This window comes from Theropithecus gelada, chromosome 20 (assembly GCF_003255815.1).
Source record: "Theropithecus gelada isolate Dixy chromosome 20, Tgel_1.0, whole genome shotgun sequence".
NCBI lineage: Eukaryota > Metazoa > Chordata > Mammalia > Primates > Cercopithecidae > Theropithecus > Theropithecus gelada.
This window is the reverse complement of record NC_037688.1, coordinates 39,637,840-39,782,018: the sequence shown is the minus strand read 5'-3', so window position 1 is coordinate 39,782,018 and position 144,179 is coordinate 39,637,840. Positions and strand designations below refer to the sequence as shown.

The 144,179-nt window shown below is 42.1% G+C and overlaps 2 protein-coding genes across 2 annotated transcripts; one reads left to right on the top strand and one right to left on the bottom strand.

Annotated features, from left to right (window-relative positions):
* Positions 1–35,660: 35,660 nt before the first annotated feature.
* Positions 35,661–99,954, bottom strand: HSD17B2 (hydroxysteroid 17-beta dehydrogenase 2). The gene is made up of 5 exons (XM_025370340.1): positions 99,497–99,954; positions 65,777–65,989; positions 62,670–62,855; positions 43,019–43,156; positions 35,661–36,107 (listed from the first exon to the last, which is right to left on the bottom strand). The coding sequence occupies exons 1-5, from the start codon at positions 99,759–99,761 to the stop codon at positions 35,746–35,748; spliced, it is 1,164 nt and encodes a 387-aa protein (XP_025226125.1). The 5' UTR covers positions 99,762–99,954; the 3' UTR covers positions 35,661–35,745.
* A 22,982-nt stretch (positions 99,955–122,936) lies between these two features.
* SDR42E1 (short chain dehydrogenase/reductase family 42E, member 1) lies at positions 122,937–137,449 on the top strand. The gene is made up of 3 exons (XM_025370824.1): positions 122,937–123,039; positions 134,228–134,321; positions 134,888–137,449. Exons 2-3 carry the CDS (start codon positions 134,254–134,256, stop codon positions 135,999–136,001), a joined length of 1,182 nt encoding a protein of 393 aa, XP_025226609.1. The 5' UTR covers positions 122,937–123,039; positions 134,228–134,253; the 3' UTR covers positions 136,002–137,449.
* Positions 137,450–144,179: the final 6,730 nt, after the last annotated feature.

The window sequence follows — 144,179 nt, the reverse complement described above, 5'->3', positions numbered from 1 at the left end:
GTCTATCTGGAGCCCACTATTAAGTTTAATTTTCTCTGTACCATAGTCTTTTGCTATCACCTCAAAGTGCTGGGCCAGCAGTATTTTTTTAAGGAGGTGTACTTCTGCAAAAGTTTAACACATAACAAATGCAAAGTTTAAAAAAAGAAAATGCAAAATTAATAGTAACATGAACATGTTAGAGTGCAGTAGCACGATCACAGCTCACTGCAGCCTCCACCTTTCCGGGCTCACCTCAGCCTCCCAAGTAGTTGGGACTACAGGTGAACACCACCACACTCAGTTAACTTTTTTGTATTTTTTGTAGAGACAGGGTTTCACCATGTTGTTCAGGCTAGAGAAGGGTGTTTTTAAGCGCTCTGCCATCCCCAGCCTTAATACCTCAGCTTTCTCTGCCTCATCATGAGGCTAGAAGATTTCAACCTCACTTTCTTTCACCAGTAAGACTTAAGATCCAGTGGTTTCCTATTAGATTCCTGCTGGATGCTCTCAGGTACTGCTGCCACTTTTGCTGGTGGTGACAGAACCAATCTCAGACTTGTGCGTTTGGCCATTCTGAGCTGTACTTTCAAAAAATCCAGAGGCCAAGTTTTCTAGAATTAAGGGGATAGAGGCCATAATCCGTTAAACAAGTCTTCTCGTGAAAGCAAGTACAATGTTGCCACTATCTTCTATAAGGTGCACCAGTGCCAGCAGGCAACCTAACATTCTGGGATTATTTTCTTACCTTGAAATTTCTTCCCAGCAGTATCTGCACTATAGTTTATCCCCTGTTGCTGATTTCCTATTGTTTCCCTGAATTATCCTGGCTAATTCAGAGAAACATTCCCCTCCAAACTTTGTCATTCAATTATGGGAGGTGGGGGGAATTCACAGGGATTCATGTAAAGCTTCTCAAATTCATTAGTAGTCAGATAAAAGGAATGAAGGAACATTGAGATCCTATACCTTGTACACATAAAATTGGCAAACATTTAGAAATTGGTATTTTAGTTATGTATTGCTGCATAACAAACTGTCTCCCAAATTAATGACAATATCAGATATTCACCTAAGTAAATACTTTAAAATTAAATATATGGGTATTTTATCAATAACTCAGAAGACTTATTCAACCAACAATATTAAATTAGCCATATGTATAAGTTACACAAATAAATACCATTCTGTCTTTCAGAGGGGCTTATAGTTTTATTTTATTTTATTTTTATTATTTTATTTTATTTTTTGAGATGGAGTCTCTCTCTGTCACCCAGGCTGGAATGCAGTGACTTGACCTTGGCTCACTGCAGCCTCTGCCTCCTGGGTTTAAGTGATTCTCCTGCCTCAGCCTCCTGAATAACTGGGATTACAGGCATACACTACCACACCCGGCTAATTTTTGTATTTTTAGGAGGGACGGGGTTTCACCATGTTGGCCAGGCTGGTTTCAAACTCCTGACCTCAGGTGATCTGCCCACCTTGGCCTCCCAAAGTGCTGGGATTACAGGCATGAGCCACTGCATCCAGCCAGGGGCTTATAGTTTTATAACCTTAAGACAGCTAGCAGAGACAAATATAAAACTATCTGACCAGTAAATCCAGGCAAAAATGTATGTGGACAATTTTAAAGACATTTCTATTTTTTTAATCAATAATTTAAAAACCAGCTTATTCATTAAAGATTTACTTCAGCCACATGAACTGAAAGCTATTTGGGTTAATTACTATATATTTTTAAAATTTTTAGGAAGGCTCATTTATTTGAACCTATCTGAATAGAATTCCCTAAGGGATTTCTGGCCAACTACACCAAATTTTACAATGTACACACACATACAGCATAATAAATGTACATATGCATAAACACACCTAAGTGTATGTAGGTACATACACACACACACAAGGATCTTAGAGCTCTTTAATTTTAGAATTTTAGTCATGAAATAGTAATATAAACTCTCTAGTTTGTAAAAGATAATTGAATCAAAATTTATTTCTGACAAAATGGGACAAGCTCATATGGCCAAATTATAATTGCCCTGATAGGTAATCTAATGAAGGCTGTGAACCAAATTTTTGATTAAAGCAGCTTCCATAGCAGTTTGACCTCTTAAAAAGACATTTTTTACCCTTTTATTCCTTCTCAGTTTCAAATGAGTTTATAGTTAAATTATTAATGTTTGTATTGATATTTTAACTAGGACTGCCTGAATTCTATAAAAAATAAAATTTCCCTGTAGCCTTGAATTTTTAGTAACAAATCTATCTTGTTAGCTCCTCTGGTTTTTTTGATCAGTCAGTGCAGGTGGGGATGCAATTAAGCAGCAGGATTTTTTGCTTTTTCTGGCTCCTGTACAGCACACAAAGTCACTTTTATATCAAACAGCAGTACCATGTATTATTACTCTGAGCTCAAGATTTTGACCAGTCTGATCTGAGAGCCTTTTATGAGCATTTATCAGGTTCTTTTTCTCTTAGACTATCAATCCTTCAATTAACAATTCCATCACCCTAAGCAATTGTTAGTGAGGCAAACCCACATTTACATTTCCAAAAGGTATCTAGGTTGTTGGTTGCCATGGAGCTGTTAGAATTTGCAAAGACATTAATTTGGAATCCCTTTAAGACTTTTTAACAAAAATCGTGGCTGAAGTGAAATAAGCAGTGAGTTTTATCTCAACACCAGCAGAAAAGTCAACAGTTTCAAAGTAGGAATGGGGAAAAAAGGAAAGAACTTGGGCGGCTGAGGCAAGTCGATGGTTTGAGCTCAGGAGTTCGAGACAAGATAGGGAATATGGTGAAATCCCATCTCCACAAAAAAATACGAAAATTAGCCAGGCATGGCTGCACACACCTGCAGTCCCATCTACTGAGGAGACTGAGGTGGGAGGATTGCCTGAGCCTGGGAGGTCAAGGCTGCAATGATGTATGTTCATCACACCACTGTACTCCAATCTGGGTGACAAAGTGAGACCTTGTCTCAAAAAAACAAAAACAAACAAACAAAAACTTAGAAGGTTCTACATGTTACATGTGTAGTCAGTTTCTTTTTCCTCAGAGTTTTCGATTTGTGTGTGAGGGGGGTTACATAACAGGTATATATATTTATAGGCTACATAAGATATTTTGATACAGACATACAATGCATGGTAATCACACAGGGTAGATAGAGTATCCAACACCTCAAATATTTATCCTTTCTTTGTGTTACAAACAATCCAATTATATTCTTTTAGTTATTTTTAAATGTACAATAAATTATTCTTGACTATAGATTGTCCTGTTCTTTTCTTGACTATAGATTATTCTTGACTACAGATTGCCCTGTTCATTGCCCTGAGTCTTTTGTGGTTCCATATACATTTTAGGATTTTTTTTTTCTGTTTCTGTGAAGAATGTCATTGCCCTGTTGTACCATCAAATACTAGATCTCGTTCATTCAAACCGTATTCTTGCAGGCATTGACTATCCACCTCCCACCACCACATTACACTTACCAGACTCTGATAACCATCATTGTACTCTCTATCTCCATGAGTTCGATTGTTTTAATTTGTTTAGCAGCCACAAATAAGTGAGAACATGTGAAGTCTGCCTTTCTGTGCCTGGCTTATTTCATCTAACATAATGACCTTCCAATTCCATCCATGTTGTTGCAAATGACAAAATCTGATTCTTTTCTATGGCTGAATATTACTGCATTGTGTACATGTATCGTATTTTCTTTACCCATTTTCCTGTTGATGGACACTTAGGTTGCTTCCAAATCTTAGCTATTCTGACTAGTGCTTTAATAGATATGGGAGTGCAGATATCTCTTTGATATACTGATTTCATTTCTTTTGTATATATACCTGGAAGTGGGATTGGTGAATCATATAGTAGCTCTATTTTTAGTTTTTTTTGAGGAATCTCCAAACTGTTCTCAATAGCAGTTGTATTAATTTACATTCCCACCAACAGTGTATGATGGTTCCCTTTTCTCCGTATCCTCACCAACATTTGTTATTGCCTGTCTTTTGGATAAAAATAATTTTAACTGGGATGAAATGATACCTCAATGTAGTTTTTATTTGCATTTCTCTGATGATCAATGAGGTTGAGTGCCTTTTATATGCCTGGTTGCCATTTCTATAACTTCTTTTGAGAAATTTCTATTCAGATATTTTCCCCATTTTTAATCAAATTATCAGATTTTTTTCTATTGATTTGTTTGAGCTCCTTATAAATTCTGGTTATTAATTCCTTGTCAAATGCATAGTTTGCAAATATTTTTTTCATTCTGTGGGTTGTCTTTTCACTTGTTGATTGTATTCTTTGCTATGCAGAAGCTTTTTCAATTAATGTGATTTGTCCATTTTTCTTTGATTTCCTGTGCTTATGGGATATTGCTCAAGAAATCTTTGCACAGTCCAATGTCTTGAAGGGTTTTTGTAAAGTTTTCTTGTAGTAGTTTTATAGTTTGAAGTCATGGTTTTAAGTCTTTAATCCGTTTTTATTTTATTTTTGTATATGTGGGAGACAGGAGTCTAGCTTCATTCTTCTGCATATAGATATCCAGCTTTCCTGGCACCGTTTATTGAAGAGATTGTTTTCTCCCCAATGTATATTCTTGGCATCTTTGTCAAAAATGAGCTCACTGTAAATGTACAGATTTATTTCTGGTTTCTCTAACCTGTTCCACTGGTCTGTGTGTCTGTTTTTGTGCCAGTACCATGTTGTTTTGGTTACTGTAGCTCTGTAGTATAATTTGAAGTGAGATAATATGATTACTCCAGTTTGGTTCTTTTTGCTCAGGATAACTTTGGCTATTCTGAGTCTTTTGTGGTTCCATATACATTTTAGGACTTTTTTCTGTTTCTGTGAAGAATGTCACTGGTATTTTGATAGAGATTGCATTGAATCTGTAGATTGCTCTGAGTAGTATTGACTTTTTAACAATATTTATTCTTGCACTCCATTAACATGGAATAACTTTCTTTTTTTATCCTCTTCAATTTCTTTCATCAATGTTTTATAATTTTAATTGTAGATATTTTTCACTTCTTTGATTAAGTTTTTTCCTATTTAATTTTATTTGTAGCTATTGTAAATTAGATTACTTTCTTGATTTGCTTTTCAGATTATTTGCTCTTCACATATAGAAATACTACTAATTTTTTATGTGAATTTTGCATCCTGTACTTCTACTGAATTTATCACTTCCAATAGATTTTTTGTGAAATATTTAGGTTTTTCCAAACACAAGATCATATCATCTGTAAACCAGAATATTTTTTTCCAATTTGGATCCCCTTTATTTCTTTCTCCTGTCTGATTGCTGCAGCTGAAAATTCCAGTATTATGTTGAACAACAGTGATGAAAGTGGGCATCCTTGCCTTGTTCCAGATCCTAGAGGAAAAGCTTTCAGTTTTTCCCCATGCAGTAAGATACTAGTTGTGGGTCTGTGGTATATGGTTTTTATTGAGCTGAGGTATGTTTCTTCTGTACCCAGTTTTTTTTAGGGTTTTTATCAGAAAGGATGTTGAATTTTATCAAGTACTTTTTCAGTATGAATTGTAATAGTCATATGGATTTTGTCCTTCGTTCTGTTGATATAATGTATCATATTGATTGATTTGCATATGTTGAACAATCCTTGCTTCCCTAGGATAAATCCCACTTGGTCATGATGAATGATCTTTTTAATGTGTTGTCCAATTTGGTTTGCTAATAGTTAGTTTAGAATTTTTGCATCAATATTCATCAGGAATATACTAGCCTGTAGTTAGTTAGTTTCTTTCTTTCTTTCTTTCTTTCTTTCTTTCTTTCTTTCTTTCTTTCTTTCTTTCTTTCTTTCTTTCTTTCTTTCTTTCTTTTCCTTCTTTCCTTCTTTCCTTCTTTCCTTCTTTCTTTTTTTCCTGATATGTCTTTGTCTGGTTTTGGTATTATGGTAATACTGGACTCACAGAAGGAGTTTGGAAGCATTCCCTGCTCCTCTATTTTTCACAACAATTTGCGTAGGATTGGTAATTGTTCTTCTTTACGTATTTGGTAAAATTCAGCAGTGAAGCCATCGGTTTCTGGGCTTTTTTTGCTGAGAGGCTTTGTATTACATCTTCAATCCCATTACTTGTCATTGGTTTGTTCAGATTAAGGATTTCTTCGTGGTTCAATAGTAGGTCGTGTGTGTCTAGGATTTTTCCATCTCTTCTAGGTTTTCTAATTTATTGACATACAATTGCTCACAGTAGCCTTTAATGTTGCTTTGAATTTCTGTGGTATCAGTTATAACATCTCCATTTTCATCTCTGATTTTATTTATTTGGGTCTTCTTTCTTTTTCCTTAGGTAATCTGGATAAAGTTTCATCTATTTTGTTTATCTTTTCAAAAAAACAACTTTTTGTTTCATTGATCTTTTGTAGTTTTTTTTTTTCCTGTTTCAATTTTGTTTATTTCTACTCTGATCTTATTCTTCTACCAATTTTGGGTTTAATTTGCTCTTGCTTTTCTAATTCTTTAAGAGGTGGTTTATTTGAAGTTTTTCTACTTTTTTGATGTAGGCACTTATCAAAAGAAGCTATCACCTTCCCACTTAGTACTGCTTTCACTGTATCTGATAGGTTTTGGCATGTTGTGTTTCTGTTTTAATTTGTTTCACCTTAGGCCTCTTACTAGCAATGACACTCAACCTTAAAACCGATAACCTTAAACTAAAGTACCCATTACAGACATTCAACTTCTCCAATATACTAGGTTTTTATTCAATCACAGTTCAATTCACCATACAATTCACCTACTCAAGCCTATTCACAAGCCAAAATATGACCTCACTTCTAGACCTAATTTGACTAGAAAAGTCTATACCAAAGACCCTTTCACAAACCCAAGTTTCAGCCTCCATTACTGTATCTACTCAAAAAGGCCTAATTAAACTCTTTCTCTCTTTTTTTATCCTATCCCTTTTAACCTACTCTTAATTAATCTATTACCCCAAGTAATTTCAATTGCAACATAAACACTAACAAATATTGATCAACCAGCAACTTCCACCAATCAACATCCGTAACTGTACAAGGCAGCCACACCCACAGAATCCTCATGCAACAACCCCGCTCCCTCACCCTCAAAAATCATTCAACTCTCTATACTATTGAAATCTATCATAATTACCACCCCATCGTACTCAACTATTCACCAAACCAATACCAACTCTATTAATAACACTAATAATAAAATCCCTCAAATGTCAATATTTAACTCTCATGTTTCAGGTTATTCCTCAATAGCCATCATCACAGTATAACCAAAAACAACCATCATACTGCCCAAATAAATAATAATAATAAAAAAACTATTAACCCCACGAAAGCTCTGCCAAAATTCAACACACTACCACAACCCACAGCACCACTAATAATTAACCCTAGACCTCCATAAATAGGAGAAGGTTTTAAAGAAACACCTACAAACCCTGTAACGAAAACAACACTCAATAAAATCATGCATATGCCATTATTCCCACATGGACTATAACCATGACTAATGATATGAATAATCATCAATGTACTTCAACTACAAGAACACTAATGACCAATACCAGCAAAACACACCCGCTAACAAAAATTATTAATTACTCATTTATTGATCTTCCCACACCATCTAACATTTCTACATGATGAAACTTTGGCTCACTTCTTGGTGCCTGCCTAATTCTCCAGATCATCACAGGATTATTTTTGGCCATGCATTATACATCAGACAGCTCAACTGCCTTCTCCAGTTGCCCATATCAGGCGAGATGTAAACTACGGCTGAATGGTCCGCTATTTTCATGCTAACGGCGCTTCGATATTTTTATCTGCCTCTTCTTAACACATTGGCCGAAGCTTAAACTACGGATCATTTATATTCCTAGAAACCTGAAATATTGGCATTATCCTCCTATTCACAACTAGAGCAACAGCATATATGGGTTATGTGCTCCCATGAGGCCAAATATTATTCTGAGGCACTGCAGTAATTACAAATCTACCATCAGCCGTCCCATATATTGGAACTGACCTTATACAATGAATCTGAGGTGGATTCTCAGTTGATGAAGCCACGCTTACACAATTTTTTGCCTTCCATTTCATCTTACCCTTCATCATTACAGCTCTAGCAACTATTCGCCTTTTACTTTTACGTAAAACAGGATCTAATAATCCTTCAGGGGTATCATCAGACCCCGACAAAATCACTTTCCATCCCTACTATACAACCAAAAATATTCTAGGTTTCATTTTTCTCCTCCTCCTTCTAATAACTCTAGTACTATTTTTGCCTGACCTTCTGAGCGACCAGATATTTACACTTTAGCCAACCCCCTCAACACCCCACCCCACATTAAGCCAGAGTGATACTTTGTGTTTGCATATGCAATCTTATGATCCATCCCTAACAAACTAGGAGATGCACTGGCCCTTGTATTCTCCATTCTCATTCTAGCAGTTATTCCCATACTTCACATGTCTAAACAACCAAGCATAATATTCCGGCCAGTAAGTCAATGCCAATTCTGAATGTTACTGGCTGACCTGTTTACACTCACATGAATCGGAGGGCAGCCAATGCCCTTTTATTGCCATTGGAAACACAGCATCTGTTATGTATTTCTCAACCATCCTCACCTTCATACCACTAATTGAAAATAAACTACTTAAATGAAAATGCCCTTGTAGTATAATTCAATACTCTGGTCTTGTAAACCAGAAGTGGAGAATTCCCTCCCCAAGACAACTCAGGGAAAAAGCATTCCCGCTTCACTGTCCACACCCAAAGCTGAAATTCTAATTAAACTATTCCCTGAATTTTCTCAGCACACACTTCAACTACCATACCAGTGCTAATTAACTAGCACTAATACATTAGTGCTTTTACGTACTTCATGCATTACTGTTAGTCCCCATGGATAATATATAGTACTATAATGGCTTATTCATACATAGTACATTCATATATGAGAGTACATTATAATCTATTGCACATACATATAAGCACATATTAACAATCCCTTAGCCAATTATTGCACATCTACTGTTTTGAACCATACAACAAAACCTTACCCATATGAATACTGACCCGTACTAAAAATCCTTAATATTACATAGTACATACATTCGTTCATCAGACATAGCACAACTCAGTCAAGAAATCCCACACCAACATGGATATCCCTTACCAAATTTTGGTCTCTTAATCTACCAACCTCTGAGAAATCATCATCCCGCTCAGCAGTACTACCCTCCTCTCTCCAGGCCCGTAACACTTAGGGATGACTATCCTGAAACCACACCTGGCATCTGGTTCTTACTTCAGAGCCATAACATTAAGATTGCCCACGTGTTCCCCTTAAATAAGACAGCTCGATGGACTAGTGACTGCCACCCTCTTAACCAGTCACAGGAGCACTGTCATGTATTTGGTATTTTTAACTTTGGGGGATGCTATCACTCACCATCGCAGAAGGCCTGGTCCCCTCCGAATCCACTGTAGATGAACCGGATTTGATTCCTGCCGAATCATTGTAGAAGCTGTTCCCCTAGTCCTGGGTGGGTCCAGAAATTCTGTGCAAGAGTCAGGGCCTGGAGTCAAGAACCTTAGCAATCTACCTGGTGCTCTATTCTAGTGTAGCTGAGCTGTCACCCAAGCTTCAAGACAAAGCCCTTCCCACTCTTCCCTCCCCTTTCCTTAAGCAGAGGGAGTGCCTCCCCATTGCCAGCACTACCCCAGGCCTGCAGCAAGTACTTACTGGCTATGGCTGATGTTCACTCAAGGCCCAAGCACTCTTCAGGAACATAAAAGAACCAAAAGTAAATTTGCCAGAGAAGACATGCCTTGCAGACAGACATAAATTCTATAGAAACCAGAGTACTCAAACCAGAAAGACACTTATCTTTATGCCAGAAAAGACAAAAAGTCTTTTATTTTCCCAGGAGTGTTGTGAGGTCCTTTATTAAGGCAACCTTATAACCAAAGCAAATCCAAAATGAAGCCAAATACCCCTACCAAAAAGAGGGTGGCTTGGCATGAAAGAAGACTCAGCAGGGCAGAAAAGGCTAGCCATGAAAGGCAAACCATGGAAGTGGAGCTCCAAGGACTCAAGTGACTACTGAACACTAACTGCACGAATTGCCAGTTCCTCCTGATAGTGATATTTCTTCAGGTCCGCCTTCCAACACCATTTATGTCAAACTAAATCACTAACAGAGAGAGCCTCTCTAAAATAAAATTATATTTATTTGGAAACAGGGCATTGCAATGGGAATATGTATGCCATAGTAAACTGTTAAGTTGGTGCAAAACTAATTAAAAGTAGTGGCAAAAACCACGAATACTTTTGCACCAATGTGCACTAATATGTGCATATTCAGGGAGGAAAAGGAAGACAGATGTTTTTAAGGGAAAAATCAAGAGGATTACGTAATTCTTTTGAGATAATTATCTTTGGCTAAAAGGATCAATAATGAGGGTAGTGCCAGTTCAGGACTGGACAGGCAGTTGCTGGGCAGATGTCCTCACAGCAGGTTTTGTTTGTTTGTTTTGTTTTTGTTGTTGTTGTTGTTGTTGTAAGGTTGCAATGGCCTTTGTGCAAGATTGTGGCTTTTGCAATGTTTTGTGATTGTTTTTATTAGGCATTTATCCATGAGAACCTCCCTTCATGGCCTTTTAAGACTCCATTTGTCAGTTTTTTTATTTTTTAACACACATGACTTTATGTTTATCAATTTATTTTGTTTTGTTTTATTTTTCGAGACAGAGTCTTGCTCTGTTGCCCAGGCTTGAGTTCAGTGTTGCCATCTTGGCTCACTGCAACCTCCACCTCCCCAGTTCAAGTGATTCTCCTGCCTTAGCCTCCAGAGTAGCTAGGATTGGCCGGGCGCGGTGGCTCAAGCCTGTAATCCCAGCACTTTGGGAGGCCGAGACGGGCGGATCACGAGGTCAGGAGATCGAGACCATCCTGGCGAACACGGTGAAACCCCGTCTCTACTAAAAAATACAAAAAAAAAAAAAAACTAGCCAGGCGAGGTGGCGGGCGCCTGTAGTCCCAGCTACTCGGGAGGCTGAGGCAGGAGAATGGCGTAAACCTGGGAGGCGGAGCTTGCAGTGAGCTGAGATCCGGCCACTGCACTCCAGCCTGGGCCACAGAGCCAGACTCCATCTCAAAAAAAAAAAAAAAAGGAAAAACAGAGTAGCTAGGATTATAGGCACGTGCCACCACGCCCAGATAAGTTTTGTATTTTTAGTAGAGATAGGGTATCACCATATTGACCAGGCTGGTCTGGAACTCCTGAGCTCAAGCGATCCTCCCACCTCACCCTCCCAAAGTGCTAGGATTCCAGGCGTTAGCGTCAGCACATGGCCACGTGACTTTATTTTTATATTGACAACTTTAACAGTACTATCTTTATTGTAAAATTCTAATTTATCTATCTTCAATTACTCTTAAAGAATCCATTGTTGCCTCGTTTACTCTTTCTTTTCTTGCTGAAGACCAAACAGAAAAATAAAGAAATGAATGGAAAGGGAAGAAGACAAGAAGAACGAAAAGAAGAAAGGGAGGGGGAGAGAGGTAATAACAGAAATAAACAAGAAAGAAAGAAAGGAAAGAAGGAAGGAAGGAAGGAAGGAAGGAAGGAAGGAAGGAAGGAAGGAAGGAAGAGAGGGAAAGAGCCATCAGAAGGAACAGAGAGGTTCTCATCTCTATCATACCCTCTCTAAATATCTCATAGGTGGCCAGAGACTTAACTTTTTCTGGGAATAACCCTCAAGCAATTACCAACCCAACTGATATCAAAACATCCCATCAGATGGAGAAATTCAGAGATGTGTGTTTGACACCATTTCATAGGATTTTCCTAGCGATTAAGCTGCAGTTGCCCTCAATGCCGGCCTGCTTGATAAGGCAGCTTATAAGACTGCTTTCTCTTCTCTTTACTCCCCTCCAAACTTTTCCTTCACCTCCAAATGAACTGCTGGCACATGAATCCTCATCTCAAGGTCTGCTTCTGGGGGATCTCAAATCAAGACAGCAACTCTGAACCAGACGTTTGAATAATAGCTATTGGTAATGTACGAATGACAGACAGATTGATAGATAGATAAAAGCTTGGACAGATGGATGAAATAAATGGATGGATAGATACACACATCCATTGTGATGGGGTGTGTGTATAGATGGGGATGGATGATTAATATATGAAATCAAGAAGAGAATCATTGGAAAGGAGAAATATTACAGACATTTTTATCTGGAAGTTCATATTAATTAAATTCAAGTTTTCTTACTGAATGCATTAAAATTGCTTTGCATTTTTTTAAAATTATCATTGAAAATTTTAACCCTATACAATAGTAGAAAAACTACTAGTATCATAAATTTCCATATATCCATCTTCTAGGTTTCAAAAATTATCTACTCATAGTCATCTTGTTACATTTCTACCTCCACCCACATATCCCACTCTATATTATTTTAAATAAAATCCCAGATGTCATGCAGTTTTATCTGAAAATATTTCACTATATATGTATAAAAGATAAGGACCCTTAAATAATAATCACAGTATTATTATCACATCTAAAGTAATTAACAATTTCTTAATATCATAAAATATCCAATAAGGATTCAATTTTCAAATTGTCTAATTTATTTATCTAATTTTTTTTACAGTTTTTAAAAGTCATGATCCAAACAAGGTCTCTACATTGTGGCTGGTTGATGTTTCTTTTAATTCTCTTTTAATCTGTGTATGTCTGCTCCATCTCTCTTTTTTTTCTTCTCATGCATTTCTTGAATAATTACTTGATACATTTTAATTTAACAAAAACTTGGCCAAATCGAATGCAAATTACATTTTTGCTTCCTATGAGTCATGCAATTTATAACTCAGGGTGAAGCCAGTGCTTTGACTTTATTTCTTACTGTCTGAAGACTAATAGTGGAAACTGTTATTTATATTGTGAAAAGCATTCTTGAAATGTAAGTGCTTGGAGGCTGTGGAAACAGACATATGTATATGAAAGTAAAATTAGGAATTCTCAGAAGCTGGATAATTAAAGAGAATGAGAAAGCCAGCAGTAAACGCCAAATTACTGTGCTTCATAAATCTGGAAATTGATCATGCCGTTTCCCTGCTTAAAATATTTCTATGCATTTCCATTACACAGAGAAGACACTCCAAACTCCTTATCCCGACCCTGTGTGATCCCGGCCTGTCTCCCCAACTACAAGCTCTCCCTCTCCCTCACTACACTACAATCACATGGCCTTCTCTCTAAACCTTTGATCACATTATGCACTTGTTGTATTCTCAGTCTGGATAGCATTGTTTCTAATTCTAAAAATGCCTGCTCACAATGGAGAACTAAGAAAGTGCTGAGTACTTCTCAAGTTTAAAAACGTATAGCCAAATCTGAAAGCAACAGACAAGCGGCCATGGGGGATTTTAGCCATAGTAGTAAGCAGAAATAAAAATCTTGTGGCCCTTGTGGGTATCTAGACAAGCAAATTCTTTAGGAACTGGACCTTGAACCCATGCTTTGAAATGGAATGACCCTTGGTGATCGCTCATTTGGGTATAGAATTCTGGGTTGAAATTTGTTTTCACAAACACATAGACCAAGACCTATGACTCCTCACAGACCTTTTCTGTAAGCAGTATTAAAGAATGAGCTTAGGAAAACAAAGACAGTTGTGTCATGCAAGAAGCATTAGTAAGGACAGAAATCAGCAAATATTAGTTGGAAAATCTAAATATACAACTATTGTAAATTGTATAATTATTTGGTTTTAAAAATAATACCAGACAAAAATAACATGGAAGACAGGAGGGGAGCATTTTAAGGGGTTAAACTGTGCTTACGTCCTCGATTTATTTAAAAGGAGACCTAAAATACAAGTTTATGTAGATACGATTTTTAAAAATATAACATTTAAGTGTACATGTTAAAGTTCTGAGTAAGCACTAAAGGAACTGAAATAGATTATGGTTAAGTTAAAAATAGAAGGTCAAAGAAAGCTTAATTCATCCAATACAAGACAGAAAAAGAGGAAAAATAAATAAACAACAGCATATAGCATGGCATAGATTAGACAAATAAATGAATGGAATATAAGAAGTACAGAAATACACCCACATCTATATGGTCAGTAATATATTTTTTTAAAGGCATCACAGCAATTTGGTGGCCAAGTCTTTTTAACAAATGAGGCAGGAACAACTGAATATCCTTATTTTTTAAAAAAAGTGAACCTTGACCCCCCTACTCTCTCTTGTGTGGGCCACGCAGGTGTAAGAATTTCTCAAAACTCGTGGAGCCATATGCTTAAGATGTGTGTGTGTGTGTGTGTGTGTGTGTGTGTGTGTGTGTGTTGTATCTAAAATATTACTTAATTTTAAAAATCTTTATTAGAAATGATTACGGCCGGGCGCGGTGGCTCAAGCCTGTAATCCCAGCACTTTGGGAGGCCGAGACGGGCGGATCACAAGGTCAGGAGATCGAGACCATCCTGGCTAACCCGGTGAAACCCCGTCTCTACTAAAAAATACAAAAAACTAGCCGGGCGAGGTGGCGGGCGCCTGTAGTCCCAGCTACTCTGGAGGCTGAGGCAGGAGAATGGCGTGAACCCGGGAGGCGGAGCTTGCAGTGAGCTGAGATCCCGCCACTGCACTCCAGCCTGGGCGACAGAGCGAGACTCCGTCTCAAAAAAAAAAAAAAAAAAAAAAAAAGAAATGATTACATCTGATTCCTTATCAACCTTTGTCTCAGCCTAGATGTCACTTCCTCAAAGAGGTCCTCCATAACCATTCATTGTAGGTTAAATTTAATCCTCAGTTCTTTACCTGCTCCCTGCCTCCACACCCTTTCTATGGGTGGAACTTACTTTCCCATCTCTGGATTGGGGATTGGCCACGTGACATGCTTTGGCTAATGGAATCTAGGTGGAAGTGACAGTATGTAGGTTCTGACTTTAAGTCTTAGGAGGCATCACGTGTTTTCACTTTCCTTTTGTGCTTACGCTCTTCCCATGAGAAGAGCTTCTGCTGGGTAGCCACTATGCCTTCAGCCTACTCCCCAGAAGGAATCCAAGTTGAGGGAAGCCGTCCTAAACCAACTGAGCCCAATCCACAGCTTAAAGCAGAACTGCCAGGCTGCACGCATCCTCAACAACAGACCCCCGGTTGATGTGAGAATAAATGGTTGTTGTTGAAGCTATTAAATTTTGGAATGGTTTGTTACACAGCATTTTGAAGGTCATAGCTACTCAACACTCTACTCTACACAAGTAAGCCTTCTTTGATTCTCTCTCATGTTTCCTGGTTTATTTCTTTGCCAGCAATTATTGAAATGTGTATATACTTATTAGTGTATTTGTTTGCTGTTTCATTGATTATTTCCCCACTAGCTGTGGACTCAAAAAGGACAGAGACCTAATCATTTTTATTCATTGTTTTATCATTCATGTAGAGCCTAGGTCCTGGCATATAGTAGTTTCTCAGTGAACATTTGTTAAGCTGAATTGAACACTGCTCTTTCTAGGCTGGTGGAGGGAATGGCATCAAAGGAAGTTTGTTTTAGAGGGGGAGACCTGATCCTGTTTCGAGGCTGAGAGACAGAATCCTATGATAAGGGAAAGACTGAAAAGTTAGTGAGAGCTAAAGATAGAGATAGAGATGGAGATAGAGATGAAAACAGAGACACAGAGCTAGAAAGAGATAGAGATAGATAAGGAGAGAGATACAGTCATGTACAGCATAATAATATTTTTGGTGAATAATGAACCACATATATGAGAGTGGTCCCATAAGATCATAATGGAGCTGCAAAATTCCTACTGCCTAATGATGTCATAGCTGTCATAAAGTCATAGCATATTACCTTTTCTGTGTTTAGATGCACAAATACTGACCATTGTATTACAATCGCCCACAGTATTCAGTATAGTAACATGCTGTACAGGTTTGTAGCCTAGCGGCAATCAGCTATAACACACAGCCTAGGGATGTCGTTGGCTGTCTCACCGAGGCTTTGGTAAGCGCACTCTGTAATGTTTGCACAACAAAATTCCCTAACGATGCATTTTTCAGAACATATCCCTGTCATTAAGGGACACAAGACTGTATGTCAATAGCTGGCTGAATATTATCTCAGTGTCAGGAATTTCCTCTCCTTTTTCTGGGTGTTCCATGACACTGTGTTCCTTCCTACAGCTTCAATATTCAAAGCTGTCAGGGTTAAGCCTAACTCTCTAACATGGGTTTCAAGCCTTTCATGGTATGACCCTTGCCAATCTCACAGCTACATTCCAAGTTCCGCCGAGCAATGTGTGGCTTACAACACACCAAAGTTTGTATCTGAGGCTTTGCACAAATGCTGTCCCCTCTGCTTCCCTCTTCACTTGCCCAGTAGCTTTCTTGCAGCTGGCACCTGTTCTTGCTTCAAGTGTCCCTCTATACATCACCTGCAGGAAGCCATCTCTGACTCACTGGTTGGATTAGATGGCCTATCACTTGCCACACCTTGGCACTGATTGCATTCTTAATAATAACTGCCATGTACACGAGGCAGGCTCTAACAATTTTATATGCACCCACTCATTTCAGATTTATAACGGCTCTCACTATAAGGCAGGTATATTATTGTTCAATTTTTCAGATAAGAACAATGAAGCACAGAGGGAAAGAGTAACTTGTCTGAGATCCCACAGCCAGCAAGCGGTACAACCAAGACTTAAAGCTTGTCTGTCTCTGAGGCAGTCTGGATTCAGAGCGTGGGCTTTTCACTGCTACACTTAACTGCCATACTACATTGTAGAAGGTCTAGTACATTACTGTTCACTAGACATATACTGTGAGCCACGTATGTCATTTTAAATTTTCTAGTAGCCACAGATTTAAAAAGTAAAAAGGAACAAGTGAAATTAATTTTGATAATATATTTTGTTTAGCCCAATATATCCAAAATGCTAGCATTTCAATGTGCATGTGACGATAATTGGCATGACTATCGTTATACTGAATTTTCAGTAAAAAAGTTATTGAGCATTTTACATTCTTCTTTATTTTTGTACTAAGGCAACCAAATCTAGGGTATGTTTTACACTTTACAGCATATCTCATTCGGCACCAGCCACATTTGAAGTGCCTCACAGCTACATGCAGCTGAGTGTTACTTTATAATCCCTGAGAGTACTCTATAATCCCTGATTATAATGCTACAATCCCTGAAAGCTAGGGCTGCATCTAGCTAATTGTTGTAACCATCCCCCCCACCTTCCCAGCATAGTAACCAGCACATAGTGGGTTCTTTAAAATTTCAAAACAAATAAGTCGTTGTATGAAAAAGACACTTGCACACGCATGTTTATAGTAGCACAAATTCACAATTACAAAAATATGGAACCAGCCCGAAAAAAAATGTGATGTATGTGTGTGTGTGTGTATATATATATAGTGTGTATATACGTACGTATGTGTATATATATGCACATTATGTGATATATACACACTATATATACACACACACACACACACACACATATATACACCCACACGATAGAATACTACTCAGCCGTAAAAAGAAACAAAGTAATGGCATTCACAGCAACCTGGATGGAGCTGGAGACCATTATTCTAAGTGAAGTAACTCAGGAATGGAAAACCAAACATCGTTATGTTCTCACTTACAAGTGGGAGCTAAGCTTTGAGGACATAAAGGCATAAGAATGATACACCCATTACCCAATGTGTAATATTTTATTCCTCACCCTCCTCCCATCTTTCCCCCGACTTTGGGGACTCAAGAGGGAAGGTGGGAGAGGGGTTAGAAAGAGAATATTACACGTTGGGTAATGGGTGCACCACAATCTCAGAAATCACCACTGGAGAACTTATCCGTATAACCAAACACCACCTGTTCCCCAAAAACTATTAAAATGAAAAATAAAATAAAATTTCAAGTCAACTTATTGGTCACGTGGGCCTCCTCATTGGCAGATGCTTGGACTACTAACTAATTTCCACACCTTCAACTCCACAATACCATCAAGTCTTCACTTTCCTTTATTTCATTCTCATTCAGGCCCAGTAAACTTAGCCTGGGGCCACATGTAGGATGACCTCCCAAACTAACTGGGTCTTGGGCAACATGGAAGGGCTTACAGAAATAGCCCTTGATTCCCTAAACCTAGGTACTATCTCCAAGGAGGTTACTGTCATAATGTCAAGAAGCTATGGGATGATGTGGTCACTCACTTGGCAAACTGTCCATTCAGAAATTTCATCCTCTAAGCCATAGGAATGTCAACCCACTAAAGAATCTGCAGGCGTGGTAGACTGATTGCATTAGTGGCCCCAGTTATTCATCTTTCCCTGCATACATGCCCTTTGCCATGTGACTTTGCAGCTCCTGTCACTGAAGAGGCAGAGTGTCTCTTGACTTGCTTTGGACAATAGAATATGATCATAGCGGGGTGCCAGCTCTATGCCTAGACCCCAAGGGGCTTTGCGTGCATCCCACTTGTTCTCCCTCATGCCTCTGCCATTGCTATGACATAATGGCCAGGCTGGACCTCTGGAGAATAAGAGCTATGAGAAGCAGAACTGAGTCATCCCAGTTGTTCCTGCTGGGGCCCAGCTGCCTCGGCCAACAACCTGTCTATCCCAGATATGCAAGTGAGCCCAGTCAAGATCAACAGAGCCCCCTTGGCCACCTAACCCCACAGACCTGTGAGGAGACAAGGCTTATTGTCGTGTGTTTGTTAGGAAGTAATAGTGTGTCAGTTGACAACCTAGTCAGCAGCAGAAGAAAATAACATTAATTAAGTGCCTGTTATGTACTAGGCACTCTGAATGGGTGCTTTCAATATATTTTCTCACTCAGTCCTCTGTCTTTTGTAGATGAAGAGGTTTTGCAAACATTATTTGCCCCCAACCCACAGTTAGTTAATAAGTAGCCTAATACATAGTGATCTGAATCTAAATCTATCATCAAAGCCCAGACTTGTTTCTCTATTTAGGAAGATCTGCTGAGCACTGATCAGAAGTGCTCTCTTAAGATGAAGTTGTTTGGTGTTTGAGGAAGTGTCCCCATACAAATGCACATGGACCCAGATCCTGTGGGTGTGACCTTATTTGGAAACAGGGTTTTTGCCGATATAATTAAGTTAAAACGAGTGCATACTGGAGTAGGGTGGGTAGTGATCCAGTGACTGGACTCAGAAAGGGGAAATCTGGACATGAAGACACACAGACACAGAGGGAAGGATAGGATGTGAAAGCAGAGGTAGAGGCCTGGTGCAGAGGCTCACTCCTGTGATCCCGGGACTTTGGGAGGCTGACGCCAGTGGATCACTTGAGGCCAGGAGTTGAAGACCAGCCTGGCCAACATGACAAAACTCCATCTCTACTAAAAGTACAAAAATTAGCTGGGCGTCGTGGCACATGCTTGTCACCCCAGCTACTCGGGAGTCTGAGGCAGAGAATCACTTGAACCCGGGAGGCGGAGGCTGCAGTGGGCTGAGATTGTGCCACTGCACTCCAGCCTGGGAGACAGAGTGAGACTCCATCAGAAAGAAAGAAGAGAGAAAAAAGAAAGAGAGAGAGGAAGGAAAGAAGAAAGGAAGGAAGAAGGGAGGGAGGGAGGGAGGGAGGGAGGAAGGAAGGAAGGAAGGAAGGAAGGAAGGAAGGAAGGAAGGGAGGGAGGGAGGGAGGGAGGGAGGGAAGGAGGAAGGAAGGAAGGAAGGGCAGGTGGAGATTGGAGTGAAGCCACCACAAGTCCGGAAACGTCAAGGATGGCTGGCGTCCACTGCAGCTGGATGGCAAGGAAGGATCCCGCCGTAGAGACTTTAGATGACATGGCCCTGCAGACACCTTGATTTCAGATTTCTAACCTCCAGAAATAAATTTCTGTTGTTTTAAACCACCAAGTTTGTGGTGCTTTATTACAGCAGCCCCAGGACATTAACAGAGTGTTTTCAAAACTGGTAGCTTTAACACTTCTTTTGTTTTTGCGTTTCTTTTTTTGACAGTTACCAATAGGAAGACATATAAACCGTTGCAAAGAAGCAGAATAACAGAGTTGCTAAGAGCATAATTCAGGCTCCAGAGATCTCTTAGGCTCAAATTTCAACTTCCGCTAATTATGTGATCTAAGGCAAGATACACAATCTCTTTGTGCCTCAATTTTCCTCTCCTTAAAACAGGACTGATGCAACAAATTGGATGCATCTCCAAGGAATCATGCTGAGTGAAAAATGCCAGTCCCATAAGCTCACATGCTCAATCGATTCCATTAAAATCATGTTCCAGAATTGACACAATTCGAAAACTGGAGGACAGTTAGTGGTTGCCAGGGCTAGGGACACAGAAATGTGGTTGATGTGACTATAAAAGGGCACGGTGAGGGATCTCTGTGGTGATGGAAAGGTTCTGCACCTTGACTATAGTCAGTGGCAATTTCTGGGATATGAGACTGTGCTAGAGTTTTGCAAGATACATCAGGGGAAACTGCATCATGGGCTCAAGGGATCTCTCTGTATTACATTTCATAACTGCATGCGGTCTGCACTGATTTCAAAATAAATACTTTAACTTTTAGAAATGGAGCTAATAAGAGTATCCACTTTATAATTTGTGTTAGTTTGTATCCCGATGAGTGAATGAGTGAATACATGAAAAACAGGTTGGACAGGGCCCAGCAGAAGTGGTCATGAGTCTTTATCACGATCAGTTATTGCTCAGTACTACATCCTGTTTCAGAACCGTTTTCAGTCTTGCATCTTGAAAGGTACCTGTGCATGTGACACCTGGGCTCAGTCTCTACTTTCTCATTGCCATGAGGCAATGTGAGTAGATGGCCATTCATACAGGTGAGTCAGACGTTATGACAATTGTCTACAGTGCACAGAGCCTTTCCAGTATCACTTCATCCATGCAACTCTGGAAAGAAGGCGCTTTCACATAGTGAGGGATCCAGCAGCCGTGCGTGGATGCTTTCAGCAACCAGTCCGGGGCATGTCAGCATGGGTCTGAGCACACTTGGTTCTCTTGGTGTGAGATGCGGTCCTTTACTCTCAGGGATTATAGCATTATAATCAGGGATTATAGAGTACTCTCAGGGATTATAAAGTAACCATCAGCTGCATGTAGCCATGAGGCACTTCAAATGTGGCTGGTGCTGAATGACATATGCTGTAAAGTGTATAAAATATACCCTAGGTTTGGTTGACTTAGTACAAAAATAAAGAAGAATGTAAAATGGTCAATAACTTTTTGGAAGACACTGCCTACCTCCCAGAGCAGCCCATGGGACTACTGAGCACAGAGCTTTGCAGGCAGCACATGGCTGCGCCCTGTAAATGGTATTAGGAGTACTTAAGGCAATCTTCCAAAGATGGAAACACAGTTGTAGTTTGAGGCGTTCCTTTTCTGTATTCACACAACCATGTACACCCTTCTCTCTTCCCTTCCCCATTATCAACCCCAGTGTCTGAGAAGTCTTTATAATTTAGGAGTACCCACGTTACTGGCTGGCCAAACCCGAGGGGGTTGGTGTTATCTGAACTCAGCACTTGTTTATAATAGAGAACTAAGTCAAAATCTCCATTGGAGACATAGACCTTATAATATTACTATCATGTCAGCACAGAGACCTGGAAGTTTTAAATTCCATGAAATTCTATGCTCAATGATTCCCTCCTTTATAAACTTTTTATTGAAGCACAAATCATAGTGTAAGCCTCAATGAATTTTCACAAAGCGAGGGCGCTTGTGTAACCAATGTCTGTACTTAAAACAAAAACAGAACATGGCCAGCCTTCCTGAGGCCCCCTCGTGTCTGCTTCTAGTGAAGAGTCCCCTCCACCCAAAGTAACTACCATCCTGACATGTATTTATTTATTTATTTATTTATTTATTTATTTATTTGAGATGGAGTCTTGCTCTGTCGCCCAGGCTGGAGTTCAGTGGCACAGTCTTGGCTCACTGCAACATCCACCTCCCGGGTTCAAGCAATTCTCCTGCCTCAGCCTCCCATGTAGCTGGGATTACAGGCACCTGCCACCACACCCAGCTAATTTTAGTATTTTTAGTAGAGACGGGGTTTCGCCATGTTCGTCAGACTGGCCCCAAACTCCTGGCCTCAAGTGATCCACCCACCTCAGCCTTCCAAAGTGGTGGGATTACAGGTATGAACGTGAATTAGGTTTTTCTTTTTTTGAAATGTATATAAATGCTTGGGGTTGAAGCAGAATCCCTTCTTTTATATAACAGTGTGGGCCAAGTGAGCAGAGGGGACCACTAGGATTTGGTTTGGCCTTTGTGTCCCAGATCAGATCAGAGAAGGCCGAGCAGCCAGGGGTCACAGGGCAGAAACACTGGAGCTCCTGCTCCAGTAGGTGGGATGTATCACATATGAAATAGTGAAGTTATGAAATGCTTCATCCCTTAGCGTCTATTTTGGCTGGTATGAGTCTAGCTACACCAGCTTTTAAAAAAATTAGTTTTAGCATGGTATATCTTTTTAAAAATCTTTTTACCTTCAGTCTTGGGATGTTTCTCTTGTGGACACTCACTTGTTTTCACTGTCGTGGTGGACATTAACCCTCAGGAGTTTGAGGAAAGTGTATTACTGTTCACTACAAAGTGAGTTTGGGGAAGGAAAGTGGTGTTGTCTCTGTTCTGAACCCACTCTGACCTTCTTCAGCTTCTCACCCAGTGCTGCTGCTTTATGATTTACCAAAGTGGGGCTGTCTCCCATCTCTCACCAAGCCAGGAATCTCACTCTCAATTACAATGAAGCAGAAGTCACAGGACACAATGATATAGAGATAGGTCAGGATGTTGCACTCTCCTTTTACTTCACAGCAATTATGGTGCCAGGTGTTACTGGCTCTGCCTCCTTGCGCTTTTCTTGTGCTTTTCTTCAACCACCCATTCACAGCTGTCCTGAGAGGGAGAATGTTCTGTCCCTTTTATCATTTCATTCAGGAGAGGAAGAAAAGATTCATGATGACACTGAATTAGTGTGCTTTTACTTTATTTGAAACACTAATGAGGCATCTTTTCTCCAATTTTTCAAAAACATATAAATGCTGACAGTAATTTTCAAACAGGAAAATTTGACAATTTCAGCATTGCATTATTATAAGAAATAACACCTCAACAAAAGGCATTTACACACCACTTACGTCTTCTACCTTCCTGCAGATGAATATGCCTTTATTGGAAGGGGCACACAGACTTTGGAAATTTAAGAAATTTCCTGACTTAGGAAATTTGTTACACGTAGCACCAGGAGGTGTCATGATCCTTCTCAGGAGGAAAGACTTTCTGACACTTGCCAATAGATTTCAGTAAAGCTTGGCACATAGTAGTTGCCAAGGGATGCCTTGGAATGAATGGAGGATTATTTCCTCGCCTCCTGAGTCCTAATCTCCCCATTTTTCTTGAATAACAGTCCCATTTACTGGGTGAACGGACCATACATCTCTACAAGGTCACTAGCAGCACCCAATGTAACTAAGAATAAATCTGGCATCTTCTGATATGGTTTGTCTGTGTCCCCACCCAAATCTCATCTTGAATTTTAGCTCCCATAATTCCCACATGTTGTGGGAAGGACCCAGTGGGGCATAACTGAGTCATAGTGGTAGTTTCCCTCATACTGTTCTCATGGTAGTGAATAAGCTTCATGAGATCTGATGGTTTTATCAGGGGTTTCCCTTTTTGCTTGGATTTCATTCTCTCTTCTTGCCTGTCGCCATATAAGACGTCCCTTTGCTCTTCCTTCATCTTCTGCCATGATTGTGAGGCCTCTCCAGCCATGTGGAACTGTGAGTTCATTAACCCTTTTTACTTTATAAATTACTCAGTCTCGGTTATGTTTTTATTAACACCATGACTAATACAGCCTCCAAGCTCCTCACCCATTTAACATCAACCCTTACACCTTAATTAAAATAACCCATCAGCATGTGACATAAAAGGCTCTGAAATCATGCAGTTTATATATGAAATCCTGACTTAGAAAGAGAAGGTGAACTTCCATCTAGGATAGGAAAGAGAGAGCTTCCTTTGACCTTTCGCCACTCTTCAATGAGAACTGATGCTTCTCTTGGTCTTTCCTGATGGCTAAGTTGGAGCTCTGACCGAGTCATCAGAAATAGCCTCAGCCAGCCATGGAAGAAGCTGTCTGGAACATCTAAACCAACGCCCTGTTGTCATCAAGAGTTGGATGGCAAATCAGTTTCCTTTCTCACACAAATTGTCATCAACTGGGGGTGGCTGTGTGCTGCACAATGCTGAAAGAAAGTCTGAGGCCATATCTAGCCTTAGTGGAAAAGAGTTTCCTGGTCGCTTAGCAATCTCTGCCCTGGTAATTGTTACAAAAAAATCAACCAAAATTTGGAACCAAGACAAAAAATACATGTGTAGTGTTTTTAGTATCATGTAAACAATGCCAGAACATTGTCTAAAAGCCCACGTAAGGACAACCTGACTTTTTGAGGAAATGTGACTTTGTTTGCTGTACAACTTGTATATTGTCCCAGTTCAGTAAAGGTAGATATTAAATTAGAGAAAACGAATAGAGTGCCAATTACTTTTCAATGTTTTTTAATTTTTATTTTTAAGTTCCAGGATACATGTGCAGGATGTGCAGGTTTGTTACATAGGTAAACACATGCCATGGTGGTTTGCTGCACCTATCAACCCATCACCTAGGTATTAAGCCCAGCATGCATTAACTCTTTTTCCTATTCCTCTCCCTCCCCCAACCCTGCCTCCCGACAGGCCCCAGTGTGTGTTGTTACCTCCCTGTGTCCATGTGTTCTCATTGTTCAGCTCCCACTCATAAGTGAAAACATGTAGTGTTTGGTTATCTGTTCCTTTTAGTTTGCTGAGGGTAATGGAGTGCCTGTTACTTTTATACCATAGAGATGCAAATAATTTCTGACCAGCATAGAGCCTAACCCCAGATGATGAGTACATTGCTCCATGGAACCTTAATCTGTTATGTAGTTTTATATGTAATTTAGCAATCTAATTCTACCACCATTTTTTAAAGGACACTCTATGTTGTATACCAGCTTCTTATCTCCCCTCATATCCTCTCTGGGATTATTTATCTCATTAGTGAGTTAAATAAAACTTTGATGTACGCTCATTGTATTTTTGTATGAGATTTTAACGTTTTCTGAAAATTATTTCTTGACCCTGTGGAAAGAGGAGGGAGGTAGCATGAAAATCATGAGTTTTCCCTTCCTGGCCTGGGGTCGGGTGGAGGAGAGGGGCCTGAGGATGTGGCCAACACAGGCTTGCACTGTGTACCTCATCCCAGGCCCTCCATGCCAGGGAGCCAACCCTGTAGAATGAAATGCACATGCATGATCAGTGCCTGCTTGGACTACCCAGTTGTCTACCAATCAGAAAGATCATGTTGCCTTTCAAAATCATTTAGTGACCTGATGAAACCCTACCACCATTGTATAAGGAAATGATATATTGCTTCAAGCCAGCTCAAAGAAGTAAGCTTAAATAAAACTTTACATAGTCCAAAGCCTTCTCCGCATTGCAGCATCTTTCCTAATGCTTTCTGCTCATGTTTTAGTTTTTCTCCTATCATTACTATAGCACCCTATAATTAGCCATGTGAATAACAACTTATTGTGTGCCTTCTAGAGCCAAGTAAGTTCTAAGTACTTAATACAGGTTAACTTATTTAATATTGTAACGGCTCCATTAGAAAGCTACTATTAATCATCATCCTCTTCGCCAGGTGAGGTGGCTCATACCTGTAAACCCAGCACTTTGGGAGGCCAAGGTGGGCAGATTCCTTGAGGTCAGGAGTTCGAGACCACCCTGGCCAACACGATGAAACTCCATCTCTATTAAAAATACCAAAATTAGCCAGGAGTGGTGGCAGGGACCTGTAATCCCAGCTACTCAGGAGGCTGAGGTGGGAGAATCACTTGAACCTGGGAGGAGAAGACTGCAGTGAGCCGAGATCATGCCACTGCACTGCAGCCTGGGTGACAGAGCAAGACTCCATCTCAAAAAAAAAAAAAAAATCATCATCATCATCATTTTCCTCTCCACTTTACAAATGACAGTTCTAAGGCACTAGGAAAAAATCAAGTAAGATCCCCAAGATCTCATAGCTCGTCAGTGGCAGAACTGTGACTTGAACCCAGGAAGCTGACTTCAAAAAGAAATTAACCACTGCATAATTGCTACTTTTTAAAAATTGGAATTGAACAAGTTCAGATTAAAAATTTTGCTCAACTCCACTATATCCTAGGTGTGTGACTTTGGACAAGTTAACGTTCTAAGTCTGTTGTGTTATCTAAAAATTGTGATGAGAATAGCACCTACTTCATGGACTCGTTGTAAGGATTGGATTGGTATATCCAAGTACAAGTTGCCCCCATTATTCACAGTTTCACTTTCTGTGGTTTCAGGTACCTGAGGACTACCAGGGTCTGAAAATATTAAATGGAACATTCCAGAAGTAAACAATTTATAAGTTTTAAATTTTATTCTGTTCTGAGGAGCGTAATAAAATCTCACTCCATCCTGCTCCCTTCCACCCTGCCCTGCATAGGGGGGATTCATCCCTCTGTCTAGTGCTTTCACCCTGCTGATGCTCCCCACCCATTAGTCACTTAGGAGGCATCTCAGTGATCAGATCAACACTTGCTGTATTGCAGAGCTTGTGTTCAAACAACCCTTATTTTATTAATAATGGCCCCAACATGCAAGAGTAGTGCTGCTGGCAATTCGGACATGCCACAGAGAAGCTGTAAAGTGCTTCCTTCATGTAAAAAAAAAAAAGTGAAAGTTCTCAACTTAATAAGGAAAGAAAAAAATAGTACGCCGAGGTTGCTAAAAGCTACAGTAAGAACAAATCTTCTGTTTGTGAAATGGTGAAGAAGGCAAAAGAAACTCATGCTAGTTTTGCTGTTGCACCTCAAACTTGAAAAAGTATATATAGGTCTATACTACCCCTGTTTCAGGCATTCACTGGGGGTCTTGGAACATATCCCCTGTGGATAAGGGGGTATGACTGTGAAATTGCTCAACAGAGTCCCTGGCATGTAGAAAGTCATCAATGATGATTGTTATCTTAAAAAAAAAAAAAAAAAAAAACAGGCAGTAGGGATTTTTATCAGGAGGAATAGGAGGTGTAAGCCCATAATTTGTTCATATTAGGTTTTTGAAAAAGTAATTGTGGTTTTTGCCATTTAAAAAAAAAATGTAATGGCTAAAACCACAATCACTTTTGCACCAACCTAATAAAAGATTCTCCTGTGACCTAGTGGGAGGGAGAAGCATTAGCCAATCAACAGTGAGAGGCCCCATTTGGAGTAGGCTGTTCCTGAAGTCCTGGTACAGATTCAGAGTCATGTTGACCTTCTCACTATCTGGCCTCAAGCTAGAAAGGACACTCCAAAGTCACCTCTTGGCCTCGTCTTCATTCAGATACAAGGATGAAAAGTGTGACTATTACTACCACATTCATGGAGCCCTTATTAAATGCCAGGCACTAGCTGAACCCTTTGCATTATCATCATAGTTAATCCTCACAAGCATTTTGTGAGACGATCATTACCACTGCCCCTGTGTTCAGAGTAAAAAGCAAAAAAGAAACCTTAAGATGCAGAGAAGTTGAGCAGCTTTCTTAAGGTCACCCAGCTGTTGAACAGCAAGCCGGAGATTTGAACCCAAGTCTTTGTGTCTTATTCAGTTTGCACTTCTGTAATAAATTACCATAGACCGAGTGGTTTGAATGACAAACATTTATTTCTTACAGTTCTGGAGCTTGGAAGTCTGAGATCAAGGTGCCGGCAGACCCAGAGTGTGTTAAGCGCCCACTTCTTGGTTTGCAGACGGCCGTCTTCTTGTCGTGTCCTCACACGGTGAAGGGAGAAAAGCAAGCTCTCCCTTGTCTCCTCTTGTGACAGCACTAACCTCATCACAAGGACTGCATCCTCACAAACTAATCACTTCCCAAAGGCCCCAAATCACCTCCCAAAGGCCCCACCTCCAAATATCATCCCATTGAGGCTGAGATTTTGACACATGGATTTAGGGGGTGCACATTCAGACCATAACACCAGGTGACTCCAAAATGCCCATGACATACTGCCTTGTTGATCTGCCACCAAGTATGTGACATTTGGAGCAATATTAACCAGGATTCAAACCACAAAAACAAAACCAAAATGCATCTGCTATGCTGGCGGCTTGGGGAAGGGTGAGCAGTTCTTTGAGCTGAAAATAAGGAGAGCCACCTTGTGTTCCCACAAGTTGTTTGCACATCACCCCATCCCACTTCATCCCAGCAGGTAGGGCAGAGTCCTAGCCAGAGAGAGGGGAGGGACAGGAACCTAGAACGATGCACAAGGGGAAGTGCACATCCCATTGTTCTCACATGTAGGGCCTTTTAGAGAGTGAGTTCTTCTTGGAGTCATTCATCCTGAGGACACATGAAGATGTGGACCTGAGTGTTAGCCATAAGCCTTTGAAAACACTGTGGTGATGACGATGATGATAATGATGATGCTGGTATGAATTAGAATGTTGTGCTTGCAAGTAACGTAAACTGAATTCTGACCGTCTTTTACCAAAAGGAGAGTATTTTTGAATGTATATATGATTCACACAATCAAGGCAAGCTTGGAGGACTCGGCTTAAAATGTTGGATTGGGGGCAGACAAATGTCTATAAAGGACCAAGAAATGTGAGACACACCTTCCATTTGTGGGAGACAGTCAGCCTCACCCTTCATGTTGACATTCCATTCCCTAAGAGGGTCATATGTTTGTTCTTACATCCAAGTCCTGGAGCTAAAATGCTGGCAGAGGCAGGATGTAGGCCTTGTGCCTTCTATGGTTGGAAGAAAATCACTGCTTCCAGTCAAGATCTCACATCTGGGCAATGACCCCCAAGTAGGAAACTAAGTGGATGCTGCACAGCCACACCCCCTCCAAAATATCCAGCATTACAATAGCAGTGGCATGTACTGGCCTAGCTATCATATAATTTTCAGACCTATTTTGCAACTCATCTTCGATATTCAACATGGAAGTGTGTGCTTTTTGTTCGTCAATGAATATTTCTTGCCTGAGCGTTTAAGCCTTACCAAAAAACCCTACCCAGACCAAAGAACAACATGTTTCTATTCAGAACCTTCTCTATGTGGAATTAGTTCGCCTCTGACAGTCAGGAGAGAGAGCGCAGGGCAATGCCAAAGAGAGGCGTGATGTGTCCAGCAATGAGTCATTACCTGTAATCAAAATAGGAGAAAGAACAGAAAATGGAGCTAAACAAAAATCTCTCTAGGAAATTACCTGGTGGGAGAACATCTTCACACAGATGGAATTACCTGAGAGGAACAAATAATTTACAACAAATGCTTTGAGTTTACTTGTTGATCTTCCTGATTCCCATGGTAGGTTGGGAGTCTCACTTTAGTCATCTCTATAGTTTGCAATATGGTAAATAAGTTTTACTGTCTTACTGTGCTAGACACAATGTACATTATACTGTTATCCAGCTAAGCATAACTCCAGTAATCTAGGATTGCCAGTGGTCAGCTAAAATCTTTGATTTCCACGTCGAGGCTCAGTAAGGATTTTGTTTTATCTTGTTCCAGAGGGACTGTGCTCATAGACTTTAGGGATGAGATCCCAAAATAAATTTTAACAGAAAAGTTGCTTTTCTATGGGAGAGGGCCACTAAATGGTAATATCACCCATCCTAAGCACTTTCTCTCTTTTCATGTTTACTCTCATCACTTTCTTTCTCCCCTAGGACATTGAAACATTGCCCATTTTCTCTGTTAAGCATTCTTTTATTCCCCATTCTTTATGAAATCTATTTCGAGAGTGTATATTTGTCAGAAATTAATTTTGTTGCCAAAAAATAGAAGTTCATCTTGAAATAGTTCAAAGAAAATGTATTGGTTCACACAATTTGGAAATCAATCCAAAGGGTAGGTCTGCAGGTATGGCTACATCAAGGCGCTCAAACTATGTCATTAGACCTGAGTTTTTCTTCATGGTTCTGCTCCATTTTCCTCTATCCTGTCTTCATTCTCTAACAGACTCTCTCTCCTTGGTGGGCTCTAGAAGCTTCTGTTGTTACCATGGAAAGTACAGTTCAGCAGCTGCTCATTTCTCCTAGTGCCCATTAATAATCTTCCCACCAAAAATATTTGATTGGCCCTTCCCAGGTCATGTGCCCACCATGAACTAATCACTGGAGCCAAGGATAGAGGTTGGTAGGTCAGCCTGGGTTACACCCTGTGGTAGTGGGGGTGGGGGTCCCTTGGATGACAGTGTCACTGAGATCCCAAATAGAAGGAAGGCAGGGCAGGCAAGAGAGTAAGCAACTTTACCCTACAAACATATTGAGGTCTCCCTATCTTGAGCCTTCACATCTGTCCCCAATTTCTCTCTTCCTTTTGTTTCTATTTCTTGATGTGGAATTCTGAGCTGGGTATTGTACTGGGACTCAGAAACACCCATCTAGTTCTGCCATGTCCACCAATGATCTTGGAGACCTCAGAGGGAGATATGGGCCTACAAGACCAATCAGTAGAGAAACAGTTTATTTTGAGTCCCACCAGAGCAGGTGTGTTCAGGAGTCCTAAACCCCTGCATGAAGCATTATATGTAAGCTGGACTAGAGACTTTTACTGGGCAGGAGTTACAACCACCCCATCAGAGCCTTTTGCATGGAATTTCTCTTTCTCTGAATTACACCATCCAGACATCCAGAATGGCATTCCAGAACATGGTCTTTATCACTAGTATAATGAAACTGATGAAATTTAATGTTCTATTCCAATAATACAATAGAATTTGTTTGTAGGCCTTTTATCGACTCCCTGTGTAATAAAAGAAATCATATTTTCACTGGATGCTTTTCCTGACTTATCCTGGGTCTGCTGTGAGGATGGTCCATTTTCCTGCTGGCAGCACTGGGAAAACAGAGAAAGGGAAGAGAAAAAGAGGGTGGGTGGGTTTTGCAGGTGATGCTGTATAGCCAGGTAGTAAAGGCACTTTGTATCCCACCCTTGAGCAAGACAGCAGGACTAGGAAAGGGGAAATTCTTTCAGCCAGGAGTCCTGTTGTTGAACCACCGTTTCAGCATGCATTCTCCCAGGAATACAGTGAATTGTGGATGTGTGGAGGGCTTCACTCTGCCCTTGGCTCTTACTGGTTTCTTACAGTAAATCAGGGACATTAATTACTGTGTAGACATGGTCAACGCATGAAGGTATTTTGTATGTAACACTTGTCTCTTTTGTTTTCTGAGAAACTGTATGTATTGCTCTAAAGTGAAATATATTTGAACCTTTATTAGTGCATTCAGGCAACCTTGTCTCTTCTGCTTTAAAACAGATACATTTGAAGCTAAATTCAAGATTCTCTTCCCTCCTCCTTCTGTTTTCCTTGCTCTTTTCCTCAGGATCTAGATCTGTAGGGACTGGTGTATTCTCCTGGCATTGGGGAAAGAGCATTTGTCTTATCTTCCAGCTGGGATTTCTCATCGTCACTTTGGCCCAGGCTCAAGGCTGCCCACACCCAGTGGCCTCCGCTACAGTGTTTCCCGACCCACATGCCAGCACCCTGATTCTTCCAAGCTCTGCTCCCTACTCTCCTGAGGAGCTCCAGTTGGCTTTTCCCAGATCTCCTCACTCCCACTTAAAGCCAAAGGAGTCATGATGGAGGCTAAGGTCTGAATGTTTGTGTCCCAACAGCCGGCACTATTCACAATAGCAAAGACTTGGAACCAACCCAAATGTCCATCAATGATAGACTGGATTAAGAAAATGTGGCACATATACACCATGGAATACTATGCAGCCATTAAAAAGGATGAGTTCATGTCCTTTGTAGGGACGTGGATAAAGCTGGAAACCATCATTCTCAGCAAACTATCACAAGAACAGAAAACCAAACACCGCATGTTCTCACTCACAGGTGGGAATTGAACAATGAGAACACTTGGACACAGGAAGGGGAACATCACACACCAGGGCCTGTCATGGGGTCGGGGGAGGGGGAAGGGATAGCATTAGGAGATATACCTAATGTAAATGACGAGTTAATGGGTGCAGCACACCAACATGGCACATGTATACGTATGTAACAAACCTGCACGTTGTGCACATGTACCCTAGAAGTTAAAGTATAATAAATAAATAAATAAATACTAATCCCCTTAAGAGGTGGGCCCTTTGGGAGGTTCTGCCTTCATGAATGGGATTAGTGCCCTTATCAAAGAGATCCCAGAGAGATCCTTCACCTGTTCCACCATCTGAGGATACAAGAAGATGAAAGTCTATGAACCAGGAAGCAGGCCCTTACCAGACACCAAATCTGCCAGCATCTTGATCTTGGACTCCCTGAGAACGGTGAGAAGTAACTCTCTGTTGTGTAGAAGCTGTCCTGTCTATGGTATTTTTTTACAGCAGCCCAAATGGACTCTGACAGTGGGGGTGGCATGAGAGGTTGTCAATCTTTCTCTGGCTAAATAGAACATCTTGTGGTTTATTTTGCTCCCAGGTAACCCCAAAATCATGTGGAAGCCCTTCTTCAGGGAACCCAATATGAGCTTCTCTGATCTGGGATTCTCAGACCAATGGGGGTGTCTATTCAGCACCTTCTCCTGATGGCTCACAGAGTTTTCAACCCTTGGGAAGCTGCAGAAGAGAATAGATCCCACGCTGTCATCTCAGCTCTCTTGATGTCTCTCACTGTCTTCAAAGAGTCTTCCCCACTTCTTCTGTAGCCTGAGCACATACCCCGCAGCCTGCTCACTCCACAACTCGGAGGAGTGGTTCTCAAATGGGGGTGTGCATCACCTGGAGAGCTCCTTGCAACACAGGTTGCTGGCTCCAACCCTGTTTCTGATTCAGTAGCTGTGGTCAGTAGGACAGTGGTCTTTGATATGATTGGGGCCTGTGTCCCCACCCAAATTTTATGTCAAATTGTAATCTCCAATGTTGGAGGTGCGGCCTGGGAGAAGGTGATTGGATTATGGGGGTGGATGTCCCCTTTGGTGCTGTTCTAGTGATAGTGAGAGAGTTACTGTGAAATCTGGTTGTTTAAAAGTGTGTAGTACCTCCCCGCCACTCTCTCTTCCTCCTGCTCTGGCCATGTGAAGATGTGCCTGCTTCTCCTTCACCTTCTGCCATAATTGTATGTTTCCTGAGGCTTTCCTATCCATGCTTCCTGTACAGCCTGTGGAACTGTGAGCCAATGAAACCTCTTTTCTTTATAAGTTACCTGGTCTCAGGTATTTCTTTATAGCAGTGCAAAAATGGACTAATACAGTTCTTAACAATGATAATGTTGCACGAATCCTCAAAGCCTGTGAATACGTTATCTTACGTGGCAAAAAGGACTTTGCAGTTGTGATTAAATTGAAGATCTTGACTTTGGGAGATTCCACTGGACCATCTGGGTAGGCCCAATATAATCAGGAGGGCCTTATGAGCAGAAGGCAGGAGAGTCTATCAGAAAAGATGTGACAATGGAAGAGGAGATTGGAGTGGTGCTGCCATAAGCAAAGGAATGCAGGCCTTTGGATGCTGGAAATGGCAACAGATGGAGTCTTCCCTGGAGTCTCCAGAATGAACACAGGTCTGCTGAACACTTGATTTTAACCACTGCATAATTGCTACTTTTTAAAAATTGAAGATGAACAAGTTCAGATGAAAAATTTTGCTCAACTCCACTATGTCCTAGGTGTGTGACTTTGGACAAGTTAACTTTCTAAGTCTGTTGTGTTATCTAAAAATTGTGATGAGAATAGCACCTACTTCATGGAGGGAATAGGGCTAGTAGGGTGTTAGTTGCTAAGGCTAGTAACAGGTTAATTATTCTTTTTCGAATGTTATCGAAACTAGTTGATTGGAAGTCAACTGTACTGATTATACTAAAAGAATAGGATCCTCATCAGTAGATAGAAATATATAGAAACAATCAGGCTACATCTACAAAGTGTCAATATCAGGCAGCGGCTTCAAAGCCGAAATGGTGGTTGGATGTAAAGTGATGTAATAATTGGCGGATAAGGCAGATAATGAGGAATGTTGATCTGATAATGACGTGGAGTCCGTGGAAGCCTGTGGCAATAAAAAATGTTGAACCGTAGACACCATCAGAAATAGTAAAAGATGTAAGACCCATTTCAGAATTCTGAGCTCCAAAACTGTAAGGTCATGCCTTTATGCTGTATTAAGCTGCTACGTACGTGGTAATTTCTTATAGCAGCCATAGGAATATAATACAGAATTGGGGTGGCTCCTGAGAATCTGCATTTCTAATAGTCTCAGCTGATGCTAATGATTCAGGTGCAGGGATCACTCTTTGAGGACTGTTGGCTTTCAGGGAAGCACGCCATCCCCAGTGCTCTTCCAAACTTTGGACTATAAGCTAAACAAATCACTTGTTCTCTCAACAGTGCTAGAAGCATGCAAATAGAAGTGTTGGCTTCAACAACGCTTATCCCCAGAAAGTGCCTATTAGGGAAATCAACATTTAGACGGATTTTTTTTTCTTTCCATTCTGCTCTGAAAGAATGGTGGAGAGCCACTAGGCTGTCACTATGACTAGCCATTAAAAACATATCGTGTAAGTATTTTATAAGTATTTATCTTGCTATATGGCTATTTATTATTTTCTCTGAGAGAAAATTGCAGAGCAGTGTCATGGTATATACTCTCATGAAATCACCAAGGAAAACAGAAAAAGAGTCTCCACATTCTAGAAAGGAAATGGAACAGAGAGGTTTGCAATGAGCAAGGTATTCTGGTTCCCTTTATGCACCCTCTGCTCACCAGCTCCTCCCCTTTTGCCACACCCAACTGACTTTGGCCATACCTCTATAATTATCTGACATTGCTCCCTTCCACTAAGCTCTTCCAGGTAATGATATTGACTTTTCCATCCCAGTATGCTCAGATGGGGGTAACAGAGTAACAGTGATGGTTACTATGGGCCCTAAACCAGTCAGCCACATTCCCTAGATCTGCCAAGAGGTCTCCTGGGTTCTGTTTGAGATGGGAGACCTTATCCTATTGTCTCCAGAGCTCCTCGTAGAGGAAAAAAAGAGGAAGGAAGAGAACGAAGCCCTGATGATTTACCGTGAATCGAATACCTTGGGTGTAGTAGTTACAGAATATCAATGCACAGTGAGGAAGACTTGGAGGATCCATTAGACTGTTGCCCTTGCCATTTCTGCCTCCTCCTTCCCTTCCCTCTCTCTTTCTCCTCATCTCTCTCTTTCTCTTCTTCTTCTCTTGGCAGGCAGTGGAGTTCAACCCAGGATTTGAATTCTGGCCCTGCCTTTTGCTAGCGTGTGACAAGAAATCTCTCCAATTATATTAAGTAGGGGCAAAGATACCCACCTCAATTCTCTGATGTGAACTAGATGAAAGAATATCTGCAATGTATCTGGTGCATAGTAGGAGCTCTATTTTTTTTTTTTTTTTTTTTTTTTTTTTGAGACGGAGTCTCGCTCTGTAGCCCAGGCTGGAGGTAGGAGCTCTATTAACATTCTCCATGAGGCTGTTGCTACTCTGCAGCCTTCTCATTACAAAGTACTATTCAATCAATGAATTTCACAGAGAATGAAAAGTAGGAAACAACTTTAATGAGAAACCCAGTTTCCTTTTCATTTCAAGACTATGACATTCCCACTTCTTTGAGGTCTTCCATTGCCTAGGTGGCCTTCCTCTTATAGTTAGGCATGCTTAGCGCTCTGGGCATGGGCTCGTCTTTGCCAAAATTTCTTTCAGCAAAGTAATTATATATGCCAATAGGCAAATAGAAAGCAAGACAGAGCCACAAGTAAGCGGCTTTCCCTGGCGTGTAATAGGCAAAGGGGCTCTTCGCTGAGATAGCATGCTGGATGTCCCGCAGCACCGGAGAGAAGTCTGTGCTGGCCCCCGAGTTGATGAATAGGAGGAAATTCCTCTGCGATAAGATGTAGTCCTGGCCGTAGTCTTCCTGAACCTCAGCGGGTAGGTGGTCCAGAATGTCCTTCTCCAGCTTTTCCCACTTGTCACTCGTGCCTGCGATACCTGGGGCGAAAGGAAAGGAAGAGTCAGATCCTGGGAAAGCCAAAGAAGTCAGGGAGCAGGCGCTCGTCTCTGTTGGGAAGGATGGGCCTTTGCAAATGCCATTTATTTATTTATTTATTTTTGTGAGACAGAGTCTTGCTCTGTCACTTAGGCTGGAGTGCAGTGGTATGATCTCAACCCACTGCAACCTCTGCCTCCAGAGTTGAAGCTATTCTTCTGCCTCAGCCTCCCAAGTAGCTGGGATTACAGGCATCCACCACCATGCCCAGCTAATTTTTGCATTTTTAGTAGAGATGGGGTTTCGCCATGTTGGCCAGGCTGGTCTTGAACTCCTGACCTCAAGTGATCTGCCCACCTCGGTCTCTCAAAGTGCCGGAATTTCAGGTGTGAGCCACCATGCCCGGCCTGCAAATGCCTTTTAAAATGTGTGCTTTATAATGGCATTTATTATCACTTCTAAACCTACATACAGAAAAGTGCACACATGATTGGATTTTTCCAAACTGGTAGCCCATGTGACCAGCAAACAGATCAAGAACAAAACAGGGCTGGGCACAGTGACTCATATCTGTAATCTCAGCACTTTGGGAGGCCCAGGAAGGGGAATCACTTGAGCCTAGTAGTTCAAGATCAGCCTGGGCAACAGCGAGATCCCATCTCTAATACATATATATATACACATACACACACACACACACACACACACACGTATACATAGACATGGACATATACACAGAAATTTAGCTGGGCACAATGGTGCTCACCTGTAGTCCCAGCTATTCGAGAGACTGAGACAGGAGGACCCTTGAGCCTACAAGTTGGAGGATGCAGTGAGCCATTATATGACTGCACCACTGCACTCCAGCCTGGGCAACAGAGCTACACTCCAATTTTAAGAAAAGAAAAAGGGGGGAAAAAAAAAACAGAACAGGACCAGCCTTGAAAGTCTCTCCTCTCAGCCCACTTCTCAGTAACCATTTTCCTGATTAACAGGATAGATTCATTTTGGCTGGTTTTGAACATTATATAAATTGAATCATATGAATAGTACTCATTGTTTAGCATCAGCTTCTTTATTCAACATTATGTTATGTGTGTTGATTCTCCTTTCAGCATAGTATTTCATTGCATCAAAATGCCACGAATTATTTAGCCGCTATACTGTGATGGACGCTGTGCTTGTTTTCAACTGGGCCTTTACAAATGCTGCTGCCACAAACACTCATGTCTTTTGGTGACTATTAGATGTAAAATATATCATGTAATATCTACAATATAATATATACTGTATATAATATAGTATATATATACACTCATATAAACATATACACATATAATTTTTTTAATATAGAAGTAATGTCTACCTTCATATTTAAAATTAAATGCAGGATTTTAGGCTGGGCACGGTGGCTCATGCCTGCAATCCCAGCACTTTGGGAGGCCCAGGTAGGTGGATCACCTGAGGTCAGGAGTTCAAGACCAGCCTAGCCAACACGGTGAAACCCTGTCTCTACTAAAAAATACAAAAATTAGCTGGGTATGGTGGTGGGTACCTGGAATCCCAGCTACTTGGGAGGCTGAAGCAGGGAGAATTGCTTGAATCCAGGAGGCAGAGGTTACAGTGAGCTAAGATCACACCACTGCACTCCAGCCTGGGTGACAGAATGAGACTCCGTCTCTAAATAAATAAATAAATAAATAAAATATGGGATTTTAAAAATTTAATCTATTTAATAGATATGCTTTTCATTGATGTTTTTAAAAATATATGAAATGTAATTTTAATATAATTTACACATATATTTTAATTTTAATATACAAATTACATACAATTAAGTATAAATATATATTTTAAATAAAGGCAATACCTGCTTATTATATAAAATTAAATAATTTATTTACTTTAAAATGTAGCAGCTCTGCCTCCTCATTATATAAAGTGAATAATAAGGAGATGTGCGTATTTTAAAAATTAATCTCCTCTATGATAACTAACACTTTTGTGTGCCCTTCTACATTCCTTCCTTGTCCATACAAACACGCATACACATAGAAGAATTTGATTTATTTTTTTAAACCAAGAAATAACAATAACAAAAAGGGTCATACTATAGTATTTATATTTTCCATGAATTTGTTTTGACTTAGTAATAAATCACAGACCTCCCTTCTCATCAATGTCTATAGATTAAACCAGAGCAAGAGAATTTCCCATTGAACAGCTTTTAGCCAACCACTTCCCTATCCAACCACCTTCCAGTTGTTGCTATAGGTTTCAGCATTGCAAGCGCTGCCGCAGTAAATAGACTTTCACAACCTATTCGTTTGTACGTTGGCTTTACTTCTATAGGCAAGAATCCTCAAAGTACAGCCTGGTCAAAGGCACATTCATTTTGAATTTTAATAGCTACTGCCAGATTACTTTCCAAAAAGGTTGCAGTCTCCCTCGCTCGCTCCTGCAAAGTGCTTGGTTGCTCAGATAGCTGTGGGGATGAGCCCTTGCTAGCTTGGGTGACTCCTGGATATCAGGACTGCGGAGAAGGAGGGGTGCTTACTTGGAAATGTGGGCCAGTAAAATCCAATTATACTCATGGAAATGCAAACGAAGTTTCAATTGCTCCTTTCTTTTCAGGAAGGCACACACTGTGCTTAAAGAAATGATTATCCTGACAATTACTCTGGAGGCTTTTAGGTCCTGAAAAATATGTTTTCGTGAGCTAGTATTCCTCCTGCTACCTCTCCCTGTCCCTGTCTTCATAGGCTGGGGATTCCTTTTGCTTTCCGCCTCCTCCTTCTTTAAACACCTCATGGACTTTCTGGCCACTCTTGTGGGTACCCTATCCAGAGTCCCCAAAGCTCTCTTTGTGAGTGACAAAGCCATCAGTCTTTTGCCATCAGTCCATCATCATCTCCCACTTTTGACACACTCGCCCTACCCATCCATCCCATGCTACTTTGGTGCTACACACAATGAAGTTACTGATATGACCTGTATCAAAATCCCATCTCTGCCTCCCATCAGCTCTATGGGTTTGGAACTTCCTTAACTTCTCTGAGTCTCCATTTTCTCACTGCAGGATGGGGCTATTATGACGCCTACTTCATAGGTGAGGATTAAGGGAGATAATGCACATAAAGCACTTAAAATCTGCTAATCTAGCATGCAGTATGATTTAGCTATCTTATTTCAGGGCACAAAAAAAATCTGGAATGTCTCTTACAATGTCTTCAGAAGCTCCTTGTCTGTGTCCCTAAAGATTCCTTTTCTTGCCCCCACCTTCAAATAAGTATAAGTATGAAGTGTCATTCTCCAAACCTGAGTTCTCTGCCTTCTGCTCTTGGGCTTCTTGCCTTCAGAGAGCTCATCAAATAGCTTTAAACTGGGGGCAGCCTGATATAAAAGGAAGAACCCAGGCACTGCATCTCGGGATCTGATCTCAAATTTCCCACCATCACGATGTACGTGGGGTACCAGATCCCCACCCTAGGGCATGTTATCCACCCCAGCTCAGCACCATCACCAGGAGAATAATGTCAACGAAACCTGCTCCTCAAAGTTGTGATGATTGGAGTATACATAGAAAGGGTGGAGGTATAAATTGGAGCAATATTTTAGAAAGCAGGTTGGTATGATTCAGTAAAGCTGAAGCCAGGAAAACTATGATCTAGTCATTCTTTCAGAGGCATTTGAACCAGAGTAACTCCATCTTGAATAGGGGCTGGGTAAGATGAGAATGAGACCCGCTGGGCTGCATTCCCTGGAGGTTAGGCATTCTTAATCACAGGATTCGATGGGAGATTGGCAGGATTGGTATCACAAGATACAAGTCATAATAACCCTGCTGATAAAACAGGATGTGGTAAAGCAGCCAACCAAAACCCACCAAAATCAAGATGGTGACAAAAGTGACCTCTGGTCATCCTCACTGCTCATTATATGCTACTTATAATGCATTACCATGCTAAAAGACACTCCCACCAGCACCATGACAGTTTATAAATGCCATGGCAATGTCCAGAAGTTGCTCTGCATGGTCTAAAAGGGGGAGGAACCCACAGTTCCTGGTCATCCCTCCCACTTTCCCAGAAAACACATGAATAATTCACCCCTTGTCTAGAATATAATGAAGAAATAACTATAAGTATACTCAGTTAAGCAGTCAATGCTGCTGCTATACCTAAGAAATAGGCATTCTTTTATTCCTTTACTTTCTTGATAAACTTGCTTTCACTTTACTCTATGAACTCACCCCAAATTCTTTCTCATGCAAGATCCAAAAACCCTCTCTTGGGATCTGGATCAGGAGCCCTTTCCGGTAACAACTTCACTCTGGAGCATGTGTCATAGAAAAATTCAAGCACACAAAAAAACAAAGTACATGTACCAGAAAGTTCATAGCTGCATTGGTTCATACTTGTTCAAACTAGAAGGGACACAAACATGCCATCAACAGTAGAAAATCGTGGCATATTCACAGAATACTGCACAGCAATGAAATGAGTGGACTACAGCTACACACAGTGGAGATAAATTGTCAAATGAGAATGTTTAGTGAAGGAAGCCAGACACAAAAGGATACATACATATTGATTCCATTCAAAGCGCAAAAGCAGTTAAAGTCAAATGCTATTGATTGGGATGGATATAACTCTACAAAGAAAAGCAAATCAATGATCATTACAAAAAGTAAGAGGCGATTACCTATTGGGTAGTTGGAGAGGGCTGTGATGGTAGAGGATCATGTAGGGGCTTCTGGGTGTTGGTAATGTTTTATTTTTTTTTATCTGGGTGTTAAGTACAAGAGTGTTTATAATAATTTGTTGAACCATGTGTGTATAATGCTTTTTTCTGTTTATGTATTTCTCGATTTTAAAAAATAAGATCAACATCAGTAAAGAATGTATGGTAAGTGGGTATCCCAGTGCCTGGTAAGAACAGCTCTCCAGAACTATTATACATAGCAATTATATTAAATCTCCAAAATCATAACTTAACTGCAGGATTGCTCTCTCGTCTAAATGGAATTTTACATCTGTGTGTTGGAATTCTCTTTGGGCTGGGTCACCAAACCCTCAATCCTCCTGCCAGATTCAAAATCAAATTCACCATTTCCCTCTTCCACCAGCTGTCAACCGGCTTTCCTCTCTCTGTAACCCAGTCTCTCAGTTCAACCAGCACATTTGGCTTCACCTCTGACCCATATCTCTTCTCTATCACCTCTCCTCAATTCTCCTCCCCACCCAGGGAGTCCCTAAGTGGGAAACCCCTCTCAAGACTTCATCTTCTCTGCATTTTTATCGCTCCTGTCCTGCCTCTCATCCTGGTGACCCATTTCCCTTTCTCTGGGTCTCTGTCCCTGTCTCTGAGTCTTGTACCCCCTCTACAACCTTAGGAGGTTCTCAGCTACCAAGTGTTTCAAGCCAAAATTTCAATGTTTCTGTGTAGATTTTATCTTTTGGATTTGAGATAACATTCAAACCTTTAGGGTTTGTTCTTTAGTGCATTTAGCAATACCTTCTAGTCTGTGGTCTTTTATTAGACATACTTTTTATATCTTCACTTGAATCATCAATGAAATATTTGATGGCCCGTAACTAAAGACTGAGCCTTGGGGTAAGCTGCCTCTGCCCAGAGTTCAGATATGCAGGGAGGGGAGTGGAGAGAATGACCATCTCTGCTTGGAGTGGAGGGGATGTGGATCATATTCTTTAGAGGGAAGGAGAAAAATACTGTTTCTGAAATATAAAGAAGCTGGGGAAGGAAACCTTCTTGGCCAATGGAAACAAAAGACTAATAAATGTTACTCCGGGTATCTGCTCAAACTTTTAGATGAAAATAAGCGCTCAAGCTAAATAAAGAAATCTGGTATGAAATTAATGGATTATATATTGTTAAACAGGTTTAGATGGGGCAATGAAAATAATCAAAATTGGTGAGAGTCAGTTAGGGACCATTTTTGAGCTGCATTCCCAAAGACCAAATACAACTCTACCATCGAGGGAGGGAGTGTGTGTCCTAGAAAGGACCTGCTCAGAGCAGGCACCAGGGGACCAGGGTTCTAACCCAGTGCGGCCTCTGCTTGCTGATGACTTATGAGCCAAAGCATTTACTTTGTGAAAGGAAGCAGGGGTGAAGCCATACATGGAGAGCCTGACACTTAGAAGAGGCCCACCCATCCCAAGTCCTGCTGGACCCTGAGAGCTGGAGAACTCTGTATGCATGACAACCCCATCCCAACCCCTTGCACTAAGAGACTTAACCAAACTCCAGCATGGTTTCTAACAGTGTAAGGCCCTGTCCCTTGGATGACAGCAGCCCCTCACTAAAATGCCTGCCTAAGAAGGCTCAGTCTTGCCAGAAAATTTTACTATTTGTTCTAGCCAACACATCCCTGAGAGGTCCCTGACTTCCCTTTCCTGAAATACTTACTAAAAAAAGAACTTTAAATTGTAAATATATAGCTCTTGCAATGCAGAAGCATTTCTCTCCAGGATCTGAGAGCCATTCCTTTGGAATTGAATCATGCAGAAGGATCAGACCTCTGTTTCTCAGTCTCTGTGGGAAGACAGAATCTGGACTTCTTTTATTGCCAAGCTGGCCCCTCTGCATGGACACTGAGGGACCCTTGTACTTTTTCACTAATCTGACTTACTGAGCCCCACTTTCCCCTCTCCCTCATTCTCCTTTTAAAATGTTTAAAACACCTTCGCACAAATCAAAATGGAGCTTAGCTCTTTCCCCTACAGTCAGCAGTTACTGAATCAAACCTGTTTTCACCACTTTAACTGATGTCTGGCTGTGCTCATCTTTGACAACACTGAGGGGTTCAATGTGTGCTCTGTCAGACCAAGAGGACCTTCAGGGTTCCTTCCAGGATGAACATCACAGGTTCTTGGGCTCAGAAACCTACTTGTTCGGAAGCCTCCAGGTTGGATGGAAACAACTTTAATTCCCCACTTGGAAAGCTCGATTCTCATAACTGATGAGAACATGGTCACAGCCGCCTTTGATGAGCCGTAAGATGCCAGCTTTGCCATTGGGGCCCCTCCTATGGGAATAATGGGAGAAAAAGAAGTAAAGTTAGATATGTTCATTTGTTCATCCAATAAATATTTAATCGGCATCTACTGTATGCCAGGAACTGCTATCAGTGACTTGGGCAGACAAAGGCAGACAAGGGCCCTAAGCTCAGGTGAGCAGTGTTCTTGCTCATTCCCACAGAGTAGCTTCATTTGCTTCTGCCCTCCGTGGCTCCCCTATTGCAGCTGGTACGATGACAAACCAAGTTGAAGGCTCAGTCTTGCCCAACTCCTAAGCAAAATGTAATTTAGGGCTGGCTGCAGTGGCTCATGCCTGTAATCCCAACAGTGTGGGAAGCCGAGGTGGGTGGATTCCCTGAGGTCAGGAGTTCGAGACCAACCCGGCCAACATGGTGGAGCTCCGTCTCTACTAAAAACACAAAAATTTGCCGGGTGTGGTGATGCATACCTGTAATCCCAGCTACTCATGAGACTGAGACATAAGAATCACTTGGACCCCAGGGGGCAGAGGTTACAGTGAGCTGGGATCACGCTACTGCACTCCAGTCTGGTGACAGTGTGAAACTCCGTCTCAAAAAAAAAAAAAAAAAAAGGAATTTAGGTAAGATGAAGAGCATCTACTGACCAGGCCCTGATCTTCTAGCCTGACCAACCTACCTTCTGAGGTTCCTGGTAAACATATCTTTTTCAGGCGAGGAGGGTCCGCTATTCAACCCACTACAACACCTATAATTGAACCGATTGGGCTCAATACTTGTTGCAATGAGGAATAATGTACATCATGGGGAATGGTGGGGCATCTCTGTAAGAGGGTGTGGGAAAGGACTTATTCTAGCGCTAGAGCAGATGCTCTGTATCCCACCTAAATCATATTTAGCTCAGAAGCTGGTGAAATTGAGCCTTAAACTGAGTTTGTCACTGGACCAGCTATAAGGAAGTAATGGAAGGCAAGATCAAAGGAAGCCAGTAAAGGGAGTGATCTACTTGGAATAAGAGTCTCTGCAGATGTCATTGAGGCAAGGATCTCTACAAAAGACCATCCTGGATTACGATGAGCCCTAAATCTCATTAATGATGCATGTCCTTATCAGAGACAGAAAAAGAGAAGACACAAAGGATAAGGCCATGTGAAGATGGAAGCAGAGATTGGGCTTATGTCGCACAAGCCAAGGCACACCTAGGGCCACCAGTAGCTGAAATAGGCAAGGGTAGATTCTTTCCCAGACTCTCAAGAAGGAGCACAGCCCTGCTAACACTTGGTTTAGACATCTGGCCTCCAGAACTACGAAAGAATAAACTTCTGATGTTTTAAGCCGCTCCATTTGTGATGATTTGTGACAGCAGCCCTAGACTATGAATTGAGGTGCATTCCTGGTGGTCTTCAGCAGGAAGACACTGAGGTTATGAAGGAGCAAAGACAGTGAGAGCTCACAGTGCCTCATGAAGTCTCATAGGAAGACTAGACCCATAACAACAGGGCTCCCAGTCTTGGCAAAGATTTCCCAAGTCAAAGAAGCATCCACTGGGTGAATGGACAAGCAAACTGTGGTCCAGCCATATAATGGAACACCACTTAGCCATCAAAGGGAATGAGCTTGATACATGTAACAGCATGGATGTCTCAAAACAATTATGGGCAGTCAGAGAGCCAAACAAAAAGGGTGTGTACTCTTTGATATAATCCCCTTCATGTAAAGTTCTAGGAAATGCAAATTAACCTCTAGTAAAACAGATCTAGTAAAAAAAGTGGTGACCTGAAAGGTGGGGGTACTATGAACATTGTGCCACCCCCATCAAAACTCATAGTTTGAAGCCCAAACTCCTAGTGTGATGGTATTTGGAGATGGGGCCTTTGGAAGGTAATTAAGTCCTGAGGGTGGAGCCCTCGTGATGAGAGGGATTAGTGCCCTTTTAAAAAGAGACACTATTGAGCTTATTTATTCTCTCTCTCAGACAGTTGGTGAGCTAGTAATTTGTTGTCTCTCAGACAATTGGCGAGCTAGTAAATTCCTCTTCCATTTTTGGTTTAAGCTAAGTTGGAGTTTGGCCCTGTCACTTAAAACAAAAGGTCCCAAGGCTTAACTGATACAATTTTAACACAATGTCTGGCATCAAGCAGGGTCTCATTAAACTGGTTAATCTTGCCGCAGATGGCCAGCAGATTTTTATGTAAGCGATTTATAGCTTCATGAAATCTTAGTGTTTGAAATCCAACTCCTTTCTATTACTAGTAAGAGAGGCCAAAGAAGTTAAAGCAACTTGTTCAAAGTCACAGTGTGGGCTGTGTGGCAACCCCAGTTTATGAGGTTAGCCAGAGTTCTCACTTCTCCATGACCTTTACAGATGATGAAGGTTGGTCACATAGAAGGCAAACAGGTGAGCAGAGGAGCCAACACTGACTGCATTCAAATCCTAGCTCGACCATTGATTAGCCACCTGTTATCAGGAGAGTCGCTTTATATTTGGCCTCTGCCTTTTTATTTGCAAATTAAGAATAGTGATAGTACAAGCATCATAGGATCGTTGTGAAAGTTAAATTAATAATATATTAGAATAGTGCCTGGCACAAAGTAAGCTCCATATAAGGGCTTCCTAGTATTAGTGCTACTCAGGCTTTTCAAAATAATATCTTAATAGCCCAAAAGTCTCCATATGTTCATGGTTTCTTAGAGTAATAAGTGCACCTGCTTCAGAATCTCCAGCAGCTGTTGTTTATTATGTAGATTACTAAGAGCCACCCTGGACCCACTGAATCAGAATCTGCACTTAATATCTAGTCAAGTAATCTTTTGAATATTAAATCATGAACTATTACCTTAGGGTTTTGTCACATATTTGTGCACATGAGCTTTCGTGATAATGCACTGCCTTATGGATAAGTGCTGTGGTTTGAATGTGTCCCTCCAAAAGCGTACATTGAAACTTAATCCCCAATGCAACACCTCCCCAGTGTTAGGAGGTGGGGTGTACCAAAAGGTGATTAGGCCTTGAGGATGGGGTGAATGGATTAATGCCATTATCTTGAGAGTGGGTTCATCACAAAAAGGAGAGTTTGGCCCCCTTGCACTCTCTTTCTCTTTCTCATTCTCTCTTGCCCTTTCACCTTCCGCTGTGGAACAACATAGCAAAAGACCCTCACGAGATGCCACCCCTTTGATCTTGGACTTCCCAGCCTCTAGAACCAAGAGCCAATCAATTTCTGTTCATTATAAATTACCCAGTCTGCAATATCCTGTTATAGCAACACAAAACAGACTAAGACAACGAGTATGACATACGACGTTTGTTGAGAGTACATCATATACCACATTAACAATCTAAACAAAAAGCGCGCTTTGAATCAAACATTTAAGACTCATTTATCTTTTGCATTATTTTGAACATGCAAAAACTGCCAATGTTAGACCACGTCTTACCTATGAAATGGCAGTATTATATGGTTCAACCTCGTAGATCCAATCTTGCTGTTAATGCTTAAGATGATGTAAGATGAGATAAATATAGGTGTCCAAGATTGCTGATTAAGAGCCACTGTGTCTCAAGGCTTTCTGACCTTACATACCCCTTTATTGTCTGTCCAGTTAGAGACTTTAATTTTTTAATTTAACTTTTAATTTTATCAAGATAAAAACACTTAATATGAGTTCTACCTTCGTAACAATTTTTTTAAGTGTGCAATACAGCATTGTTAACTATTGGCACAATGTTGTATAGCAGATCTATGTAACTTATTCCTCTTGCATTACTCAGACACTTTAAATAACCCAATATTAGGTAACTTAAGAGAACACCCCTTGTTATGGACTTAATGTTTGTGTTTCCAAAAAATTCCTATCTCAAAGCCCTAATCCTCAGGATAGCTGTGTTTGGAAATGAGGACTCTAAAAAAGTAAAGTTAAATGAGATCAGAAAGATGAGGCCTCTGATCCAACAGAATTAGTATCCTTATAAGAAGAGACACCAGACACTTCACACTCTCTCCTTGAACATGCACCAAGGAAGGGCTATGTGAGGACACAGCAAAAAGGTAGCTGTCTGTAAACCAGGAAGAGAGCCCTCACCAGAAAACCAACCATGCTGGCATTTTGATCTGGGACTTCTAAACTGCATAACTGTGAGAAAATAAATTTATGTTGTTTAGGCCACACGATTCATGGTATTTTATTGTGGCAGTCTGAGCAGACTAACATACGTAGTCAACAACAGGACCTGTCTTAACCAATAAGGTACAGAACTATGGACTCTTTCCACTCTTCCTAGACCTAGACTGCACACTTTCTATCCTTACTTAGCATAGGCACGAAAATCATCCCCCCTCTTCTAAGTCATATTCCCCCACATGCCTCTGTGAACTATTCAGTCAATTTCTTCCCTGGGCTGTGTTCCCTTATCTGGCAAGGGAATAAATTCAGCATTCATTTTGTTGATTATTCTGGTGGTCATTTTCTTTCCTTTACATTGTGGTATATTGTTGACAGCGGGCTAAAAATAAGGGATTTGAAGTTACCGTTCGGAAGCTTACAAAAGAATTGTGGAGACCCTGTCTCTCCCTGCCATATGTGTACTTAGCATCATGTTTTCAAGGTTCATTCATGTTGTAGCATGTATCGGTACTTCACTCTTTGTAAAGCTGAAAACTATTCCTTTTATGGATATGCCACATTTTATTTATAAAGTGACCCATTTATATATATTTGAGTTGTTTATACCTTTGGCTATTATGAATAATGTTGCTATGCCCATCTAAGTACAAGTTTTTGTTTGAACACCTGTTTTCTATCTCTTACATATACACCTAGGAGTAGAATTGCTAGGTCACACGGTAATTCTAAATTTAACTTATTGAAGAACTGCCAAATGTTTTCCACATCTGCTGAACCATTTTATATTTCTACCAGTAGTATAAGAGGGTTCCAATTTCTCCACATTCTCACCAACATGTGTTTTTTTCTGTGTTTTATTATTATTATAGCCATCTTAGGGTGTATGTTGTATTATGGTGGTTTTTCATTACGGCCATCTTAGGAGGTATATTATCTTATTGAGGTTTGATTTCCAGCCATTGTGTATTTAGAAGGCCTCTGGTGATTCTGATGCAGCTAAAGCTTGAAAATGTGGTCCGGGGATTAGTACCACCAACATCACTCAGGAACTAGTCATAGATTTGCAGAATGTTAGGCCCCACCCAGACCAATCCAGTCAGATTCTGCCTTTTAGCAAGATCTCCAAGTGATGCCCACATATGTCAGTGTTGAGAAGCAATGGAGAAAGAGATAGCCCTAAATTGCCAACACTTCCTAATTACCATTTAAACAGTCCAGAGTTAGGGTTTGTATTTTATGCCCCTGCTTATCTTACATGTTCTTGCTTAACAGCCTGGAAAAGTAGAAAGCACATAGTACTTGGAGTAAAACAGACCCTGGTTCAAATCCTGAGTTTATCACTTACCAGCTATACAAACTTGGGTTACAGAGTGCTTGATCTAGAAAATTAATTAATATCTGCATTCTGTGGATGTTAGAATGGACATCTTGGACACCTGTATTTATCTCATCTTATGTCATCTTAAACATTAATGGCAAGATTGGATCTTTGAGGTTGAACCATACAATACTGCCATTTCATAGGTAAGACATGGTCTAATATTGGCAGTTCTTGCAGTGTTCAATTTACATGTAGGCATGTAAATCTCTCACACAACCCGGCACGAGAAAGTTCACTCAGTATTGCTCTACCCACCTTCCCCCTTGTCCAACAAGTGCCCTGCAGAGTGTCAGGGAAGAAAATCTCAGCCTTGGCTTCTTGTTTTGCCACTGAGCAACTGAGGGACTGGCTGAATGACTTGCCAAATGACTCTTTTAAGGCAGCTGGCTCAGCAAGGAAAAGTCCAGGAATGATCCCACAGTCTGGACTGAGACAGAACTCAAGGCTGAAACTGTGAACTCTACTAGATCCTTTAATTTGTAGACTTGTAAGAATCTCTAAGATTGCTTGCTTTGGTGTAAAGTAATTTTGATGTATTTTAAACAGCTTGGGCTGGGCTCAGTAGCTCATGCCTATGATCCCAACACATTGGGAGGCCAAGACAAGAGGATTGTTTGAAGCCAGGAGTTCAAAACCATCCTAGGCAACACAGTGAGACCCCATGGCAAAATAAATAAGCAGATGTGGTGGCATATGCCTGTATTCCCAGCTACTCAGGAAAGTGAAGTGGGATTATTGCTTGAGCCCAAGAGTTCAAGGTTATATAAGCTACAATCGTGCCACTGCACTCCAACCTGGGCAACAGAGGGAGATCTGTTTTAGGGGGCTTTATTTTCAACTCTTCTTATTCAAGCATAGCATCAGGGCCTGAAAAAGGTTTTGGGCCTCAAACAGAACAATTTTCCAACTGTCCTTTGTACCATTAGAGTTGTTTCCCACTTCCTCTAATCCTAGGTTAAAAAAATAAAAATACGAAAACTAAAAACAACAACAACAAAAAAACAGCTTGATGTGGCAGACAACTGTGATTACTATCTCTCAGTAGAGAGGTCCCTTTGACTCGGGGACTTCCTATATACCAGTGACTGTGCTAAGCACTCAGAACCCGCGGTGCATTTAAATCTGCAGCCAAGATCAGAGGTTTTCAACTGGGGGTGATTTTGCACCCCAGTGATCATGGGAAATATCTGAAGATGTGTCACAACTAGGGGTGGGTGCTACTACTGTCTAATGGGTCAGGGACACATATGCTGTTAACACTCCATAATGCACAGGACAGTCCCCCTACGGAAAGAATTCTCCCCACCAAAATGCCAGTAGTGCCAAGGTTGAGAAATATTGCCCTGGACTCAGGTGCTACATGACCATCATTTGAAGATAGAGACAGACAAGTAAGGTGACCTGACCCAGGTCACCCAGCTAGTAACCGAAGAGCAAGATTTAAGCCAAAATGACACAAAATCTCTGAGGCCTGGGTCATTTTAGAAGGGCTTGTTTTCAAGCATGGCATGCAATTGCACAAGAGTGTTTACGCGAACATTTCTGAAGAGGAAAACTGGAGCTTTTAGGCCTCTCAAACAAAAGTTTTTCCAACTGCCCTTTGTACCGTCAGAGTTGCCTCCCATGCCTCTGATCCTTGGTTAAATATTTATCCAACTGCCTTGCTGGGATTTGTGTTAAAGAGCTATGCTATTTGTGTGGGAGGGATAATCAACATGTTATTACAATGGGGACAAGTCTCCTGTAGTAGACATGGTCAAATCTGGAAGGAGTGACCTGTTGGGGTCACCTCCCCAGGAACTAGTAAGTGATGGGGCAGAGGATGAAGGGTCATTCGGTGTCACAGTCAGAGGCAGTTATACCAGCAGCTGGCAGATTAAGAAGCTACAAGCACACAGACTGTCAGCTGCTGCCCCAGATCCTCGTGGTTGATGGTTTTGGGGTTGCCAATGCTACTGGGCCATTCACTGCATGCCAAGCTCAAGGCTGATGCTTAAACATGTGTTATTTCATCTCATCTCTCCATGGTCCTCAGAAGAAGCAATTACTATTATCCTCATCTTAAAATGAGGAGGCTGTAACTCAGAGGTTCAGAACTGTTCCCAAGGTCATGCAGTTGTCATTGGTAAAGACAGGATTAAAACCCGGGCAGTCTGTCTTCATTCTGCTTGCCTGGCATCCTAGAAGATTCTTACCTGTATTCCTACATGATGTATCTTACTCTTTCCCTTTCGTGTTCCTTTCTTTAGGGATGGAATATGTAGGAGGGAAGGACATCGGAGGGAAGGACGTGGTTGACTCTAGATTGCATTTCTTAGAGAAGAACTTAAAGAAGTAATGTTTCTCCCCATCCCACTCCTGGAACTTCCCACCTGTAGGAGTGTATTGAGAAGACATGGGTTATGTTGACTTTATTTCCATACAAGAATGGGAGTTAGACTGGAACAAGCATCTAACAGTGGAGCTAGTAGAAAGCAAAAACTGGTCAATAAGGTACCACTGGGAAGAGCATCTGAGACCCTTTGGCCTTGTGTTTGATGTGGTGGTAACATATGGTTACACTGAGTCACCAGGGAAGGAGGTGGCTTAGTGAGTCAGAATATGAAACTCAAGTTCAAGTTCAAGTTCTAGCTTACAGACCAGTCACTGAATCCTTCTGACTTTGGTTTTTATAACTGCAAAATGAGGATAGCAACATTACAGAGGTTATCGGGGTCATATACCTGACAGCATTCAACAAATGCCTGAAATGTAGTGGATCCTTCATAATAACTCTTAATATTTATTAGATATCTACTATATGCCAAGCACTGTTCTGAGTGTTTTAACATCAGCTCTAAATGTATTTAATGGTCACAACTGTCACAAGAGGTAGATTCTAGTATTATCCTCAGGAACCTCATTTTAAAAAATGAAAACACTGAAGTGTAGAGAGTTTAAGTGACTTTCCCAAGGACACAGAAAGTGATAGAAATAATAGCTAGCCCTTACATAAAATTTACAGTGTCCACACAAAAACTTGCACAAAAAAATATTCAGAGAAGCATTATTCATAATAGCCCAAAATTGGAAAGAACTTAAATGTCCATCAACTGATGAATGGATTTTTAAAATGTGGTTATACTCATATGCATATTCAAAAAGCTGCAAAGAACCCTATTGAGGAGAACGTTTTGGGAGTTTCAACTTTCAGACAAACATCCTTTTAAGCAATGTGTACGTTCCAACTCTGGCTGCCTCTGCCCAAATGAGAGGCACATGGAACTTCTCACTGAGGTTGGACAACCAGGTAGAAGGTCAGGAGAGGGCGTGGAAATTCTGCCTGATAGAGACAGCAAGGAGGGTAAGAAGTGGCCAGTGGGCACAGGGAACTGAGCAGTCTTTAACAGAAAACAAAGGAGCCAAACTTTAATGGGTTAAGGAGGTTGTCGAGAAGTAGAGGCTGCAAGTCACCTAGCTTTTGAAGGAGCTCAGGGGAAAAGGGTAAAAGAAGCTCTCACTGTTCAGCTCCCACTTACAAGTGAGGACATGCGGTATTTGGTTTTCTGTTCCTGCGTTAGGTTGCTAAGGATAATGGATTCCAGCTCCATCCATGTCCCTGCAAAGGACATGATCTCATTCCTTTTTATGCCTGCATAATATTCCATGCTGTATATGTACCACATTTTCTTTAATCTATCATCGATGGGCATTTGGGTTGATTCCATGTCTTTGCTATTGTGAATAGGGCTGCAATGGAAAATACATGTACCTCAGAATTTAAAATTAAACTTAAAATTAAAAAATAAACACGTGCGGGGCAGTGTCCATTAATAAAAATAATAATAACTCATACGCTTCAGGGAAGACATACTACACATGAGCATCTATGCTAAGAACTTTATGAGGATTATTTTATTTAAGCCTCAGAACGCCCCTATGTGGTCTTATTTCCTCCGCTTATTCATCCGCTCTTATTGCCTTTATGGGGACAAAAGTGGAGCTTAGAGAGGCTATAGGACCTCGGGTTTTCCAGGAGTGTCACCCAACCAGGAAGTGAAGAGGAGAGCCCCGCCCTCCTGGCTCCCAGCCCAGCTCAAGGAGAAAAGGACTGAGAGTCTGAGGAGGAATCATTCTTAGAGCGTAGCCTGGGGTAGAATGAAAGGCCCAGGGAGAGAGAAGGAGTTAGTCAGGAGGAGGAAGGAGGAAAGGCTGAAGAGGAGAATGAGTGACAACAGAAGGAGCGAGGAGAAGTTAGGGAAGTTCATGCGGGACAGCTTCAGTTTGTTTGTGAGAGTTCCAGAGAGGAGGGGAATAGAGCAGAGAAAGAAACAGCAAACACGATTTGCAATAATTTTTTCTTCTATTCTGCACACCTCTTGCCTTCCAAGGAGGGCAGATCCAATGGAAGTGTTTACTTTATTGAGCAGCTAAGAGTAGGTGGATGTGATATGAACGTATGGTTATGGGGGAAGGAAGGAGAGGGAAAGATAAGGAAAGAAACTGGGGAGATTTGGGAGCCAGGAAGGACTGGGAGGGGGAAGTAACCAGGGTGAGGTGGCTAGCAACTGAACACCTTCGGAAGGAGGAAAAAAAAAAATCTAAAGGGAATTTGCATTAAATGATGCTTTGCGGTATATGGAATCTCCAGTAAAATCTGCATTTTCTGGAGTTGGCTCTGCGTTTTTGGAACGTGATAAAGTGTTAAGCGTTCCTTCAACATGGTGTAAAGAATGAGGAGAAAGTGTTCATGGAGACCTGAATTACATAAGATTGGGAGGAATGAAGTTTAATTTGAGGAAAAAAAAGAAAAATGTTTGGAATCAGTAATTAGGTGCATGTGATTTGTTGTAAATCAGAGCTCGTTGCAAGTCAGACCAGACACATTATTTTCCCACAGCTGCTATAACAAATTACTACAAACCTAGCAGTTTAAACATTACAGATTTATTATCTTATGATAAAATCAAGGAGTCAGCAGGGTCATGCTCCTTCTGGAGGCTCTAGGGGAGAACTAGTTCCCTTAACTTTTCCAGCTTCTAGAAGCCACCTGCATTCCTTGGTTTCTGGCCCCTTCCTCCATCTTCAAAGCCAGCTGGGTACCATCTTCCAGTTTCTCTCTGACTCTGACCCTCATGCCTCTTTCTTATAAGGACCCTTGTGATTGCATCAGATCCATCCAGAATATCCAGGATAACTTCTTCATCTCAAGATCCTTCACTCAATCACGCGTGCACAGTCCCATTTGCCATGTGAGGTAACAGGCTCACAGGTTGCAGACACTGAGACGTGTATGTCTCTGAGGACCCATTATTCTGCCTCCCAGACCAGCTGCCTACTCACAGCAGCCTGAGATAGTTTCTTCACAGTTATTTATTCTGCAGCAATGAATAACTGGAACAGAGTCATCAATTCCAGCTCAGTTTTTCCTGGCTGGTGCAAAGTTCCATGATAAATCTATGCCACCAAAATTCTTGTCATTCAGAAGGTGACAGAGGTGCCAGACTCAAGACAATCTGGTGGGTCAGGGCAACCACGTGCTTCTTCTGGAGCCCTTATTAGTGACTGACTGCCTCTCTGCCTCCATGCACCTTGCTTCAAAGTGAAAATAACAGCAATGAACTCTGAACTCCCAAATAAGCACGTTTTCCAAAACTGCTATTACATTAATTTTGCCAAAGATATATCAACAAGTCAGCATCACATTAGATGTTAATTTCTGTGGATTTGTTAGTTATATATTGCCTTTTACACATACTTTGACTTTTCTAATCCTTGCGTTACATTCTGGTTTTTTCTTTTCCAGTTCAAAATCTTTTCTATTGTTTCACAAAACTCTCCAGTAAGTGCTAGACAGTCCCTTACTGTGTTCTCTGCTGAATTCCCCTGTTCCTTATCAATTACGGTGTTATGGACTGAATTGTTCGCCCCACCACACAGTAGAGTTTATATGTTGCAGTCCTAACCTCCAGTGTCTTGGAACATGACTGTATTAGAAGATAGAACCTTTAAAAAGATGATTGTAGTTAAATGGGATCATAGGAGTGGGCCCTAATTCAGTATGACTGCCATTCTTATAAGAAGAGGAAGAGACACCAGGGATGCATCAGACAGAGAGATGACCATGTGAGGACACAGCAAAAAGGTGGTCATCTGAAAGCCGAGAAGAGACAGCTCAGGAGAAACCAACCATGCCGACAACTTGGTCTTGGACTTCTAGCCTCCAGAACTGTGAGAAAAAAAAATTTCTGTTTTTTTAAGACACCCTGTCTGTCGTATTTTCTTATGGTAGCCCTAGCAAACTAACACAGAGGAAAACTGATCGTTTCTGAGCTTTGTTTCCTTAATTTTTAATATTTTGTGGGTACATAGTCAGTGTATATATTTATGGGCTACGTGAGATGTTTTGATGCAAGCATGCAATGCATAACAATCACATCAGGGCAAATGGGGTCTCCATCACCTTAAGCATTTATCCTTTGTGTTACACACAATCTAGTTATACTCTTTTAGTTATTTTTAAATGTACATTAAATTATTATTGACTATTGTCACTCTGTTGTGCTATCAAATACTAGATCTTACTCATTCTTTCTAACTATTTTTTTTACCCATTAACCATTCCTACTGCTCCCTCCTTAGTTCTCTCCACTACTCTTCCCAGCCTCTGGTAACCATCATTCTACTCTATCTCCATGAGTTCAATTTAGCTCCCACAAATAAGTGAGAACATGTGAAGTTTGTCTTTATGCTCATTATGTTATTTCACTTAATATAATGACTTCCAGTTCCATCCACGTTATTGCAAATGACAATATCTCATTCTTTTATATGGCTGAATAGGACTCCATTGTGTGTATATGTACCACATTTTCTTTATCCACTCATCTGTTGATAGACACTTAGGTTACTTTCAAATGTTGGCTACAGTGAACAGTGCTGCAACACACATAGGAGTGCAGATATCTTTTTGATATATTGATTTCCTTTCTTGTGAGTACATACCTAGCAGTGGAATTGCTGGATAACATGGAAGCTCTATTTTTAGAGCTGTTCTCCATAGCAGTTGTACTAATTTACACCCCCACCAACAGTGTACAAGGGTTCTCTTTCTCCACATCCTTACCAGCATTTGCTATTGCCTCACTTTTGGATGAAAGCCATTTTTCCTGGGGTGAGATCACATCTCATTGTAGTTTTGACTTGCATTTCTCTGATGATCAATGATATTGAGCACCTTTTCATATGCTTGTTTGCTATTTGTATGTCTTGTCTTCTTTTGAGAAATGCCTGTTCAGATCTTTTGTACATTTTAAGTGAGATTATTTGATTTTTTCCTGTAGAGTTGTTTGAGCTCCTTATATTTTCTGGTTATTAAGTCCTTGTCAAATGGGTAGTTTGCAATATTTTCTCCAATTCTGTGGGTTGTCTCTTCACTTTGCTGATTGTATCCTTTGCTGTGCAGAAGCTTTTTAACTTGATGTGATCTCATTTGCCTGTGCTTGTTGGGTGTTACTCAAGAAACTTTGCCAATTCCAATGTCCTGGAGAGTTTCCCTAATGTTTTCTTATAGTACAATAGTTTCATAGTTTGAGGTCTTAGATTTAAGTATCGAATCCATTTTGATTTAATTTTTTTATATGGTGAGAGACAGGCATCTAGTTTCATTCTTTTGCATATGGATATCCAGTTTCCTTCCTTCCTTCCTTTCTTTCTTTTTCTTTCTTTCTTTTTTTCTTTCTTTCTTTCTTTCTTTCTTTTTTCTCTTTCTTTTATTTATTTATTTTTTTTGACAGGGTCTCACTCTGTCACCCAGGCTGGAGTGCAATGGAGTGACCACAGCTCACTGCAGCCTCTACCTCCCTGAGCTCAAGTGATCCACCTACCTCAGCCTCCCAAGTAGCTGGGACTATAGGCACATGCCACCATGCCTGGCTAATTTTTTGTAGAGACAGGGTTTTGCCATGTTGCCCAGGCTGGTTTTGAACTTCTGGGCTCAAGCAATCCACCTGGCCTCCCTATGTGCTGGGAATACAGGCATGAGCCACAGCACCTGGTCAAGTTTTCTCAGCGCCATTTATTGAATAGACTGTTGTTTCCCCAGTGTATGTTATTGCATTTGTTGAAAATGAGTTCACCATAGATGTGTAGATTTACTTCTGGGTTCTCTATACTGTTCTGTTGGTCTGTATGTCTGTTTTTATGCCAGTACCATGCTGTTTTGGTTACTGCAGCTCTGTAGTATAATTTGAAGTCAGGTAATGTGATTCCTGCAGTTTTGTTCTTTCTGCTCAGGATATCTTTGGCTCTTCTGAGTCTTTTGTGGTTCCATAAAAATTTTGGGATTGCTTTTTCTATTTCTGTGAAGATTGTCATTGGTATTTGGATAAGGATTGCATTGAATCTATAGATTTCTTTGAATAGTATGGACATTTTAAAAATATTGATTTTTCCAACTTATGGACATGGAATATCTTTCAATTTTTTGTGTCCTCTTCAATTTCTCTCATCAGTATTAGATAATTTTCATTGTAGAGATCTTTCACTTCTCTGGTTAGGTTAATTCCCGGGTATTTCATTTTATTTGTAGCTATTGTAAATGGAACTACTTTCTTGACTTTTCTTTCTGATTGTTTGCTATTGGCATACTCACGCCTGTAATCCCAGCATTTTGGGAGGCAGAGGCAGGCAGATCACAAAGTCAAGAGATTGAGACCATCCTGGCCAACATTATGAAACCCTGTCTCTACTAAAAATACAAAAAAAAAAAATAGCTAGGCATGGTGGCGCACACCTGTAGTCCCAGCTACTCAGGAGGCTGAGGCAGGAGAATCACCTGAACCCAGGAGGTGGAGGCTGCAGTGAGCCGAGATCACTTCACTGTACTCCAGCTTGGCAACAGAGCGAGACTCTGCCTAAAAAAAAAAAAAAAAAAAAAAAAAAAGTATGCCACTGATTTTTGTAGTTGATTTTGTATGCTGCAACTTTACTGAATTTGTTTATCAGTTTTAATTGTTTTTGGTGGAGTCTTTAGTTTTTTCCAAATATAAGATCATATCATCTGCAAACAAGGATAATTCAACTTATTCCTTTCCAACTTGGATGCTTTTTATTTCTTTCTTTTGTCTGCTTGCACTAGCCAGGACTTCCAGTATTATGTAGAATAACAGTGGTGAAAGTGGGCATCCTTGTCATGTTCTGGATCTTAGAGGAAAGGATTTCAGTTTGTTCCCATTCAGTATGACACTAGCTATAGGTCTATTGTATATGGCTTTTGTTAGGTTGAGGTGTGTTCCTTCTATACACAGTTTTTTTTAAATTGAGGGTTTTTATCATGCAGGGATGTTGAATTTTATCAGATGCTTTTCTTAGCATCAACTGAAATTATCATATGGTTTTGTCCTTCATTCTGTTGAGATTATGTATCACTCTGATTGATTTGTGTAAATGTTGAACCATCTCTGCATCCCTAGGATAAATCCCACTTAGTCACAATGAATGATCTTTTTAATGTGCTGTTGAATTCAGTTTGCTAGTATTTTGTTAAGGATTTTTACATCAATGTTCATGAGGTGTCTTGGCCTGTAGTTTTTTGTTGTTGTTGTTTTTCTTAACATGTATTTTCTGGTTTTGCTATCAGAACAATATAGGTCTCGTAGGATGAGTTTGGAAGTATTCCCTCCACCACTATTTTTCAGAATACTTGAGTAGAATTGATATTAGTTCTTCTTTAAAAGTTTTGTAAAATTCAGCAGTGAAGCCATGAGGTCCCAGCCTTTTCTTTGCTTGCAGACATTTTACTACAGCTTTGAACTCATTACTTGTTATTTGTCCGTTCAGGTTTTGGATTCCTTCATGGTTCAATCTTGGTAGGCTCTCTGTAAGAATTTATCCATCTCTTCTAGGTTCTCCAATTTATTGGCATATAGTTAATTACTCATAGTAGCCTCTAATGATCCTTCAAGTTTCTGTGGTATTGGTTGTAATGTCTCCTTTGTCATCTCTGATTTTATTGGGTCTTCTCTCTTTTGTTCTTACTCTCATTAAACGTTTGTCAATTTTGTTTATCTTTTCCGGAAACCAACTTTTCATTTTGTTGATCTTTTGTATTGTTTTCATTTCAATTTTATGTATTTGTTCTCTGATATTTATGATTTCTTTTCTTCTACTAATTTTGAGGTTGGTTTGCTCTCGCTTTTCTAGTTTTTTGAGATGCATCACTAGGTTGTTTACTTGAAGCGTTTCTACTTTTTTAATGTAGGCACTTATAGCTACCAGCTTCCCTCTTAGTACTACTTTCATCACATCCCATGGGTTTTGGGATGTTTGATTTCCATTATCATTTATTTTGAGAAATTTTTAAATTTTCTTCTTAATTTTTTCATTGACCTACTGGTCACTCAGAAACATATTGTTTAATTTCCATGCGCTTGTATAGTTTCCAAAATTCCTCTTATTTTTTATTTCTAGTTTTGGTCCATTGTGGTCAGAGAAGATGCTTGATATTATTTCATTTTTTAAAATGTTTTAAGACTTATTTTGTGGCCTAACATATGGTCTATCCTTGAGAACGATCCATGAGCTCAGGAGAAGAACGCGTATTCTGCAGCCTTTGGATAAAATGTTCTGTAAATAACAATTAGGTCTATTTGGTCTATAGTGCAGATTAAGTTTGATGTTTCTTTGTTAATTTTCTGCCTGGGTGATCTATCCAAAGCTGAAAGTGGAGTATTGAAGTCTCCAGCTATTAATGTATTGAGGTCTATCTCTCTGTTTAGCTCTAATAATATTTCCTTTATACATCTGGGTGCTCTGGTGTTGGGTGCATGTATATTTACAATGGTTATATCCCCATGCTGAATGAACACCTTTATGACTATATAATGACCTTCTTTGTCTCTTTTTATGGTTTTGGTCTTGAAATCTATTTTTCCTGATATAAGTATGGCTACTCCTGATCTTTTTGGTTTCCATTTGCATGAAATATCTTTTTCCTCTCTGGACAGTGCTTTGTTTCTGTCTTTACACAAACTCCCGGCCCTGTTGAGTACATACGCCTCCCATCTCTTCTGATTTCTTGCTACTGTTTTAACAGCTTTATAAGGTACATTGGGTGGTTTCTGAGTCCTACAAATAAACTCATTTCTAGAGTGTCTCTGGAACATGAAGTTTCAAAGCTGGTTGTGGTGAAGGAAAACTTCATACATCTTGGTGAGTGGGTGGGAGAAAGAAGAGAGAGGCATGGGGAAAAACAAATCCAAGATGACTCAAAGCTCTGAAACTCAAAAGACTAGGACAGAAAGAAGTCAGGGTCCAGTTTCAATGTTCTGCCTATGGCTAGCCAGTTACCCCAGCATCATTTATTGAATAGGGATTCCTTACCCCCGTTGCTTGTTTTTGTCAGGTTTGTTGAAGGTCAGATAGTCGTAGGTGTATTGCTTTATTTCTGGGTACTCTATTCTGTTCCATTGATCTTTGTATCTGCTTTTGTACCAGGACCATGCTGTTTTGCTTACAGGTAGCCCTGTAGTATAGTTTGAAGTCAGGTAGTGTGATGCCTGCAGCTTTGTTCTTTTTAATTAGTGGTGCCTTGGCTATTCATGCTCTTTTTTGGTTCCATATGAATTTTTAAATCTTTTTTTCTCGTTCTGTGAAGAACCTCAATGGTAGTTTAATAGGAATAGCATTGAATCTATAAATTGCTTTGGGCAGAGTGGCCATTTTAACTATATTGATTCTTATCCATGAACATGAGATGTTTTTCCATTTGTTTGTGTCATCTCCAATTTCTTTGAGCAGCGTTTTGTAGTTTTCCTTGTAGAGATCTTTCACCTCCCTAGTTAGCTGTATTTCTAGGCATTCTGGAGGGCTGACAGCAAGTTTTGTTTCAGATAGGTTAACTTGGTGATGATCTTAAGAAAATAGATGGACATAGCTGGGTGTAATGAATTTGCACAACCAGAGGGTGAGAATAAGAGTGAGATACATTATTTATTTTGGCATTCAGGGTTTCCCTTCAATAAAAATACATGACAACAGAGTAAGGAGTTCTGGCTTAGAAAGACCTTTAGAGGCCAAGTCGAAGATATGTGGAAGTGTATGCTCTGTATTATAAGTTATTTTTTGAGAGAGGGTCTCACTCTGTCACCCAGGCATGAACAGTGGCATGAACACAGCTCACTGTAGCCTCGACCTCCCAGGCTCAACTGATTCATCTCAGCCTTCTGAGTAGCTGAGACTACAGGCACATGCCACCATGCCTGGTTTTTTTGTTTGTTTGTTTTTGTACAGACGAGATCTCACTATGTTGCCCAGGCTGGTATCAAACTCCTGGGCTCAACTAATCCTCCTGCCTTGGCCTTCCAAAGTGCTGGAGTTATATCCTTGAGCCACCACACCTAGCCTTGTATTTTAAGCTCTTTGCTTACCCATTCATTAATCCATTTTCCATTTTTCACTTGTTCACACACTTGCCTTTCTTCATTGATTAACTGAGTTGCTGCTGCATGCCAGACACTGGGCCTACAGCACATACTCCACATTTTGGCAATAACTAAAGTGATCTCATATGCATGAAGGTGTTGCTCAAAGTTGAGAACAGAGAAAAAAAGAGAAACCTCCTTGTCAACGTGCCAAGGAGGAGGCAGTACTCTGTTATTTCAGTAAATATTTATTATATAAGTGAGGCATAGAGTCTGTGAGACTTTCCCAGAAGTACTAGACTGTTCCAGGGAAACGAGAAAGGTGAGGCTTCCACACAGGCCAAAATTGTAAAGGCTTTCAGAACAAAGATTAGGAAAATATTGCTGTGTGTTTTCTCAGGATTCATTTGCTTCGGCAAGGTAGCAGGAAATTAGAAATACTTTAGGGTTCTCACACAGCTAAAATATAATACTCATGGCTCCTAACCATCCTGGAGAAACCTTTGTCTCCCCCAACTCTCTCTCTCTCTCTCTCTCTCCCTCTCTCTCTCCCTCCTTCTTCTTTGCTTATGCCTCAGGCCAACCAACACTCTAGTCAAAGACAATAGCAGTTAGTTTTAAGAAAATTACTGAGTTAAAGCCAGGAAATAGAATGTGATGGACAACAATATTTGTCTAGGAAATACGAAGAACCCCCTCCCCCACCAAATCATTCTAGAACTGATATTCACATTACCAAAAAAAAAAAAGCACAAAACACAAAAATCAAGCAAACAAACAAAAACAGCCTAGTCGTATCCTTTATTTTAAGAAATTTTACTGAGAATTAATTGATCCAACAGTGAAGAGTGGTACTCCTCTACTTGAAGGCAGGGTCCTAGAGTCCAGAGCCCATCCCTTTGGCTTCCCTCTCACTTCTGCAGTGACCCAGTGACCCAAAAGTCAGGTCAATGGATCTTCCCCAGACTGAATAAAAGCCCGAGGAACCCCAGTTTGAAAATGTCCACCCCAGCAAAGAGGGTGCACTATGACACACATGGGCATTGTTTACGAAAAGGCAAGACTGTTCAGTCCTTGACTCAAGTTGTGTACTATTTGTTCTTGGAAACAGAGAGACAAACCATCCAGTGTCATCACATCCTGACCCAGCTGGGTTGAGGCTGCTCAACACTGGGGATAATCTTCAGGTTAACAATGCAGGCAGCTTGTGTTTGATGGCATGAACAGAGGGAAAGTATGGCCTACTCAGCTTACAGGGAACTGAACACAGTGTGTTAAATTGACGAAGTGTTGAAAACAGATTGCCTGAAATGCTGACATTATTTGTAATGTGAGATTTCCTGTGCAAATCTAGCAACCTTATGTGTTGGCAGTCACATTATGAAGATATATATGAACCCTAAATCCCCAGTAATAAATGGATGAGTTAGAAGGCAGATGAGAGTTTGTACCTGAAAGAATTTGGAAGAGGAGAAAGGTTTTATTGTGTGAAAGTCAACAGGGGATAAACAATTTGACTAATCCTGACCCAGCCCTGCCTTTGCATGCCCTGCTTTTTTATTCAGCCCACAAAGAATGCCATGAGCCATGTCTTGTGATGGGCACCCCATGACCACGTGTGAAAATGCTGACTCACCTCCCATGCTGCTGACATTCACCAGCCTTCCTTTGGATTTCCTAAGAAGAGGCAAAAATGTCTTTGTGACCTCCACAGTTCCAAAGAAGTTCACGGCCATGCATTGTTTGTAGTCAGTCATAGGAAGAAGCTCCCCATCAGATGGAAAGCCAAGCACCCCAGCATTGTTGACCACAGCCCACAGTCCTGGAGACAGAAAACCATAATGAGTGAGTGTCTGGAAGAGTAAGTGAATGACACAACCTGTGACACCTGGAAGACCATGCAGGAGGTGTTACGTGTGAGCTAGGTCTCCCGTGGGATTAGAGTCTGCCACTGGACAAACGCAAGAGTCTTAGGGAAAAGGAGTGGGAGTGGGAGGGGAATTCCTGTAACAGGAAGCCAGATGTGCAGAGATGTAAAGTAGAACATTCTGTTCCAGAAACTCTTCAGAATTTACTAAGTGAACCAGCAGGTATTGCAGATTAAGGGTTTGGCAGGAGCCATTATCCTGAAAGGACCTCTAATCCTTGTTAAGGTGTTTAGATAGGGAACCACTGATAGGGAACCAACAAACCACTGATAAAACAAATTCCCCACCACAGGCATGCCACGTGGGAAGACCCCTGTGCATGGAGGCTCTGTATGTCTAAAGGATTTTAGGAGATGGATGGCATTGTAAAATGTGAATGCTGTGAAGATTAGTCTCTGGAAAGTAATGGGGAAGGAAAGATGGGTTGCCATTGGGATAGCCAATTGGGATATCCAAGGAGGCCATTGGGATAGCCCAGGTGGAAGAAGGTGAGGGTCCAGTGCATGCAGTGCTAAGTCATAGCGCTATGCAATGGTAGGAAGGAGCTGGAAGGTAACTACCCAGGAGGTAGACTTGACAGGACTAGGGTCAGTAGAATACAGGCATTGAGGATAAGCTGAGGGTCTCAGTGACCCACAGGTTTCCGGCTTGAATGACTGGTTAGGTGGTAGTGCCAGTGTCGGAGCTGTGGGATGCAGGAGAGCAAAACGATTTGCAGAATGGCAGCAGGGAATAAAAAAACAATGAGCAGTTTTTGACATGTTGAAGTTGAAGCCTCTGGAGTATAAGGGAAGATGTCTGGTAGATAACTTTGTATACGTGGAGAAGAAGGGTTAGGTTGGTAATATATTAGTATATTTGGGAGTTATTGGTATAAACCAGTGTTTTTTGGCCCTGCCCTAACATAAGCATCACATTGGGAGCTTTAAAAACTAATGATACCTGGGATTCCATCCTAGGGACAGATTTAATTGGGTTTGGGGGATCTGTTCAGTCACACAGGGCCTGGTGCTTCAGAAGGGTCCTGTATGTGGTTTCAGTCTCTGCTGTCACCATCTTACATTCCTAATAATTTTCCAAACTCAAACTAGGGGCCCCATATTTTCATATTGCTTTGGGTCTGCCAAGTTACATAGCCCATCCTGAACCCCAGCATGGGTAATTTTCAAATGATTCTAATGTGCAGCTGGATTGAGAACTCTCGGTATAGGGAGCAAATGGTATGGCCCCAGACACATGGAGTGGGAAGTCTGGGGATGCAACCCTCAGTAGCATTTGTATTTGTGGGGAGACAGAGGCAAAGTTTCATCCAGGAGAAGTGGAAAGAAAGATTGGAGAACGGCCGGGCGCAGTGGCTCAAGCCTGTAATCCCAGCACTTTGGGAGGCCGAGACGGGCGGATCACGAGGTCGGGAGATCGAGACCATCCTGGCTAACCCGGTGAAACCCCGTCTCTACTAAAAAAATACAAAAAACTAGCCGGGCGAGGTGGCGGGCGCCTGTAGTCCCAGCTACTCGGGAGGCTGAGGCAGGAGAATGGCCTGAACCCGGGAGGCGGAGCTTGCAGTGAGCTGAGATCCGGCCACTGCACTCCAGCCTGGGAGACAGAGCGAGACTCCGTCTCAAAAAAAAAAAAAAAGAAAGATTGGAGAACTAGGAGAGCAATGGGGGCTGGGGACCCCAAAGCCATGGAGGACAGTATAAACAACATGCTTAAATACCGCAGGGAAGTTAAAACCTGGGTCTTCCAGCAATCCCATTACTGGGTATACATCCAAAGGAATATAAACCATTCTATTATAAAGATGATTCACACGTAGGTTCGTTGCAGCCCTATTCACAATAGTGAAGACATGGAATCAACCCAAACACCCATCAATGATAGACTGGATAAAGAAGATGTGGTACATATACACCATGGAATACTATGCAGCCGTTAAAAAGAATGAGATCATATCCTTTGCAGGGACATGGATGGAGCTGAAAGCCATTATCCTCAGCAAACTAAAGCAGGAACAGAAAATCAAACACCGCATGTTCTCACTTGTAAGTGGGGGCTGAACAATGAGAACACATGGACGCATGGTGGGGAACAACCCACACTGGGGCCTGTTGTAGGGAGGGGAGGTAGAGCTTCAGGAATAATAGCTAATGAATCCTAGGCTCAATACCTACAGGGTGGGTGGATCTGTGCGGCAAACCACCATGGCACATGTTTACCTATGTAACAAACCAGCACATCCTGCACGTGTAACCCAGAATTTAAAATAAAAGTTGAAAAAAAAAAAAAAAAACCAACTAGGTCTTCAGGCTAATACTGATTAGCTTTGCCAGATTAGTTAGGGAGGCAGAGTGAGAACCAACATCAAATTGAAGGTGAGGAAGAGAATCAGAGAGCTACAGGGTTCCATGGAGCTTGGCCATGAAGGAAAGAGAAGAGGAGGGGTAATGGGTAAAGGAGGACAGTGACCATGAAGGTATTTTTCTTCTAAGCTGAGGACTCTAATGCATGTTGCTATTGTAGACAGGAAAGCAATGAGCTGGGGCTGGTGGAGTTGTTCATGGAAGAGTGACTGAGAAGTTGGTGAGAATGAGATAGAGGTTTCTGTAAGTTCTGTGTGGATGGGCCCATGTCTGAGTTACTCCGAAGGTCTTCATGTTGATAGAGGCCCCCACACATGGTAGGGGTTCAGCACAGGTGTGTTCCAGTGCAAGCAGTGGCCAGAGTGGAGTAGGGGGCATGATCAACCCAAGCTGGAACAAGAACTGGGTGTTCAGGAGGAGGGTAAAGGCACTGAGGGTGCTGGCGGCAGTACCTCTGTCCTGCAGCATTGCTGCAACCTTGCTGTAAGCATCTTTTATCTGCACTGGCTTCGTGACGTCCATTTGGAGCACCGAGAGGCGCGGGGAGCAGGTTCTTCGCAATTCCTCAGCTCCTGGGCCATTTTCATTCAAAACTCCGGCGAATACCGTGAAGCCCAGCTCATCCAGATACTTGCACAAAGCGTGACCAAGCCCACAATCACCACCTGCATAGGGTCAGGGGAGTAGGGAGTGAGTTCAAACCACAGTGACAAGAGAAAATATTTAACAAGGAAAACATATTACGTTGTTTAGGATTCTCCATGCTCTCTGAAGAGAGGGATTCCTGAGGAAGTTTCTTTATGTGCTAAGTGGGGAGGTGGGAGGAGAAGCCAAGCCACACAGATACATTTCTCCATATAAAGAAAGGGACATAATGTAGAACTGAGGGGTGGTGGGTGGGCATAGGTGGAAAGAGAAAGGTTTTGGGGGAAGGGTAGTCCAGGAGTGGCTGCTGGCCAAAGAAATTGGGAAGGAAAACCAAGACATCTAATGGAAGTAGTTTTAGTAATCTACAATGTGTAGTGTTTGATGTAGCCTCACTCACTCTGTAAAACTTTCAGTCAAACATTCATTACAAACTCATACTTTGGACTTGGTTTTGCCTTATGGAGACACAGGGCGATAACAGAGGCTGCCCACAGGGGCAAGCTCATTCTGGATTATAAAAGTTAAAAGTTCATGGCCACCTGTGTTTCTCACCCTCCTGGGCCTTTTTTCCTGTCTAGGACTGACCCTGAGCTATGGAATAGACGTCAAGCCTAGAAAGAAAGTTACAACAGAAACCAAATAGAAAGCCCTAATTGCATTGCTCTGTGAAAATGGAGAGTAATGTAATACACAGAGTATGACTTAAGCTTCTCAGAATTTGAGATAGGAGTGTACCCACCCAGCCAAGAGGGTATTAGGGACCCCGGAAAGAGTGTTTTATACCCACAAGTGCAAAATGTAGATGTCTGAAATTCCCAAGTTGAAGATAACGTGAACATTAAATCACCCTTTGAGCTACATACACCATGATAAACAAATAACAGTTAATGTCTTTCTCCTTTTAATGAGAGAGTATTTCACATTGCCTGTGTCATGTGATCTTCCTTGGACTTCTGCAGGGATCTCTTTTGTCAGTAGCCAGACATCCCCGCCAAGAATTGGGAAATAAGGAAAATTAGAGTACATGCAGAGAATCAACTCAAAGATCAGTATGCGAGTGGGCAGAAAAGAGATCTTGCTTCCAAGCTAACAACAGGGGCCTGAAATCTACTGTCCGCAAAGAGAGGACAGGTGTTCACATACACTGTTGATAAACATGTGCAGGACTAAAATCAGCCAATGTGAATTTGCCTATCTTTTGACCCCAAAAGTCTCAGTATTCATCCTAGAGAAATACTTGCAGGTACATAAATGATGTTCTTTATAGCACGGTGTAAGAGCAAAAGAAGGAATTAAATGTCCATGAATAGGAGAATGGTTACATACATTATGGTACATAAAATGGAATACAACAAAGCAGTTTTAAAGATGGAATAGAACTATCCAAAATGACATGGATATTGCTCCAAGATGCTTTGTTAAGTGAAATAAAATAACTTGCGGTATAATAATAATTAATAAAATCCAATTTAATGCAAAAAAGGAGGAGAGTTGATTCTATACATACCAAGGTGTGGAAATGTAAAAGCAAACAAACAAAAAAGAATTTGGAAGGAGAGATCCCTAAGTTCCCCTTAGGAAGAGAGGCAGAATGGTGGGGGACCTTATCTTGTAATGTTTACCATTTTTGCTACAAGAAAGTACTTTTTTCTTTTTTTAAAGGCTATGCTAATTAGAATGGAGATTGGCCAGCCCTCTAAGTGTAGAAAAGGGTGGAAAAGAGAGAGAAAGTCTAGCATGGTTGGCATCTGCAAACACTGCCAGAGAGAGAATGATAGTCATGACAAAAGGTGTGTGTGCTCCTGTCCTTCTGACACCATTAAGAGATGAATGCCTCTGGTTGCCATCACTGATTGCGTTTAACGTTTGCTCCATCTCCTTCCTTCTTATGTCTCCATGTGTGTCGGTGCTCAGTAAATAGCCCTTGAGTGTAAGTGGTTTCCTCCCTGGGGCTGGCCAGAAGAGGAGATGGTACCAACTGAGACAGATGCAAGTGTCTGGACCATGTGATAGACACCTGCCTTAATGTAAATTAATGCATTAGAATTCTGGTACAAATACATAATAATATGTGTGTATAACCATTTTGTGAGCCCAGTTCCTGAAGAAATGGACCTGTTGCTGGACAAATCCAACTTCTGGATCCACAGTGCTGAGGCCAGAAGCTGAGCACTGGCAAGTTCACCAGTCAGCAGACCAATGCTGTGTGGGTCTCCCTGGAATCCCCTAAATACCACTGGTGGTCAAGTCTATCCTACAAAATTATTCCCGAAATGTCTACAGTAGAAATTATCCTTCCTATCTTACAGGTGAGGGAACTGAAAACAAGAGATGCCAAGATCACACAGATGGTAGGGATCAACCTGGACTCTTTATTGGATCCTAAATCCAAGTTCACCAGTCACTGTCATACTGGACCAGCCACCTTCTCCTTCATCTGTGTGAGCAGAGAAGGGAGTTTTGGGCAAGCTAATCCCAGGATGATCCTCTTGTGGTCTGTAAGAAAGGATATGAATTAACCTGAAAATAACTAACTTTGAACCAGGTTGAAGTGAAAAGTACCTAGAGCCTGGTTATACACACCCTGCTGGGTGAGGCCAAGAGTTTCATGGACAGCCTCTCCCATTTTATGATGTACCATACCTTATGCTTCTGCCTTATTATTGGCACAGCTAGATATATGGGAGGCATGGATTTTAAAGCACCCAGTTCCCCTTAGAGGCTTGTGTGATATCAGGATGCCCAGCATATTCCTTCTGCACAGAGAAGAAAACTGCTCTGCAGTGCAGAGATGAAGACCATGACCTTGACTCTACAGGGCATATAAACACCCAACCAGGGTGTCTGCTGCTGTCTAGAGACCTAAGACAGGAGGAAAAGGGTCATCCACCCAATTAGAGCTGCTGACCATGAAGGCATGCAAACTGTCACCTGTATCCAAACCTGAAGTCCATCATCTGCTCCCCAAATCCACATGAGAATCATGAACTTTGCACTTTCCAGTCCTTCCTTTGACCTTGCATCCCACAAACACTTTGATGTGTTCAACACTGTATGCCTCCACACATGATGCTGAGAGCTTCCCCTTCCCCACAGGGGGTCCGTCCATAAGGTTGTAATTGTCCTGTGTAACTCCACCACTTGTCTAAGGCTGATTGGACCAGAGTCAACCAGCTTTTCTCTTTCAGAAATGTGGGGTTGTGGCTGCAAGATCCAAAGCAGTGTCCGATACTGTCTGACCCAGAAGGACATTAAACTCAATAGCAAATGGGGGTCTGGGGGTCTGTCTTCCTTCATGCACATGGAGATATGGGCTAAGTCCTCTTGAAGAATAACAAGAGGCAAAGCTACAAATAAGAGCAGAGTCTGAGGTCGGGTGTTGTCCACAGACATAGACGAGCATCTTCTTGGCTCATGATAACTTTTCAGTCTCTGGTAAACCTCAAGTGACCTCTTCCCCATGTGTGTCTTAAGAAATTCCACATCCTCATAATAATCCCTCTTCTTTCTCAAGTTAGTTTCAGTATCTTTCCTAAACTCCATCTTTTTCACTTACTGCAGACACTAAAACTAGTTATCTCTGCTTTGGAAAACAGTCCTCAAAAGGTTAAATGTAATGTTACCAGATGACCTAGCAATTCTGCTCCTAGGTGTGTACCCAAGAGAAATGAAAATATATGTTTCTGCAAAAACCTGTACACGAATGTTCATAGAAGCATTATTCACAATAACAGAAAAAAGGAAACTAACCAAACATCCATCAACTAATGAATGGATAAAAAATATGGTATATCCAACAGTGGGATATTATTAAGCCATAGAAAGGAATGAAGTTTCTAGGCTTGCTACAGTACGAACATTGAAAACATTATACTGAGTGTAACAAGCCAGTGCGGTAGGTAAAGGGATGAGAGCAAGGGATGGGAGCATTGTGATCTTGACTCCTTTTCCTCTGAGCAGAGGATAATTTGTCACATTTTGGAAGGCAGTGCCTTTGAGCAGCTTCATGAGCCTAGGATCTGACTCTCTTAGGAAAGTTCCTTGGAAGAGCCTACAGGTGATGACAGTGTTGAACTTTAGACAAGCCCTGTAATCCTGGAAAACTGCAAAGGTTAACAAATGTCCCCACCCTTTTGTGTTCTGGGAAGCAGCTCACTGCAAATAACTCCCTTCCCCATATGACTTAGATGAGACTCACAGATGCTCCCACTTGTGTACCTATGACAAGGCCAGACCCAGAGCCTCCAAACTCCCTTTCTTTGTTTTTGTGGTTAGTTGAACTGCCTGTTTCCACTGGTCGCTCAGAACAAAGTGTTTGTTAACCTAACTTCGGTGTAGTTTCTCTCCTTTCCCCAGGTCCTGGGCCACCCTCAGCCTGAGCCAGCAGACAAGTCGTCTTTACAGACCTTCCTGATCAGCTCTCAACGTCTGTCTGATTGCGTCACTCTGATCATCCCAGCCCCCAACACCCACTTCTTTCTAGCCTTGTTTATGCCTCTTTAGCAACACAAAACATTTACTGCCTCATCTTGAGACACTTGGAGATTATGTAGTTAGAACATTCCCTCTACTGCAATAATCCTTTTGAGTAAAATCTTTCCTAACTAAATCTGAGTTTGCTTTTATTTGGCAGTGAATTAATGAAGCCAGAGATCACAGGAGACCATCTGCTTGTGTTTACCTATGAGGCAGTGTGGCATAGGGGCATGGGTACGAATCTAGTCCTGCTATTCCTGCCTGTCTAACCCTAGAGAACCTTTCTAATTGCTCTGTGCCTCCGCTTCCTTATCTGTAAAATGGGCTTAATAATGGTACCCATGTCAGTTAATATTTGTGAAGTGCCTAATAGAGCCTATTCCAAATAATTACTACATCGGTCTTTTTAGAAAATAATACTGTGTCTTTATTTTAATTTTCAGGTGTTTCCACTCACATTATTGGTAAGCGTAGAGTTTGCCTCTACTGACTGTCAGCTGAACATCTTGGTTAAGACTCAGACTGCCTGATTCTCCTCTTCCACTTTCCTATGTGACTTTCCCGATATGGGCCTCGGGAAAGTCACACATAACCATGTGGAACCTCCACTTCCTCACGTGGAATGTAGGGTCATCATAATACCCCCTCCTAGGCTGGCATGGGAAGTCAGCAAGACAGGATTTCACACTGGCCCAGCGTGTTGTGAATGGCTGTCATTAGTATCATGGCTCTAACCCTGGCGTCATTTCTGACTTATGATGTTAGAGATCAGGCTGTGCTAGCCCCTGGTGTCTATGAAGTCTTGAGGCAGTTCAGGGGTCAGAGGGCCTTGAAAAAATCTGTGGCTGAGGAATCGCTCCTTGAGGAGAGGGAAAAACAATTGTGTACTCCGGAAACCCAGCGACAAAGCCAGGGCTTTCGTGAGAAGGTGGAAGGGTTTCATAAGAGTTACCCAACAGTGGTGTTTGACAATACGCACACCGAGTATGGATTGCCTGTTTACCAAGTTCCAGCTAGTTCACATGCATTTACTCATGGAATACTCTCAATCATCGTGGGAAGTAAGTAATGTTACCATCACCCATTTACAGAGGAGGAAACTGAGACATGGAAGGATTAAGTCATTCAGCTAAGACATAGCAAAGGTAGTTTGGAGCCAGGCACAGACTGGGATATAAACAATTCGGGTATAAAATATTCAAATCCTCCAAAGCACAAGGCCTAGCCCATAGTGGATGTTCAATAAAAAAGCACATGTTGGATGAATAAGCATTGAAGAGGGCACTAGAATATGAGTGCCTTACAAACCAAGAGAGGGTCCTTTGTCGCTAGAGCTGAGGACACCTGACTCATAGTAAGTGCTCAACGGGAGAAAATGCTGAGGTTGGTGTTAAACTATGTCATTTGGGATCATTCTATCTCTAGCAGCCTGGAAACCCATCAACCTGGAACAGGCAATGAGTACTAGAGACCCATTTGTACAAGATTGGAGTGAATTTGAAATAGCAGTTAATTCTAAAAATAGTAATAAAGTCTCAGTTTATGTGCAAATTGGAAATAATGTGAATCACCTTGAATTTTAGAGCGTTAGGAATTGTATATTGTAGTTGCAAAGTGTATTTATGCTACTGCCACATGGGGGCACTATATTAGCTGGTGAACGGAAACACCCCATCATTTGTTGGTTCAAGTCTTAAACTGGGCAAATTGTGAATAACGCGTGTTTGGGAGTTCCTCAGGCCAGGCCCCTTGAATGAAATGCATCCACCCTGTAAATACAGGACTGAGTGATGGGATGCATGTGCTCTGGAACACAAGCACTGTCCTTTGGAAGCTACAGTTAGAGAGAAGGAAGAGGGGGAAGAATTTACAAACCTGTAAATGGTTTTTAGTCATTAATAAAACATCATACAAGAAATAAAACCTCACAGTCAATACTGAGATCAATAAAAGAAGACCTTCTCCATAATCTCACCAATACTGCATAACTCTCATAATGTTCATATTCTTTTTCTTCTAGTCTCCTTTCCTACATATCGTTCTTTAACAGTTATAGCACACATACAATTCGACAGCTGATTTTAAAATTACTATTATATAGACCAGTTTTACATATTTCTACATAGTCTTCAAAACCATAATTTTTCATTACTGTAGATAAAATTGTCCTTATTAAAATGCAGCCAAGAAAAATGATGAGAACCTGGATTCTGGAGCTGGGAGACCTGGGTTCAAATCCCAGCTCTGTCACTTAACAGCTGTGTGACTTTGGTTGTCACTTAACCTCTCTGTGCCCCAGTTTCCCCATCTTTAAAATGCAGTGACACTAGGACCTGGCTCATAGAGCTGTCAGGAGAATTAAATAATTTTATATATTAAAGGAATTGGAACAAGGTCTGGCACAAAGCCACTACTCTCCAGGTGTTTATTAAATAAATGGTAACTTTTTTTTTTTTTTTTTTTTGGAAACAGAGTCTCACTCTGTCGCCCAGGCTTGAGTGCAGTGGCACAATCTTGGCTCACTGCAACCTCCACCTCCCGTGTTCAAGCAATTATCTTCTTCAGCCTCCCGAGTAGCTGGGATCACAGGAGCCCACCACCACGCCCAGCTAATTTTTGTATTTTTAGTAGAGACGGGGTTTCACCATCTTGGCCAGGCTGGTCTTGAACCCCTGACCTCGTGATCCACCCACCTTGGTCTCCCAAAGTGCTGGGATTACAGGCATGAGCCACGGCGCCCGGCCCATAAATGGTAACTTTTTTAAAAACCCACACTACACTACTCCTTTCACTGGCTTCTTCTAGTTTCTGGAACCAAAAGGGTTTTCAGTTCAGTTCTCCTCTCAGAAGGTCTTCACCACTATTCTAGCCACAGTGAAGAATCAGCCAAAGATCACAGCTCTGCTTTCTGAGTCCTTACCCCTAAAGCTCCTCCGAGCACCCCCTATGCCAGTGATATCTTCAACCACCAGCAGCTTAAGGCGGAGATGCTAACGGGGTTGGTATCTTCAGAGGCACCAAGACCCTTTCTCATAGTGGAAGCCCACTTCTAATAGTAGAATGGACAAACACAAATCGAAGATCTACTAGGTATCAGTAAAAGGATGTGATCTGAACAGGCATTTCATTTGTCCCATACAATTAATTTTGTAAAAATTTGAACAAAGACTCAAAACCGAGAGACTGTACCTGAAAACCCAGAGCAATGATTTCTCTTGATTAACCAGATGAGCCAGCATTCCCACAAGGGACCCATCAGCTGAGTCTGAGGACCTCCAGGGCTCCCCCTCTGATGGGGTACGCACTCCAAGGAACAAGGTTCACTCATCAAGAGCTCACACACACATTCCCATCACCAGCTTCCCTCAGTAATGCAGCCTGCCCTGAGCCCATAGCCTTTTGAGCTGGAGACCCCTGACATACAGTTTCCCACTTACGAAGGTCATCTGAATCAAAGCTGTTTATCTGGTTGAAAGCCTGTGGGAAACTAGTGGGAAATGAACTTTCCCCACCCTTTCGTTTAAGACTTAGGCAATCCATCAGATTGCCACCCTCATGTTGACATTGCCTGTTCCCCATAAAATAGATTAAGGTATAATAAAATGTTAGATAAATACAACAAAACTCCAGCATACTTAGGATTGCCCTGAGGTCAAAATAAAGCTCAACTCTTAATCCAGGAAGAGCAACTGCTTGACATCCCACCTCCTTTGCCCTCAGCATTCTTAAAAGATAACAGTTGTTGGGTGAGGAGGCCTTGGGAAATAGCTAGATTTTTCATGTCAATTTTTTTAATAGAAACAAATGTTTTTTTCTTGGAACACAACCTTGATGAAGAATTCTCCCATATTCTTGTCATTCCTGTGTTAAGATGAGCAACTGAAATGCCCGGGAAATTAAATACTCGCCCAAAGTTACACAACGGGAATGTGGTAGAGTCGGCCCTGAAACCCAGGTTTGCTCTTTGCAAAGCACATTCCTTTACTGTCCCGGTACCACTTTTAACTTCTGACACTTCTTCCTACCTGTCTTCACCTCCATTCTTTTGCTCACTTATTCATTCAGGGAGATCAGTGTTAGGTCCTAACAACCCCCACCCATAAAAGACAAATACTCCCTGGCTTCACGAAGCGTACTGCTTAGGAAAGAGGTTTTCACGCCTGAGTCCCAACACAGTCTAAAAAAAAGTCAACGCCCAGGTCCCATCCCCATAGAGTCTCATTTAATTGGCCTGGATGGGATCAGTACCCACTGGCAACAGTTTCTGAGATCTCTCCAGGAGATTCCAAAGTTCAGCCAGGATTGAGAGCCACCAATGCAGGGCAGTGATTTTCAAGCACGGACAATTTTGTCCCTTGGGGAATATCTGGCAATGTCTGGAAACATTTTTGGTTGTCACAACACAGAGTACTATTGAGGCCAGGGATGCTTCTCAACATCTGCCAGCCAACATGCAGCCTCAAATGTCAACAGTGCCAAGGCTGAGAAATCCTGGTCTAGAGAGAAAATGCACATTGGATAAATAATTACAATATTGGTGAACGTTATTAATAGGAAAGACTTAGGAATATAAGTCATAGTCTACTTTGACAGAGAACTCCAGGTTCCTCCTTAAGGGAACCCTCATCAGAAAAAAAAATATGGGCAGGAAAGAGAAGAAACTAGGTGATCGCCCTCAGGGTATGGACTCTCTTGGGCTGTCTGGTTCACTGTTCTAGACCCCACACCTACTGAGCGACTGTAGTAAATATTTACTGAAAGACAGAATAAGCAACTGAGTAAATGAAGAAGTATCACAGTCCGGGCACCACCCATCACCTTCTCACAGTTTCATGTGCTTGCCCTGTACTCACTCCCTGGACCCACTCATCACCCTCCCTGAGCTCTGCCATCTGTCCACAGTGCCTAAAAATCAGATTCTTTCTTTTAAATTACCTTCATTTTTTAATAGGAATATAACTTGTGAAAAGTTTCTCAAATTCTGTATTCACAAAGGAAACTGAACTATACAGATGACTAATTCAGCATTCAGCTAAGACCTGGTCACCAAGAAAATTCGCATTACCCTTAGGGCACAGGTGAACCAACACAAAGCTGATGTGGGAATGGGTGAGGTAGGCGGGCCCTAATGACTTTTGCCCATGAAAGGGGACTACAAAAGTTTGAGAGCCTTATGTTTATATATGCTATCTTGCTTTATGCTTGCAACCTAAGGTAAGGCGCTCATTTTTTAAAAAAACAGATTTTATTTTTTAGAGCAAATTTAGATTTACAAAAAAATCAGAAAGCTAGTACTGAGAGTTCCCAAATACTTCGCGTACAGTTTCCCTGTTATTAACATCTTATGGCTGGATGTGGTAGCTCACACCTGTAATTCCAGAACTTTGGAAGGCTGAGGCAGGAGAATCGCTTGAGCCTAAGAGTTTGAGACCAACCTGGGTAACAAACGGAGGCCCTGCCTCTACAAATAATTTAAAAATTAGCCAAGTGTGCTGGCACACGCCCCTGGCCCCAGCTACTCAGGAGGCTGAGGTGGGAGAATCACCTGAGCCCAGGAGGTTGAGGCTGCAGTGAGCATGATCACACTGCTGCACTCCAGCCTGAGTGACAGAGCAAGACCCTGTCTCAAAAAAAAAAAAGTTAACAACAGCAGCAAAAATCTTACATTAATATGATGTAGTTACACCTTCTACAATTAATGACCCAATATTGATACATTATTATTGACTAAATTCTATGCTTTATTCAGATTGCATTACTTTTACCTAATGTCCTTTTTCTGCTGTAGGATCCTGTTCAGGACATTGTTACATTTAGTCATCCTGTTTGCTTAGACTCCTCTGGGCTATGACAGGTTCTCAGACCTGACATAGTTGACATAGTTGATGGTTTGAAGGAGTGCTCATCAGGTATTTTGTAGAATGACTCTCTATCTGAATTTGTCTGATGCTTTTCTCCTGATTAGACTGGGAGTATAGGTTTGGGGGAAGAAGATCACAGAGGTAAAATGCCATTTCACATCACATCACATCACATCACATCAAGGGTACATAGCACCCATGTGACGTAAGACCGCTGCTGATGTTGACCTGGAAGATGTTGACCTGGATGAAGTAGTGTTCATCAGTTTTCTCCACTGCACAGTTGCTTTTTCCCCTTCCCAAGCTGTACACTTTGAAACGAAGCTGTTGTGCACAGACCACCCTTAAAAACTGGGGAGTTAGTCTGAGCGCGGTGGCTCACGCCTGTAATCCCAACATTTTGCAAGGCCAAGGCGGGTGGATCATGACGTCAGGAGATCGAGACCATCCTGGCCAACGTGGTGAAACCCCGTCTCTACTAAAAATACAAAAATTAGCCGGGCATGGTGGCAGGCGCCTATAGTCCCAGCTACTCAGGAGGCTGAGGCAGGAGAATCACTTGAACCAGAGAGGTGGAGCTTGCAGTGAGCTGAGATCACACCACTGTACTCCAGCCTGGTGACAGAGCAAGACACCATCTCAAAAAAAAAAAAAAAAGAAAGAAAGAACAGAAAAAAAAAAAGAAAAAGTGGGGAGTCATGTGCCTTCTTTAGGGTGGAATAGCTCCATAAATTAATTGGAATTCTGCAGAGAAGATTTATCTCTTCTCCCTCACTTATTAATTTGTTCAATTACTTATTTACATCAGTTTGGACTCATGAACATTGATTTTATACTTTGGGTTATAGCTTACTACTTTATTTATTGTGTTGCTCTAATTCTTCCAGCTTTGGCTATTTAGAGCTTCCAGTTGGCTCCCATAAAAAAAGTGTACATTTTTTCCCATTTTACAGAGGAGGAAACCAAGCCTCAGAAAGAATATAAAAAGTTTCCAGCCTCACCCAAGTGAAAAAGCAGAGGTGCAATTTGAACCCTACGTCCATAAGATTCTAAGGCACCCGTTTGGTTGGTTGGTTGTTTTTGTTTGTTTATATTTCCTGTCTAACACATTCTTTCTGAATATAGTCAACTTCCATGAATCAATGACTGGTGTATATTTCACCTATCATTGTGAATAAGCAATAGCATTTTTGAGGTTACCAATCTGCTATGTATTATACATTATAGAGAAACTTAATCAGCACCCAGGTTAAGAAATGGAACATCACCAGTTCACCAGCAATCTCCCTTATATCTCCTTTCAGTTGTCCCCACCCCTCATAGGTTACCACAATCCTGACTTATAACAGCATAGATCTGTTTTACCTGATTTTTGTTTTAAATAAATGGAATTAGGTGTCAGTCCTCTTTGTGGCTGGCTTCTTTTGTTCATTCTCCTATGTTTTCCTGTGGTTTGGTTAATAGAAGTTTTTTTGTAAATGTTCCAACCATATATTTCACAAGAATGGCTACAAGTAAAGTAACACTTGTAAAAACACGTTAAGCAACTACATAAAAAGTAAATTTACTTAAGATTAGCATGACACAAAAAAGAGAAAACGAAGCAGAGATACAACTAAATTGCCCCACTATCGCAGGGTCCTTTTTATAATTGTCTAAGGTTTTATATAAGTAGGGCAGCCTTACTAATGTTCCTTTTTTTCATGGGAAAGATGCTTCCTGACTGACATGCCAACACATGACCAAAAACTCACTCAGCTGCTTCTAAAATGTAATGGTACAAGATGCAACTTGCCAAACTTGAATAAAATCCAAGATGTCTGTGATTTACAGTTTTCTATCTTCTGTTTCATTACTAATTACCACCATTGACCTAGTTCTTTACAACAGAGATGTCCCCGGGCAAGCTTACCCTTCTCATGCCACCGTGGACACTGTTCAATCAAATCACCTCTCCCTTAGAATCTACTCACCCCAATACTCCTCACCAACCACGGAGGAAACCAATTTGCCACCCTCACTCACACCAGAGCACTGTGTTATTTTCTAGTTGGATCCACGTTTTCATTGCATGGTTTTCCAGTTGAATCCAGGCTTCTCATTTCTGCTCCATTCTTACCACATCTCTCCCCAACTCACGAACTTGCTCTGACACCCACTTGCCTGATAGGTAATGGATACAGTATACTGTCTGGATGTTAATAACTCCTGCCATTTGCCCACTCCAGGGAAGTTTTGTACATTTCCCAACCTTAGGACCTACCTTCTATTCTAGTTGGGCTGATTTCTTCATCATCTCACATATGTCCTGCTTACTCCATCCTGTGTTCCTGCCTATTCATTATCTCATTCTTTCAATAGCTCTTTGTTAAGCATGTGTCATGTACTCTTCTACATCATGGGGACAAGGCAACATGTAAAACCATCCAAGTCCCCATCCCACGGAGCTTAGCTTGTAGGGGGTGATAGGAGACATTCAATAAGCAAACGTATTGATGTCAGGTGGGAATGGATGTTTGCAACAGAATAGTGACTGGGTGCCAGGATGCCATGTTCGGGGACAGCAACTCTGAGTGGGTAGCAGCTGAACAGCTATCCCAGGGAAGGGTGCACCAGGTACAGTGCAGAGCAGGTGCAAAGGCTCTCAGACAGGAACAGAATTCTCAGTCGAAGAGCAGAGAGGCCATTCTAACCAGAGGAAAATAAGCAAAGAAGAGAATAAAAGGAGCTAAATTATAGCAGTAGTTCAAGGCCAGTCCATGTGGCCTTCAAGTCAGTGATTTTCAGTCCCCCTCAACCCCCAACCAGGGAACATTTGACAATGTCTGGAGACGTTTTTGGTTGTAAAAACGGGGATGGGCTACTGATATCTGGTGAGGCCAGGGAGCTGCTAAATACCCCAAAATGCATAGAACAGACCCCACCACAAAGAACCATCTGGCCGCAAATGTTGAGAGAGCCGAGGTTGAGAGACTCTGCTTTCGGCCATGGGGAAGACCGTGAGTTTCATTGTAAAGTGTGATGAGAGATATCATCAGAAAGTTTTGAACCAAGGTGTGACTTGAGTTGACTTAGGTTTAAAAAAAAAAAAAAAAAGAAATATTTCTATTGGACAGCACCCTTCCTTTTCTGCTAAAGACACTAGTGGGGAAAGAGGAAAAAAATGACACCCCAAAGAGATGAAGTGGGAGTGGGGACAGAAAGTAACATTTCTGGAGGTTGGAAAATTAAGTTGGTAGAAATGGCTAAGTGGTATGTTAAGAATAGGGCAGGGCTGGGCACGGTGGCTCATGCCTGTAATCTCAGCATTTTGGGAGACTGAGGCAGGCGGATAACTTGAGGTCAGGAGTTCGAGGCCAGTCTGGACAACATGGTGAAACCCCATCTCTGCTAAAAATGCAAAAATTAGCCAGCTGTGGTGGCACACGCCCGTAGTCCCAGCTACTTTGGAGGCTGAAGCAGGAGAATCGCTTGGGAGGCGGAGGTTGCAGTGAGCCAAGATCGCACCACTGTACTCCAGCCCGGGCGACGGAGTGAGACTCTGTCTCAAAAAATAAATAAATAAATAAATAAATAAATAAATAAATAAATAAATAAATAAAAGAATAGGGCAGTCTGTTAATGGCTATGAGGTTTTTGGGAGGGTGATAAAAGTGTGGAATAAGTGGTGATGGTTGCATAACCTTGTAAATACAGTGAAAACCACTGAAATGTATACCTTAAAGAGTAAATTTTATGGTATGTCAATTATATCTCAATAAAAAGTTATATTAGGCCAGGCACAGTGGCTCATGTCTGTAATCCCAGCACTTTGAGGGGCCAAGGCTGGAGGATCACTTGAGGCCAGGAGTTTGAGTCCAGCCTGGGCAATATGGCGAAACCCCGTGTCTACTTAAAACACAAAAATTAGCTGGCCATGCTGGTGCACATCTGTAATCCCAGCTACTCAGGAGGCTGAGACATGAAAATCACTTGAACCCAGGAGTCGGAGGTTGCAGTGAGCCATGATCACACCAATACACTCCAGCCTGGCTGACAGAGCGAGACTCTGTCTCAAAAAAAAAAAAAAAAAAAAAAAAAAAAGTTAGATTTAAAAAAGAATGGAGAAGTCTAATATTTACAATGTCTGTGATGACAGAGGAGCCCTGAATTTTCTGGAAAGCATATTACTTTCATCTGATCTATGTGCGTGGCTTTTCTTTCCTTTTTTTTTTTTCAATAGGTGGGTTAAGGTAAGTGATTAAGGAGAAAGGGCTCATGAAATGTTTGGTCTGATAGCAGAGTAAAGAATGAGAGATGAGAGTTCATCTTCACTAGAAATCACAGCTAGAGGTGACTTGGAGAAAGACAAGCTTGGGAACTTGTAAACATGCAGTGGAAGGCATGGATAGACCTCCCTTAGGTCATCATGTAAGGACTCACGCATATGATCTCTTTTTTGTTTGTTTTGTTTTGTTTTGTTTTCACACGGAGTCTAACTCTGTCACCCAGGCTGGAGTGCAGTGGCCAGATCTCAGCTCACTGCAAGCTCCGCCTCCTGGGTTCACGCTATTCTCCTGCCTCAGCCTCCCAAGTAGCTGGGACTACAGGCGCCCGCCACAATGCCTGGCTAATTTTTTGTGTTTTTAGCAGAGACGGGGTTTCACTGAAGCACATGATCTCTTGACTTCATGAGCATGGTGACCTTAACTGATATCTGAATCACTTTGATTATCAGCAACAACTGCTTATTAAATAAAAATGATAATGAACTTCTATCTATGGTCATGCATTCTATGTTAGAACTTCTTTACATAATACAAGGGGAAGATGCTCTACCAGTCCAGTACCATCCATGTTCAGTGTTGTGTGAGCTCCCCAGTAGCAATACAAGATGAAACTTTCTTTCCACGGGCAGCAGCCCACAAAGTCTTCTCTGTGCACAGTCTCAGAGCTGATAGAACATCTTTAGAGGTCAACCACAACCAAAGAGTCTAATCAGTTCACTCAGCTTCCCTCTGCCCCCCATACTGGACTGGGTGCTACAGGTACAATGGTGACCAAGATGGACAGAGTTCTTGGCCTCAAGGTCTTACAGACTAGTGGAGAACTCAGAGTCCATGGCTAGTGCTGTGAACTTTCCCCAGTCCTGCTAAACTTATCATTGGTTATGTTGGTGTTTTTTATCTTAGTTTTCAATCCCCGCCACTTAAATAAATAAATAAATATAAAAACTTGGGAGAAAGAAAAATGGAGATATTTCAATTTTGTCTTTTCATCTCTGTAGACTGCAGGGGTGTATCAAGTGTAGTTTACTTGGGATGTGCGCCTCTTCCAAATCTTCTCTACCTGTAAGACTTTTGGTTTGACTTTTTCTCCTGCAGTCCAGGTGACTCTGATCACTAATTCCCTGATGTACATGGGCTCCTTCTGTTGACCTCTGCATTTGCCAAGCAGCCGAAGCCTGTGCTAGCAGAAAAAAAGACTTCTTCTTAGCAACTTTTAGCTAATAAGTGCTATAGTTGGAATGTGTTCCCCAAATTTCGTATGTAGTAAACTTAATCCTCAAATTCATATGTTGATAGCATTGAGAGGTGGAGCCTTTGGGAGGTAGTTAGGACTAGACAAGGTCATCAATGGGGCCCCCGAGAGGGGACTGGTGGCTTTATAAGAAGAGGAAGAGAGACCTAAGCTGGCATGCTCTTGCTTTCTTGCCATATGATGCCCTCTACCATGTTATGATGAGAAAAGGAGGTCCTCACCCAATGCCAGTGCCTTGCTCTTGGGTTTTTCAGCCTCCAGAACTGTGAGTGAATAAATGCCTGTTATTTTAAGGCAACTAGTTTGTTATACTTTTTTACAGCAGCTCCAGGAGACCAACAAAGTGAACTACCCGTCTCCTACCACATGTGATCTTCAGTAGACTTCCTAACCCTGCCCAAGCTAAGAGAAAGGATGCTTTTTCCCTGGATTGTGAGTTTTGAGCATAAAAAAATAGAGAGATGGGCAAGAGCTAGATTCAGGCCTAGCTTTGTCAGTTACTCTCCCAGTGGGACTAGGAAAAGCTAGTCCAAGGGAAATGCATGCCCAGGGTCTAGCCTTCTGTAGATAGTTTCTGAGCAGGTAGAAGACCTCAACGGATGCTCCCCCGCTATGAGCAAACTAGAACTCACTGACAATTCCATTCACAAGAACCTCTCACTAGAACCGTTTGGATACAGGACAGTTCCCTTGCTCTGACCAAGGAGGAACAGCTGCCCACACTCAGTTCCCTGGGTCTAAGAGACAGTCAGACAATATCTTTGTTAAATTCATTATTTGCAAAGGCCTGGGGCAGAACACCAAAACAGAAAAAGAGGTAAGAGGATCCAGGCGTAGCTTCTCAATTTTTGCAAACCAGAATGCCCACCCAAATAACAGAGAGGGGCACAGCCTCCCCAGTCCCACAGCCCACCAAGGAGGGACCGGGGATTGCTCATTTTTCCAGGAACCAACCCCCTATAATAGTCTCCACAAGCTACCTACAAGACTGTCATCAAATCTCGGATACAACTTGATCCCTGGTTATATACCACACAGACGTTATTTCTTGAGCACCTATGATGTGGTTGGCTCTGCATAAGGCACTGAGGGCACAGTGTGATCCTATCCTTGGTGATGGTGAGCCCTTGATAGAGACCTGCACCAGGTGCCAAGGGCACATGAAGAAGCATCCAGAGTCCACAGGGCCTGGGAGAGAGCAGGGAAGATTACACAGCTAAGCAAACTCTCAAAACTAGTATCCCCATTTTACAGATTAGTAATCTGAGGCTCTGAGATGTTAATTATCTGTCCCAGGTGACACACCAAGCAACTGGAAGAGCTGAGAAGCTGCAACTAACTAATTCCAAAGTCCATGCTCTTTTTTTTTTTTTTTTTTAAAGTTCCGGGATACATGTGCCGAACATACAGGTTTGTTACATAGGTATACATGTGCCATGGTAGTTTGCTGCATCTATCAACATGTCACCCTGGTGTTAAACCCTGCCTGCATTAGCTGTTTGTCCTGAGGCTTTCCCTCCCCTCACTCCCACTCCAACAGGCCCCAATGTGTGTCATTTCCCTCTCTGTGTCCATATGTTCTCATAGTTAAGTTCTCACTTGTGTGTGAGAACATGCGGTGTTTGGTTTTCGGTTCCTGTGTTAGTTTGCTGAGGATGATGGCTTCCAGCTTCATCCATGTCCCTGCAAAGGACATTATCTCATTCCTTTTTAGTCCATGCTCTTTTTGCGCTGCTAGATAATCTCTCTCACCCTGGGGGGAAGGCACTTGCCTGCCTAGCAGTCACAGTCTTCGTTGGCTTATGCATTCATTCATGCATGCACACATTTCTTCAGTACATGTTTCTTAAGCATCCACTGCATACTAGGAGCTGTATGAAATGCTGTTATTACAGAACTGAATGAAATAATCAAGATAGTCTAGTGGGACTATGACACAGATATTTACTTGATAAATACTCGATTTCAAGGTGAGAAAAGTACTACGAAGGTAACAAATAGGTTATGAAGATTGAGAAATACACCTGGAGACTTAAAGCCTGGAGAACAGAGAATACCTGTTCAAGAAGTTAATATTTAAGCTAGTAGTTATCAACTGGCAGGGATTTTGTCCTCATGGGGCATTTGGCATTGTCTAGAGACATTTCTTCTTATCACAACTGGGGAGCAGATTACTGTGTCATCCAGTGAGTAGAGACTAAACATCCTATAATGTGCAGAAAAGCCCCAACGACAAAGAAATTTTCCAGCCCCAAACGTCAATAGTGCCAAGTCTTAAAAACAAAAAAAAAAAACAGAAACCATGACTACAAGCCGTTAATTGTTATGTCTTCGACTAAGACATGAAGGTGAAGAAGTAAGCCAGCCTGTAAAGCAAGGAGGAAAAAACATTCCAGGTGAAAAGAAGAGTACATGGAAAGGCTTAAGAGCTTGGTGCTTCCAGCTAACCTGCAGGGGAGAGAGGTGTGGGATCTGGGGGCTCAAATTCCACAGGGCCCTCTGGTCTTGGGCAAAAGCTTGGGTTAGAATTCTCTATAGCAGAACGCCTTTGATGGGTGTTAAGCCAGAAAAAGACCTTCAGGCTACTCTGCAGAGAACAGGTTAAAGAGACAAAAGAGGAATCCCAGAAGTGAGCAAGTAGCCCTAAAAGAAATGACGGTAGCTTTGACTGCATCAGAAGCAGAGGAGGTGACGAGCCGTGGACATATCTAGGTGCACTTTGAAAGTAATAGCCTCAGCACAGAGAACAAATTGTATATGGGTGGGCGGTGGAGGAGATGGGCAGACAAATGAGAATGGAGGGGAGCTCGTGGGATTCTGGTCTCTACAGAGTGCTGGGTAGTGCAGCTCACCAAGATGGGGAACACTGAGCAAGGGCCAGGAAGAGAAGGGTCCCAAATCAAGAACTCAGTTTCAAGCATGTAAAGCCTGAGACACCCAATTGAACTGGGTATATAAGGGTTGGAGAGGGAAACTGTTTATACGAGATTTTGAGCTGTGGTCCATTCGTAAAGTAGGGCTGGCTGTCCACTAACTTCACCTGGGATGGAGGCTCTCTAAAGAAACACCAATGCCCAGGCACATGCCTTAGATCAGGTGAACTTGAGCTCTGGGAGTGGGTGCCCAAACATCATTATTTTTTAAAAGCCCCAAGGTGATTCTAACACACAGTGATGGTTGACATCCACTAGATTCGAGAAGCTGTCCCAAGGTGGAGACCTTCTCTGTACGCATGCAGCCCCACTGCGGGACTGAGAAGCCTCACCTTTGTGCCTTACCAAAGGAACTGTCTCTAGTTTGTGTCTATTGAAAAATTCCATCTCTGCTGCATCAGCGGTTGGCTGAAGTCTATCTGTCAAAACAATGAACTGCTTGTAGTCTCCGGCATTCTTGTGTTACCTGCAGTTCCAGACCTTTTGTTCCAAGACTCTCTTGTTTATGGCAAAGTCAATCTCCTGGTAAGGCCCCAGGGCTGTTTCCTCTCTTTCATTCTTTGGGGGACAGAATGTTTGCAATCTCTTTGGTGAACTTTCTTTCCAAAATGCTCACAGCATCTTCTGACACTGTGTACTCAAAGCAGGAGATATATTCAGACCTGGCCTATTCTTCAAGGTCCAGTTAAATCTCCATTTCCCTTTAATATTATGGGGCACCCATCATGTGACTTGCTTTGTACCTGGCATTTGGGGACACCATGATCCACATGAATGGCATGACCCCTGATCTAGGACAAAGTGTCTCAACCTGAGAGCTATTGACATTTGAGGTCAGGTAATTTCTTTGTGGTAGGGGCTGTGCTTTGCATTATAGAATGTTTAGTGGCATCCTGGCTTCAACACTCAATACCTGTAGCATGTTGTCGTTCCCCCCTACCCTATAGATTTTGACAAACAAAAATATCTCCAGAATTGCCAAATATTCCCCTAGGTAGCCAAATTGCTCCCAGTCGAGAACAACTGCTTGAGAGGGAAGAGTATATTAAATAAATAGTCACAGAGAATGCTGATAAAGAATATGAAAGGGTCATAAACAGGAGAGATGTAATTGAACAGAGAGATATAAGCTCAAGCTGGGACTACCTGTTCTAGCCCAGAAAGTAGCCAGGATTATTTTCATCATAATGCATTCTCTTATTACTTTATTGTCCTTTGTCTTCTTTGATTTCCTACAACAGCATTCACTGTTGTGTACTATGCAGCCAGGCACAGCACTAAGCATTTGGCATGCTCATTTCATTTTATTCTCATAGCTATTCTACTGACTACAAGCAGTTCATTGTCATGTCTTATACAACTACCGTATAACCAATATTGGCACCACAAACAATTGAAGATTTCCTATATAAGCAAATTGCCTTTCTAACCAATAGCATGACATATTAGTCTTGCAAACTAGAACAAAAGCTCAGACATCTATAGTGTCCACTTTTCCTTATCTCTTAAACAACAGCCTCCTAGTTCATCAGTTATCACAATCCTTTGTGTACTATTAATGTCTCTTTTTCAAGTCCTTCCTTCTGGATTTCCAAATCACTCCCCAAATTTCTCTCTTCCACCAAATTTTTTCTTTTGATCTTCATGTTCCCTGGAGCTAATTCCCCATCTGCTCTTTCCCTTTTCCACCAAAATTCTCAAATTTTCAGAGTTGACCACTAACATCATCTCCTTGCTGCCTTTGCACTGGGACTCCTTCCTGTACCCTTTCCTGAAAGAATCTCTCTAATCGGTATCCCCAAGGCAGTGAAATGCAGAGCTATCATCTCATCTCATTCACTCGCTCCTCCATATTGGATGTTGTTCGTATTTTCCTTGGAACCCTGCACCACCTAGGTCTCCCTCCCACCTCCTATCCTATAGATATGAGTGGACCCAACCGCCCAGTGCCCTGTCCTAATCTCTGTCTATGCACTTCTCTCAGATATCTTTTTAGCTTTCAGAGCTTCATTTGTCCTACATATGTGGAAGATTAACCTAATTTTATCTTCCATCTTGGGCTGTTTCTTGGATTTTAGCCTCATTTCTCCAATTTAATTTGGACACCACCACCTGAATACAACCTTGCCATTTCAAATTCAACATGTCTCAAACGAAAGATACTACGTTTTTCACAAAGTCAGCTCCTTTTCCTCAGTCTTGCAAGACCTACAGTTTCTCTTCATTGTAAAATCACCCTCAGACCCTCAGAATCATACTCTATATTTCTTTGTCTATGCGTTCATTCCTTGAGCCTGTTGTGGGTGCCGTGTTTTTCACTGGGGCCATCATGCCTCCCTGCATGGAGCTCATAGTCCATCTGGAAATACAGGCAGTCAAAAGAGCAATCAGAAGACAGCCATGATAGGGAGAGTCCAATGTGTAATGGGTCTCTCCTTTTCTTCTCTGCCTAGGTCCAATGAGACAGCAAGTTCTATAGGGCTTTCTTCATAAAGTCCCTCCAGTTGGCTGCTTGCTCTTCCAACTCGTGGCCTCTACCCCAGCCTGCTACATGCTCTTGCTTCTTCTCACTTCTGCCCACTTCTCTGAACTCTCACACCTTACACTGTCTTTTAATGTCCTGGCTTTTTGCCTACCTACTCCTCTATACTACTCCTCTATACTATGATTCATTGTCATGAATGCATGTTATTTGCCACTGTATTCCCAGTACCAGGCACAGAGGTGCTCAGTAAATGTTGGTGAAATAATGAATGAATGGATTCTAATCCCCTTTCCACACTACTAATCAGAGTTCTTTTTTAAAACCCTCCTACGCCATTGTCTTCTTCTCTAGCTCTTCCCTAAACTTCATGCTTTAACAGCATACCAGGTAGGTTCTGAAGTAGTAATCTAGAGGTGGCCAGATAACAACCCCCAGGCACGACTGGGAATATTTGGAAAACAGTGACGAGCTTCATGAGCAGAAGGCACTCATGATTGCTCACTGGAAAAGTACCACCCCTGCTAATGGAGGGAGATCTGGAAGTTCCTGGCTGTTCAGTCTTCAGTGTTCTCTGGTGCTATGGGGTAAGGAGCTCTCTTTCTTAAGGAAGGAAAGTGAGCTTTGCCGTAAGATTCTGTGCCTGAACGTGGAAGGTGCTTCGGTCAACCAAGCAGGTCTGAAAAAGTTGGCGGCCATCGCCCCTTTCCCTCAACGGGGCACATTCGCCATCTGCTTGTCTGCACTGCGTGTATTATCTCCTTGAGCTAAAAGACCTGCATTTGAATTCCAGCACTGCCAATTACTTATTTGTCACGTGGCCTTAATTATATAAACTTGAAAACCCCAATTTTGTCATCGTTAAGCTGGGTTAATAATGAAAACCATTTCATCAATATCTGGACCATGATCACTCTAGAATATGGGTATTGGGTATATTTTGTATATTTGCTCCTCTTGTGTACACTTAAAGATTTACATACTTTTTTTTTTTTTTTTTTTTTTTTTTTTTTTTTTTTGCTCCCCAACATCTGACTCCCATGTCCAAGCGATCCTTCTGTCTCAGCCTCCCAAGTAGCTGGGATTACAGATGCCCACCACCATACCTGGCTAATTTTTGTATTTTTGGTAGATATGGGGTTTCACCATGTTGCTCAGGCTGGTGTTGAACTCCTGGACTTAAGTGATCCGCCCGCGTTGGCCTCCCAAAGTGCTTGGATTGCAGGTGTGAGCCACCATGCCTGGCCCATAATAATTTTTAAATATCTTATATAAGATATATCCTGGCTGGGCGCGGTGGCTCACGCCTGTAATCCCAGCACTTTGGGAGGCCGAGACGGGCGGATCACGAGGTCAGGAGATCGAGACCATCCTGATTAACACGGTGAAACCCCGTCTCTACTAAAAAATACAAAAAACTAGCCAGGCGAGGTGGCGGGTGCCTGTAGTCCCAGCTACTCGGGAGGCTGAGACAGGAGAATGGCATAAACCCAGGAGGCAGAGCTTGCAGTGAGCTGAGATTCGGCCACTGAACTCCAGCCTGGGCAACAGAGCGAGACTCCGTCTCAAAAAAATAAAAATAAAAATAAAAAAATTTTAAAAACCCAGATATCCTATAAGGTGTTTGTGAGAATTAAATGAAATTAGGCATAGAAAGTGCTCCTTACAATGCCTGACACATAGGAAGCCTCTGACACAAGGTGGCTCTCAATAGGACAGTCACACCACTATCCTAGCCATGAGGGTCTTGCGGCACTGAGATCATCTTATCCATTCATTGGTTTGTTTGCATTATGTCTTCCTCCACTAGAATTAAGCTTCATAAGGGCAAGGCCTTATTCTGTTTTTTGTTTCACACTGTATCTCCAGTGTGCATAGTAGGCAATTGGTACTGAAAACATTAGCCGTTAAAACAAGCAGTTTCAGCCCCAGACACAGCTCACATCAATCACTCATCCTGCTTCCAGTCAGCACCCTTCGCTCCCCACCTAAGAGGTAATGCCCTGTCTCATAGAGATGAGGACTCAGGAGGAAATGCAACAGGTGAACAGTTTGCCTAGAGCAAAGGTCTTCACAATCCAGCACCTCCCAAAGACTCTCTGTAACAGAAGAACCAAAAAGATAGTTCAGGGTAAATTATCAGGAGAAAAAACTCAAGAGGCTAGAGTGGTCCCAGCAGAAGCTTTCAGCGAGGTCAGAGCTTAAAAGGGCAAGAACCAAAGGTAGACAGCACAGAGCCGAAAGTCTCCACACTAGAGAAGCATTTGTCAGTGAAAAAACTGGATTAAGCTGAGACCTGCAAAACAAGTCTGCTACAAAAAGAGGGCTTGCCAGCCAAGGAACAGTCAGAATGCAAAGAACAAAGGAGCAGGGCACCATTGTATGAGGCAGATGAGGCACATTAATGAATGACCCAGAAGACAGAACTCTCATCGCCTATTTTCCTTTCATCTCCTTTGCCAAGGGGATTACTGGACTAGAAAAGATAGGAAATAGGTAAAAATCATTATATTTTATGAAGCAGCTACTATGTATCAGGCAGCAACATATATTCACAATCTTGCTTAATACTTAGAAGAGATATCAATCTTGATTCCACTTTATATGTGAGAAAAATTAACCTCAGAGAGGTGAAGCAGCTTGCTCATGAGTGCAGAGCTAGTGAGTAGCCTAATACCTTCATTTAGATACTGTATATCTTAAGAGGGAAGCTTAAGATGGATGGGGGGCTCCCTGGGGGTAAACAGCCCAGTGCTGACCCCATTTAAGTTCACAGTCAAACCTCCCTGGACCATTTTCATACCAGCTGCAGTTTAGACACAGCATCTGCTATTTAGAGAGCTGGTTTTCTTTTGTTTTTTTCTCTTTTCTTTCTTTTCTTTTTTTTTTTTTTTTTACAGAGTCTCACTCTGTCACCCAGGCTGGAGTGCGGTGGTATGATCTCAGCTCACTGCAACCTCTGCCTCCCATGTTCAAGCAACTCTCCTGCCTCAGCCTCCTGAGTAGAGTAGCTGGGATTACATGTGCACACCACCACACCCTGCTAATTTTTGTATTTTTAGTAGAGATGGGGTTTCGCCCTGTTGGACAAGCTGGTCTCGAACTCCTGACCTCAGGTGATCTGCCTGCCTTGGCCTCCCAAACTGCTGAGATTACAGGTGTGAGCAACCATGCCCGGCCAGAAGAGTTGGTTTTCTGAACCTAGTGTGACAGGGGAACACTTCTTCCCCACTTCCTATGCTCTTTGAAATATGGAGGGATATCTTTCAGTGTGACATTCCTGGCCACTCTGGCTCCCCTACCCTCCTTCCCCCAAGGGAGGTAGAGCAAAGTATCTGATTGGTGAGTTTGGCGGAAAGAACTGGACATGAACATTTTACCTTGTGCAAAGGTCTTTTCTCTCTCTAGCAGGAGAACCAAATGACAATTCAGAGAAAATGATCAGGACTGAGAAGGAGAGGAGAAAACCCAAGAGGCCAGACCATCCTGTGGACACTGTCATCTCTTCCTTCCAACCTCCCAGCCTATAAAACACCTCTGCTAAGCCCAACTGCCCAGTCCAGGCCCCATCTGAGGGTGAGGCCTGAGACTTTTCCACCTTGCCTTGGCTGAGCACCGTTATTACCACATGCCAGACCTGTGCTCCAATATGCATCTATCAGGAATAAAGCTGATGTCTTAAGCTCCCTGTATTGTTTCTCCATTGGTTCAGAATTCGGGGGGAAATGGGGTTTAGGGACTGACCCCACCAAACAAAGCAACAGCATCTGGTGAAGAACCCTACATTTGTTCTGATTTAATTTCACCTCATTTAGCTCCGGTTGGGTTTGCATTGCTCATACCAAGATGCTATGTGATATTAACTCTGAGTCAACAGCTCGGAGGAATGTCAATAAAGAAACTGGAAATGGTTCAGAGGAGGCTAAAGAGAATGATGAACATTCTGGAAACTAGGCCATGGGAAGAATGGTAAAAAGAATGAGAAGATTTAGTTCAAAGAAGACTTGGCTCTGATATGATGCAGTCCACATGTTTCAAGGGCAATCATGCAAAATAATACTTTAATTAGGTTATGTGACTTCCAAGAGCAGAGTTAACTTCAAGGGAAGAATATTTTGCTCATTATAGGGAAGATATTTACAACTATTAGCATTGTATAAAAATGAAATAATTTCCACCAATAGAGGATCAAACCCCTGTCACTGGGATTATTCAAAACCCCAATGGATGAAATGGGATGATCCTGAACAGGGTGTTCCGGTATTGGGAAACGGTTGGGTCTGAAATAAAGTTTATCTATATGATTTTTATAAACCCTAAAGTGGCTGAATGAACTGTCTTGGCTCCTCACCCCTTTTGCCCCAATATCACAAGTGACCTAAAACAAGGAGGGCAGGCCAGGGGAGATCCCTTGCATGTGGCCGGATCCTGGCTGGGGAGCCCCAGTCCCCACACAGCACTTGCTAATGGGAGGGAACATGGAAGGCTCAGAGCTCTACATGCTCCACTAGGGAAAAGCTTGGCCCAAGAGGAACTTCTTTTTCCCTTCATCCTTCCTTGAAGGAGTCTGTGATAGCCCAAGTAAGAAGACAGAGGCCCTGATAGCAACTAACCTGCAAAAATGATGTCAAGAGATGCAACTCCATAAGCAAGAGAAAAGTTTCTTCTCTGCCTGCTTCTCTCTGCAGGAACCAAAGCAGAAGTTGAAAGCTAACATGTGGCCACAAGAATATGTTGTTTGATCTATGGGATTGTTTAAAATATAAGAAAGAGGCCAGATGCAGTAGCTTACACCCGTAATCCCAGCACTTTGGGAGGCCGAGGCAGGTGGACTAGCTGAGGTCAGGAGTTCGATACCAGCCTGACCAACATGGTGAAAGCCTGTCTCTACTAAAAATACAAAGTTAGCTAGGCATTGTGGCGGGTGTCTGTAAACCCAGCTACCTGGGGGGCTGAGGCAGGAGAATTGCTTGAACCCAGGAGGAGGAGGTTGCAGTGAGCCAAGATCGTGCCATTGCACTCCAGCCTGGGTAACAAGACCAAAACTCCTTCTCAAAAAATAATAAATAAAATAAAATAAAATATAAGAAAGAAGTCATTGCCAACTTGTTTTAAATGGGAGATTTCACACACAAAGATCCACAATTTTCATTTTGCCCTGAAATACCACAAAAGTGGCAAAGTGGCAATAATTGACTGGAAGTAGGAAGCAGCTGCCTTCTCTAGTCAGCTGCCTTCTCTAGTCTGCTCCAGTTTGTATGGGACTTACCACCCTCCACCAAGTTCTAGACACTGAGGACAAGTGCGATAGTTCCGGCTCACTCCTGTAATCCCAGCACTTTGGGAGGCCGAGGCGGGAAGATCACCTGACGTCAGGGGTTCAAGCCCAGCCTGGTCAACATGGTGAAACTCCATCTCTACTAAAAAATACAAAAATTAGCTGGGTATGGTGGCGGGCCCCTGTAATCCCAGCTACTCGGGAGGCTGAGGCAAGGAGAATTGCTTGAACCTGAGAGGCAGAGATTGCAGTGAACCAAGATTGCACTACTACACTCCAGCCTGGGCAACAGAGCGAGACTCTGTGCAAAAAAAAATTTTAAAAAAAGAAAAGAAAGGGGAAAGGTTCAGGACAGGAGATAATACATTTGTTTTAAAACATGCCAAATTTAAAGTTTCAGGCTAAATTTCTGGAAATATGAGTCAGGAGCTCATCAGAATGTCAGGTATACAAAACCACGATTTACCAATCCTCTCACAGAGGAGACAATTGATACCACAGGAGCAGGTATGACTTTGCTACTGGGTAGGGAATGCAGCCAAATAGGAAGGTGAAGTAAAGACAGAGTCAGAGGTTACCTTGGAGGAAGGGTAGGAAGAAGAACCTGGAAGAGTCAAAGGACAAAGAAATGCGGGAGAAGCATGGAAATGCAGTTCTTGCAAGGCTAGCGAGGCCAAGAAAAGAAGGAAAATATGGTCAGTGGTGCTGGAGCAGAAGTCAAGCTCTGGTGATTAGAGGACACCAGTGACCCTCAGAGAGCAGTTTCAGCAGTCTGGGGGGAGCCAGTGCATGTTCTATTTGTACCACTTCCTGGGTAAGCAGGAGCACGCTTAGAACCAAATCAGCACAAAGCCTTGTCCAGGGCAAGCCAACAATTAAGTCACCATGGAACAATGGAGCTTCCAACGGCTCAGCCTTGTCACTCTGCCCTTTTTATGCAAATGACCCCAGCAAAAAGAAGAGCAAAGGTAAGTACTTCAGTAAGTGGGCAGATTGGGACAATCTTATTGTGTCCAACTAACGACCATGAAAAGGAGAGGACATTTCACCCACATGGCTGGTTCACTCACGGTGCATTCGCTCATTAACGCTGTGTTAGGCCTAATGTGCTCAGAGACTGAGAAGAGGCACATGGTCATGAAAAGAGACCTGGTTCCTGCCTTCAAGCAGCTTGCAGTATAGTTGGGATGGATTTCCATGCCATCCGAATACTCCCCAATCAAAACACTCCATCTATAATGCCTGATACAATCATTGTTCAAACTTTCACAAAATCACCTGGGTTAACCACACCTTTTTATGCTTCCCTGTAGTAGGAAAAGGTAAAACTTAAACCTCATGATAAGTGGGGACATTTTTTCATGTAAAAAGCATCTGGTAGACTGGATTACAGACTCACTGACGACCATCCTTTCAACATCCACCATCACTTTATTGCTCATGCTTCACCAGCATCTATCTACAAATCTAACCAAGTTCTATTTCATTATTTCCAACTTCCAGTGATATTTCACTTGAACTACGCTTCACTGCTCTCAGACTCAGTTCTGAAGTCAAGCTTAGCACACGGCATTTCTCAAGTCATCACCCTCTGCAAACATCCCTAGCCCTGTCTGTGGTAACCTTATTTCATCATCTTTCATAAGTATCTTCTACACCCAATCAATTGCCAAGCTCTGTGTTAGGCAGAGTCATGGGCACATAATAGACGTTCAATATTTACTTTTTGGTTGAGTGGACACATTTTATATTCTGGGTAACCTTTGTAGGCTAATACCAACTATGGATCTAACACTTCTAATGACAGTGGTTAAGAGGATGGCTTTTGGTAAGCGTTGGATCTGATCTGGGTTTAGTCCAATCTCTGCTACTTAGTAGCTCAGTGACTTTGGACATATTCCCTTGTTTACAAATGTAAATTATTAGGGTTGTGAGAATCAAATATAAAATGCATGTAAAGCTCAGAGCACAGAGATGTTATTTCTCTTAGTCTCTTAGTACAATGTCAATGTTTATCCATCTAAATAATCTAACGTGCAATCCAAAGGAGTCCAAACCCCAAGATGATACCAATGGTATTCAACTTGAGAACCTTAGTTGGATTATTCAATAATTGCAAGAAGGGATCTTCACTGACCTGAGACCCTTTCTTATGAGCATAAAATATTTTCACTGAAAACAGATCTTACTTCTCCTCCTGGATCCATTCTCCAATATATCCAGTTTTGAAATTTTCAATAAAAAATTATCTAATGCAGGCCGGGCGCGGTGGCTCAAGCCTGTAATCCCAGCACTTTGGGAGGCCGAGACGGGCGGATCACGAGGTCAGGAGATCGAGACCATCCTGGCTAACACGGTGAAACCCCGTCTCTACTAAAAAAAGTACAAAAAAACTCGCCGAGCGAGGTGGTGGTGCCTGTAGTCCCAGCTACTCGGGAGGCTGAGGCAGGAGAATGGCGTGAACCCGGGAGGCGGAGCTTGCAGTGAGCCGAGATTGCGCCACCGCACTCCAGCCTGGGCGACAGAGCGAGACTCCGTCTCAAAAAAAAATAAATAAATAAAAATAAAAAAAATTAAAAAAAATTATCTAATGCAGCAAGCTTTATTGAGTGCTAGCTATATTCATTGTAGCTACTTAACCAGTTAGGCTGGAATACCTTCCCACTTTCCCTGGGGAAAACTACTTTTAGATTCTTAACAAGGTCCCTCTTTCTTTGTCAAGCTTTCACCAGCCCCACACACAAGACCTGTGTTTGCCTGGGATCCACTTTGGGAATGAACCTGGAGGTTTCTTATATGCCCCATCACACAGCCACAGTTGGGTGTGGCCATGTCTTTCCCAGTGGTCCATGAAGCCCTGAGGTGTCTGCCCTGTACCCAGTAGATGGTGAATCAATACTCAATATTTGAGATGTTTGAGAATGACTGGAGGGGGCAGGATTAAAAGCCAGAGGATAGAAAATTAAAGTTACCTGTGCATCTCCTGCCAAGCTTAGTGGGTAGGCTGAGAAGGACAGTGCATAACCTCAGAGAAGGGGGAAGGAACTCCAGTGAATGTGTGTCCAAGATGAAAGAAAAGTAGGAATTTTGATACCATCACTTGAGAGTAATTGCATGGTCTTAAAATTTCCTTTCCCCTTTGCTTCTGGAAAATACATGGCACATACTGGGCTCTCAGTGAATATTTATTGAATGAATACGTGAATGCTTCTGTTTGTCAACCTTTTCTTTTGTTCTTTTTGTTCCTTCGTGTTCTTCCTAACTACTCAAGCTTTCCCCCTCACCACCCCAATACAGTCATTCTTCCTCTCCTTCTCTCTCTCTCTCTCTTTCTCTCTCTCATTTGCTAACTCCATCTATAGTAGTATAAGATATGTAGGGGTGTGTGTGTGTATGTGTGTGTGTGTGTGTGTGTATTATTTTCCATTTACAGAAGAGAAAACAGAAGTCCCAAAGTCCAAAACTGAGCACCAAAGTTTACACAGCTGTCCACACAGCTAGTAATAAAGATGCAGCAAATAAAGTCCTATTCCCCCAGAACCCTCCCACTTTTATGTGCATCAATCCAGGGTGCACTTTGACTCCCAGCAACCAGCACCTGTGACTCTTTCCCCAAAGGGCCAGAACCCACTTTGCCAGCCAGTGTCCACATGGTGCCAGAAGTGCACGGAATTAAATCTCCCCTCCTCCCCACATCCAAGGGGGAAGAGGGGTGACTGCCCTTAACTAATGATTGACAGCTGTGAAGGCATAAAGACGACATCCTCTCCAGTCCCCAGTTGGCACAGCTCTGATGTGTGATCCACAGTACCCCACGTCCGCCCAGGGTGATTAAGCCCAAGTGACCTTCAGAGGACTTCTCAATGTCACACCCTTGCCTGGCTTCTTCCTTTTCCCTGCCCATCTTCTCAGGAAACCCTCCCAATAAATCTTTCGCACAAATCCTCACAGAAAGCACTGCTTCTGGGGACCTAGCCTAAGGCAAGGTAGATGCAAGATTCAAACCCAAGCCTGTCTGTCTTCAGAGTTTTCTCCCACTATGTTGTGGTTGAGATGTTGTTACAATCATGCCAGTCTATTCTTTGCTCATTTTACAGTTATACATTGAAAATGCATCATACAACCCCGTCTCTACTGAAAATACAAAAATTAGCCGGTGTGATAGCACATGCCTGTAATCCCAGCTACTTGGGAGGCTGAGGCAGAAGAATCACTTGAACCCGGGAGGCAGAGGTTGCAGTGAGCTGAAACCATGCCACTGCACTCCAGCCTAGGCAACAGAGTGAGACCCGTCTCAAAAAATAAAATAAAATAAAATAAAATAAAATAAAATGCATCACACATACATTTTAAAAATTTGAATGGCCGCTGTGGCTTCAGGCAGCTTGAAGACAAATATGTATTCAAACACCCTATGCTTGCTTACTTTTTCTTACTATATTTATATTGTCTCTAAGGCAACAAACTTTTGAACATATTAGCAAAATGAAATCAAGGGCTTAAAGGGGAGGAAAAAAGGTTACTTTTTTGACTTGTCTTTGTAATTGCCTCTCGCCTGGATCCATAATTAAATACAAACTAAAAGGAGCTTTAGCTGTTTAGTGCTCTCTTTTAAGTATTTTTATTTTATGAGTAATGTAATCACATTAGAGAAATTTGAAATCCAGGGGAGAAAAAAAAAAAAAAACACGCAAATACTCTAATCCAACCATTAACCAACTATTTCCTTTATAAACTATTTCCTTTCATTTACACACTCTTTCCAGTACACTAATCCAACCATATACAAACTATTTTCTTCCAGCTGTTATCACAGCTTTTCTCCCAGCCCAGGGATCTATGCATTTGACGTGGTCGCAGACTTGTTCCAAAGCTGGGGTTTCCTGTAAGTTTTCCTTTGGCCCAGGCAGTTTTCCATTTAACACAGTTCTTGGGGCTGTCATATTAAATGGTGGCACATTGTCATACCCAGAGGATGTACCATATATTATCACCCTTTTGGTTGCTTTTGATATTGAATATTAATCTTATTAAACAATAAGATTGTGTTGAATGTGCCATTTTTGTTTTGCTTCTACTCTTTTGTTTTCATATTTCAGATTATGTCTTTAAAATAAATGTCCAAGACTTGAATTATCAGATAAAGGAACAATATGTATGGCTTTTGATGTACACTGCCACATTTTTTGCCGGTCCTGCCCCACCAAAACGCATACTAATCTATGTTATCATAAGCCAATGTGAAACAAAGGTCATTCCAAACTCAGCATGGCTTCTCATTCTTTAAAGAGTTCTGGTCTAACAAAATGAATTCATTTTAAATTTCTCGATTTCATACAAAGGTTTTGAAACCTTGTCTAGAATTATATGAGCATATAGCATTCCTCACTAAAATGACAGAGAATTTGAAAATAACAAAGAACGTGAAAGTCACATTTCAGTCATCCTTAAATATATGTAGTACTCATCTTAATCCTAAACTTTCATAATTACTATAAGCATTTCATGTAGGGATTAGTCCTTAAGCTTGAGTTGCCTAATTAATTTAATCATCCTTACTCAACACTAAACACGGCACCTTCAGTGGCTGATGTGGGCTCACTGAGTTGGGTGCCTATTTTGTGAGCGTTAATTCATGCCTGCATCTTGAAATGCAGAAGATAAAGAATGTTGACAAAATAAACAAGCAAGAAGGAATTCCCATTTTTCTCAGCTACCCTGTGGTTTGCCTGAGTTCATCCTAAGCTTTCCTAATAGAACAGGACACAGAATAGGAAAATTGAGACTCTCTTACAAATTTCACCGACAAGCCATTTGAGAATTCTAGTGAAAATGTGGAAAACCCAGCCAGACTCCCAGATACATGATTCCAGGTGAGGTCAGACGTTCTTGCAGAGAAACATCCCACTGACTGAATTTTCTCCCCTTAAACTTTCAAAAATTAATTTAAATAAGCTTGTTTTCTGTGACACATCAAACCCCCAACAAGCACCACTTGAATTTTGTTTCAAGAAAGCGTTTTTCTTTAACACAATAACAAAATCTGTTTCTCTGTAAATTGCCAAGCCCCAGATTTTCTCTCAACCACATCCCCATCCCATTCTTGCCTTCACCCTGAGGCCCATGGTCAGAGGGGTGATGATCTCCCACAGACGATTCCACAGCTGATTTTTTTTAATTTGGCAGGGCTTTCTGGGTTAGGATAACGTTGGGTAATCCTAATTACAGCCATATCCAAGCTTAAACTCCATAACCAAACAAACCAGTTTTACAACTCAAAGAAATTTAATTTGGCCTCATACTTGCGGTGGGGAAACTCACACACACACACTCACACACACACAAAGAAGGGAAAAACTGGCAGCTCAGCTAACAGGCAACCGAATGTTGGACACACTGCCAGCTTGGTCCAATTAAGAAACATTAGAGGTCTAATGAGGAACAGTTCAGACAGGACGCAAGGTTCTTGACAGCAGCCAAGCAAACTGCAAAGTCTCCAGCCCAGGTGAGTGAATCCCTTCAACCTTTCAAAACAGCAAGGGGCCAGTAGGACTTGGCTTGTAAGCTTTCTTGCATACCTAGGGAAGAACGGTCCAGGTGGAGAACCTGGCCAAACAATGATCTCAGAACAAAAGTCCATTTAAGCCTAAAAAACAATCTATGGGACATTCCTGGGTACAACAGAACACATGAAATATTGCCATTTTGCCTATTAATATTTATTCCTGGGAAATTAACAAACTCATTGTCTGGGTGCATTTCATCCTCTCCTTCCCTCCTGCTACCAGCCCCTTCAAATGCACCTCCTGGAAAAAACTGAACCAAAGCAATGTCATGAAAAATACTTGGGCGAGGGCTTTCATTTACTCCATGCCAAGTATTTTATTTTTAAGCCAGATTTGACAAAGTCCTGCTAAAGCAAAGCAAGTTTCAGATCGTGCCCTCCGTGAAAATTGCAGCGCCGTTCTGCTTACCTGTCACCAGGACTGCCTTCTGATCCACAGGTAACAACTCTTGGCCAGATAGGTAAGTATACATGAGGAAACATGACAGAGAGAAGAGGATCAAGCCCCAAAACGGGGACAGGATGAGTAGGCAGACTGCACAGAGGCCTGCCAGGCAGACCATCCAGTTCCACAGCTGCCCCGAGCTCTTCTTGTATTTGCAAAATACTGTCCCGCACAGTACTGTGGGGACAGCCAGACAGATCCATGTCGTGTCTGAGAAGAAAGTGCTCATTCTCAGTGACTCGCTGCACCTTCAAGTGCTCAGGGCCAGTGAGTCTAGTGGGCAAAGGCTGACTGGAGGCAGCCTAAGTTATGTGAACAGAGAGTCAAGAAGGGAGGGGAGAAAGCAGCCCCAGCCCCTTTCGACTGAGCAGAGATTAAGCATAATCATATTCCCAGTGGGTAATTTAAACCAGTGTGCACTTCAACATAAATACCAAGGCACTTCCTATTTGACCACTCTCCCCCTCCCTGCCCCCTGCATACACAACACATGCACATACTCACCCACAAACACACACCTTCTATTTTTTAAATGACAGTCCACCTCTGGAGAGATGACTAATTGGATAATAATTGACAGAATTCGAACTGCACGGAGAATAACAGGAAAATCCTCTAGCTCCCGGGAAAATACTGTCTTCTTCAAGAGCCTGCAGTGTGTCCGGGTGCTGAGTCCTTTTTCTGACTCAGCAGTGAGTGAGAGAGAGAGAGAGGGAGAGAGAGAGAGTGTGTGTGTGTGTGTGTGTGTGTGTGTGCATGCATATAAATTCAGGCAATCAATGAAGTTTGGAAAATAGATTCTGGAAGGGAAGGCACCTCTGATCTGGTCCATAGCTTCAGGACTCCTACAAATCCCAACTGAGGCAGGCTGAAGGGTTGGATGGAGAGGGATATGAAAGTAGAGGAAGATATTCCTTGGCAGAGGAAAGTGCTTTGGTCTTTCCTGAGGGGAAACATGCCAGGGAGAGATAATAATGACCATTAACTAATAGCGGCTAACATCTATTGGTACTTTTTTGTGACAGAGGTTGTGTATAGCTGCTTATTTGTTCATTCGCTTTATTGCAAGCCTATTCTATGCCAGCCTCCATTCACTGGCACTCGGCTCATTCTCCTTGAATACAATATCCTTATGAAGCTGGTTCTAGTATTATAGTAATTTTACAGGTGAGGAAACCAGGGCACAGAGAGGATAAGAGACTTAGTCAAGATCTCACAGCAGTGCAGTCTTGCAGCCTGATCTCAGAGCTTTTTGCTCCTAAGCATTCTATTCCACTGCCTGCTTTAGGCAAAAAATAATAATAATAAAATAAAAATTAATACATTATGTGCTAGATCTTTCCTATTTTCACCCCATTTCAACCTTGTAAAACGCTTTGAGGTGGATATTATTATTATGGTCAATTTACAGAAAGAAAAACTGAGGCTGGGAAAAAATAAATCCCTTACTCACAATTGGCTTGAAAGCCAGCACTCTGCCGCTACAGCACCACCTAACAGTGCTGAGCCAGAGAGGGGCCACTGCACCTGGGCTCACGGTGTGCCCCACGTGGGCCACATGCCCGGCTGTAGGGAGGCGAGGTTCTGATCAAGGCTGGGCTTTGGCAAAGCTAGAGAGAACCTTTCTCTATTTGAGGTCGGTTTCCCTGTATTCAAATCTAATCTGAGCTCCACCACTGATTAATTACATAGTCTTGGGTGGGTCACTTTACCTCTCTAGACCTTCATCCCTTCAGCTATAAAATCATATCATATCCTGCCTGGAACAGTAGAAGGAACCTCATAAATGCTAGTGATTCGTGTTTTTTAAACAGGAGGAGAATGAAGAATAAGAGGAAGTCGTGTAAAACAAAGCGTCCAATGGAACATAGACTTGTCCCAAAACAAGTGCTGGAGTTAAATGAGGGGCAGGAGGAGGAGGGGAGAGGATGCCTTTTGTGGATGATGCTGGGGAGGCAGGACTTGGGAAGGAAGGGATCCAGCAGTATACCCCCTGTAAAGGGAGGCAAGCAGAGCCCACCTGGGCTCAGAGCCAACTCAAGACCCAAGGGAGAAGGGGTGGGAAGCAGTGTCTTGTGAACCATTACTGTGCTGTGGGACTGTGGGGTTGGACAACAAGGCAATTATGAGGGTCTACGTGCAGTGATGGCAACTCTTGTCTGCCCTCCCAGCCACATGGACATTTGAGTCAAGGAGATGTTACCAGCTGCAGGCTGGGAAGTTTAGGGGCAGGGATCTGGAGTTGTCTTTGGCTAGCCCTGAACTCTCCCTCACTCCACAGACCCCAATTCCTTCCTGGGTGTCCTCTGAGCCACGGGGCACCTCTCACAATCCTTGTGGCCTCACCAGCCCAGAGCATCCTAGCAGTTAGCTCCGGTCGAAAAACAGTTTCCAGGTGAGGAGACAGGACTAGTTATGGCTCTTTGCTGAGAGTCTTGGCATTTGGTCAGTGGCTCCCACATTTGGGCTGGGTTTCCTGCCAAGTGCATGTCCACGTGAGAGGAGGTGACTTTTCTCCTGGAGGCAGCCCCTGTGACTTCCCAGACCTGCTCGGTCCTGGGGCTTCCAAGGAGAGGGCAAAATCTGTGAGCAAAAGCCACCCTCAGGCCACACAGAAGTCCCAGGAAGGATACTCCATGAGCCCTGATGGTGAAGGGGATAAACAGTATTAAGAACATGAGCTTTCAGGTCTCACAGACTTTTAAATTGAGTTCAAATCCTGGCTTAGCTGTGAGTCTCTGGGCAAGTTACCTGCCCTTCCTAAGCCTCAGTTTCCTCTTCTGTAAAATGAGGGTAGGAGGAGTCCTGCTTCCAAGGGCTGTTTTGAAAAGTGAATGACATCATTCTTGCATTGTCCCTGGCACTGACATGTACTCATGGATGGTAGGCACTTTTCTCATTTTTGGGGGTACCAACTGCCTCTTAGTCTTTTTCCTCTGGGCAGAGAGAGAGGTTCTTGCCAGCTACCTCCTCATTCATTTATTTCTTCTTTCAGTTCAGCACCCAGGTGTTTCCCTTGTCATCCTTCAGATATCTGTTTAAACGTCACCTCCTGTCACCCAATCTGAGTATCTCCTATCAGCATGCCTTATTCATTGCCTTTGTTGCACTTAGCTCAAGACACAATTATATATTTACTTTGATTATTTTAACACCATTTTCTGTCTCCCATACTAGACCATAAACTTCATGAGGGCAGGAACCTTATCTGTTTATTGTCTTACCTTTACTGTTCACCAAATGCCCAATCCAGTGTCTGACACATCATGTATACATAATTAATGTTTGTTGGATGAATATAGGAAGGAGCACATTTCTATTGAGAGCCTTCTACGTGGCCAGTTCTGCACCAGCCATGAAGGAATTCAGCAGTGAATAATATAGACCCGGTTCCTGGCCTTGCAGAGTTGAGGACCCAGTGCTTCCAGGAGGCCTGCTGCAGGAGCAGGGACTAGTGGAGCGGGGGTGTGCATGGTGGTGGAAAGGAAGGCTATTTACCAGTTGGGGAATATATGGAATTGTAGAATCCCCAGGTGAGAACTAGCCCAACCCTTTCTGAGCCCTGAACGTCCTCATCCTGATGTCAGGGTCGGTCCATCTGAGAGCTACCACTGAATGAAGATTTCCCCCAATCTATTGAGCTAAATCGTGTTTCTTGTTTGTCCCCACCATTTTGTCCTGAAGCTATTCTCGAGGCCATCATGGCTTGGCCAGTGTCCCTTTTCTGGCAAGCTTGCTCTCAGCCTTCCAGGGAGAAGGAGCCAACTGGACCAACTCATTCTTGCTAATGATGCCGGTGGGTCAATGTGCCATTTCCTCCTGCCAGCAGAGGGGCCTTTTGGAAAATGCCTTCTGAAAACAAAACATCTTACCCAAAAGAAAGGATTGCCTTCCCACCAAAAAAAAAAAAAAAAAAAAAAATGCTGGGCAAAGCAATGCTGGGAAAAAAATGCTGAGAATCCTCCAATGTATACTTTCTTAGAATTGGTGGATCATGAGTTTAGAAGAGAACTTGAGGAAGGAACGGCCCATCTGAATGGGGATTCTCTCTGTCACATCCCCACCAAGTGGTCATCTTGTCTATTGCCAGAACATCTCTGAGAACAGGCACTTCACTGCCTCTGAAAGCTGATTTTCCCATTCAAGACGACGGCTCGGGATAGTAGAACCTTCTCCTCTAGGCCAAATTCATCTTGACATTTGTCTTCCCTCTCCACGTGGAGTCGGAGGATATCTTGTTCTATTTCTTTCAAATATTTGAAAGATATTTCAGAGCTCAAACATTTTTAAAATCACGATGTTACAATAACTGAAGAACATGTTGCTATGACGAGGGTAACATAATGATGACATGATTTGCCAAGCAGAGAATGACTGTGTGTTGACGTCATAGTGACCCAAAGTTCAGGATATGGACAGGGTGGTACAAGCCATAACAGATCATCTCACGGACATCACAGAGATCTTGTTGGTAATACGGGGTTTTTGTTTGGTTGTTTGTTTCTTGCTTTTTGAGCATTAGGGTAATAACTAATGTTTTAAGTGTTTGTGATTGTACAAATATCATGTATTACATATTTGTCTATTTCATACAGTGGGCAGGGGTGAGGAGACTAGGAGAAGATGGCCAGTAGTTGGGGCTGGACCATGCCTTTTTTCTGTCTTTGAAATAATATGTGGTAAAGATGTCTAAACTCCTCAATTATAAATTCCAAGTAAGTCAGATCCCATTTTTTATAGGGTTTCAGGGATCTGCAGCCACTTCTCAGAATAGCATCCAATTTCTTACATCTCCCCTGAAAGATTAGGCCCGGGACTGGGCACAACAATTTCAGTACAGTGCAAAGAACATAGACTAGAATAAGATTATCACCTCCCCTATCCTTGAAGCTATATTTTTGCTTATGTGTCCAAAGATGTATTTGCTCTTTTAACAAAAGTGCCCTATTCTTGACTATCACGGTGTTTGTTATCAAGCAAAATTCCAGTTTTTATAGTTTCTGTGTCACTTTTAGCTTTTTTAGTAAAATATCGTACTCATGTGGAGAAATTATCCAAAATAAAAATAAACATCCATTCATCCATAGTGATATAAGTTATCAGTTAAGTGAATAAGAAGAGACAAATCTCACATGCTGAAGAATTATAAATAATGGACATAAATACTCCTTGCCTCAAGGACTTGGAGTGTAACTCTCCATTAAGTGTGAGCTACACAGGGTAACTTTCTTCCAGAGTGCAGTATGAAAACAGAGAAACAGAGCAACTTTACCATGAAGAAACCTGACAAACACTACCTCAGCCAGGTAGTGAAGGTCAGCACCAACAATGGCAAATCATGTTGATAGTATGATGTGATTTAAAAAAAAAAAAAATGGCAACTTTATCATTGCAGAACATTCTACAAAATACCCAACAAGTATTGGGTCAAGGTCATCAAAAAACAAGGACATTCTGAGAAACAGTCTCAGCCAAAAGGAACCCAAGGAGACGTGACGACTAAATGTAATGTGGAAACCTGAGACAGAAAAGAGACATCAGGTAAAAACCAAGGAAATCTGAATACAGTATAGACTTTAGTTAATAATAATATATCAGCATTGGTTCATGAATTGTGACAAATGTGAGGTCAGATGGAAATTAGCATCAGAACTTGGTATGTAACCAGGGCTTTTGCAGAGTGGGGTGTGTGTGTGTGTGTGTGTGTATCTGTCTGGGGGCATGTATATGTGTGTATACCTGCATGTGTGTGCTTGTGTACAGGTGTATAGGTGTGTAGGTGTACCTGAATGTGTCTGTGTGTGTGTAAGTGTATGTATGTGTATACATATGTAGGTATGTGGATATTCGTGTGTGAGTGTACATGTGTACACGTATGTTTATGGACTCATGTGTGTAGAGGTGTGTGTCTGTGTCTGTGGGTGTATGTGTGGCATATGGGGAGGATGTAGGGAGTGTGTGGGGGTGTCTCCATTCATATGTGTGTATATGTGTGTGTGCACATGCATGTGTAGATATGTGTAAGGGTATTGTACATGTGCACACATGCATAGGTGTGTGGATGTGCATGTACACAGGCATATCTATATATTCGTGTGTGTCTTTGAGTGAATATTTGTGTATGTATGTGCATGTGTGTATGTATATGTAGATGTGTCTATCTGTATCTGCGTCAGTATATGTATATATGTGCATATGTATACATATGCAGATGTGTATATCTCTATCTGTGTGTAGGTGTATGTGTGTATGTGTATATACATGTAGATGTGTACATGTATCTCTCTGTATCTGTGTGTAGGTATATGTGTGTATGTGCATGTGTGTGTGTATATATATATAGAGAGAGAGATGGGTACATCTCTGTATCTGTGTGTAGGTAATGTGTGTATGTGCATGTGTGTATATATATAGATGTGTACATCTCTGTATCTGTGTGTAGGTATATGTGTGTATGTGCATGTGTATATACATAGATGTGAATGTGTATATATATATATCGGTATCTATGTGTAGGTATATATGTGTGCATGCACGTGTGTATATACATAAACGTGTATCTCTCTGTATCTGTCTGTAGGTATGTGTGTGCATGTGTGTATATATTTAGCTGTGTACATGTATCTCTTTGTATCTGTGGGTAGGTATATGTGTGTATGTGCATGTGTGTATATACGTCGATGTGTATGTGTATCTCTATCTGTGTGTAGGTAGGTATGTATGTGCTTGTGTGTATATATGTAGAGGTATACATGTATCTCTGTATCTGTGTAGGTACATGTGTGTGTTTGCATATGTGTATATATGTAGACGTATATGTGTATCTCTCTGTATCTGTGTGTAGGTGTGTGTGTGTGTACGTGTGTATGTGTTTGGATGTGTTTCTGCACGTGCACTGCCAGTGAGTCAATCAGTCAGTCCACTTCCAACAAGGAGGCCTGCTCACAGCTGCTGGACCAGAGGAAGGCTGTTGAAGGTGGGTGTGGGTTCCTTCCTTGCTCCATTACAGCTCTCAAGCCCAGCTGCTAAGCATCTCTTTGGGCTCTGCAGTCTGTAAACTGGGGATAACATTAATAGTCTCTCCCTCATTGTGTTCTTAGGGAAGTTATGTGAGATAAATGCTGGTTAAATGTCAAGTACAATGTCTGGTCCAGATTTCTCATTCAATAACACTTGACTTCAGGAACCTCCACCTGACCGATGGGTCAGAAATTACCCTGACTTGCGTGTTTTTTACTTATCCTGTGACTTTCTATTTGTGGAGACCACTCCCAAGCCAACTTTGCCTTTGTCTGCCACTTATGACTATAAATCCAAGAATGAAGCAATAAGGGTAGGGAGAGGCAATCCACTGAAATTAAACAATAATAGATTACCTGATGATTAGCTTTAGTCCACTCCCTGATTCATCAATTATTTGCTAAATGTTTATTCCAGACCAATAATTAGAGATACAGACCCCTCCTTGCCCTTGAGGCTTGGGTGTGCGTGAGGAGTAAGGCACGCTCCTGCATGCCTTGCGTTCCATACACAGTGAATCAGCGAATTCTGTTAGGAAAAGACAGATTGAAAGATCCCTGAGCTCTGTTTTGATTTTTTCTCTTGGATACTGACAAGGATTCTCTGTCTATACAACTGTAATTCTCCTAAATACATTAAGAGATCAACATGTATAAAAATGTTTCTCCCCATGTGTCCCAGTATTTCTCTCTCTCTCTCTCTCTCTCTCTGTTTTTTTCTCTCTCGCTCACTCTTTCTCTCTCTCTCTCCCCCCTCTTCTTATTCTCCCTCTTAAATTTCTTGAATTTTACATCCACCATCTCCCCTTCCTTTCCTCACTCTTGGAAAGGAACAGAGTGTGAGAATTCTACCCTGAACAGGGGGAAGTGATAGAATGGATGCCCCTCTATCACTAGGCTGAATGTTTTTTCAGCCCCTTCCAACAGCAGAGAGGAGGCCTTGCATCCCCTTCCACGTTGGTCAGCCAAGCCAGAGCAACCCTCTGTCAGGGCAGTGATGACAGCGTGACTTCCTGAAGTGCTTCTTAGATGGCGTCTGGGGAGAGAGCCCACTTTCCCTGGTCCATGGCGAGATGCTGACCACCAGCAAGGACAACATATTGAATTTCCATAAGATCTGATTCACCTCATTGAAGGGACTGTCTTCAGAGATGATAGCTTTCCTCCTCTTTCAAGCATTAAAATAGCTTTTTGTATATGAGACCACTGTGGTAGGTGATCACACTTAGTGGTTGTTGCTGTTTGATATCCTTACTTGGCAAAAGTAAAAGTTGGCAAGCCTACATGACTTCCACAATTTTGGTGAGAAATCTTAACCAGCATTCAAAGTTCAAAGATATGGGAGCCCCACTGATGTACAACATGGTGGCTTTGAGTTAGACTGACCTGGGTTAGAATTCCAACACTGCTACTTAATTGACAATGAGACCTGCTCTCTCTGCTCTGAGCCTGCTCACCTGCTCACCAGTACTGCAGATAATAATACCTAACTTCTATTGGTTATAAGGACAGTCTATGTAGATGGTCTGGCATGTCACAGTTTTCCATGGCAGCCATTATCACAAGAGTCTTCTTGGTCCCAACAAAAATTCCTGCAGTCTAATTCTTTCTGGCTTCTGTCCTTTCTTCTTGGGTCCTACAACCTGAGACATAGAAGCTGAAGGCAATTAATATACAACTTTGGCATGAATAGTCATGGCCAAGTTTCACAGAAGGAAACACACTTGTATCTGTATCTCCAGTCTCCAGAAGGGACATTAAACCTAGGATGAGACTATTAGAAAGAAGATACTTAAATATTTGGGAGCAGAGCTGAATAACAAAAGTAAATTACATCATAAGCCAGATGTTCCAGGAACTTCATTTCTTTCTTTTTTTTTTTTTTTTTTTTGCCTGAAGGAAAAGTTTTAATTCATAAAGGAAACGATGAGCAGAAATTGCTATCACAAAATAGTAATTCATGGTTCATGGTTATTTAAAATGAGCCCATTTGAAAATAATCAAAGATGTTCACAATGATTTATAAAGACAGTTGTTCATTTCAGTGTTATTTATCATATGCAAAATGTAGAAGCATCCTAAATGGCTTACCATAAAGTATTTGTTATATAAATTACGGTACTTTAGTTTGATGGACTGCTATGCAGCCATTAAAAATTGTGTTGTTGAGAAATATTTAATGATTTGAGAAAATGATTGCAGTATTTTCTAAGCAAGGAGAGCAGATTACAAAGTAGAATGTATAGTATGATCATATTTTATGCCATTATAACACTGATATCAGCTGAACGCTTCTAAACTTTAGGATCCAGATAAGATTGGCTCAAATGCCCAATTCTATGGTCTTGGGAAGCCTTGCCAAGAGTTCTTCAGTTTCTCAGGGAACTACTTTCTTACAGGTCCTTCTGCCTCTTGTCAGCCACTGCTTCGCTATGTCATTCTGACTTCAGGGTAAATCTCAACCTCTCTTATCTGCTTGCAAAACAAAATTTATAGCAGTAAAGCTATTTTTGGTGGCATTGATGTTGGGGTAATAAAGATGGATGGGATAGAGGTATTTATACTCTGTGGTGGTATGAGTAGTAGTCCCTCAAAAGATATGTCCATATTCTAACTCCAGGAACCTGTGAATATGATCCTTGGAGAAAGAGGGTCTTTATAGATGTAACAAAGTAAAGGATGTGGAGATGAGATCGTCTTGGATTAGCATAGGCTCTAAATCCAGTGACACATATCTTTATAAGAGAAGAGAAGACGACAGAGGTAGACACAGGACAAAGGCCACGTGAAGACAGGGCAGAGATTACAGCCACAGTGCCACAGCCAGGTGATGCCTGGAGCCACCAGAAGCTGAAAGAGACAGTGAGTAGCCTCCCTTGGAGCCTCTAGAGGAACTATGGCCCTACCAACACCTAGGTTTTAGAAGTCTGTCCTCCAGAACTGTGAGCAAATAGATTTAGATTTCTTTTATTTAAGCCAGGGTTCCCCAACCTCTGGGCCATAGACTGGTACCAGTCCGTGGCCTGTTACGAACCAACCTGCGCAGCAGGAGGTGAGCAGTGGGCAAGCTAGTGAAGCTACATCTGTATACACAGCCTCTCTCCATTTTTCACATTACCTCTTGAGCTCTGCGTCCTGTCAGATCAGTAGTGGCATTAGATTCTTATAGAAGCACAAACCCTACTGTGAACTGCACATGTGAGGGATCTAGGTTGTGTGCTCCTTATGAGAATCTAACACCTGGTGATCTGTCACTGTCTCCCATCACCCCCAGATGGGACTGTCTAGTTGTAGGAAAACAAGCTCAGGGCTCCCACTGACTCTACATTATGGTGAGTTGTATAATTATTTCATTATATATGACAATGTAATAGTAATACAAATAAAGTGCACAATAAATGTAATGTACTTGAATCATCCTAAAACCATCCCCCGCTACCCCCACAAAGACCTGTGGAAAATTGTCTTCCATGAAACCAGTTGCTGGTACCAATAAAAGTTGTGGGCTGCTGATTCAAGCCACCAAGGTCATGGTCATCCATTAAGGCAGACCTAGGAAACTACCACAATCACCAAAGGAAATACAACAGTGAGGATAACTCTACTTATTAAAGGATGCTTTGTCTCCTCTCACCACCACCAGGGAGTTTCACTCACCTTCTAGACACTTTCTTGAGCTTCTCTTAATTTTCTCACTCTCTCTTTAACCTCCTCCTCTTCCTCCCACCCATATTGTTCCACAGACTCAACTTCTCCCTGTTTCCTACAGGGTTGTCATCTCACTTGTGATCTCACAGCCCACTCTAACTCCTACTTCCAAAGTTACATGTGCTAAATTTACTTTATTCATAGCCTTCCCTGTCTCAGTGAGGGCAACTTCGTCCTTTCAGCAGCACAGCATGCAAGCACTGGACTCCCCTTGACTCTGTTCTTGGAATCAATCCACATCCAATGCACCAAGAAACCTTGCTGGCTCTACCTTCAGAATGTATCCACTACCTGACCACTTTTGACTCCCTCCACTGCTGCTAATCTAGTCCTAGGCGTCATCACCCGCTGCCAGCATTGCAGCTGCCTCCAGTAGATCCCTCTGGTTCCACACTTGTCTCCCAACAATCCGTTTTCAACCCAGCACCAGAAAAAAATTCCTTTCATAACTTTAGTCCGATCTTATCACTCATCTACTGAAAACCTGGCAAAGTCTCCCTTCTCACCTAGAGAAAAGCCAAAATCCTTAAATGGCTAAAAGGATGATCTGGCCCTTGTAGTTCTTAGACCACAGCTGACTTCTACCCCCTCATTCACTCCATTCTAGTCCCAAGGACCTACTTACTTAAAGCCAAAATCCTTAAATGGCTACAAGGATGATCTGGCCCTTGGTAGTTCTTAGACCACAGCTGACTTCTACCCCCTCATTCACTCCATTCTAGTCCCAAGGACCTACTTACTTCTTATCAAACACATGGGACACCCTCCTTGATCTAGCAGTTTCCTCTGCCTAGAATGTTCTTGTCCAGTTGCCTAATTCCCTCGACTCCTGTGATTCCTTTCTCATATATCTCTGGCTCAATGCAACTGGCCACCTCAACATGCTCTGAATTTTCCCGTGGAAATGATCTAAATAATAAAACCATGGCAATGACAACAAACAACAAACTTCCTGCTCTATCTGTCTGCTGACAATGGACTGAATGTTTGTATCACCTCAACCCCCAAGTTCATATGCTGAAATCCTAACCCCCAATGTGATGGTATTTGGAGGTAGAGCCTTTGGGAGGTAATTAGACTATGGCAATAGAGCCCTCAGGAATGGGATTAGTGCCCTTACAACCTTGAGAGCTCTCTTGCCCTCTTTTGGCCGTGGGAGGATAAAGGAAGCCAGCAACCCGCAGAGCCAGCAGTTCTGCAGCCTCACCAGAACCCAATCATGCTGGCACCCTGATCTCAGACTTGCCTCCTCCAAAACTATGAAAAAAAATTATGTTGTTGATAAGCCTCCTGTTGCTGATAAGCCACCTCTGGTACTTTGGAATAGCAGCCCAAACTGAACAAAACACTGTCTATCTGTCAAAAACAAAATAAAACAAAATGATTGTCGTGAGTACACTGTTAACGTGTTTATTTGAACTGAAATATGAAGTCAATTATTTTTTCTAACAGCTGATCATTAAATATAATGTGGCCATAAAACTCAAAAATAATTTAAATACTTTGATTTAGCTGTTTGACTTGACAGCGTGAAATGGCTTTGCCAATTACATGATGAACATATTCCAGAAGTTGAATGAGTTAAATCTTCAGTTATAAAGTTGTCCTAAAATATATTTAACAAACAAAAGATAAAAGCATTTTATCAAAAATATTTCATTCACAATATTGTATTATATTGAGATTAACATTAACGCTGTTGTGATTTACCCAACTCTGAGTATACTTAGGTAACGTAATGCCTCGGAGAAAAAAAAAATAACTAGTGTAATTAGTATTCATTTGATAAGGGTTTAAACCCGTTTTGGTTTAATTTCTGGACACTAAAGATTGAATAATAAATTATTTTGCCAGTAATCTTGTTTTCAATTCTCAGCTTCCAGCAAAAGTGAAGAAGAACCTAACCTAGTTGTCAGTTGATCTTAAAATGTAATTTGGGGTGTATAATTCAAAAGGAGGTTTAAAAATTGAGTGTCCCATCTATTCCTAACTTGCTGAGAATTGTATCATAACAGGATGTTGAATTTTGTCAGATGTTTGTTCTTCATCTATGGATATGATCATATGATTAAGCTTATTTAATATGCTAATATTGAGAATTATATTGATGGATTTTTAAATTGAGTAAACTTGCTCTTCAAATCTAGTTCCATCCCCATCTACTCACTTCGGTGAATGAAAATTCTCAGTGATACACATATAAAAATTTTTAAAATAGCAATATAATTCATGCTGAAACCTGTATTTTTCTATTAATAAGTAGCATTCATATTAAGATACCTGAAAAATTGGAAAAAAGCCACATCCATCGAATTAATACTTTATTTTTTTATATTTAATAATTTAAAAATTTTATAGTAATATTTTGTTATCTATGACTAATAATTAAAATGTTAACTCAATCCAGAAGGTGGCTGATACAGAAGTCTATGGTAACTATGTTCCATATATATGTAATATATATATATATGTTTAGCTTTTATCTTCATATGCATATTCATATATATTTATTCCATATACGTTTATATTTATATATATGAATGTACATTCATTACAGAGAAATGGGAGGAGAAATCAATAAGAAACATTTAAGCATAAAATATATTATAGTGAATAAAATTCTGTGAAGGAAGTAAAATAGAACTGCAGATACAAGAAGAAAAAAATACGTAAAATTTCCAACTGCTAACAAGAGAACATGTTTATGTGTTTTGAAAATGTTGTAACATGTTGGAAGTATTGAACTGCGAAGATATTTTGATTGCTCTGGATATATTTAAAAGAATGATATCATAGTTTAACTCAAAATGTCAATATAATAAATGTTAGGTATCTACTATTTACAACCATTTAGACATAAGACAAAAATTTTAGGTATCCACTTTAAAATGTGCTAGGAATAGAATAATTAAAAAAAAAATCCTTTAGGGGCAATAAGCAAAAATGTCTGAAGACCTCTGATTTCAAATACCTTATGGCAAGACATCCCCTTTATTAGTGAGAAATTCAATACAATTCTTTTTTAAGTAAGCAGCTAGAGTTTTCCTGGCCAACAGTGGGCTGGCCCAGCATTCAAGTTCCCTTCCAGGGAGATTACAGGGAATATCGAACTTACCCCATGTGCCAACTAAATGTGGTAATGGCCATGTCAGCTGGGTTCTCCCAATTTCCTTCTGGATTAGGTCCCTATTTACCTGCCCCATCTCCTCTGTTGCTCCAAGTCACACTCCTCTGTGCCCCAACTTCATAGAAACACTCATGGGTCCCCGACACCCCAGCTCCATCGTGCTTCATGGCCCACTGCTCCCTCTACCTTTCCTGTCTTCTACTACTGCCCCTTGTCCTCCAAGACTCAACTCAGGTACCACCTCCAAAAGCAAGCCTTCTATGATCCCTCCACAGTCTCCAGGTTGGGATAGGGGTCCTGTTTTAGTTCCCATAGTCCCCTGGGTTCTCTCCATCATGGCACACTAAACTTATGGGACTGCAATTCCAAAAATGTAATGGGAAAGCAGCTCACCCGGGGTGTCTGTTAGGAATGCTCATTCCTGGCCTCACTGCAGGAAAGTCTATTTGAACATTTGGGGAGTGGAGTCCAGGAAGCTGCACATTTAACACACATCCCAGGTGATCTGTTGCAAATGGTGTAACGAACACATTTTGAGAAATTCTGTTATCGTGCAATTGCTCGCTCACTTGACTGAGCCACACTAGCCTCTGAACTTTCTGAAGGCAGAGAATGTTTTATTCACCATCATCTCTGCCTATAGTAGCTAGAACACTGCCTGGCATGTAAACGGCACTCCATAAATATTTGTTGAATGCAGGAACAGGTGCATTAATTCATTAGCCAATACTCCCATTTTCACTATCTCCTATATCAAGTCTTGCGTTAACCTGTGTCAGCTAAGTCGTCACATTCCTTGGTTGGAGTTGATCTTTATACCCATTCGGTGGGGTTACTTGGGTTTTCTCATATTCATCAGAAGTTACATTTATCTCTGATAATATAAAATATTAATAATTCTAACCTCATCAGCAATTAGTTTTAGTTGGCACACACTTTCAAGGTTCAGAGTCTTGGTGTGCCATAAAGAGTTTAGAGTTCTTGCCCTAAATAGCCTGCTGCAGCTTATAAACTCCACTCATCTGCCATAGGTTATGTGGCCACCTCCCTCAGTCCAAGAATAAGAGCAATGCAACCCCTTTTACCTTATTGTGGCACGGGGAGGCACAGTCTATAATCCCAGTTATACAATAAACTGACCGACATTTGTATGGAATCAAAAGAATATTTAACGAGTCTATGTCGGGTGCCATGCACTAAGCCTTAGCATCCACAGAAGCCATTCTGGAACAACTTCCCTCCCCTCCTCAGCTCATTCCTCCCCTGTATCTCCCCTGGCTGCGGCATCCTGGTTGTCATCAACCATTCCACAGTGATAGGCAGGAAAGCTTTCTGCTGGTATTTTTTTTCTCTCTCTCTCTCCTTCCACATCCCCAAGGCCCTGTGGTCCACACTGTGCTTGGTCCCCATGTCCTCCCCTGCATTGCCCCATTTCTTGTCCTGCTCTCTTACCCAAGGCTTGCTCTTAGCATCATCTCATCCCACAGGCCTTTGGGGAGTAGTGCAGGGAAGAGGTGGTTCTGGACCCTGGGAAAAGATAGAGGGAGTGAGAAGGCAGCACTGAGGTCTGTCCTCAGCATGATTCCCTGAGAGATTCTCAAACCTTGTAGACTGTCCAGATTAACATGCTGACCCTCTGGGGTGTCACTCTAGTGAGGAGGCCATCAGGAAAATGGAAGGGGCAGAAGGAATGGAAAGAGGGAGTGGGTCCAACAGATTTTGCAAAGGGAAATTAAACTCACCTGGGAATGAAGGGAAAGAGAGGGCATGTCAAAATGGTACCACAATTGCCAAGTGTTCCCAGAGATAAGGAATTCACTTTTGGACATTAGGACAAGATAAATTGGGCCATCCCCATTAAAAACATTCCAGTGTCAAGTTCACATTTATTGCAGAGTCGTCAGCCCAAGATTCAGAGTTGAAACCAAGAGAATTGAAGTGAAATGATGTAGCTGTTAAAAGAAAGGCTGAAGGCTGAATCTTGGGTTTTACCCAGTTGCGAGCTAGGAAGAAAATACAAAGGGGTCAACAAAAAGTAAACAGAGAAGGAGGGAGAGGAGAATGAAGTAGGAGTGAGAGGAGGAGACGGCCAGCCGAGAGTAAGTGAGAGAGTGTTAGTTAAAGGAGAAAGAATCCCAGCACTGGGGGAGGCCAAGGCGGGCAGATCACTTGAGGTCAGGAGTTTGAGACCACCCTGGCCAACATGGTGAAACCCTGTCTCTACTAAAAATGCAAACAATTAGCCAGAGGTAGTGGTGTGCACCTGTAGTCCCAGCTACTCTGGAAGCTGAGGAAGGAGAATTGCTTGAACCTGGGAGGTGGAGGCTGCAGTGAGCTGAGATCGTGCCTCTGCACTCCAGCCTGGGTGATAGAGTGAGACGCCATCTCAAGAACAAAATAAAATAACTAAAGGGGAAAGAGTCTACAGGAAAAGGGGAGAAGAAATACTGTCAGCGACAGAAAAATTCAAACACATGACAGACAGCAAAGGTGTTTTGCAAAAAGGAAATTCTAAAGAAATGGTAAATTTTAATTCGTCTTACATAACTGAATCCCTAATGAAACACCAGTGCTAGAATTGCATTTAGTATCAGATAATGAACCCATAGCATCCACAGTACTGCTTTTAGTTTTGTAGGTCCATCTGAATAACATATAAGTTGCTTTCCAAGAAACACCACCTGAATGTTCCTTACAAACAAGGACGAGAAATAAAGGGAACCTCATCTCCATACCACGCACCGCCTATTAATATTATGTTGCACTACCATGGTCTCTGGGGGAGCAAAAACATTTGGGTGTGCTGTGGGTTAGGTAAACACCCACTAAATATTGATGCACGCATAATTAGAATGACTAAAATAATTCTGGCATAAAATTACCCTAGCAGTCAGGGGAGAGACAAAATGAAGTAATTTGATCGTGAAAATTAATACAAGTCGACTCTCAGTTTTCAATGCAGCTAATTGAAAACCACTTATTATTCAAACCTCATTTTCCCTCCTGGTTTGTACTCTTTTTTGCATTGCCCTGAGAGAAATGAAGGCAAGAGGAGGGCCCCAGGGGCAAAGCTGTCATATTGAGATAGTGAAACAAGAGTCTAATGTTTATTTTTCTAATGCAGTGGCTCCTCATCTTTTAGTCACATTGATGTTGCCCCCTATGACACACATCCATGGCCATGTCCAAGGGGATAGGCCATCCTTTCCCATTCAAACAGCATTGAAATTAGAATGAGACTGACATTATTGTAGGTGTAATCTTTTTTGTGATAGCTTTATTAATATCTAATTCACATATCATACAATTTACCAATTTAAAGTGTACAAATCAGGCCAGGTGCAGTGTTTCACGCCTGTAATCCCAGCACTTTGGGAGGCCAAGTCAGGCGGGTCACCTAAGGTTAGGAGGTCGCAACAAGCCTGACCAACATGGTGAAACCTTGTCTCTACTAAAAATACAAAAATTAGCCAGGCATGGTGGGGGGTGCCTGTAATCCCAGCTACTTGGGAGGCTGAAGCAGGAGAATCGCTTGAGCCTGGAAGCGAAGGTTGCAGTGAGCTGAGATGGTGCCACTGCACTCCAGCCTGGGTGACAAGAGCGAGACTATATCTCAACAAAAAGAAAAAAAAAAGAGTGTACAAATCGGTGGTTTTTTGGACTTGTGCAGCCATCATTGTTTCACTTTAAAAAGTAACCCATTAGCAGTCACTCGCCATTTCACCCCAAAACCCCTAGTTTTCAGCAGCCACCAGCTTTCTGTCTCTGTGGGTTAGCCTATTCTGGACATTGCCTACAAGTAAAATCACACAATATGTGGCCTTTTATGAGTTGTTTCTGCAACTGGCTAAGGAAAACATGAGCGAAATGTTTTCATGGTTCATCCATGTTGTAGCATGCATCAGGATGTCTTGCCTTTTCTGGCTGAATCATATTCTATTGCATGAACATGTCACATTTTATTTATCCATTCAACAGTTAATGGATATTTGGGTTGTTTCCACTTTGGGGCTATTATGAATAATGTTGCTTTGAACATTCCTGTACAAGTTTTGCACATGTAATCTTGAATGTGAGCTATAACAAGAGCACCTAACATTGTCCAGTAAGTGTCTGTAGGGAATATAGGCACCGTCTCATTTCATCAGCTCAGTACTCCAACATGCAGAGCCAGGATTCAAATCTCCATCACTCTGACTCTAAAGTCTATGCTTCTAGTCTCCTTGTTTTATTTCCTCTAAATCTAAAGATCAGAAAAGGGAAGTTATTCATTATTTCAAGTGAATTATTATCCTATAAGTAAGACATTAGTTATGACATTAGTTATTCCAGTGGTGCCCCACTTACTTTCCCCTACACTTATCTGTGCGTGCCTGCTGGACTTCCAAATGTTAGAACCTGCATGGTTTTACGTTGCTTTGTTATGGAGAAACTGGAAGTGATGGGGAAGAAATCCACCCCATGCATACTTTCAACCAATAAGCAATGAATGTTAGTGAATAAATAGTGAACAACCTCAGCCAGCAGGTAGAATAACACTGAGAAAGGTGTTTACTGCATTTCAGAGTTTCTCCAGAAGGATTCAGTTTATGAAAGGATTTTTTTTTTTTTTTTTGGAAGGAGGGTCTCGCTGTGTCACACAGGCTGGAGTGCAGTGCAGTGGTGTAATCTCAGCTCACTGCAACCTCCGCCTCCTGGGTTCAAGCAATTATCTGCGTCAGACTCCCGAGTAGCTGGGATTACTGGTGCCTGCTGCCACGCCCAGCTAATTTTCGTATTTTTAGTAGAGATGGGATTTCACCATCTTGGCCAGGCTGGTCTTGAACTCCTGACCTCCTGATCCACCCGCCTCGGCCTCCCAAAGTGCTAGGATTACAGGCGTGAGCCACCGCGCCGGGCCAGTTTATGGAAGGATTAAGCCCCCAGCAGTATTAAGCTTGGTTGTCCTCAGTGATACCTGATTTCCTTCCCTTCCCTGTCTCACATCTCCACCCCCCTACTGGTAGTTTCTGGGATGACCTTCAAAATAAACTACTTGCCCTTGAATCCTTATCTAAAGGTCTGTTTCTGGGAGAACTGAAACTAAGACATGGTGGTTATTTCTCGCAGTTGAATCACACCAGAATTCGTTGCAGAGACTATTCTGAGACATACCACTCCCTCCTAGGAGGAGGTCCCACATCCAAGAAGGAAGTATTAATGGGTTTGTGCATCATTTTCTGAAGGGGGTTTAAAAGAAGCAGGTTGGGAGCAGATGTCTCTTGGAGGATCCGGTTATTATGGAATAAGTATCTTTTATATTCTGTTTGCTGAAGACCAATAGGCTATAGGCAATATGGTGGATGATAAATATATCCACTGCAGTTGTACTACCTAGGACTGTCTTAACTCTCACTGCATTGTCCCAGCACTTAACATGATGCTTGATACAAAGCAGGTGCCCAATACATGCTGACTATCATTTAATAAAGTTATTCTTTACAGACCAGTGAGAAGAATACATCTGAGTCTTCCATCTTTGAATACATCATTCTTTCCTGGCACATGTTGTTCTACTGTCTTGTATGAGGATAAAAGCTAGACTGCTATAAAAAATAAAAACCCTCAAAACACAGTGGCTTAATACAGAAACCAACACCCGTAATAAAATTGTAAAGAACTAAACACAGACACATACACATACAAGTGAGTACAAGTAAAACGAAATCTGAGTAAGATCTATCAACTGTATCAATGTTGATATCTTGGTTGTGATATTATACTACAGTTTCACAAAATGTTATCATTGGGGGAAACTGAGCAAAGAGTATGCAGGAGCTCTCTTACAATGGCATGTGAATCTACAATGATCTCAACAAAACTTTTTATTAAAAATGTATAGTATCATAAATAACAGTATAGGTAATCTAGAATGGTGAGCCTAGTGAGACAGTTGTAGTCCACAAGTTCTTTCAAAGTCCCAGGTTCCTTGTATCTTGTTGTTTCAATATCTCATAGGGGTACTTTCTTCACCTACAGGGCTGGAGCTGAGTCAAAGCTCAGTGTCAGTCCATAGGAGGGAAGAAAAGAGAGAAATGAATTTCCTTTTAGGCATGTGATGCAGAAATGGCACGTATCACTTCCACTCACATTATATTGGCAAAAACTTAGCCACATGGGCACGTCTAGCTGCAAGGGAAGCTGGTAAGTGGAGCTTTTATTCTGGATGGTCATGTGCAAGTACAACACTATTATTATGGAAGAAGGGAAAGACATTTTGAGTAAGAACTGGCAATCTTCCACAAAGCACAAACTGATTTTGTTAATTGGCATAGTGAGATATTATTTGGTGTGTGCCAAAAATCTCTTCTTTGGGGAAAACCACATCTGACATGTTCTATACTAACCTTTCTCTATCCAGAGCCTAGAGATAAGGAGAGAGGAGTCTATGATGTCTGAGGCTCGACAGCTAGATCCACCTTTTGAGCTTCCAGTTACAGGAGCCAAGCATCCCTACTTTTGATTTATCTATATTGGGATGGATTTCTATGATTTGCAACCCAAAGAGACCTGATGAACATAGTTGGTATCCTGACTCCTCGATTTCCGAAAACACTGAGACATGAAAGTGGCAAATATAAGCTTTACTGTCTCAAAGGGTCCTTTGTGTCCTTCTAGGAGAGCCCCAAATGCTTGAGCACTGAACACAGAGCCCTTGGCCAGGACACTCACAATAACATGTAGGTTTAGTCAGCACTATTTAAACACTTAGTTTAATCAGTACTGAGTGAAGCAAGGGTAATAATAATGAGTTATTTCAGAAGTTTTTAACAGGAAAAAAGAAAAACCATTGACCCAAATAGTATGCTTGATAATTCTTAATAAGTGCTATAAATGCTTCTAAAAGAATATTAAGTTGCTTAATTGCTGAATAAATGAAAATATAAACATTATGTTACTTGGAGAGTTCTTTAATATGTAATGGGGAAAACCATTTTATGAAATGTACTGCATGTGATAAATGCTTGTTTTCTTTTCTAAAATCAATTATTGAAACCATTAACCACTGTTTAAATATAGCTTAATTTTTTTCTGTTTATTCCCCTTTATATATTTTTTATTGGTGAAAGAAAATAGGTTTATCTAGGAGAGAGAGCTGCATAGTGAAAGAGATGGAATGCGAAGGATATGGAAGTCAGAAGCCTTGGCTTTTAATCACAGCTCCGTCATTTACTAGTTCTGTGACCTTGGGTAAGTCACTTAAACTCACCTGATTTCCAGGTGCAGTGTGGAACTATTACAAGGGCTCTCTTACCCAGCTCAGAGAATTGTAGTGGTACTACCACTAAGTCATAGCACTTTTAGGGCGGTGCTTATCAGCCTTTACTACACATAGGAATTACCTAGGGATTTTGCTAAATGCAGATTTGTATTTATTAAGCTTAGAATGGGATCCAAGACCCAACATTTCTAATAAGCTCTCATGTGATGTTGATGTTACTGGTCCATACTTTTGGAAAGCAAGGTTCTCATGTGACTGCCTTAGAGATGATTTCTGATCCAAGCTGGGCCAAAAGAAGGTCTCGTTTGCTAGCCTGAGATTTGAACAGGGACAACCAGAAATGCGACATATAGTCACTTGCTCATTCATTCACAAATTTAAAAAAATTCTGTCTCTATGCCAAACACTATAGTAGGCAGTGGAGAGACACCAATCAATCAAGTAGGTCTCTGCATTCACGGAGCTCTCATTATAGTAATATGCAAGATAATTTCAGATGAGCTAAGGGCTGTGAAGAGATTGAAGAATTTCAAAGGGATGCAGGAGCCTTGAAGTGAAAAGTGTTGGGGAAAGCCAAGCTCTTACTTTCCCTTCTGTAGTGACCTTGGCAGGTAAGAGTTGAACATGATGGCTTAGCAAATGGGGGAAGCCTGGATCCCTGAGTGGTTATGTGGAGCACAGCACTCTTCCCGTCCCTGCAGACTGCATTGGACGGTGATCAGAGTGAGAAATAAAATACTTCACACCTGTGAGGAATTGTGACGGCAAACTGATCTTTCTGAGATGCATCCACTGCCTGGATATATTACTGGGGGAAGACAATACTAAACAAACACTCACATACAAACTCACGTTGAAGTTAATTTCTTTCTCCAGTCGTTTCTATCTTAGATCTCTTGGTCAGACCTTTATAAAATCGACTCACTAAATTATGATGGAAGCTAAGGAAGCAATTACAGAGTTCGTAATTTTCCTTTAAAACACGCCTGCTTATATTTTAGAAGAGTCCTTGGTGGCACAAGAATATTAACATTTAAATTCACCATTTCTCATGTTTATCCACACACTCTAAATCTGGGTATCCTTCAGTGGATCCTGTAATCCCCCAAAGGAAATCTGTCTTCTTTACTGCATCCTCAGTGGGTCTTTTCTTCCTTGGCTGCTGGTCTCAAGAGCATATAGCTGGTCTCTCAGCCCCCTGAATATTCTTCCTCTTCTCCTCTAATTTTTATGTATCCTAAGCAGCCACTGCAAAGCTGTTCCTTAAGACTGCTTAGTACAAGAAGTCTCTTATGACTTATGCCTGGGTAACAGGTGAGGACAAGACAGGCAGGAAGAGTCAGAACATCCTATGAGAGAGGCCAGTGCCAGGGACTGGCACTTCTTGCTTTCTTCACGGGGCCTTCATTAATTTTTCTATCCTAGGACCTGAGTTTGTCCTTATAACTGTGTGTGCTTAGTGAAAACTGAGTGGTAAATCATTCAATTGATATGAACCTCTTTGAGTCCGCATTTGGGACAAGTTCTATCGGTAAAAGCAGCATATGAAGTCAAAACCTCCATCCTCCAAGACGCCAAAATGAAATCCTCCCCAGCCAGGGGTCCATTCCAGGACGCATGTCCATACACGTGTACAGTCTGCAACTATCCACAGAACCACATTCATGATAAGGAGACAAAAGATGGGCCTCAAAAGGAGACTTTTGAGTGAGGATACCAACTTTCTGCGTTCCTTGGTTCATTCAGCAACAAAGATTAGTCTTGGCATTACTGCCTGCTTGGTGACCAGAACAAAGAGAAATAAGGAAAATTAGGGACACAGGAAAACATATGGGCACACATAGATGTGGAAACTCAGAGATAAAAGAGACTTAAAGAGATACATGGAGAGTGAATATTCTGTCGCCTTTTAGAGCCTTATCCATCATCCATCCACCCAAGCAATGCTGACCTGAGCGCCTATTTATCAGGCACTGTGCTAGGCCTTGGTAATAAATAAAGATGGAGGTGAAAGTCTAAAAGCAGACATTGGAGGTGGGAAGAGCAGTTGACGTGGCCCTAACAGGTTCCCACCACGGCGGAACGCACAGACAGGGCAGGTGGGGGAAGATGTGGCCCTAAAAGGGTTCCCGCTACGGCGGAACGCACAGCCAGGGAACGTGGGGGAATTCAAGGAGCGAACTTCCTGGCGCCCCAACGTTGGTAAAGGTGAACGAGACACCTGCGCATCATAGAGACGCCGAGACCTCCAGGCTTCCTAGAGAGGCCCGGAAGTGGCTCCAGGAGGCCGGTCCGACGACTGCGGCTCCCGAGCGGGGACGGTGGGCAGCTAGGGAGGGCTGGGCCTCCCCGCCTGCCATAGTCGGCCTGCCGCGCCCTTGTTCCTGCAGCTGTGAGTGGGCCTGGGCTGGGGTTGGGGGCCGCTGCCCTTCTGCGGGGACCTTGGGCCGCCTTGGCCTGGAACGCAACAGGTGGCGTTCCCGGGGGTGGGGGACGGTGATGAATGACTAAGCAGGGTGGCGGGAAGGAGCATCCCCTTTCAGGTGTCTTCCTGATCCCAGGGGGCCGGGCGCAGCTTGGCTTTCTAGAATGTCGCCAAGGTCTCAAACACTGGCTCTCTTCATTTTTTGTTTTTAAGGACAGCAGGCCCCAATCTCCGAACTTTCCACAGGTGTTTGGCTATACTTGATTCCTGTCTTTGATTTTCTGCACACTTTGGGGGAACGATTTCCTCCTCGTTATGACGTGGTTCTGGTTTCCCACTTAAAATGGCAGTGACAGGTTCCCCTTTAAACTACATGTGTTTGTTGGGAAAAGGTAAGTAGGTTTAAACAAAACCTTATAGGCTAGTCATAGTACCAGATGAACCAGACATGACAGAAATTGTGGAGGTGGAGTGAACCCTGAAAATCTGAGACAGGTCTCAGTTAATTTAGAAAGTTTATTTTGCCAACATTGAAGACATGTACCCATGACACAGCCTCAGGCGGTCTTGACCACATATACTCAAGGTGGTCAGAGCACATTTTCGTTTCAAACATTTTAGGGAGACATGAGACAACAACAGATGTAAGATGAACATTTTTTCAGTCTGGAAAGGCGGGACAACTGGAAGCAGGGAGGGGGCTTCTAGGTCGTAGGTAGGTAAGAGACAAATAGTGACATTCTTTTGAGTTTGACTGGTCTCTCCAAAGGAAGCAATCAGATATGCCTTTATTTCGGTGAGCAGAAATATATGAATAGAATGGGAGGCAGGTTTGCCCTAAGCAGTTCACAGCTTCACTTTTCCCTTTACCTTAGTGATCTTGGAGCCCCAAGATTTATTTTCCTTTCACAGTGGTAGGATAATGACCTAAGTGAATCTGCATTGTCCCAGCCTTAGTGTGCGGTATTACACGTGGTAGTTAAGAGTTATACAAACCCGGCTTCAAGCCCTAAATCCTGCCCAGCCACTTATGACCTGCATAATTTATGGGCAAGGTTCCTAACCTCTGATCTGTTTTCCTCATTTCTGAAAGCTGATAAGACTAGTAACTACCTCAGAAGATTGTCCTGAGGCTTAAATGCTAAACCTTTAAACTACCTGTATTAATCCATTCTCATGTTGCTAATAAAGACATACCTAAGACTAGGTAATTTATAAAGGAAAGAGGTTTAATGGACTCACAGTTCCCCATGGCTGGGGAAGCCTCATAATCATGGCAGAAGGCAAAGGAGGAGTAAAGTCACGTCTTATGTCTTGCATGGTGGCAGGCAAGAGAGCTTGTGCAGGGGAACTCCCCTTTATAAAACCATCAGCTCTTGTGAAACTTATTCACTGTTGTGAGAACAGCATGGGAAAAACCCATCCCCGTGATTCAATTACTTCCCACTGGGTCCCTCCCAGGACATGTGGGAATTATGGGATCTAAAATTCAAGGTGAGATTTGGGTGGAGACATAGCCAAACCATATCCTTCTGCCCCTGGCCCCTCCCAAATCTCATGTCCTCACGTTTCAAAACCAATCATGCCTTTCCAACAGTCCCCCAAAGTCTTAACTCATTTCAGCATTAACTCAAAAGTCCACACTCCAAAGTCTCATCTGAGACAAGGCAGGCACCTTCCACCTATGAGCCTGTAAAACCAAAAGCAAGTTAATTACTTCCTAGATACAATGGGGGTACAGGTATTGGGTAAATACACTCATTCCAAAAGGGAGAAATTGGCCAAAACGAAGGGGCTACAGGCCCCATGCAAGTCTAAAATTCAGCAGGGCAGTCAAATCTTGAAGCTCTAAAATGATCCCCTTTGACTCCATGTCCCATATCCAGGTCACACTGATGCAAGAGGTGGGTTCCCCTAGTCTTGGGCAGCTCCACCCCTGTGGTTTTGCAGGGTACAGCCCCACTTTTGGCTACTTTCAGGGCTGGCATTGAGTGCTGCTTTTCTAGGTGCACGGTGCAAGCTGCTGGTGGATCTACCATTCTGGGGTCTGGAGGATGGTAGCTGTCTTCTCACAGCTCCACTAGGCAGTGTCCCAGTGGGGACTCTGTGGGGTGGTTCCAACCCCACATTTCCCTTCCACGCTGCCCTAGTAGTGGTTCTCCATGAGGGCCCCACCCCTGTAGCCAACTTCTGCGTGAACATTCAGGAGTTTCCATACATCCTCTGAAATCTAGGCAGAGGTTTCCAAACCTCAATTCTTGACTTCTGTGCATCCACAGGCTTAACACCGCATGGAAGTTGCCAAGGCTTGGGGCTTGCACCCTCTGAAGCCACAACCTGAGCTGTACCTTGGCCCATTTTAGCCACAGCTGGAGCTGCTGGGATACAGAACACCAAGTTCCTAGGCTGCACAGAGCAGGGGGGCCCTGGACCCAGCCCAGGAAACCATTTTTGCCTCCTAGGTTTCTGGGCCTGTGATGGGAGGGGCTGCCATGAAGGTCTCTGACATGACCTGGAGACATTTTCCCCATTGTCTTGATGATTAGCATTTGGCTCCTTGTTACTTATGCAAATTTCTGCAGCCAGCGTGAATTTGTCCCCAGAAAATGGGTTTTTCTTTTCCATTGCATCATTAGGCTGCAAATTTTCCAAACTTATACTCTGCTTCCTCTTGAATGCTTTGCAGCTTAGAAATTTCTTACCCCAGATACCCTAAATCATCCCTCTGAAGTTCTAAGTTACACAGTTCTCTATGGCAAGGACAAAATGCCATCAGTCTCTTTGCTGAAACATAACAAGAGTCACTTTTGCTCCAGTTCCCAAAAAGTTCCTCATCTCCATCTGAGACCACCTCAGCCTGGACTTTATTGTCTATATTGCTGTCAGCATTTTGGTCATAGCCATTCAACAAGTCTCTAGGAAGTTCCCAACTTCCCCACATCTTCCTGTCTTCTTCTGGGCCCTCAAAACTGTTGCAACCTTTGCCTGTAAACCAGTTCCAAAGTCACTTCCACATTTTTGGATACCCTTACAGTAGCACCCCACTATCCGGTACCAGTTTACTGTGTTAGTCCATTCTCATGCTGCTAATAAAGACATTCCCAAGACTGGGTAATTTATAATGGAAAGAGGTTTAATGGACTCACAGTTCCACATGGCTGGGGAGGCCTCATAATCATGGCAGAAGGTAAAGGAAGAGCAAAGTCACGTCTTACATGGCGGCTGGCCAGAGAGCTTGTGTAGGGGAATTTTCCTGTATAAAACCATCAGATGTTGTGGGACTTACTCACTATCACAAGAATAGCATGGGAAAGACCTACCCCCATGATTCAATTACCTACTACTGGGTCCCTCCCAGGACATGTGGATCTTACGGGAGATACAATTCAAGAGGAGACTTGGGTAGAGACACAGCCAAACTATATCACTCCCTAAGCCGTAATAAATAATAAGTGTAGCCATGGTTGTTGCTGTTTTTATTTTGGGGAGGAGGAAACATGATCAGAGAGGTTCAGTGAATTGCCCAGGGTCACACAGGGAATTGGTGGAACAGCCAAGTCTGATTCTCAGATTTCCAAACTGAGAGTCTCTGGGAACTGCAGGGGCCGCGATGAGGTTGCAGAATGTGTTAACAGTGAAAGCCCTCACAGGACTCAGGTCAGTACCCAGCACTTCAGGCAGGGGCTCTGCACAGCCTCAAGTACTGCTGCGTTAAGGTGAACTGTAGAGTCAGATGCACCTGGGTTATTGGTACGGCTCCCTGCTCTACCATTTGCTAGCTGTAGCACTTGGAGTTAGGCACTTTGTGTCTCTGAGCTTCAGTTTTCTCATCTGTAAAATGGAATTAACAAATTAGTACTCATCTCAGAGGTATGTGAAATAATTCCTGGACAGAGTATTGTAGAATGCCTGGCACAGAGTAAGTGCTTAATAAGTGGCAGTTGATATTACTTCAATTACTTGATATTACTTCAATGTATAGATGTGGCAAACTGCTAACTTAGTGAAGAGGAAAATACAAGTGTAGTACTCCTTGCAGATAGGACAGAAAGAGGCATTTGAAGAGCTTGCAAAATGTTCACCCCATTTAGATTTACTGGGTCTACAATCTGCTAGATATTCCTTGTCCCTACAGATATTGCTGGTCTGTGCTCACATGGCATTTATACGATAGCTTGGGAAACAGATGGGAAATACCAATTATAAAATTTTTTCATTTCTTTTGTCATCAGCATTGTGGAGAATTGCAAGGCTCTTGTGCCATAGATATCTAGGTAGAAGTTTAGCTAGCCGAACAAGATTTGAAACACCTCAAATGATGACCCTGAATTACAGACAGCTGTCCTGCTACCTACTTATGTTCAAAACCCTGCATAAATACCCATATCTATTACCAGTATACGGGTTTTTACTTAATCCTATACCCTTAGTTAATTTTCTTCCCAGGTGTTTTGGCCTTTTGGATTTTTTTTTGGATGGCATCTCGCTGTGTCATCCAGACTGGTGTGTAGTGGTGCAATCTCCGCTCACTGCAACCTCCATCCCCCTTGTTCAAGCGATTCTCCTGTCTCAGCTTTCCAAGTAGCTGAGATTACAGGTGTGCATCACCACGCCCGGCTACTTTTTTCTGTTTTTAGTAGAGACAGGGGTTTCACCATTTTGGCCCAGCTGGTCTCTAACTCCTGACCTCCAGTGATCCACCTGCCTCAGCCTTCCAAAGTGCTGGAATTATAAGCATAAGCCACTACACCCAGCCCCTTTTGAATTTTATATGTCACATCTCTTTTATCTGTATCAGAATTCTTCTCCTTATCACCCCTAACTGCATATTTATTTTTATTGTTTTGACTTCCTTATATTAAACACAAGTAGATAATTTTCAGATCATGCATGGAATTTGAACAACACCATTTCATAAGCCCTCTGGCATCAATATATTTGCCAGATCTTGATATAATAACAATAAAGTTACCTTTTACCTCTGGTCAGCACTTGTACAGTGATTTAAAGCACCTAATCATGGGGTTATACTACTTGGAGATATTTTTTATATCTCTTAAAGTAAATATCGTAAGTTTTTATTTTTATGGGAACCGTCTTAAATTCTCTCTGTTCCATAGTTTCTATTGGTGAAATGCTAATGACACCCATATTTCTATGTTGCATTATAATACCAGAGGGCTAGTAACACAATCATCTTGAACTCATAGGGATGAAGGAACTGTGTGCGTAGTTGAAGGTTCTTATTTCTGATCTTTAGCATCTAATTAGGTCTTTTAAAATGTAAAGTACTCCCAGTCATCTTTTACTAGTTTTTTCTCATAACTTCCCTTGAGATGTCAACATTATTCCCCTCGCTTTACCTTAGTATTCTCAAGAGGTCAGGTGGATTTTAAATTTAATTTTTTTCCTGTTTGTAATTAAGCTTTTTTTTTTTTTTTTTTTTTTCCTTGATCATGTGCTTAACTTTAACTTGTATCCACCAAAATGACTGCTCAGGTCAGATGTAGCCCTCCCCACCAGGGGAGAGCAATTACTGAACAAAGCCACAGTTTGGAAGAACCTTCAAGCACTTGCCATTATAAAGGCAGGTCTGAGTGCCCAGCCCTAGAAGGAATCAGACAGAAACTAATTAATAAAACAGGAGCCACAGAGTAGATGAAAATCAGGCAGCTGGCTGAAGAACAACTGTATATTCTCTTCTCCCTTCTGGCTTAGCATTCATGAGAATTTTGGGTGGGGGCAGGTCTGCAAAATGCATTTGCTAAGATTTTTCCGTGCTTATCAATGTTGAGGATCAGGAAGGGAGGAGGCGGCTCCCAGCAGTGCAGCAGATGGCTACCATCCTGTGAAGGCTTTACTGGCCTGGTGGATAAGCTTTTTCCTTGCTGTTTATTTTGTTAAGTTATTAATTTTTCCTTACCTTTCTCTTCTGACCCCCCGATCAGATCAGTTATACAAGTTTTTGCCTCAGATCATTCTGAAACTAGTTGGAAGGTAATGGAGTAGCATCACTAGGCCTGGCAGGTTTCTGAAGCATTAATAATCCGAAGTTGTATGTTCCTTACTTGATTAATGTGCACATGAACCATGATTGACCTGTGGTCTTGTGACTGGACTGGAATGTGTAATTTTAAAACCAAAGACTAATTAAAGATAGGTATTTCCGTTGGAATTTTTTAATTGGACTTTTGAAGGCCTTGTCCATTTTCAGAATTCCTTATGGTGGAATTCTTACAGAGATATTAAGAAGATCTTAAATCGTTATCTGGCATTGTTTGTCAAAACTTTCAGCCAGACAAGAACATTTCCAAAGCCTACTGTTTCAGTTAATGACATCGCCTTCCTCAGAACATCATCTGGGTACAACATGCTGCCACCTCCTGCAGTTGTTCGCTAGCCCTCACCCTGATTTCACCTGAGCACACTGGCCTTTTGTCCTCACTGGTAACCCTCTAGCCTAGAGCCACATCTCCCTTCCCTGGACCGTGGCCCATTTCCTCCTCCAGGGGAAGCCTCCTCTTTCACAAGTACTGAGGTGGCCCCAACAGTTCCTTTCTGTAAACCTAAAAAGGCTTCTGTTGTCTGCAGAATGGAATTCAACTAGCCAGGCATCATGGTGCACGCCTGTAGTCCCAGCTACTCAGGATGCTGAGGTAGGAGGATCTCTCGAGGTCGGGAAATCAAAGTTGCAGTGAGCCGTGGTCACACCTCTACACTCTAGCCTGGGCAACAGAGTGAGACCTTGTCTCGAAAAAAAAAAAAATGGGATTCAAACTTTATGGAAGGGGACAGAAGCCTGTCTCCAGGTTCAGTCCAGGCTGTCTTTTCACCCTCAAGCACCAGCTCTGTGCTTCTGTTTGCACACCAGCCATGGTGGACTCCCCATGTTAGCTGCCCAGCACAGCCTTCTCTGCCTCTGATCCATTAATTCGTGGTTCATCCTCACCAGTGATAACCCTCCTCTCAGCCTACCTAGATCCTCCCATGGGCCCTGTAGCACTAAAACTCACTCTCCCATGAACTCTTCCTGATCTGCCCTGTCAGAATCAGTCTCCCTACCCCTCACCTTGGTGTTCCCACTGCACTTTGTTTATACCAACATTAAAACAATAACTTTATTTTCATCTTTTTTTTGCCTTTTCCTTTTGATATCTGTAGAAGCCTCTTTCTCATTTGTAAGCTCTGGAAAGCAGGACCTCTGTCTCATTTGGGTTTGTATCTTTCATTCCATAACCCAGCACTTTTTAGGAGATATGTTATTGTTAAAATGGCAGCATTAATGTCATGCAGAACAGTGACTCTTAAACACTGCAGAGCCCTGGGTAAAGTAATTTGTGCCCATCACAATTTTACTAAATTGGATATATTTTAGGGTGTTCAGAATAATCCATAGATTCAACAAATATTTATTGAGCATCTACTATGTTCTGGATTCTAGTAGGGACACCCCAGAAGACAGAGGGCCTCAGTTCTCATAGAACTTAACATTCTGTGGGAAGGAGATCAATAATAAAAAGTAAATAGTTTTAGATAGACAGTAAAATGTTCCATGAAGAAAACAAGGCAACGTTTAGGGTACAAGCAGCTCTGTTAGATAGGGTGATCAGAGAAGCCTCTCTGAGGACTTGTGAGCAGACCTAAATATTGAGAAAGATGCTGCTAGAAAAGGACCTAGTGCACGATGTGTCACACTGAAGTGAGAACAGGAGGCACTAATGAGGTCAGCATCTTCAAGGAAAGGAAAGAAAGTCTGTGCAGTTGGAGCGTAGAATGCCAGTGGCAGAAGAGTGGGAGACTGTGACCAGGTCATGGAGGTGAACATGGGAAGTCTGTACTGAAATATCAGTAACTGATGCCTACCACGTTGTGAAACTGTTCGTCATGAAGGGTTGTGAGTACACTAAAGAATAGAATTGACTGCATTTGGTTTTATGACCACTTTCAATCCAAATGGGAGTGTTCTGCACTCAGAAAACAATAGAATCACAAGGTCACTGTTAGCTACATTGAGGGAGTGCTGGCACGTTCATTCTTCATGAATTTTCTTGAAAGCACAACCGTGGCAGTTGCATAATGGAACCTTGGGAACTCATCAGTCATCCTCTGCCCCATTTTGCTCAGTTTCCCTAGTATTTCTCACTCTTCTCCATACCGTCAAGCCACTGAGACAGTCACTTGCTGAACCTCGTCTTCACTTGTCACACTGACCGATTCTGCATGAGTGCTCTGATTCGTTTCATTGGCAGTCTCATGCACTCACACAGGTGTCCAGAAGAACCTACAAAACTCTTTGTAACCCTGTGCTTTTTGAGAGATCTAATCATGGTATGTGGAAATGTGATACGCTAGTTGAATCTCTAAACTCTGGAGTGTGAAGAAAAGTCTACTCAAGAAATGACATCTGTGGAGTGCCCATACGGCACCAGGGGTTTTGTTGGACATTTTTTGCACATTATCCCACGCAGTCTTCATGCAGGCTTATTATCAGCTCCACTGTTAGATGAAGCAGCAGGCTCAGAGTCTTTAACACATGTGGTAAACACACAGTCCAAAATCACACAACTGGTAAGTGGACACCAAAGTCCATTCCCTTTCCGTTTAAGACTATGTTTTAGTGGTTAAGAGTACGGGCCCCTGGGGCCACACTGCCATCGGGTGTGAATCCAGGTAAGTTTGGGCAAGTTTGTTTACTGTCTCTGTGCTTTATTTTTCTCAGCTGAAAAACAGGATCTAATAGTATTTTCCTGGTAAGATTATTAAAAGGATTAATTGACTAACATATACATAAAGCACTTAGCATGCTGCCTGGCCCCAGCAGTAAGCACTAGGTGTGGGTTTGTCTTTATTATTTCCACTGTACCATGCTGCCTTTTTAAAAACCTTAGCATTCCTGTAACATAGCACAACACACAGCCAGACAGAAGAGAAAAGTGAAGTCTAGAGAAGTGTCTTGACCAAGATCACATAACCACTTAAGGGCTGAGGCAAGACGCCTTCACTGTGTATTCCTGTCCCCCATATTTTTTTCTTTCTTTATGCATGTACACTGACTTCACACTCATAGCCTCTCTGCCATACAAGCTCTTTATCCTGCCTAGCCCCAGCCTCTGCTGCTCCCGCTCCCCTCCCATCTCCACATTCTTCCATGTTGAAGTCTACTTACATGGTGCAGTGACTGCAGCTGTGGGTGCCTGGCTGGGAAAGAGAAATGGTAGGGCTCTTGATTGCTTGCAGTCTTCATGCCTAACCACAGCTCTGAGCGTCTGTGTTGACTTGAGCGCACGTGTTGGGGTTTGTGTGTGTGTGTGTGTGCACACGCCCAGTGCCTTTAAGGACCTGTGTGCTTCCTGTTCCATTTCTCTCCCTATTTTTTCTTTCTTTTTTTTTTTTTTTTTTTTTTTGAGATGGAGTCTCACTCTGTCACACAGGCTGGAGTGCAGTGGCGTGATCTTGGCTCACTGCCAGCTCCGCCTCCCAGGTTCACGCCATTCTCCTGCCTCAGCCTCCCAAGTAGCTGGGACTACAGGTGCCCACCACCACGCCCGGCTTATTTTTTTGTATTTTTTTTAATTTATTTATTATTATTATACTTTAAGTTGTAGGGTACATGTGCATAACGTGCAGGTTTGTTACATATGTATACTTGTGCCATGTTGGTCTGCTGTACCCATCAACTCGTCATTTACATCAGGTATAACTCCCAATGCAATCCCTCCCCCCTCCCCCCTCCCCATGATAGGCCCCGGTGTGTGATGTTCCCCTTCCTGAGTCCAAGTGATCTCATTGTTCAGTTCCCACCTATGAGTGAGAACATGCGGTGTTTGGTTTTCTGTTCTTGTGATAGTTTGCTAAGAATGATGGTTTCCAGCTGCATCCATGTCCCTACAAAGGATGCAAACTCATCCTTTTTTATGGCTGCATAGTATTCCATGGTGTATATGTGCCACATTTTCTTAATCCAATCTGTCACTGATGGACATTTGGGTTGATTCCAAGTCTTTGCTATTGTGAATAGTGCTGCAATAAACATACGTGTGCATGTGTCTTTATAGCAGCATAATTTATAATCCTTTGGGTATATACCCAGTAATGGGATGGCTGGGTCATATGGTACATCTAGTTCTAGATCCTTGAGGAATCGCCATACTGTTTTCCATAATGGTTGAACTAGTTTACAATCCCACCAACAGTGTAAAAGTGTTCCTATTTCTCCACATCCTCTCCAGCACCTGTTGTTTCCTGACTTTTTAATGATCGCCATTCTAACTGGTGTGAGAATTTTTTTGTATTTTTAGTAGACACGGGGTTTCACCGTGTTAGCCAGGATGGTCTCGATCTCCTGACCTCGTGATCCGCCCGTCACAGCCTCCCAAAGTGCTGGGATTACAGGCGTGAGCCACCGCACCTGGCCTCTCTCCCTCTTACATGGAAGGAGCTGGGTATCTTAGTTTTTGCTTATTTTGTTTTGTTTTTGGGAGAAGGGTCATTGGAGCCTTGAAAGAAATACGGGGAGGGCCACAGAAGAAGAGGGAAAGAGAAGTGGGACCCCTCAAAGGCACTGAGCTCTTGTACTTTAAGTACCTACAAGATTTGCAGTGGGGGAGGTAGGGCATCGTTTGCTACATAAAGGAGTTTTTTCCCATATATATTTTTTTTAAGTATAGGGCTAATAAAGCAGTATTAAGTCATGCTGCAGTGTGCAATTTTACAGAAAAGATTTTGGGAGATTCCTTTAGAGTGCTCTCTAATTTTCTGATGCATGGGGGGGTGGGGGGGAAATGCCTCTTCCTACCAAATTTGAATCAATTCTTTTCAAAAAGGCTCTAATCATTTTCAAGAATTAACAATAATGCCTTACATTTGAAACGTTTTTTGTGTTTCTCAAAGCACTGCCAATTACATTATCTTATTTAACCTCCACATTAACCTTTTCAGGTGGGCAGAGCAGACATTACTGTCCCCATGTTACATCAGGAGAAATTTGAAGCCCAGGAACTGAAGGGAAAGTAGCTAAATGACACAGCTATGACTAGACCCAGGCCTTACCTTTTCATTCTACTACAGCATATTGACTTTTTGGTTTTGTTAGCTGAAAATTAGGGAGAATGATACTTGCATTTGGATCAGTAACAGTGATGCATACTTCTTACAGATCCAGTTATCTTTTGACTGCCACATATGGACCCCAAAAGATCTCAACAGGAAACTGTCCTCATTACAGGAGGAGGTGGCTATTTTGGTTTTCGGTAAGTGTGTCTATAAAATATACACATGGAATTATTTTACTAGTAGTTGCCAGAAGCTTTCAACTCTGACAACAGAGTAGACTTTTACTTGTTTGTATAATGTCAAACTAGAAATGAACTGTGTTGCCCACTGCTCAGATACTGCAGTTGAGAACTACAGGTATATTTCACTTTAAGAAAAATTCTTTATAAAGCTGTGAAATTGGGAGGGATGACTATTCACATCACCAAAAACAATTTTAAATCATAGCTGTTCTTTCACAGTTATGTTATTATTCTCAAATATTCCAAAGAATAGATAGTAGGCCCTAGAACCAAAGGGAAAAAATGCCACCATTCTTTGAAGATAAAGCCTCTCTCTTTGTAATTTAAGTAGATGAGAGGATTCTCACTTCTGAAAATTTGAAGAAGTGAACCTTGCACCAAGGAACACGCATAGTGAGGGGCTCAGGATGAGCCAAGAAGACTTGGATCAGCCCCACCTTGATTGGTAAATTACTTTATACGCTTCGCCTACGCACAGCTTAAGAGCGACTTGATGCAACGTTTACCGTTTCTCGTTTCAGCCTGGGCTGTGCTCTGAACCAAAAGGGAGTCCACGTGATTCTGTTTGACATCAGCAGCCCTGCTGAAACCATTCCAGAAGGAATCAAGTTTATACAAGGAGACATCTGCCACCTGTCTGACATAGAGAAAGCCTTCCAGGATGCAGACATCACTTGTGTGTTCCATATTGCCTCTTATGGTATGTCAGGGCGGGAGCAACTCAATCGAAACCTGATCGAAGAAGTCAACATCGGGGGCACAGACAACATCCTCCAGGCTTGCCAAAGAAGAAGGGTGCCCAGGTTAGTTTACACCAGCACTTTCAATGTCATCTTTGGAGGTCAAGTTATCAGAAATGGGGATGAATCTCTGCCCTACCTGCCTCTTCACCTCCACCCTGATCACTACTCTCGGACAAAGTCTATTGCAGAAAAGAAGGTGCTGGAGGCAAATGGTACACCCCTGGACAGAGGCAACGGTGTCTTAAGAACCTGCGCTCTGAGGCCAGCTGGCATCTATGGGCCTGGAGAACAAAGACACCTTCCCAGAATAGTCAGCTACATTGAGAAGGGTCTGTTCAAGTTTGTCTATGGGGACCCCAGGAGCCTGGTTGAGTTTGTCCACGTGGATAACTTGGTGCAGGCTCACATTCTGGCCTCAGAAGCCCTGAGAGCTGACAAGGGCCATATTGCCTCTGGGCAGCCCTACTTCATCTCAGATGGCAGACCCGTGAACAACTTTGAGTTCTTCCGGCCTCTGGTTGAGGGCCTGGGCTACACGTTCCCATCTACCCGCCTGCCACTGACCTTGGTCTACTGCTTTGCTTTTCTAACAGAGATGGTTCACTTCATTTTGGGTCGACTCTACAACTTCCAGCCCTTCCTCACTCGCACTGAAGTTTACAAAACTGGTGTCACACATTATTTTAGCTTAGAGAAAGCCAAGAAAGAGCTAGGTTATAAGGCTCAGCCATTTGACCTCCAGGAAGCAGTGGAATGGTTTAAAGCCCATGGTCATGGCAGAAGTTCTGGAAGTCGTGACTCAGAGTGTTTTATTTGGGATGGGCTATTGGTCTTCCTCCTGATTATAGCAGTTCTCATCTGGCTGCCTTCTTCTGTGATTCTGTCACTGTGAAGGAGGGGCCAGAAATAAGGTGATCACAGTTGGCTGAGATGGTTCTCAAGAAACATGGGTTTTAAAATGTGTACAGTGGTATCTGTTGCCAAACATTGGCTCTTCAAATTGCTGCTTACGAATAGGTTCTTGGATTGAATCTTTATTTCTTACTTCCTTGCACAAAGCCAGATGGGAATGAAAAGAAAGAAGCAGAGATTAGTTTGGAATTTGATTTCTTATGTCCTTCTGTTTTAGGTGGGTACAATAGAAGTCAGTTTGGAGCCATAGAAGTAGGCTTAGTTGGGTTGGAGATGTCTGTCTGGAATTTCTTAGAAGGCAAGATATACTTATTTCCGTTTTATGCACTCTGCATCTACCTAAAACCTCTGATTGATGTGGGAATGACAAAACACTATCAGGCTTGAAAGCATGTGAAAAACGCCAAATTGGCCCAGATCCCTAACAGAGTAATCCTCGAGGGGATGGTAGCTATTGCTGGAGAGGCATTAGCTATTCACAGTGTCCACTTTAGGTGTTAACTTTCGCCCTTTGTGATATCGGGGTACTATGCCTATGTGAACACATGGTAATGTTTGATGTTTAGGCCTTTATCCTACCTCATAGGATTCTTTTGAGGATTAAATTAAAGCATACAAAGTGCTCCTTAACACACATAGCCATTCTTTTTATCAGAATTGTCATGGTACATTCCTTATGAGGGCTTTCTTCCTCAGTATTCTCTTTAGAGGGCTGTTGCTACTGGACTTTCTGGAATGTCTGGGTGTGCCCTCAGAGCCTGCAACAAGTGTATTTGGATATACTCTAAAGTTTTGGCCTCCAAGAAGGCGAAAAGGAAGCAACTAAAAATCTGATGATTAAGGGAGTCAATCAAGCTAATGCCATTTTTAGTTTAAAAAATGAAGCATAGCTCTAAACTCATAGACTGGTTTTCTTACTGGGAAGAAGTTTGGCTCTCTGAAGACAGCTTCCAGTGAGGAATGTTGAACAGTGGCAGCACTGTCTGGCCACCCACGAACTGTTACCGATGATCCAGTTACACTGTTGCATAGGAATCCAAGTGGAAAGAAGACAGAGTCCATGTCTGTCCATGGCTCCAGCTACAGAAAGGATAACATGAGAACATTACAAGGGGGACACATTACTGTGGAAAGTTCTGCTAGAGTTACTCTGAGAGTATCTACAAATAGATGAGAAATCCCTGTTGAATGTTGCCTGGATGTTTTCAGAAAAGCTCTGAACTTGATGTCAGAACACCGACACCATGAATATCATGTGTGGCCTTAACCAAGGAACAGAAGCCCTTTAGAACTTAGCTTCCTCACTTGGGACCTGGGACTGACTGCATTTGCCCTTTCTATAAACCCACCCACCTCATAGGGTTCATTGGGAGCATAAAGCAAGATGTGGTGAAAGTACTTTTAATATAAATTGCAACATCAATATGAGGTGATGGTAGTGGTTGTTTTTAGGAAAATGTGTTTGGAGTCTTTTCTATCATGAAGAAGCTTTTGCATTAGCCTGAGGTTAACGCATATGAGCACCTGCCGTGTATTGTTCCAGAACTGCTTGAATATCCTCATCAAGTGACAAGTGGTTTCCCCAGAGCAGGTCATCCAAGACAGCAGGGTGGAAGCTGCATTGTCCTTTATGACTTGGCCTCAAATGTCACAGTGTCATTCCACAGTATATTGGTTATGCAAGTCAATCCTATCTGGTAGGGGAAGGAAATACACAAAGGTATTTCCGTATTATACCAGAAGATGGAGATGGTCAAAGGCAATCTTGGGGGCTGGGCTCTTGGCCTCATATGAGTCATCCTTCCTTTTCCATGAAAGGTTGCCCACATTTCCAGCTACATAGCTTTCTCTGCCTGCTTCCTGCCAGAAGGATTTTAGGGGCCAAATGGCTGTGTTAACATTTTGCACTATATTCCTTTCCATTCAAGCTGGCAGTGGTGCTGGGAACATTATTTTGAATGTGTCACCTGAGTTTTATTGCAGTTCACTCACAAAAGCCACACCTACAAATCTCTGAGGTAAGTCCTCCACCGTGAGCTGCCAAGGGACAATATGCTGTGCTTCTTAGAAGCCTTATTGTCTGAACAGCTCTCTGGGGTGCTACATCAGGCCTTTCTGAGATCTTAAAAAGATACTATACTCAAGCCACAGCCATGCATTGTCATTTCCACAATCTCATGTATTTACACAGGTTAGCCATATTCAGTGTGGGAGGAGACTACACAAGGACATGAATAGCAGGAGGTGGTGTCATTGGAGGCCAACGTGGAATCTGGCTGCCACTTTCCTGCTTCCGTATCTCCCCAATTCTGTTACTGTCTCCCACTGCAGCTTGAAATGGTAGATTTTCTCAGTGCTCATTCCTCAGCCCTGTTCTAATACCATACTTTCTCCCTAGGTGAGCTCACCTAAGCCCATGGCCTCCATTTCCATCTCTAACCCAAATATGTACTACTAGAGGCACAGTTTCAGACCATTCTTGGGCTTCAGACTCATATCTAGTACTTCTGCAACTCCACGTGGATGTCCCGCATGCACCTGTCAGCCAGTGTAGCCAAAGTAGAATTCATAATCCTCTCCCACCCCAAATTCTTACAGGGCTCCCTTCCTTAGTAAATATCTCCACTACCCACTGAATTTCCCATCCCAGAGATCTGGGATCATCCCTGACCCCTGCCTCTCCTAAACTTGACATACCTAACCCATGTTTAAACCGCTTGATTTTTACTTGTAATCATGCCCTAAAACGGCCCAAGGTATAGGTGTACCTTCCCTCCCATAGATTCAATAGTAGCCCATTTGCTCTTCCACCCATATCCACACCCACCTTCAGTCCATTCTCCACATGTCTAGCCGAGAAAGCTTATAAAGGTGCAAATCTTTTGTCACTTCTCTGCTGAAAACTCTGGTTAGGTTGAGAATCTTTAACATGACCAAGAGGCCTTGTCTGAAGTGGCCCCTTGCCTATCTCTCTACCTTCATCTCACATTATTCTGCATTCTTTGCCCCAATTACACTGACCTTTTGTAGATTCCTGGGCTCCAAGCTTCTCAGGATCCCTGCTCCTCCTTTTGGCCTGAATGATGTTTATTTCGTGTCTCTTGTTAAGTCTTCTAGAGGCCTTCCCTGATCCCAGCAATTTAGGATTGGTCCTCCTGCTACAAATGATGCTACAAGCTCTGATAGCTTCCTGCCTTTCTTTTACAGCATTGCTCATAACTGTAAACATTTGTACAATTATTTGATTAATGCCTGTTAGCTCTATGAGGGTGAGAACTTTGTCTTGCTTACTGCTCTACTAATGCCTGGCACAGTGCAGGAGTTCAATGAGTATTTGTCCAATGAATGCTGTTTTCCCATCTGCTATGGATGAACACTCTTTTCTAGCACACAGATAACTCACTGTTTCTAATCTTTTGGAGAGTGGGGAAAATAGCCAACCTACACTAGAATTGTGGTAACTAAGTCAAGATTAGATGAGGTCTAGCAAGTAAGGGAAGTCATTGCCTATATGATCTGGTGGAGTATTAATGCTATAAGATGGTCAGGGAATGGGGGAGGAATGTGGGCCAAGTGATTTGTGCTCCCTCCACATCTCAGCTGAAAACTCACCACTTTAAAAGACTTAGTCTGTTTCCTGAAAGGGAGCTCCCCTTCCCTTCTATGGTCAGGAGATGCAGCAGTTAAGAAATTTCATTAGTTCTAGGGTTCCCAGCTGCCCTCACCTTGCCTCAACCTTAGATTGAATCACTCTGCCCTGCCTAACACAATAAAAGTATGCTCATACTTGTGTACCTGGGGATGCTCGCAGAGGCCTGGGCAGAAGCCACCCGGCACTGCTACCTCACCCGTGGCTTCTGAGGAGTGTGTGGGAGGTTATCCATATGGTTGATGGAGGGTCACAATGCAGGAAGGATGTGTGAGCAACAAGGAGCCCTGTATTGGAACCTAAAGGTAATGCCCAAACTGCTCCCACCTGCAAAAAGAAAAGAGCGGTCTGGAAAGCCTGTTGGAAATACTTGTTGGACGTCCTCAGTGCTGTTTCCAGTGACAGGGGCAGAAAGTGCCACATTATGAGCAGTGACAGTTAGTGGAGGGTCAAACAGCTCATTCTGGCACCAAGTTACCTATGCTGTGGTGTTTCTCAAGCCTAGGGAATAGGCCTAGGGATTCTTTTCAAGAAAATGTTTTATTTTCCTCAACCACCTAACATGGTGTATAAAAGAGGCAAGTATTGCTTTGTCGTAGATTGTTGGGGCTGCTTCTACCTTGTATTGCTCTCCAAATCTCCGGTTCACACAGCCTTACAAAGACAGGGTAGAAGTTGCCTGCAGAATGCCATGCCCCAGCTCTGACCCAATTAGACATCATCATAGGGACACTGGTGCCCCTGCTGGCTGGCCTTGGAAGCCAGCACCAGCAATGCTATTAAAATTTTCCCCAGCATCTCTTGCTTTAGAGATGGCATGCCAGGTTGTGTGCTGTTCACCAGCATCTCTCACTTTAGAGAATGATACCCCATGCTCCTTTTTGATGACAAAAAGTCCCTCCCAGCCCTTTCATGGGGCTGACCTCCATATGCAGGCCTGACCACTCACAAGAGTTTCAGCCTTCCGGCCGCAGTCATTGGGCCACGATGGGCCAGTCAGCGTCGTCTTTTCAGCCTTTCTCCCAGAGCAGGTTAAGAGAAACCCTTTCCGCTAGAATTGCTTCAGAGGACAGGTGCTTGGTGCTGCTCCTCTTCAGGGTCCTCCTACCTGAAGGAGAGGACCGAGCGCTGATAATATTTGGGCTGCTGGGTCCAGCTGTGTGTTAAGAAGAGCTAAGAAATGGAGACGAACGAGGTCCTGGTGACTACCCGGGTTTTGTAACGCTGCCTGCTGGACGCCCATCTTTCCAGGTTGTCCTCTCACGTGAGTCTCAGTTCACTTTCTTTTCTGCTTAAGGCCCTTTAAGTTCGATTTTTCTCCAGGAATCACAGCATGTCCTGGTGTGCCATGTCCACAGGCCACTCCTGGGTACAGGTGATCCTATCCTGTGGTTTCCCAAGGCAGCCTCTCCACTCACCTCTGTGCCCTCTTTCTTTCAAAGAAGGGGGGTCGTCTTCTGGTCCCTGGGTAATTTAACATTTGCCGGAGTTTTTCTTACAAAATGAGATTGATTTCCTTTTCTAGAATCATGTTTATTTGAATTATGTTTACTCAAATCACGTATATTTGGACCCAACATACCTTTAAGTAATGTAGTTCAAACTCTTGTTTTATATGAAAATTGTTTGATGAAGTGATTTGCTCCCCAGAACATAAACGCCCCATAAGAGGAGGAACCATGTCTGTTTTTTCTACTTCTATACCCTTCGTTTGCCCAGTAAATGCTTGTTGACTGCATTCAAATGCTTGTTGAATGCACTTATCAGCCAGGTGGTCTCTTATCTGAGAATTCAGCTGATTCCCCAGTTGTTGCTTCCTTTACACCTGAGACTCCCAGCCTGAGCCAAGAACATTCAAGGCCTAAATTAAAAATGCAGACTCCAGAAGGGTGACATCATGTAAAATGGCCCTTTCACTGTAACAACCGGGAAAGCAGGGGGACAGGAGAATGATCGGAACCAATGATTTCAGGAACTCCTTACGTCTATTTTACCTCGATACACGTACACAGACTCCAAACTCTTCGCTGGTGCTTCTGATTGAGAAAGTCTGTGTTGGCTGGTAATCTGCACTCTAGATGTTTCTTCTCTTTCAACAAGGAGGTGAACACTGCTGCCAGATACTAAACACTGGCTCCCTTGCAAGATGCTGAGAGGCTCCTGACTTCTGCTTGGCTCTTCGCTTGGCAGTGCTTTGCTGTAGCAGGTGCTCAGCACATCATTGCTGAATGAATGAAGGGGGAGATGGGACTCGCCAAAGGGCCTTGGATTCAAGTGACCCCCCGCCTACTCCTTTATGCAGGGCCCAGTTCGTTGTTGACACTGACAAGCACTGCCACATCCCAGCGCTGACTTTTCCAGCCAAACTAGAGTCTCTTTTTCTTGAGCCAAAGGGATTCTTTGGCAACGCATCTTGTTGTGCCTGGTTACCTGATCTTTTAGTACAAAACAGCCTTTTGCTATTGAAAATCAAACCAGAAATAGAGTCAACCAGTCCATGGTATCTCTAAGCTGTGCAAATTCATACCATGTCACCCTTCTGTACATTAGAACCTGGGCACACCAGGAACTCATTGAACTCAAGTTGAGTTCATAATTGCTTGAGTTCATTGAACTGAGTTCATAATTACTTGAGTTCAATGAACTCAAGTAATTACGACCGAGGCCAAATCTAGTTCACTACAAAGAAATTGCATGTAGCAAAATGATCCAGGCAAGTGTCTTTCAACCAACAGGGGATTTATCGGCAGTAATTCACAGTGTTTATTTTTAACAGCTGGTTAAAGCATGCAAGTAATTAAAAACTTCATTACTAATATGTGGGATTTTAATCCTGGCAAATATTCTACATATCTTTTTCTCTAGCTCCCAGTGGAGCCGTGTTTCAGATCTAAGAGTAAAATATTGTCTTACCCATATATATATTTTTAAGATTTTGTTATGAGAATGAGTCGTCTTTTGCTCCTAACAGTCAGTAGGAGTTAGTGTCCTGAATACCTAATAATGAGTCTGAAATGTTGCCCAGGTTTTAAGGGGAATTATTTGCACATTGCTGGGCAATTACAGCACCCCAACTCCGCTGATTTATAGTCCTGTGCCTTTCATAGGGGATTTAGCTTCTGGGAATGTTCAACATGAAGCTAATGATCAATATTAACCTGTCACCCTAGGTAACTAAATTACTCAAAGATGAACATTCTTAATAGTTCATTGCTACTGTTTGTTGAGAGTTTACACTGTGTAAGGCTTTTTCTTTTGTTTTGTTTTGTTTTGAGACAGAGTTTTGATCTTGTTGCCCAGTCTGGAGTGCAGTGGCGTGATCTCAGCTCAGTGCAACCTCCGCCTCCTGGGTTCCAGCAATTCTCCTGCCTCAACCTCCTGAGTCACTAGGATTACAGGCACCCACCACCACGACCGGCTAAGTTTTGTTTAACACGACGGGGTTTCTCCATGTTGGCCAGGCCGGTCTCAAACTCCTGACTTCAGGTGATCCACCCGCGACTTTCTATATTTCTTAGGCTTATTTAGCTTTTTCAGTGTCTTTAGGAAACAGATCCATTTATTATCTCTAGTTTACCTGGGAGGAAACTGAGGCTTAGGGAGATGCAGTACCTTGCCCAAGGGTACCCAGAGTCACCAGCTAGGAAGTGGCACAGCTTAAATTTGAGCCAGGTTTACTTGAATCCAAGACCCAATTTTTTTTTTCTTTTTCTTTTTTTTTTTTTTGAGAGAGTCTCCTCTGTCACCCAGGCTAGAGTACAGTGGCACAGTCATGGCTCACTGTTGCCTCGAACTCCTGGGCTCAAATGATTGTCCTACCTCAGCCTCCCAAGTAACTGGGACTACAGGTGCATGCCACCACATCCAGCTTTTATTTTTTGTAGAGACGGTGTTTCACTATGTTACCTAGGCTGGTCTTGAATTCCTTGCCTCAAGCAATCCTCTTGCCTCGGCCTCCCAAAGTGCTGGGATTACAGATGTGAGCCACCATGCCTGGCCCAAACTCTTACCTTGTTTAAGGTGGTTTTATCATGTTAGCATAACATCATTCAAGGCTAAGTGTTACTCCAATTGCATTTGCAATTAACGTGAACTATTTTATTTGTTACAAAAAAAATGAGTAACTGTAAATAGTGACTTCTGCTACACAAACTAAGTTACAGAAACAAGCAAACCATTATTTTACCACGTGAGTATGTATTATGTAGAGTTGGGGTGTGTGTGTGTGGTGGGGGGTGATGTTAATCTACTGGAATTCCATGTATTTTGTGAGGAGTATGGATGTTAGAGCCATGCTTAATAGCCCGGAGGACATCCTCTAGAAAGACTTAACTTGTTTTTATACCTAATCAAATACTGATATTGGTCACATTGCACATGTCCTAGTCTCTCCTCTAAATCAGTATCTTGAGAGCAGAGCCCGAGTATTACTCACTGCTGAAGGCTCTTAGCATCCCCTGCAGTCTTACACTATTCTGGGCATGGAGCACAGACCTAATAAAAATCTTT

What these genes read in the sequence shown, in the direction of transcription:
- SDR42E1 (XM_025370824.1), top strand. Translation starts at nt 134,254, where the DNA reads ATGGACCCCAAAAGATCTCAACAGGAAACTGTCCTCATTACAGGAGGA. An exon ending in GGTGGCTATTTTGGTTTTCG is followed by an intron (nt 134,322 to 134,887) that starts GTAAGTGTGTCT and finishes TTCTCGTTTCAG; the next exon opens with CCTGGGCTGTGCTCTGAACC.
- HSD17B2 (XM_025370340.1), bottom strand. Translation starts at nt 99,761, where the DNA reads ATGAGCACTTTCTTCTCAGACACGACATGGATCTGTCTGGCTGTCCCC. An exon ending in AGCAATGCTGCAGGACAGAG is followed by an intron (nt 62,856 to 65,776) that starts GTACTGCCGCCA and finishes TTCTGTCTCCAG; the next exon opens with GACTGTGGGCTGTGGTCAAC. An exon ending in ACCTGGAGGCTTCCGAACAA is followed by an intron (nt 36,108 to 43,018) that starts GTAGGTTTCTGA and finishes CTTTCGCCCCAG; the next exon opens with GTATCGCAGGCACGAGTGAC.